Here is a 110,190-nt window from a genome sequence, read left to right as displayed (position 1 = left end):
TCAAAACACTATTATGTAGGTACTCATACAAGTATTCTGTGTAAATTATATTTCATCACACAAAAAGTTTCGCTATTTAAGTAGATACAACTGTTTAAGATATGGATGTAGTGAATTTTTCAAGATTATATATAATATAGATTAGTAAGTATTTATTTTGTTTAATTTTAATATTTTTTTATAATTTACCTATATTTTACATGTGGGGTTATGACAATAAGGCCTATGAGGTATTATATTAGTCTAAGAATGGGCTTCGCATATTATATAAGATAGTTGGCAACATTTTCTATGGACTAGAACAATGTTTACAACAAAGTGCCTTACATTTAAAGAAAATAACTTTTTTTTTTGTGGGGGGGGAGTTATGGAAGGGTGGCTAAAATATGTTGCCCCGAGGCGTAAAATGTTCAAATACGGCCCTGGGTATGGTATATCTTTATATATGTTACCGGAAAAGACAAAAAATCAGGAATTGTCAGTATATCCTAGTCATTGTTGACAATGACTGGAAAGGTTAGGCAATGTTGGATATTTCGTTGTTTTATCAACATTTCCGTATTATATTAGGCAATGTTATAAATTCGCATTCAAACAAATATCAACACCGCTTTATCGGTGATCGATCTGATTATGGAACATTCAAGTATTCATGAAATACATATTAATTTTAAATGACGAACATTTTTTTAAATTTTTTGTGGTGTTACGAACGGAGCCCTAGGCAAACCATTGCGGAGCACCAAAGGCTTCGCGAAGCACAGTTTGGGTACCGCTGTACTAGATTATATAATTCCAAGTGTCATAGTAATTTACCACGTAACAATAAAGATTAAGATTATGATTTATCCTAAATAGCTAATAAGTATTAAAATATATTAAATTAATTTTTAATGTTATTATCAATGCCTTCTTTTATTAGGAATTGTTATCAATGACTAGGTATTGACATTAATTCCTTAATAAATCAGGCATTATCGTTATTGACTAGTCATTGTCAACACGGACTGATTGTCATCTTTTCCGGTAACATATATACGATACACCTATGTATTATAATATAATATTCTTATTGGCTATATGTATTTAATCAAGTTATTTTTCTTGAAGAATTTTGATTAAATTGAACTATATTTCTAAACTCCCATTCTAGTAAATAGTTATGTAATATTTACCTATGATGATACATCATTACATATTAATAATAATTTTTTATATTTATTATTTAATTATTTATAAATTATCTTAACTTGAATTTAATTAAAATTAACTCGTTATTTATTAAGTTTATATCAATTAAAATAAAAAGTTAAGTTAAAAAGTAAAGTAACTTATTACTCTTATAAAATAACCAACTCAACTCTGACAATATCTTATGATTAAAAATACGAAAACACAGTTAAGTTCTATTAATAATTTACTTATAAATGAAATATTACAAAATTAACAGTTTTTAAATTAATTACAAAATAACTAACAAATCATTTAAAAACTAATAGGACAAATAAAAAATTATGAATAACATACATAGTAATACTTCGGTACTTAAAAAGTGACTTCAAATGTGTTTCAACAAAAAATATAATTAAAATTTAATTCATTGTATAATATCGATACTTAATTTATATTTAATATGTATACAAGTAGGAACCAAGTAGGAAACGGATCAGTTAATAATCAGTAGTTATAAACAGTATTGTTCAAGCAAACCAATCGGTTATCTATAAGTCTGATGATGTGATAGACTATAAATGATACCAAAAACTTATTAATTATTTAATTTAACTAACATGCAATTTCTTCTCACTGACTTAACATCTCAACAACAAAGTGCCTCTATTCTTCCTTGTATTTTGCAGTCTACTCTGCATTCCTTATTCCCAATAACCTTAGATATTCTTTTATCATATCTTCCCATCTTTGTCTAGGTCACCCGCTAGGTCTCACATTCCATTATTTGGGAAAACGCGAGTTGGGTCCCGAGCTATTTGATCGCTTAAAATAAACACTAATTGGGTCCGCGATGTTATTAGATAATACTCGAATTGAGTCCGTAGTAATTTAGGGCTATAAGAGTAGTCTTAATAAAAATCTGTAATATTTTATCTTACAATCTTATAATCATATTGTAACTTGTCAGTATACCGGCAGGTGTCAAGGCTAAAAGTCCATCTAATAATATATAAAATATAAAAAGTATAGCTTGTTTTTTTTGCTGTTATATTACATATAAAAATTAAATTATGAATTTCATGTCAAGCGAAAAAGATAAATAATTATCATTAAAGACGGATTAAAATTTCGCTTCCACAAAATGTTGCGGAATGATATACAACGTTGGAAGTGTTATCTTTGTAAATGTTTTTTAAAACTATCTTGCATAGTTACCTATCTTGGGTAGGGGTAGGGGATATAAAAATGGCCTGACTTACAAACTAAATAATAAGAAAATTGTATAATAATAAGAAACCAGCTATTCATTTTTTTCTTGCTTTTTTTTTTTGGCAAAAAGTCAAATGAGATATCAACATTTAATGTCCATGCTCTCACATCATCAATCACAGTAAATTAAATTGGTATGAACAACTAAATAGCTGTTAGCCATGCTTCACATGTACATTTATACTAATTACATTTAACCATCATCCATAATAAAATCATAACATATCAATCAAACACTTAGCAGTCACTTGTATCCCAATCACATTAATATGTCCCAAAAAAATGCAATTGCCTCGATTGCCCATGTAGTAACTATACCACTGCCAGTGGCGTGGCGAATTCAATAATTTTCAGAGGAAAGTATATTTTATCGACACCTACCCACTTGACCATGTCTGCCCCCCCCCCGAAATTTATTCAATATTTTACGAATGTTTAAAATACTTATTTATTTCAATACCAACATTAATATTTTCAGTCAAAAATGACTTAAGCTTCAATTAATCATTGACTGCTTTAAATTTTATATCATATGAAAATATGATATTAATTTTAATAAAAGAAGATTAAATATTTTTTTGTCTTATTTTTAACCAAATATCAAAAGTTAAAATCTTAATTCAATAAAATTTCAATATACATGTTTTGGACCCTTCCCGAAAATTTTTTTTAGATACGGCCTTGCCCCCCCCCCCAAAAAAAAAAAAAAAAACTACGAGGAGGCCGTCTCTTGATTACCCATATCGCCACGCCATTGTTCACAAGTACACATGCTCAATTTTATGTATAATTTCCAGATGACAAAAAATATATTAATATATATATTTCTGTAATATATGGAAAATAAAGTACGAATATAGGTGTATACAGAAAGTATAATGCGCACTAACTCTGCGCTCTCAACAATAGCATATACAACGGGATATAAATTAATATTATTAATACACAATCGATATTCGATAACATCGAAACCGATCCCCCATGCATGACTATTAAATACAAACATTAAAATTTCATTAGTCAAATTAAACAGAGATAAAGAATTATAAATTGATTTTCCTACTTGGCCTTAAATACTTAATATCAAATATGTAGGTCATGGGCATCCCCAGGAATTTTTTTAAGGGGGGGGGGACAAAAATTAATTTAAAAAATAAATTAATTTTTTTTCATTACATTTTATTTATAGTAAATTATTATGTATCATCATTATTACAGTTGGTATTATTGTTATACACTTTATTTATAGAACATTATGTTTCGTCATTATTACATTAAATTATTACAATTAAGTATTATTATTATTATTCATTTTATTTATACATTTTTCTTTTTCATCAAATATAAGATTAGATACGATAAGAAAAAATAATCCAATTACTGTTGAATATAGTTTTCTTCTATATAATATATATGTTATATTAAAGTAATCTATTTTTACTAAATTGATGCGTTACAGATAATGCTTTGAACAACAAATTTAAAATTCTTGGGGGGAGTGCCATATCTTGCTCCCCCCTCCTGGGAACGCCCACGATGTAAGTGAAATTACAAAATATAATTGCTAATAAATAAATAGTTATAATCTTTACAAAAAATTTTATTATAACACCTAGATAATAATCATTACTTCTGTATTTCTGTCCTAGATAAATGTGAAATAATGAAGAACTGTAGAGTATTTAATTTTTATTTAATTTCTCCAGAGCTTCTGTTTTTGATAAACAATAAAAAAAAATTATTAATATTTTTATTTTTTACTATTTAAATAACCATGCATACAATAAACTAAAAAAGTAAACACACTAAAATAAATTATTATTCAGAAGTTTGATGGTATCTTCTATTACCTGTTGCATATCGTATCTCTCTAATAGATATATTTCTTATTTCATTCCAAAGCCATAGTGCAATAAAAATTGACCATGTTTTTAATGGACCAAATATTGTGGCTATCCAACCATATGCACCCCAAAACCAAACACAACATACAATTTGCCATATAATCAAAAAAAAGAATAATAGGTCTATATAAATATATGGTGAATTAACTAATGTGTATTGGATATTTGGCAATGTTTGCATTCTAAAATCAAAAGTAAATTATTATTTTCATTTCGCAAATACTTATGAAAATAAGGATAGACTAATTTACCTTTTATCAAGTCGATGACTAAGAATACAAGTAAGAGGAAATTGAAATGTTATAATCTAAAACAATAACAATAATTAATAAAGAAACAAAAACAATATATGCAATTAAATTAATATTCAAGATAATTTAATCTACTTACTTGTCCAAATCCATATACATATATATATGAATCTTTTATAAGTTTTCCTTTGACATAGATTCCCCACGGAAAGACCCAGCCGATGGAATCAGTTACAAGTTCTCCAACAGCCCAAGGACCTAAAATAAAAATAAAAATTGTAATTATAAAAAATTATTATGAAAAATATTGAGTAGTTAAATGATTACCTAGACATAGATAAATATAAAATAATAATAAAGGATAGAATAACCGATTCACGTTTGATAGTAAAATCATTTTTCTTGAATATCTGCTGATTAGCGATAATTTTGCATTATAATTGATTTTATCTGTTAAAAAATATTAAAAACATTTAGTGTGATTATATCAATAAAAATAAAATAAAAGACAAATATTTTAGTTTCTATTCAAAAATAACTGATCCCATTTATAATATTTATACAATATGATATTTAAATAAAATTTTTGGCCTTTAATACCTAGTTACTATTTTAGCAAAATAATACGGTATTTTGTATGAATTTGATAGGCGTTTATTACAGTGGCGGTTTTGATAAAACATCAAGGGGGGGCTATTTTAAATTTTTTTGGTTTTTTTTGACACTCACCATAATTACATAGATCAAATAAAGAATACAATTGGTTTATGGTCCTATAATAATTAATTGACATATAACTTTCATTTTAAATTTCATAATTTAAATATTTAGTTTTATTGGAATCTTTATAAAATAACAGCCTCTGAATCATACTTACCTCTAACCATATACATAATGTTATATAAAAATATAGTAAAAAGTCCATTAATTTGACTATAATCTAAACAAAAACATGAATAATAAATGCATAACTGAAGTAATAAATTTAAAGCAATTTAAGCATATTTTAGTGAAATTTTAAAAATAACGCATATTGTTCCATTGTTATCAATTCAAAGTTCATGCTGATATCAAAAAAAAAAAAAATTAATAAATAATTACAAAAAAATTTTGAACATATTATATTGTGAAAATAATATAGCATAAATAATATAATTGCTGATACAAAAAAAATCCAAGGGGGGCAAGCGCTCCCTTCGCCCCCCCCCCTTAAAAACCGCCACTGATTTATTAGCCAATTAGATAGGCTTGGGCAGGTGGTTATTAAATAAGAATTAAAATAAATGTTTCATAGTTAGAAAACTAATTCTAAACAGAGAATACTATATAATCAATAATCATAATAAATTATTAGTTTTTGTTTTATAATTTTTTTTTAAAAACGATAGAATCAAAAATATTTTTACAATTTTTTTCAAATTAATTAAGTTTTAAATCTTGAAAATTTAATAGATATTAATATATAAGATAAAAACAAAAACAATTTTTCAAAGAAAAATAATTTATGTCACTACAACTATATCTAATATATTTAGATTTATTATTCGATAATATTTAGGGTAATATTTTATTTTAATTTAATTTCTTGTATAAATACTGGATTGTATAATTCAATATTTTTATATTTATTGTAATATATTTTTAATTACATAAATTATAACTTTTTTTTATTGATTCTAAAATAGATCAACATCTAGGTCATTAAGTACATTTGGATATTTACTTTTTAACAATTCATAGTTTTATATTAAATTATATATATATATATATATATATATATATTTCAGATTTTTTTAAAAATGTAATTAAGTTCCTTGTATCTTGTGAATTTGGTCCAAGTGCTTGGCATATTTGAGTAAATTATATCAAAATACATTTAAATTCAATTCTATATTTATTAGTAAAACATTATTAATTAATTAAAGACTTAATGGACAATAGTAAAATTTCCATTTTTAGGTATATTAGTGTAGCTAAACCATACTATTAGATTAATTTTTAAATGTACTGTAAATAAGTTTTCATTATAGATAATTTAATAATAAAAAAAAAAAAAAAAAATGAAAATATAAGATATTATTACATATGCTTAGCTAGGCATAAATTTTAAACAAAAAAAAACTTACATTTTGTACATTTGCAAACAAATCGATAAATTATAAGCGGCAACAGGTTAACCAAAGATGCAATTACAAACATCAATAATAACTGCAAAAATATTTTATTTTAATAATTAAACAATCAAGGTTACCAATTTGGTCATATTAGAATTAGTCAAACTAAAATTATAAATCCCTTGATTACAGTAAAAAGTTTAAAAAGAAAAGTTATTAAGGAAATAATATATCTACAAAAAAGTTATAAAAATTAAAATAAAAATTATTAAATGATAAATATTCACAAATTTATATATATATATATGTATAATGAAATAACTAGTTTCACAAATTTATATATATATATATATATATATATAATGAAATAACTAGTTTATATATAGAAATAAATCTTCTTCTTCTTCGCCTTTTCCCCAACTACTTGTGGTCGGCCAAACTTGTCCTAAACCACCACTCGTCTTGATTTACTACATCTCCTACTCACAAACCATCTCAGATTATTTTCACTCATCTTGTCCACTATTGAAGTTACATCAATACTACTTCTCACATGCTCATTCCTTATTCTATCTTTTCTTATCACTTCATTCATCCATCTAAGCATTTTCATTTCCGCAACACTCATATTTTGTTTTATTCTTTTGTCAACTGCCTACAACTCCGAACCATATAGCATAGTTGGTCTCACTACACTCCTGTAGATATATAAAAATAAATAAATAAATAAAAGCTTAATCTGGAGTATCAATATATTAGTAAAGTATGACCTATTTCGAATTAAAAGTTCATCGTCAGGTATAAACAAAGTTAATACAATTGTAACTGAATGTGAAAAAAATAAAATCACAGCTTTGTATACACTTGACAATAAATTTTTAATTTGAAACTGGTTTGTACTTTACAAATATAATAATACTCCAAGCTAAGCTTTTATTTATTTATTTCTATATATAAATTATTTGTTTATTTATTTATATATTAATGCACCTATATTTCATGAAATTAATACTTATACTCAGTAATTGACAAGTGAAGTAACCCTTATTTTTTAAAAAATAACTCAGTATACTTTTTCTAATTCTTCTAAATGTTAAGAACTGTATTATCATGAACTATGAACACTTTACATTTATTATGTATTAGTGTTCTTAAATGTTTCAAATTAAGCACAATTTATACTTAGTTATTTAACAACAAAAATAAAAAAACAAAATTCATAAAGGTCATCAGTATTTAAAATCACAGTATCATAATTAAATATTCATACAATACATTGAAATTATTCAACATATTAACTCATTAAATATTAACTATATAATTAAATATAATTATACAGTTATTAAATCATTGTTTCATAATGAAAAATTTATTTTAATAAAATATTTATTGATAGTACCTACAATTTATTAAGGTACAACTAAAAATTTTTATTGTATATTTTACCTAAACCAATTAAGTATAACATTAATTTGTAGTTTTAATCGTTAAAAAATTAACATAGCAATAAAATAATAAAATTTAAATCTATTACAAATATTGTAAGATTTAACTATATATTGCCAAATCAATAAAATATCATAATTTATAAAAAATAAAGATAATGATTTTTATGATTACCAAAATCTACACTCACTTTAATATAACTAATTTAAAATGAAATAATGAAAATAAAACATATTTACTTACCAAGTCAGGGAAATAAACACTCAATGGCCATTGTGAAAACATTTTAAATGTAGGTTTAGAATTATCTAATGAAAAAGGTTGGCTAACTATATGTATTCTCCCTTGAATATCTTCTACTTTAACCTGCATAGTTATAAAGAATTGTAAATGTATTAAATATTTAATTTAGTTAATAATAAATACTAAATAGTTATTAAATATTTCCCCATGGAATTATATTCAAAATTGTATAACTCAATTTTCTGATTTAAAAATAAATAAATAAAAACACTATTTTTTAAAAAAATTTTTTGCACAAGCTAAAACTACTAGACACTTTTTTTTAGAATTATCTTTTCCAAAAATTGATATTTATATATTGTACAATTATTGGACACCAATTCAATAAATATTTCATCTTGAAAGGTAAATATATGGTTTAGTAATACCTATTCAAATAAAATATTAAATTTTTAATAACTTACATTTATTACGTGCAGCCCACTTGAATAGTCATTAGAATCCCATTCTGTTATAAACAGAGGACTTCCTTCAACTTTACTACAATTTTTCCATTTATATTCTTTATTAATTTGAACTAAAACATGTTTGATAGGATCAACAGAAAAGGCTAATATTCTAAAATTTTTAAATTTTGTAAGATTTTAGTTATTCAATGAAGTAAAATGTCACTATAATATAAATAAAATAATTTTACATTTCTAATGACCTTATAAATTTAAGATTTTTTTTTTTATCTTCTTCAGTTTCCATATCTCGTATTGTAAGCCATGGTATTTTTGGATTAGTGACTAGTATAATAGGCCATTGACCATGTCGTACATCAATAAATGTAAATGAGCCTTGATCAAATGCTAATAATCTAAACCTACAAGAATAATATAATTGTAAGATAAATAAATAGTTCTAGGATTCGTCTAGATTTTACTAACATTCTTTCATCTTTCCAGTCAGCTAGTTCTAACTCTACAAATCCTTCGTTTTGTATTGTATACATTTGTGGCACTAAACCACCTAATGTATGTAAATGACCACATAAGTAAGCAACAGACATATGATTTTCTCCAATAATTGATCTAATCTAAAATCATAAAATATTTATTTAATAAACCAGATCTAGCATAAGTTTCACTTTCCAGGACTCATACAAATGTAAATATAATTCCAATACAGAATTATAAAAAAAAAAATAATAAAAAAAAAAATTTGCAATAACTTGTAACTTAAATTAGGAAAAATAATATATTTAAGTTATCAAAAATTCAAATTATTTAGATAAGCTTATATAGTAATATTATGATTTATTAAAAACTATGGATTATTGAACTTTGTGTTATTGCATATATACTATGTGGCTTATCTAATATCTAATAATTTATTTTTCATTCTAGTATTATTTAATAAGACTTCAAATAAAATGAAGACGTAAAATGTATATTTTACTTTTAATCCCATTAACTTGCATTGGCACTACATATGATATTAAAAATATATTAACTTTTACTATACCGATTTACTTCCTGTTGTATATATGCATGAAGTGGGGTAGTGTCCAAACCATATAATAGGACCATTAGTATTATTTGCTAACAAATTCAATGAATTTATTTCATCTTCATCTAGATTTCCAATAAAATTAAATGGTCTTTTTGGTCCTGGATCCAAGCAAGCATCAACAGCAATAAAATTAAGACTCATTCCAGCATGATTTGTAACTTTATATTTATATGATCGCGGATATGATTTGCCTTGTTCAGAATATTTTCGATAAAAATTGTTTGGAGAATCTAAATTATTTACATCAAAACTATCTGAAATATAAATTTATTTAAAATTATTTAAAATAATTTACATTTAAGTATAATATTATAATTTTACCATGATTTCCACGAACATCTAACCATTTGGTTTTTTCAGATACCTTTCCGGATGTTAATACATCATGGTATGCTAACCATTCTCCTTCATATTGTGTTGAACCAATGCCATCTCTTTTTTTAGCATCAGTTAAATCTCCTTTAATTATATAATTTTGTTAATCTTTGTAATTAATATACATATGATAATTTCAATATTTCAATAGTATACAAAAATAAGTAATACTATTTGTAATATTCAGAAAACATACCACTAGCTAATACAGCTGCTGGTTTAATGGTATCTAAAGTTAAATCACAAAATTCTTTAAGTTCGGTTACTCTTTGCCAGTCATGAAAAATGCTTAGATGTAAATCTGAAATCTATAAGAAAAACTATTAATTAATACTGTGAACACATTACATCACCATATAAACAGTTCATTTTTGTAGACCATTTAATATTAATTAATACTTTTTTGGACCATCATTCTGTTAAATATAAGTATAAAATATAGTATATATATAATAGCAGTACTAATACAAATAGTGTAAATTTCATAAAAAACTTAAACATTTCTATATTTTCAATAATAGTTGACAGCTAATCAAAAACAATTCAAAGTTTACTCTACGATTTATTTTTAACTATATTTTATACTTAAAAATAAATCGTAGAGTAAACTTTGAATTGTTTTTGATTAGCTGTCAACTATTATTGAAAATATAGAAATGTTTAAGTTTTTTATGAAATTTACACTATTTGTATTAGTACTGCTATTAATTTTACCTGTAGGAACCAAATCAGTCTGTTGGTATAATTCATTCTTAATATTTTAATATTTTTTAAAATCACTTGATGTTTGACTAGAACAATTATAGTTAAAACATTGACCTGAAAAGCTTTAGACTAAATACAATACACTGCCCATGTCTAAATTAACCTTCTCACCACAATAAGGACTCAGTTGTCAATCATTGTGAGGTAAAGGACCAACTTGATTAAAACGCATCTTAAGGTTATTGCTTGTATTATGTTCTCATAATACATTTGTTAAATTTTATCAATTTCAAAATGTTTGACAATGATATCATCATTATCATTTATTATTGTTCCTGGTTAACCGTGGTCCGTAAGCACTAGAGCACTCTAGTGTAGTTCATGCACGAAATAAATGAATAAACTATAATATTGTGTCTACGAAATCGTCACCACACCGCACTAGCTGCATATTTGGTTATCATTAATCAAAGAATGTCTTAATCTTAATAACTTTATTTACAGCGGATCATTGAATGAAATTATGTTCATGAAAACTACGCATCGATCGTGGTAGTTGCGAGTGTTTCGACTTTGTCCTTTCCTAGTCCTTAGCCATCTTGTTATGTCACTGTGAAACCTCTCAACACAACTTTTATACCAGTGTTTATTTACCAATGACTAAAAATTAGCAACAGTGCGATTTTATGACAAATTTATTACTTATGGCTTCTTATATTATATTATAAATAGTGGCGTGTGTTTCATCATTTACCGAACAATAAATAACTTAATTTCTACTAGCTATGGACAAAGAAGAACAAATTCGACTATATAATTTAACCGATTATTATGTCGGTCTTGGGCTTGCCTTGTTTTCGAGCGGATTCATTGGTTTGTATTTTATAATATTTAATTTTAATTTTATTAGTCAACCATAATAGTAATGCAGAATATATATTGTTAATTTAGTTCAATCACATAAGTACAAATAATTTTGGAAGTAAAATATTTTTATTTCTATTGTTCAAAAAATGTAATTCAATGCTATATCCATCTTATGCATCTATAGCAAGGTCAGCAGTATCCTGTTAATCTGAATACTAAGTAGTAGATAAGATATGTATAAATATATCTAGACTACTTCATACGCCTAGTATTATTTAACCAATGATTCAAATTTAAAAGGAAAATTATTTTTATCATACCAAAAAGTTATATTTTTTTTATTTTTTTGTAGTCTTGAGAGAATAACAGTTCAACAACAACTTCTGAATTATTTATTATTTTAATAAACTACAATGTCATTGAATAAATTATTATAAATAAAATAATTTGTATGGTTCAGAATACCTATACCACTTTTCCAGATGTAGTACTTATATTTTTGTATGATACATAATGTTTTGATTGTTGGTGTTGTAGTGTATTATAATTATATTAAACTTAAACTAAATTTACTATACATATACTTGTATTTTGTAAATTTATTTGAATGCTACAGTTAAAGTTCCAACATTTGCTGATATTCACATGATGCTGACAAAATTAATTTGGTATAACAATTGCATATTAAGTGAACTGTTTGATAGACATTATTGATATAACTTATTTTATTTTGTTGATAGATACCATAAAAATTTTAATTTTGAAAACAATTGTGGTTGAATATTTAACAATATAACATGCATAGATATTGTATAGGAGCCTTATCATCCTTTATTAATTAATAGTTTATATATAGAAATATAGAAATATGTAGTTTGGAGTATTATTTTATGTATAATGTACTAGTAAAATTCATCATTGGGTATACACAAAAGTAAATAAAGTTGCTATTTATAAAGTATTTATTTAAATATTCATTAATGAATATTAACCATTTATTTATTATTTTTATTTTTTTATTTAGCCTTTATAAAAATTGGCTCAACAATTAAAGAATTTTACAACTAAAAAAAATAAAAAAAAAAATAATATGTATATAATATTAACTATATAGTTATATACAGTGTGTAATCGGTTGTTGGAAACATTCTATAACTTAACAAATATTAAAGATATTTGAATTCTGTTTGTTTGTGGTGCTTAACAAAGTTTGTTATAACTTATTAAAGTAATTAAACAATTTTTATGCCATTTCATTTCGCGCATGCGCATAACAACTTTTTTTTTTAAAATGGCAACCTCACTATTTTTTGGTTAGTTATTTTTACTCTTATTTTTTCATGAATTTTAGTGGTAAAACCAACTTCCTATGTTAAAAAATAGCTGAGTTATAGATATTTCAGTGATTGATATTATTTTTTGACATTTTTGAATTATTCATCAATTTTATGGCTTAAATAGTTAATCCTTTTAGCACCGCATGATATCTTCTAGTGATATTTTTAGTAACTACTTTTGGAAAGCATCCTCTTTCCCTAAAGCAACTATTTTTTTAAGTTTATCTCAGGCGATTAAAAAAAAAAAACAATATTAATTAATTTTATTTTTATTATTGCAAAATTACATTTATTCGTCATCTTATGAATTGTTCAAACTTCTCTCCATTACAATTTAAACACGCTTCTGTCCTCCGTAGAAATTCTTTATTTGTTGCTGATGAAATTTGCCCTTCAGTAAGTTGATTACACACCGCAATTATTTTTTGTTTCAAATCAATGAGATTAGTAGTTGGGTTTGCATAGACAACAGTTTTTAGATGTCCCCACAAAAAGTAATCAAGTGGTGTAAAATCTGGGGATCGAGGTGGCCACTTTAGTATACCATTAGTTCCTATCCAACGATTTTCAAAATGTTCATTTAAATAATTCTTCACGACATTTGCATTATGTGTCGGGGCTCCATCTTGTTGCAAAATCAAATTGTTTCTTGTTGCAAGAGGAATGTCGTTTAGCATGATCGGTAGCTCATTCATTATAAATTCTAAATACCGTCTTCCATTTAATGTACCGTCGTAGAAATAAGGTCCCAACAATTTACCTCCAATCAAACCACACCAAACATTTGTTCCCCAGATACATTGATTATTTGTTTCAAAAACCCAATGGGGATTTTGAGTGTCCCAATATTGATTATTTTGTTTATTCATTACTCCGTTGTTGGTAAATTTGGATTTATCTGTCCATAATATGTAATTTAAAATAAAAGGATTGTTTTCTAATTGAGTTACCAACCAAGAAATAAACATAATTCTACGCTCATCATCACCTTGGCTTAAATGTTGAGTTAAATCAGGCCTGTATGGATGAAATTTATGTTTTTTTAAAATTTTATGAACGGTATTATGAGAAATGCCTATTTCAAAGCCGACATGACGCGTACTAACTCTGGGATTTGCTCTTACGTACGCCAGCACTCGAAGCTCAATATCTTCCCTCAATGCGTTAACTTGTATAGGTTGTTGGTTGGCTATAACTCTAGTGTTAGAAAAAGAACCAGTATTTCTTAAATTCCTTTCTAACTTATGGAAATAACTGTATGACGGGTGTTGCCTATCTGAATTTAGAAAAACGAAAAATTGTTTTATTATTTTGACCAACACGAAAAATTATTAAAAGTACTAATAAATAATAAATACATACTTGGGTAACGTTCAGCATAAGCACGTGCAGCCAGACGTGAATTTTTTTCACATTCCCAGTAAACAAAAAGCATATCAACTTTTTCTAAATTATTCATATTTTGTTTAAGTAACAAGCTATTTCAATTATGAAATTATTTATTGTAATTTCACTATCGTTTAATAAACACGCGTGAATTCGTAAAATATGACTGTAAAGCAAATACGAAACAATAGTAGTTGCACTGGCCTATTTACATGCGCGAAATGAAATGGCATAAAAATTGTTTAATTACTTTAATAAGTTATAACAAACTTTGTTAAGCACCACAAACAAACAGAATTCAAATATCTTTAATATTTGTTAAGTTATAGAGTGTTTCTAACAACCGATTACACACTGTATAAAGAAAAATAAAAAAATATAACTAAAATACCTATATATAATGATATAAATAAATTATAAAACATAAATAGATAATAAAAAAGATCAAATGACAAAGCTAGCCTCCTGGATAAAAGAAACAATAAGTAATAGTAACAACTTGTTCAGAATTGGAGTTTAAAATAAAAGAGAGATTAAAGAGGATGCTTAAGGAATTGAGAGAAGAAATTAAATGAGAACATTTTATAGGGAGTGAAAGACAATCGAAAAGGATATGCAATAAATTGTAGAGGCATTCGTCCAAGTGAATCGTACAAAAGGGGGAATTATTTAAGTTTAATTTATAAACATGGGAGGGTAAAAAATAATGTCCAATGCGTAAACAATTGAACAGTATGATATATAATCTGGATAGAGATACATAAGAGACTTAGAAATATAACGCCAGTTTAGGAACAAGGAATACAAGGTATCAAAAATTGGACAGCTAGAAAAAGATAGGGATTTAAGAAGAAACTTGCCTGCAAGCCAGCGACATCTAATATTTAAAGGAAGGCATAAAGATTCTACTTCTATAGTTGGGACAGTTGAGATCTAACATAGCCCATGATGCATCTTAAGCAAGAGCTTTGAACTTTGTTCAGTCTTTTCCAATTAGAAAAATATGCTGAACTAAAGAGGACACAGCCATAGTCAAATTTGGAATGTATAATGGATTTATAAATTAACAGAAGATCTGAAGGGTGAGAGCCCCACCAAGTATCAGTGATAACCCTAAGAAAATTAGCCCAACATGAACCAAAAGAAATGAAAGATATAATATGAGGTAGCCAGTGTAATTTGGAGTCAAGAGTAATACCTAAATAGGTGGTATTATCTACAAAAAGAATAACATTATTATCGAAATATACATTCGTGGATTAAAATACCAATGTCTAATAAAAATGACAGATTTACATATGTCATAAGCGACAGAAAAGAATAAGTCAGTAAAAATATTATTAAGTTCAATGAGAGTGAGATTAAGGGATTCAATGAAAACTTAATTGGAAGAGAAGACAATAATTTCGTCCACATAAATAAGGCAATTATAGCTGAGACTGGAAAGGTGATTTGCAATTTTGCTCATATAAATATCAAAGATAATCGGACTAAGGCAGCTTCCTTGTGGTAGACCGGAAGAAGTAGTATGTGAGCATTGTGAACCAAAAGAGGAAGTAAAAGATAAACTCTTATTAGAAAACAAGGAGAGAATAATATTACAGAAGGTAAGAGGTAAACCAATGGAGGAAAGTTTGAAACTAAAGTAGGAATATGAACAGAGTCAAAGGCACCACAAATATCTACAAAAATGACAACAAAACATTCTTTAACATTAAAAGAGTGATAGATATTACCTATAAATGTAAAAAGGCATTCCATGGTGCCCATGCCTTTCCTAAAAGCAAATAGATCAGGTGGTAATATGGAATAATATTTCAACCACCAATCAAGCCGAGTTTTAAGAATATTTTCAAAAGGTTTACGTAGTGTAGAGGAAAGATCAATAGAGTAAAATGCAGTAATAGAATTTGATTTGGGAATAGGAATAATTTTGTATGATGTCCAAGATGATGAAATTTTGTTGGTAGATAAGATGTAATTTAGCACATTGAGTTGGAAATCAAGAGCACAGGAAGGTAAGTGTTTCAATATTAATGGTGAAATATTATTAAGCCCAGAAGCTATTGAACGCCTTGAAGAAATAGCATAGCATAATTTATTAAGTTTTATTTTACTATTTTATTGATATTTTGTAACAATTTTGAAGTATACCAATTGATTTGGTATCTAATGGTAGAAAATCTTGTTTTTAAAAAATATTAATTATTTACCATTTAAAATAAGATATAGATACTAGTTACATAATTTTACATTTTAGTTATTTTAATTATAATGACAAATATTTGATAAGTACCAAATACTATCTTATTATTTACCAATAAAAATATAATCATATGTAATTATTCTTTCAAACTAATATTGGATTTTTAACTATAAATTAAAATAAATATCTGTTATTTATTTTTTTAATTAATTTTAAGTTCAATATTGTTAATTATAATTCATAAAACCAAATATTGATAAGTTTCTCAAATTTTTTAATTATTTTTAACTACAAAAATAAAAAATAAATCTGTTGGTTCTTAAGATTTTTTTCACAGGTTTGTTTAAAATATTTAAATAATTTAATTATCATTGTATCTTATCAATTTATGAATAAAAAATATAAGTTGACAATTTGTTATTAAATTTGGAGTATAATTCTATTATAATAATATAATTGCATACTTTTATTGCTTTAACATTTTCAACTAAGTACAAATTACCTATTAATTTCTATTAATATTTTATCATAAACTATAATAATTGTTTTATTTTTCTAGGTGCAAGTTTTATTATTAAGAAGAAAGCTCTTGTTCAAATATCTTTAGGAAATGGACGCAGAGCAGCTCATGGTGGCTATGGATATTTAAAAAATTGGCTGTGGTGGTTTGGATTATCGCTAAGTAAAATTTTTTTTTATTAAATTTAAACTTTAAGTTGGTAGTTAAATTTAATATATACTTGTATCTATTTTCAGTGGCTTTTGGAGAAATCTTCAATTTTGCTGCTTATGCGTTTGCTCCTGCTTCAATGGTTACACCACTAGGTGCAATCAGTGTAATTGTTGCAGCAATATTATCTTCTAAATATTTAAATGAACAGCTGAATTTATTAGCTAAGGTAAATATTTGCCATATATTTTTTGTATATTCATGGTTAATGTAAAATAAAATGTATTAAATCTTAAACAAAAAATATTCTTATCACTCGGACGTTTATGAAATACCTCCTTTTTTTTTTTTTTATTGATCCAATCTAATGCAGACCTAAATACAAATTTGATTCATGTTCTACTGAATCAAATAATATTATGGCTATCTCCCAATATCTAATACACTGAAAATATATGTGGTATATCATAATAATATTAAAAGTATAAATAAAAAAAAATTTTAATTTGTTTTATTTGAATTTATTGATAAATTGTGTGCTAATTTATAGTATATTATTAAAGTAAATATTTCAAAAGTATTCAAACAGTTGAGATTAATTATAATCGTTAACTTTTAACTGAATGTTTTTAATAAAAATTATATGTCAATTCCTAAACTTTTTGTGATTTAACTTTAATACAATATTAGTATTAGATTCAAAAATTAAATAAAAATATTTAAATAAATATTGAATAGTCTTCTTTATTATTAAAAATACTAATTATGCCTTTATTTTAATGTTATTAATCAAACTAGATTTATTTGGAATATATACATTTCCTCTTTTTATTATAAGTTAATATTTTTCTTCTTTTTTTATTTATTATAATGTAAGACACAATTGAAGTCTAGGACTTTAAATATTTATGATCATTTGTTCAAAAGGATGGGGGTTTTTTTGTGTATGTAAAACATAGGATTAATTGCGGTTGGATGAAATGGAGAGAAGCTTAGGGTCGTTTTATGTGATAAGATTATTTTATACATAAATATTTTTATAAAACTATTATCATATTTTCAGATTGGTTGTTTTATGTGTATTATTGGTTCAACTGTGATAGTTATCCATTCCCCAAAGGAAGAAGAAGTTGACAATCTTGAAGATCTATTACAAAAACTTACAGAACCTAGTAAGATTTTAAATGTATTTATTGAATTGATGTGTTTTTTTTTTTGTTTTATTATTATTTTTTTATAACTGAATTATTTATAAATTAAACTTCCCATTAGGTTTCATTGTCTACACTAGTATAATGTTACTTATAATTGCATCAATATTTTTCTACTTTGGTCCACTTTATGGTTCATCAAATGTTATAGTTTATGTCATTATGTGTTCTACCAGTGGTTCATTAACTGTTATGTGGTGTAAAGGACTTGGACTTGCAATTCGAGAAACAATATCAGGCATGTTAAAATGTTGTCATTTTTGTAATTTGTTCTTTAACATTAAGGTTTAATGTATTATGAATGAACGACAATATTTGTATTAACAGGTCAAAGTGAATTCACAAATTGGTTAACTTACATGTTTATTGTTTTATTGATAACATTTGTAAGCATACAAATGAATTATTTGAACAAAGCCTTGGATACATTTAACACTATTGTAGTTACACCGGTTTATTACGTCACATTCACTACTCTTGTAATAACTGCTTCAGCAATACTGTTCAAAGAATGGGAACATCTTCAAATAAATGTATGTAATTTTGGCATTAACATTAGCATTTGTCTTAAAATTTTATTTTTATTTTAGGATATCATTGGTATTATATGTGGATTCCTTATAACTGTAACAGCCATATTCATGTTAAATACATTCCGTGATGTGGACATGTCTCGTAGTAATTTTGCATGGCGAACTCGTCAACCAATATTGAGAAAGACTACAATTGAAGAAATTGCTCAAACTTCTTCCCTCATTAAAAATAATGCACAATATGGTTCTCGAGATGTTTGACGTTCAGATTTTAACAAAATTGAATTCAAGATTAAAAGGAAAAATGAATGGATTTTAAATTCTTTACAACTCGAGTTAAAACATTACATTTACAATTGATTTGTATAATTATTATATTTGTATGTAAGATGTGCATATAATATATATATTTAATAATTGTTATTTTTTAATAATGTAATTTAATTTCAGTTGTACATTTTCTGAAGTGGTTGTTTTTGTTGTATACTATTTTTGATTTTTGTTAAATTTGATCTATTTAATGTTGTAAATAACTAACAAATTAATATGTATATTACTTCTGTCGATTATTTTTATATTAAGCTCAAAGAAATACATAAAGCATTTATACCCTTAGTAATTATTTTTTTGCTGTTACATTCATATAAATTTAATTATTTTCAAATATTACATCAACAATTTTAAGTATTAGAAACCATATCATATTAATAACCAAATGTAAAACAGAGTATAGAAAAAAGTAATTAATATTATTTTTAAATACCAATAGTTTTGTACATATGACCTAAATAATATAAGACTGCTTAATGATAACAAAAATAAATATTTTTATTTATAATTTTTATATTACAAAATATCATATTAGAATGTACTTATACTATCGTATATAATATATTCCTTGTTAAAATGTATAAATAAATATTTTGTATTTTAACAATAAATAATATTGGGATTTTTTTTATACATTTTGTTTGGCATTATTAATGATGGCTCTTGAAATCATTATTCGTTGAATTTCTGAGGTACCTTCATAAATTTGATATATTTTAGCATCTCTCATTAATTTTTCAACAGGATATTCTGTATTGAAACCGTTTCCACCAAAAATCTAAAATCATTAATTTATGTTATAGATAATATTAACTGATATTGAAAATATTATTATATAACACAAACTTGTACAGCATCAGTGGCACATTTATTTGCAACATCTGCTGCGTGGGCTTTGGTTATAGATGCATAATATGAATTGCGTCGTCCTTGATCAACTTCAAAAGCTGCTTTCATGTACGTAAGACGAGCAGCTTCAATACCAATAGCCATGTCAGCCAACATAAAAGCAACAGCCTGTGCAATAAAAGATTAGACCTTACTTAAGCAAAATAAAGTTTAAACATTTTAATACCAAATTAATTAATTTACCTGGTGATGAGCAATAGGAACTCCAAATGCTTTTCTTTCTAGAGAATATTTGGCAACTTCATCCATTGCCCGTTGAGCAAAGCCAACAGCTCCAGCAGCAAATGATGGTCTACTTATATCAAATGTTGACATGACAATTTTAAATCCTTGACCTTCACCAATTAAAACATTTTCTTTTGGTACACGAACATCATCAAATGTTATTCCTCTAGTATCTGAAGCTTTTTGACCCATATTTAATTCCTGATGTTGTGATAGAATAATTATAAATTATATTCTATGGTTAAATAAAATAATTTTAAGTTTACTTTTCGTCCAGGAGTAAGTCCTGGTGTATCCGCATCAACAATAAAGCCAGTGAACGCTTTATTCGCTGGTGCTTTAGGGTCGAGATCAGTTCGCGCTAACACAAAGTACCAATTGGCTACACCACCATTGGTTATCCACATTTTCTGACCATTGATGATATATTCATCACCTTTTTTTACGGCTTTTGTTTTTAAAGCATTAACATCTGAACCAGCACCTGTTTCTGTTTCACCGTAAGCCTATAAATATTTAAAATTATCTATCATAGGCGTGCGTAGATTCCTGTTTCCGGTGTGGCTTTTATATTTTTTGACCACCCACCCCCTTATAAAACACCACCTTAAAAAATAATAGATATACAAAACATAAGTAAGTAGAAAAAAGATTTATTAGAAAAATTGATATACAATCTGATTATCAATGAACGCCAGTCTCGGCAATTTTTATTTTTTTGTAATTTGATAAAATTGATAAAAAAAAACTTTCGATTTTCCAAAAAAAAGAGTAATTAGCCCTTTTTATTTAAGTATCTACCTAAAAAAAAGTCTCTGGTGTGGCTGTAGCCTTATAAGCCACACCCATGCGCACGCCTATGTTATCCATATACATACAATTTTTAGTATTAATAACCATTTAAAGTAAATATACAACAATCAAAGGTTCATCAATTAATCTTCCCAAATATTTTTTTTGGTTGTTCTTTATTTCCACCTATTATAACTGGTATTTGCTAAGACAATATTTTATTATTATATGCAAAAATACGAATATAATGCAACAAATTATTCTTAATAATAAAAAGTTCAATATTTCTTACACCTAAATTACTCGCTTCTATAGCAGATTTAATTCCGGTGCAACTATAACCCAGGTGTTCAGCTACTAAGCATCCATCCATTACAGACATATTCATACCACCTTAAAAAATATTTCTAGTCATTTACTATAAAACACGATAAAGCCACAATTTTAAAATAAATCACTTTCTTTCATTTAAAGAAAATTATAAATCCATTACAATGATTTTCTACTTAAACATTTTTTGACTGTGAAATAAAACACTTTGAATACAAATTAAATTTTCTAACATTGTCCATACCTTAAATTAGTATCAAGATAAACATTCATATTTTTTTTCTTCTTCAGCTTAAAAGTCCATTCAGGGTCACCGCTACTACCAAAATCTCTCTCCATCTATCTCTCTAATACGCTGTTTCTTAAGATGCGTTCTAACATGTTATCAATAAATCTTCGACAAATATGTTAATCCATCAGGTTTCAGGCTATCCTAGGGGTCTTTTTTTTATTAATTTTGTTGATTAATACATTATTGATTAGGTGCCCTTATCATTCTTGTCGTTTTCTGGTAATAAAGCAGAGTATGCCTGGCTTAATATATAGGCTTTTTATATTTTTATATACTATAGTCCATATATAAGTCGTAACACTTTTAAATTAAACAATTAGCATTAATTAAATTTGTATTTAAAGAATATGAAGATTTGTGTTTTTGTGAAATGTGATGGATAGGATGCGATTGATGTGTTTTTTAAGTTAGGTTTATCTATATACATATATCCATATGCTTTAATTTTTTTTCTCAAACTCACCCTGAAGTGGGACATGTCATTGAGTTTAATACAATAAAAAATGTTGATCCAACGAGAAACTAATTTTTATTGATTTAGACCTAAAAGTGTGACAAAAATATGACATCTTAGAGTAATTAGATTTTAAATCTGAAAAAAATTGAACTCATCGTTATTTTTCTAGATTATTATGGAAGCCGATTTTTAAATACGTGTTTAACTTTTTTAAAAAAATTTGAAAAGCAAAATAGGATATAAGAATAATTTAAAAATGTTTATCAAAAATCGATTACTTCATAACTAGGGCTGGGATTTCGATGCACTTCACATTTTTTTCTGAAGCTTTCTGTATGATGCTCGTTTTGATACAAATATGTTTTAGATATTTTTAAATTAGAATAAGCTATAGCTATAATAATAATAATAATAATAATAATAATACAATAAATCAACAATAAAATTATATTATTTGCCTTAGACAGCACACAGCAGTGTTTTATATAAATAATAATTATTAAAATGTATATTATTTGCGCACGGCAATAATGTAATAAATAATATGCCTGCGACGGGTTGACCCGTTGGTCTTAATTTAACAAATTAACGAATATGGTCGATCAATGGTCGAACTGTGTTCGATGGTGGATTTCATCCGACGCGACTGCACCAACACTGTGACTTAAACAATTGCCTGCGACGGCACACTGCAGTGTATAAAATAAATAAAAATTAAAATCACGGCACTTCGTACGTGTGGCCACCAAAGCACAGTCACAGATGAAAAAACTGCAAAAATCCACAGCCCTGATCAATGACACAATGAATGAAAACCACGTTACTCATAAAATGAGCGTTGATAAAACTAAAACAATAAAAAATAATTATGTTGAGCAATATGTGAGATAACAATAATTTACAAATGAGAAAAACAACACAGATACGGACGTACAGTGCATGGTACAAAGCCAGGGCCGGATTGGCCCGGCGAGTTAAAGAGCAAAACTCGGTGGGCCGCGAAAATTTTTGGTCGTTCAAATCATGAGGGGTCGGTGATCTAGCATAAGTTTAGACAACTATTTGAACAATTTATACGTTAAATTATTTAATAACTAAATAAAATTGTAACTCAAATAAGAATTCAATTTTTTATTAATTATTAATACATTCCATTCATTCCAATAGATACAATAGATTTAATATAGCGAAATAAATAACATACTTATTTACGGTTTTTTTACTAAAAGTTATAATTCTTACATAGATTTTAATGAAAATTAACAATAGTTCAAGTTATAACAACATGTAAATCTCACATTATTAAATAGGGGTAGAAATGTCAAGTTTGAATAACCCTAGAACAATTATTTTCAGAATTACAATAAAAATATTGAAAATCCCTCGTATTTTACTATAAAAAAAAATTGTAATACGCATGCGCCTGTCAAATTAAGAATTCGAATAACAAATTCGAAGATCATAAAAATGTGTATTTTTATGTAATAAAAACCAACTAAAGAACAGAATTCAAATTGCAGGTTTCTACATAAAGATATTGAGGTTTCTTAGTTAAAGTTTGCACACTATATATTATATAATATATTACCTATATTGGAATATGTCAATTTTTTAACATTCCAATTTAATTATCTCACTTTACATCAAACATATTATTATGTATTAATCATTCCCCATTGGGTATTTATTTTGTTGTGTCGGACAATTTATGTACATGCATTTATATATTATATTCTGCAGGTTAATGTTATGAGAATACATTTGGTGAAATCAAACACATATATATATAGCAACATTATAAACCTAAACTGACTGAAATTATTATATTTTAACAACCTTTAAAAATGTTATTAATTAATATAATATAATATGGTGCTTTTCGTAATGTTTCTACTAAATATTAATTAGAAAATATTAGGGCACCTATTGAAATATGTGATTAAAAAAAATTTGGCTAAGGGCCGTTAGGCCCGGTGCGCACGTCCGTTTTTTTGTCGCTGCGGTTCTGCAGTTGTTGAATACACATCATTGCGTTTTTGTTGTGGAAACCGCACGTCATCCAGATATCTAAGACGGCATTCGTCGTGGAATATCACTTTAGTTACCATTCAGTCACCAACTATGGAGGTTTATTACAAAAAAAAGGCAATTTTTGTTTATTTAGTGCAAAAAAAATATATATGGACGTACAATAGACGTTACTGGGTGTACCCATTTACAGGTGCAAGATTATTAAGAGGTGAATTATATACCACATTTAGTGATATAAGAGAAATTCAGAAAAGTTTTTTACTTATTTTCGAATGAGTGTTCGTTCGTCTGACGAACTAGGAACAAAAGTAACACCAAAGATAATCTCTCAAGACACGTATATGAGACTCTATACCGCCACTTATCTCTTTATATTTTTTAACTTTGCTGATGAACAGCTCAATTTCAACATTGTCGATTATGGACATATTGCGTGGAAAAATCGCACGTGTGCATGAGTCGATATACATTAAGGTACTACTAAGAGATGTTAAATTCGTGAACGAATAGTTCATTTGAACTATTCACTTTGATGAAATATTCTGAACTGTTTCAATACCTGTAACTTAACAGTTTACAGTTCGAAAAAAATTGGTAGGTAGCATTGTATAAATGAAATAGTTCGCGAACTTCTTTAAAAATTCTCTGTGGTTCGTTGTTCGAAATCCAGTAAATTTAAACAGCTGTTTACAATTAGATAACAAATACTTAATTTCCCATAAGTAGTGTGAACTACTAATGAACCGTGTACTGCTGTACTAATAGTGATAAAACGAATAGTTCATTACCGAACACTATCAGTATGATCAATAAAATTAGTGAACTTATTGAACTTAAGTTAGAACTATTCTTAAGAATAGTTCATTTGAACTATTCATTTGAATGAACTGTGAACTAATGAACTATTCACAAAAATTAACTAAACTTTCCATCTCTAGTACAACTGAACCGGATTCGCGTGCGCGGTGCCGTTGCGGCGACGTTATTATTTGCGGTAGACACTGAACGCAAAGGCGACACAGCGGCGCCGTAAGGCATGTACGATGCAAAATTTGATAACATATTAATTACGTCGTATTTGCGGTACCGCAGTGGCAAAAAACGGACGTGTGCATCGGGCCTTAGTTTATAAGTGGACCGGTAACGTACGGAAAACTCGGTGGACCGAATTTGTTCAATCCGGCCTTATACAAAGCCCAAGGTATGCATATTTAATCCTTCTAACCCCTTTAGGGTTGAATTTTGAAAAATCCTATCTTAGTAGGTATTTAAATCACAAAACAAAACTAATGTCCAAATGTTATACTCATAGCTTCAGAAGTTCTGACTAGGCGATGATGAATCACTCAAGAAAATTAATTTTATGTATACAGAAGATAACAGTTATAAGAGCTTTGTATATACTTTTGTTTCTTCTAAAACCAAATCGATTAGGTACTCGAAACAATTGAGCATGTTTATAGGAAGTTATAAATTCTCTCTTTGATGGACATTTCCAAAACTTCGAATAGTGCCATTGTAAGCGCAATTGGTCGAGCTAAGTTAAAAATAAATTGTAATAGTGTTAGAATATTAGTAATGATAGCATTTAAAACCGAGTTCGTTAATTCCCACCTATTAAAGGAACATGTTGGTTTATGTTTAAAATATACTTTTTAATTTCATCAGTTGTAATAGGATTTAGGAACATAATTTTATCATTTATTTGAATGTCATATAAAAACGAAAAGAGTTTTATGTTAGAGAATGGTCTAAGTGTATTCGAAATGTTAGTACCAATCGACACGAAAAAGGAGTTGAACTCATTTTAAATCTTAATATTATCTGTTAAAATGTTATCTTGATGATATAAGAATGATAGTATATAATTTGTTTTATTACATTTATTATCTAAGGCTTCATTTATGTATTTCTATATTTTTTTAAGGACCTTAAGCATTTAAAATTTGTTTATAGAAACATACGTCTTTTGCTATTTTTATTGTTAAATTTAGTAGATTCCTATATTTTTTAAATTTCTATTGTAATTGAATGTTAAATGGTTGTTTTAGTTTTGTGTATAATCTATGTCTCATAGAATTAATAATTCCAAGTGTTGTCCAATTTTTTTTGTTGCATTCTTTTATTTGGTATCTTTTTTATTACAGTTTCTTGCAATATTTTTATACTGTTTTTAATAATATTTATGAATAAATCAATAGCTATATTTTCATCAGTTAAATGTAAAATTTCTGTCCAGTTTGTATTTTGTAAGATATACTTCAAATTGTCTATATAAACATTATAATTAATATTATCAGTTTTACTATCAATTAAAGTTTTATTAGTTTTGCGTGAGGTATATAGTATAGAAATTGTACTGTAATGATTCGTAATATCACTTTGATATATGTATCCTTGAATATTATTAAAAGGCTGATTATTTTTCATGAACATCAGATCAATACATTTATTAATATTACCAAAACTATGGGTAGTACCATTAATGCATGAATTATATCTATAACTAATAATTACATTTAGTTCTTCAACACTAATTATATCTTTGATTATAATATTTAAATTTATGTCCCCGCAGATTATATGTGATTGAAATGTGGAGAAATTGTTTAAGAAATCTTCTAGATTATTTATAAAATCAATTTTATTCGGAGTGACCTATCAGTACATGTTAATTTAATTAAAATATTATTATATAAAATTGAGCTACAAAATTCAATAAGCTACAGTGATTTACTCCTCCAGTAAATACATTATAAACCATAATTGAGTTTTTAATGTAAACAATAATTCCATGATATATTTATGAACAGTTAAAACCTTTTATATCGGAGTTAACAATATCATTATCTAACCATGTTTCAGATAGGTAACATTATAATATTAAATTTTAATTAAGTTGAATTTAAGTTTATTTATTTGTAAATTTAGTTGGAACTCAGTGAAAAGACGTACGATTATTACAAACATTGAATTTGATACAATCGTTAATAAACGTTTTATTATAACAAGCATTTTTTTTATATAAAAATTTTTTTTTGCCAATCAAAATAATCTTTTATTTTCTTTAGTAAGTTGATCATTTATATATGTTTTAACTTCAGGAAAACGAACGTATACATTTTTTGCAAAGGAATTTTATTCTTATATCGTAATTTTATTGATTTCAAAATAAAGTTTTTTATGACCATGGTTAGGTAATTTGGCTATTATTTTACAATCAGTATTCTTGCACGGTTTCAATCTGTATGTATCAGCAATATCTTCTTTCTTAATATTAAAATCTAATACATTATCAACTGATAAAATAATATTATGTACCTAGCTATATCTTCATTAGGAGTTTTTGGAATACCAGTTATTTCAACGTATTGACTAAGTGAAGTTTGTTCTTTATTATTCACCATAATTTTGAGGTATTCAATTTCTTTTTCAAGTTTAGAGCATCTATTTTCTATCTCCATTATCCTATTTTCCATACCACTAATGATGCTTACAACAGTGTCCATTTTCTTCTTGATTTCATCAAAGGATTTTCCGTAGAAATTGAATGCATTTTCTATTGAAGCGACATTAGTAGTAAATAGTTCAACTTTCTTAACATTTTTTTCATATCAATTTTTATTGACATAAAATCATAGTCTTCTTCATCAGTCACCATGCGGCTTTTATTGTCCATATTTTTCAATTTTATTCTTTGCGTAATATTTCTTGATTCAGATTACAACATTCACAGATCCATTTATTATTAATCTTATTACACTCGGAGAGTGATTTTAAGATTATTTAAGATAATAATAATAATAATAATATATATTATTTGTTATGAACTTATAAAGCTGGGTTCACACGCAAATGCTAATTTATTTAGCAATTTATCGTAACGATCGAACAGTTTCGATATATCGTTGCGTATAAATAGGACCTACTATTGGTATTCCTTTATCTTATCTGTGGTCATTAGCGAGTAGTCGTTCAATGGGTTTCGCCACTACAAAATATTTATTTGTAGTTGTCAGTCTTCATTTTGCTTTGACGAAGTGAGAAACCGTTTTTTTTCTAACAATGAATTTTAGTGTTCAATTATTACTATTACGAATAACTCTTTAATTTTCTGGTATAATATAAAATATAATGGACAAATGGCTCAAAACGGGGTGATTGTTATCATTAGAGAAAACCGGTCTAACATCAACAAATAAAAGCAGTACTTCGTCTGTTCCATCGGAAAACTCGACTTCCCACTGTGAAGCAGCTCCTCCGCAAAAACTAACTGTCGAAAATGAAGCATCTCCAAGTAAGGAATACACTCAAATTAATTTTTCAAAAGATAAAAAAAAGACGATATGATGAAGAATATTTATCGTTTGGATTTATTCCCATTGGAGTAGACACATTTCCCGATGTGAGGTGCGTAGTTTGTGAAAAAGTTCTCAGTAACAGTTCTTTGGCTACTGCGAAGCTTAAGAGACATTTGGAATCTGATCATCCAAATCTAAAAGAGAAAGATCTGGAATTTTTTAGAATGAAGAAAGACATATCAAATGAAAGTACGAGTTCTCTCACTAAGTATGTAAAAGACGAAAATGAGAAAAACACAGAGGCTTCATTTATATTGGGTTATAATATTGCACGTGCCGGAAAACCACACACCATTGCCAAAAGTTTGATTAAACCTAGTATGATAGAAGTGGTCTCTTGTATTCTCGGAGAAGATGCGGGTAAAAAAGTTGCAGCAGTGCAGTGCTCAAACAATAAGATTTCTGATCGAATTCATAAAATTTTTGACCACATTGAAGATGAATTTGTCTTCAGATAAATTAACTGTAACCAATTTTCTTTACAAATGGACGAAAGCACCGATGTTTCTGGGTTGTCCATACTACTTGTTTTTGCCAGATATACTCATGAGAAAACCATTCAAGAAGGGTTGCTTATTTGTGAAAGTTTGAAAACGCATACCACAGGAGAGGAAATTTTTGATGTTTTAAATAAGTACTCAGTGAAAAAAAAAAATATCATGGCAAAAATGTGTGGACGTATGCACGGATGGTGCTGCTGCAATGGTTGGGATAATAAAAGGTGTAATAACCAGAATTAAAGAGGTAGCTCCAAAATGTAATAACAGCCACTGTGTTTTACATCGCCATGCGTTAGCAATCAAGAAACTTTCGCCAAATCTTAAATCAGTACTAGACGTAGCTGATCAGTGTGTGAACTTTATAAAATCACGCCCCTTAAAAACAAGGCTGTTCAAGAAGCTCTGTGAGGAAATGGGAAGTGACCATCAGAATCTTCTTTTACGTACAGAAATCAGGTGGTTGTCCAGAGGCAAAGTTTTAACAAGACTTTTTGAAATGCGAGATGAGGTAAAAATTTTTCTGAAGGAGCATACGAAAACAAATCTTTTTGAAGGGTTTCATGATGAGAATTGGCTCATAAAGTTAGCTTATCTCTCTGATATTTTCAACAAGTTAAACGAAACAAACTTGGGTTTACAAGGAAAAGAAACTTCGATCTTTCAAGCCAATGACAAGATTAAAGTTCTCATTGGCAAGTTGGATTTTTGGGTCGAATGTGTACAAGAAAATGATTTTTCATGTTTCTCCAACTTGAATAAATTCTTATATGAAAATGAGAGCTCAGTGACACCGATAAATACAGAAGAAATAAAAGACCATTTAATCAATTTAAAATCCGGATTACTTTCCCACTTTCCAAGAATAAACGAAGATTCTGATAATTTGTGGGTACAAAATCCATTTTTAATTCAGAAAAAGCCAAAAGAACTATCATCCATTGAATACGAAAATTTGCTTGAAGTAAAATCTTCATCTGAATTAAAAATCAAGTTCGAGTCACTTACAATTGAGGAGTTCTGGATCGCCATGGAAAGTGATTACGAACAATTGTCCATAAAGGCTATCACCGTTTTATTGCCGTTTACAACTTCCTACTTGTGTGAAACTGGCTTTTCAGCGTATACAAAGACCAAGAATAAGTTTCGAAATCAACTGAACGCGGCTCCGGACCTACGAATCCAACTTTCAGGAATAACTCCAGATTTAAAAACAATTATGAAGAAAACTGTAGAAAGATTCCAATCTTCTCATTAAATCTATTTTAGAGTAATAAGAGACAAATATTAAATTTTAAGCTTTGATATGATCATTTATATTTTATAATACTGTAATAGTTATAAGCAAAATAAAATGTTAAAACCGTCTTAACTATGTTTTTTTTTTTAATTTTATTAATGACACTTTTATGCCGGAAGTGTCCAAGAACCCACTCATTTCAGTGTACACAAGATATGTCTGCAATACTATTATAGAAAAAATATGGGGGTTCCTCAAAATGTTTAAGCTCCTGCAAGGGTTCCACAAGTAAAAGAAGTTGGGAAACGCTGATCAATATAATAGCCATGAGTCAGAAGAAAGGAAAAAAAAACCCCGAACGCAGAAACGACAACATGCATCCGGTTTAAAGATTTGTTTTTCGTCGGTAATGATTTCTCCGACAAATGTACGTATAAGGCCGCTCGCACGGGCGTATATATATATATATACGAAAGAAAAAATAGTAATGATAATCATAGAAATACGTACGCGCGTAACGCTGTCGGCAACACGGCAGTGGTGTGGTATGTGTTTTTTTTTTTGAAATTTCTTTTTTTTTGATTATCGAATTTACGGTGTCGTTAGGTCCGCGTACAACATAACGAGATGTTTTGCGGGCAAAAGTTAAGGGAATTCGATCTGTGTAGTTTTTAAGGGGTTGAATATAGGCAATTTGTCACACGTGTGTGTGAATTACCCCGCCAATACCCTCTTTCAATATGTCATGCCGGGCCATATTAATCTCGTGTTGCTAATCACCAATGCATCGGCGCGGCGGCAGAACCAGTTTTCCAATAATAGTCCGTTTTTACTACTAATACTATTGCCGACGTAATCGACATTTTATTATAAATAAAGTCATCAATAATAAAATTAAAAATTAATTATCATTTACGTTTTAAAATTTAATTAAATGTATATAAGATTATAATTATAAGTTATAAGTCTGTTCTGAGTGGAAGTCTTCGGTCAAGCCACGAATAGATAGATAATATGAGTATATGTGTATACCGACATACTACGAAAATAAGCTAATAAAACATTATACTATATATATATATTAATATCTCACAAAAAGTAGACATCTTTTGAATTATACGTTCTATTGCAAATGTGTGATATAAGCTATCAATAAAAATTTCAAATTTTCATTTTAAGTATACATAAGAATTGATCTTATAATTAAATACATTATAGGTTATAAATTTTAACTTAGACATAGGAGAAAATTTCGAGAGGCAGTTACAAACCCTTGAACCCCCCCCCTGCGTGCGCCGCTGATTATACATACCATAGATTATAAATATAACACATAAGTTTTATTTTTAAGAATTATATAAAACATTTAAATGCTTATTCATTATATATTTTTAAACATAGTTTGATTATCCGCACAAATCGTTCTTCAAAACTCTAAACAAATGTATTGACTTACATTGAAGTATTAGTTCCATAACCAGGTTCATTCTCCAATGCAGAAACATTTCTGTCCGTCTATATAATAAATATTTAATAAATTAAAAATAGCTATCACATAAATAGCATACACATCATAATTAATATATAGCTATTTTGATTTACCATGTCAGTTGTACGATTTTCTCACCATTTTTTAAGTGCATTAAAATTTCTTCGATGTTTTTTTATCAGATATTTTTTGCGACGTTTTTTTGGCAAAACGTTCTGCATAATGTAGATATCACAGAATTTATATTTTATTTTTATATATAAGTTGTATTATAAATCAAATACGAATGAGCTGATACTATAGCTGATTTCTAACATTTTCATTTATAAAATTACCTATGTCTTATCATTGAGAGTTTATTTATAGGCTTTTGAATTGCAATATTTAGCCCAATTTCATTTGGGTATAATATAATATAAAATAAACAGATTGGCAATATAATTAGCGGCGCCGCGCCGGCGCGGCAACGATTAGCAGAAGAGGGTTACTTCCACACGCGCATGCACTAACACTGTTGCGAGGAAAATGATCGAGTTCTATTTTTTTCGAAAAGAATCAATTTTTTGCCAATCATACTGGTTTCCTTGGTCATCGGATAAAACATCTAAAAACATATTTGAATTAGTCATGAAGTTTACTTGAAATCGACCTTTTTACATTTTCAAATTATTTTATCAATTTCATATTATTTACATTATAAATTTATTATTATTTTAGATTTTAAAATCAATTTTTTAAGGGTATAAAAATAATAATTCAAAAAAGTATAAAAGTCGTTTTCAAGTCAACTTCATGACGAATTCAAATATGTTTGTATGAGTCTTATCCGATCATTGGGCAGTTCAGTACAATTGGCAGAATATAGGTATATTTTGATAGAAAACGTAATCCGGATCGAATCCCCTTAAGTATCAATTTATTTGAGCATGCAACTATTTAGTTTTATACATAGATTTTTTTTCTTTTACTCTCTGTTTACAATTTTTATGGAAATAACGGGATTAAAACGGGATCCTATTCTAAAAACGGGATAAAAAGTGTTCCGTTCAAAATTTGTCGGGTCAACATGACTTAATGAAAAAAAAAAAAGAACAATCACGTTTTATAAGGGACGTATGGTCACCCTAGGGTAGAACCACCAGTTTTTCCAATTAAAGCCCCTATATACCATACATATTTTATTACATTATTACCGACGTAATCGACAATTTACTCGTAACATAAATAAAACTAATAACAATGAATTAAAAACTTTGATTATTATATACATTTTAGAATAAAAAAATAAATATATTTATATTTAAAAATCCACGAATTAATAATTTTCAATGTAAATTTTATTCTTTTTGCTTCTACATCTGTCCAGAACTCGTCATTCCTCTCAATATTGAATAACTTATTTTACATTATATTAAAACAATAATAAAAAATAATACCAATGAGCTACTACTATTTACTGTCTATTTGTAATAATTTCATTTTCATTTATTTACAAAATATCTATGGGTATGTTTTCTCTCTGCAGTGTCCAAACGCAGAATTTGTCTGAGTCTAGGCACAACGTCTATTTTCTCTGCATGCGTCTTGACGTAGTTGTTTTTGTTTTTTCGATCAAATAGCGTTGACTAAAATTCTATCATAGTGCTTGCAACAATAATCTAGTACCTACGTTGTTTTTTAAATTTATTTTACAAATATTTTTATCATGATGCAACGACAATTAATTTTAAATAATATTATTTGTGAAATGCTCAAAGAAGAATAAGAGTTTAATGATGAATTACTTTTAAGTATGATTCCTAAATATTTCCTAAGTATTCCTAGATATTTTATTAATATAGTTTACTTTTAGTTGTACATTTTCTGAATAGTTTTTGTTGTAAACTATTTTGATTTTGAAAAATTTGATATATTTAATATTGTAAATAACTAACAAATTAGTATATATCATTTGCACTTATTTTCTTATTGCTACATTCATATAAATTTAGTTATGTTTAAATATTATACTGGAAATTTTGAGTATCGAAAACTGTAAAATTTAAATGATCAAATGTAAAATGGAGGAAAATAAAAAATAATCAATATTATTTTAACTATAGTATTAGTTTTGTAAACATGACCTACATAGGACTGATTAATGATAACAAAAATAAATATTTTTATTTATAATGATTATATCACAAAATTTCATATTAAAACGTATAAATACCATACCTTGTTAAAATTTATAAATAAATATTCTGTATTTTAAAAATAAATCATTCTGGGATTTTTTTTTTTTTACATATTTTGTTTGGCATTATCAATTATAGCTCTTGAAATGATCATTCGTTGAATTTGTGCAGTGCCTTCATAAATTTGATATATTTTAGCATCTCTCATTAATTTTTCAACAGGATATTCTGTATTGAAACCGTTTCCACCAAAAATCTAAAATCATTAATTTATGTTATAGATAATATTAACTGATATTGAGATTATTAATATATAATACATACTTGTACAGCATCAGTGGCACATTTATTTGCAACATCTGCAGCATAGGCTTTGGATATAGATGCATAATATGAATTGCGTCGTCCTTGATCAACTTCAAAAGCTGCTTTCATGTATGTAAGACGAGCAGCTTCAATACCAATAGCCATATCAGCCAACATAAAAGCAACAGCCTGTGCAATAAAAGATTAGACCTTACTTAGGCAAATTAAAGTTTAAACATTTTAATACCAAATTAATTAATTTACCTGGTGATGAGCAATAGGAACTCCAAATGCTTTTCTTTCTAGAGAATATTTGGCAGCTTCATCCATTGCCCGTTGAGCAAGGCCAACAGCTCCTGCAGCAACTGGTGGTCTAGTTTTATCAAATGTTAACATGGCAATTTTAAATCCTTGACCTTCACCAGTTAAAACATTTTCTTTTGGTACACGGACATCTTCAAATGTTATTCCCCTAGTATCTGAAGCTTTTTGACCCATATTTAATTCCTGATGTTATGATAGAATAATTATAAATTATATTCTATGGTTAAATAAAATAATTTTAAGTTTACTTTTCGTCCAGGAGTAAGTCCTGGTGTATCCGCATCAACAATAAAGCCAGTGAACGCTTTACTCGCTGGTGCTTTAGGGTCGAGATCAGTTCGCGCTAACACAAAGTACCAATTGGCTACACCACCATTGGTTATCCACATTTTCTGACCATTGATGATATATTCATCACCTTTTTTTACGGCTTTTGTTTTTAAAGCATTAACATCTGAACCAGCACCTGGTTCTGTTACACCATAAGCCTGTAAATATTTCAAATTATGTATTTGCATATAATTCTTAAAAAATAATAACCACTTAAAGTAAACTTACAGCAACCAAAGGCTCATCAATTAATCTCCCAAGATATTTTTTTTGTTGTTCTTTATTTCCACCAATTATAACAGGCATTTGCTAAGAAATAATATTTTATTATTAAATGCAAAAGAAAATAAGAATATAACGCAACAACTTATTCTAAAAATATAAAAGTGCAATGTTTCTTACACCTAAACCACTCGCTTCTAGAGCAGTTTTAATTCCTGTGCAGCCATAACCCAGTTCTTCAGCTACTAAGCACCCATCCATTACAGACATATTCATACCACCTTAAAAAATATTGGAGGTTAGTAACTATGAAATATACAGCCAACATTTTAAAATACATCACTTTCATTCATTTAAAGAAAATTATAAATAGTTCATAAATCAGTTACCGTCAGTGGCGTAGTTACGGGGAGGGTGTAAAGGGTTTCCACCCTCCCCACACAAATTTTTTTTATTGATATTTGATTATTATTTATTAATATTTACATAATATAGTAAAATATTTTGATTTTACTATGATTAGGTATATATTAAAAATTGAGTAACAAAATAATTTTCATTAAATACGGGACATAATAATAATACCATTTTAAATGTAATATTATTACATATGACCTCGTTTTAAGATATACAAAGAACACTTAAAAGCTTACTCTTAAACAACCCCCCCTCAGAAAAAAATTGTATCTACGCCACTGGTTACCGTTAATTTGTATTTAAATTACTTAGAACTGTGAAATAAAACACATCAAATACAAATTATATTTCCCATATAGTGTATGCCTTAAATTAGTATCAAGATAAACATATAAATATTTTCATTTAGGTTTAGATAGACAAAAGATACATATAAAAGTAGACATTTTTAATTAATATTTTAAATATTTATGCAAGAATATATGGTTAACTTAATTATTATATTACTTACTAGGTATAGTTATGAGTAATGATTAGATAACAATGATTTATAAGTAGGTATTCAATAAGTATCTACATAAAACAATCTAGTATTCTAAATTTTTTTCAACAGTTAACTAATTTATATATTTACTTGTATTATTTATTCATAAAAAATACAATTGTTACAAATCTTAAAACATTATGGATTAAAATTTTAGTATCAAGTAAATTTCAAACATTTTTTTTTTTTTTAATATTATGCTAGGATTATGGAAAATGGAATTAATATATGCATACGTATATTATCTAAGGTACAAACCAATTTTATTCCATATTACCATATACATACAGTGTATTGATAAATATAATATATATGTATACATATTATGTATGGATATATGCACTAATAAAATATGAATATTAATCCTACAAAAATATTTCCAAAATACACCCTGGGTATAAGATTAAGTTAAATAGTATCTATTAATTGAAGCTGTATGGTGTGTCAACTGACCTCACATAATTTAAGGAGTTCATATTGAAATTCTTCTAGTTCTAATATAACAGATCCGTTTAATTTAAATTATAATCGAGTTGTCGCTGAATGTTACCCAGAAGGTCATAAACAATTAAAATAGCAGAAATTAATAAATAGTAGTACCGAAATAAAATTTTGAATTTGGAACACTTTCTATGGACATGGCTTTGATGTATTTAATTTTTAGAGTACGTTGGCAGCACCACCGTCTTATCTTTTTACAAAAGAGATAAGAGCAATAACATAACAAATGCACATGACTAAAATGTTCTTCACATTTATTGTTTACTAACATAATCGATTAAAGGTAATTGAGCATTGTAATTGAAATTTAAAGTTTTAGATAATTCAAATTTAAAAAAAATAAATTATGATTTATGAAGGCTGCAGTAATTTTCGTATAAGAATAATATTATCACTTTTAAGTGGTAAACCAGTTAAAATAAAAAATATTCGATCACAGGAAAATGAACCAGGGCTTAAAGGTAAAATTAAAATATTTAAACATTTCTACGAATTAAATATTTTTATTCATTATTTTAGAATTTGAAGTTAATTTCTTGCGTTTGGTCGATAAATTAACGAATGGTACCAATTTGGATGTTAATGAAACGGGTACTGACTTATATTTTCAACCCGGTTTACTTATAGGTGGTATAGTAGATCATGAATGTTGTAAATTGCGCGGCATAGGGTATTATTTGGAATTAATTATCATGATTGCACCATATTGTAAAAAAGGACTTCAAATAACACTTAAAGGAGTTACTAATAATCAAGTAAATTATAATTAAATTTAATAAGTTTATCAATAAAATTGTATGGAAAAATGTTAATAGAAAGATCCATCAGTGGATGCTTTTAAGGCTGGAGCATTACCAATTTTACAAAGGATATTGTTATTAGCTACTGATGCCACTATGGAAATTAAAAAACGAGGTATGGAACCAGATGGTGGGGGAGAAATATATTTTTCTTGTGAGCCGGTTAAATATACTAAACCAATTCAAGTAAGATTAATATTATTTTTAATTATATTAATTAATTGTATTTTATTCCCTGTTTTATATTTGGCATACAGCTAACTGATTTTGGAAAAATAAAAAAAATAAGAGGAACAGTTTTTTCATTAAGAGTATCACCATCCATTTCTAACCGTATGGTAGAAAAAGCTAAAGCTGTTATGCTTAAATTTATTCCCGATGTATATTTTACGGTTGATCATCCTAAAGGCAAACTTTGCGGAAAATCACCGGGTTTTGGTGCAAATATTATTGCATTAACAACTACTGGCGTAATGTTAACTGCTGACAGTGTATCATTACCATTCACTGGTCAAAGAACAACAGCCGAAGAGGTAGCAGATAGTGTAGCATCGGCTATTTTAGAAGAGATTTGGCGTGGAGGTTGTGTAGATTCATCTTTCCAATCGATAGTCCTTCTCTACATGGCTCTTAGACAAAAAGATGTATCTCATGTCTTGTTGGGACCGTTATCACCATATACGTAAGAAAAAGTTTTTTTATACTAATAAATCATACAATTTTATACAGTGTGTTTTTAACTTCTCTAATATACACTTTTTTTCAGAATACAATTTTTAAGGCATTTAAAAGAATTCTTTGGTATTTCATTTAAATTAGAACCTTACATTGATTCTGAAAATGAAGATTTACGCCAAGGCTATGATTCCAAAATTTTAGTAACTGGAGTTGGTATTGGTTATAACAAACTTGTTTAATATAGTTATGAAATATTTTATTGTTATATAATGTATAATTCAAACTCCACTTGAAGAAGTTGACTGGTTTCTTTTTTTTTTTTACTAAACTTTTTGAAAAATATTGTCAATACTTTTATAATTTTTCTATGTATAAAATATGTATTAAATATATTATTATGATTGGCAATAATTATTTTAATTGACTTTTAAGAACTGTATAAATTGTAGATTTTTAAAAAATGTATCTTCAAAATTGATTTCTTAAGAATGATACCCAATTTATTTCAAAACAATATAAAACTATTAACTATTAATTTATTATTTATAACATAAATTTTAGAAGTTGTTTGGAATTTCTTATAGTAAGTTTCTAACCTAACTCCTCCACAAGCCCAGATTACAATAATTTGGGGCCCGAGGCCAAACAATTTTAGGAGCCCATAACTATAATCAAAATATTAGTGACCCACACATAAATATATTTTAAGGACAAAAAAAATTATATTCTAACTTTATTTCTTGCTTTTTGGGAAGCAAACTTTTTAATTATATCATCATTATTAATTACCTCCAAAACATCACTTTCTGAACACAAAATCAAAACTATTTAAATTTTCTTGAGAACTGCTCGTTCTATACTTGTTTTTTATACGAGCTAAAAAAAAGTTAAAAAACGAAAAAACCTACGGTCCGCTAGGGTTCAACTAGTGTTTGATATCCGTTGTGGGCCTAGGGTCATGGCTCCTTCTGCCCCCCCCCCATTAATCCGGGGTTACTCCTCCCAAATACACTTAAATTACCAGTGGAGTAAATCATAATTAGACATAAATAATTAAATGTATTATACCTAATTTACAATCAGTACCGGATAATGGGGGGGGGGGGAACAAAGAGGGCAACTGCCCCAGGCGGAAATTTTTTGACGGCGTCAACAAAAGTTTTGAAATTTTCTAATGTATATACTAGTTTTTAGGAAAAATTATTAATTTATTATTGAAAAATATTAATAATAATTATATTTTATTAAACCGCTGAGTTATTTCGTCTGTGGGCGTTTAGCATATTAAGGGTAAAACCATATTATTATTATTTAGCGTTCGGACCTAAGCATTTTTATTTTCGTTACACTGACATAAAATTGTGTTTATTGTATTTCTTATATATCTCTATGTGTGTATTATAATTCATAACCATCAGATTATTAAATTTGATATTAATAGTTACAAATAATTTATTTACACACTACCAAGCAATTGTTTTTGTTATCTCTTTCTCTCGAGTCTCGTGGTCATGGTTGTCGTCATTATCGAGTTTGATTCTCGAATCACGATTGACTGGAAAACACGTGCCTAATATTTTTTTTTCAATCAATATAAGTGGAAAGCGCATACAAATGCATATACTGAAATAAATGAGTTGTTTGGGTTTTTTTTTTAATGTGGAAGAAATTGACGATGATATTTTACGAGAAAAATCAAAGCAATTAGTAAATATTTACAGTGTTTATAACCGGAAATTAAGAATGAGATTATATAATTCAAAACAATAATGAATTATTTTTCAGAAGATGAAAAATTATCTATGCATAGTTTTCTTAAAATATTAACAGTATCAAAGTTAAACGATTCATTTCCTATTGTGGAAATAGCTTTAAAACTTTTTATATTTGTACTATGTTCAAATGCTAACAGGGAAAGACCCTTTTCAGTTTTAAAAAGAGTCAAGAACTTCCAGAAAACATAATTATCTAATGAAAATATGTCATAGTTGACTTTATTATCTATTGTAAACATTTTCCTAAAAAGTATAGGTTGGAATGATATTATTAATGAGTTTGGTGCACAGAAAGCTAAAAAATAGTTGTAAATGTTTTATATTGAATAAATTTGTAATAAAATGTTTATATTTGGTACCTACCAAGGTCTATAAATATAAAAACTACCGGTGTTAAAATATTTTTATAAATATAAATTAATTAAACAATCTTAACTATGCTGTTACTTGTTGTATACAATGGCGTGCCGAATATAGGTCTAAATGAATCCCAGGCATCAAGTTAAAAAGGGGTGGGCGGTTGTTGGATAATAATATGTAAATCACATAATTATCGTATTTATTTAGGTAGAGAAATATTGATTTATGAGTTCTGAATGAGATGAATTTAAATATGGGTGAGTGGGTGGTAAACTAGACTTTGCAATTGGCATCAAAAAAATGTTTATCTCGGCACGCCACTGGTTGTATACATATATATATATATACACACATGTACTATATATATTTTGGTTTGTAGAGGGGGTTAAAGGGCTGAATTTTAAAATTTGCCCCCATGCGTTAAATTTGTTAATCCGGCACTGTTTACAATTAATCCTTGCAATATTATTTTGTTTCCTTATAATTTCCTTACATAAAGAACACTATTTCTTATTTCTTATTAATATCACAGTTCAGTTCAGTATTATATACGGTTAAGACGTGCGTTCCTCCCTTACCGCTCTCTTATCTTTCTGGTTAAAATTAATGACCCGCACGTGCTAGCTTTCCTTAAGTTATCGCTTATTGTTTCTTTATATTTATATCTGTCATTCACCTCAACATTGTTATTATGGCCAATTCACATAAACCAAAAACTGATACACCGATTAAGAAGACCTTGTCCAAAAACGTCAATAAACCTATTACTTTGGAAACTATCTGGTCTGTATTACAGATATCAATGATAATGTAAATACTCATGATTCTAACTTTAATAATATCAATATTAAACTAACAAACATCGAGTCTAGTTTTAATGATTTTAATAATTTTAATAATTCATTGTTATTCTCTGAACTTTCTAAAGTCAAAAAAGTTAATGAGTCTCTCCTCTGAGATCCAATTATTACGTAGTAAAATAACTCAGCTTGAACACTCTCAGTCATCTAATGTCGATTTAGTACAATCTTATGACAAATTAAAAAAAAAAAAAAAAATTTGATTATTTTCAATGTGTCTAATTCTGATACTGAAATATCTCTTGAAACCACTAGTTTCGTTAATGAAATCTTCAAGGATTTACCTAACCCTGTCTTAGTATCAAATGCTAAACTTTTGGGTACTATCAGAGAAGTCTTTGATTCCCTAGCTTCGTTAAAATGCGCCTCTTCATCTGGCCCTGATTCTACTCCACCTATTTTGCTTTATAATTGCCGCTGGGCATTAACTTAACCTAAACACCACTTATTTAATCTTTCTTTAAAGTCTGGAACATTTCCCTAAGCTTGGAAAATTAGTTTTGTTACACCGGTTTGGAAATCTGGTGATAGATCGTTGGTCACAAACTATAGGCCAATTTAAAAAATGAACATTATCCCTAAACTCTTTGAAAAAATCATCGAACCTAAATTGATGCATTTATTTACTAATGTTCTTATTAGTGAACAACATAGTTTTCGTCACGCTAAATCTACAGTAACAAATACTCTGGTATTTTATTCATATTTCATTGATATCGTTTCATTAGGTGGTCAAGTAGATGCTATTTACACAGACCTCCATAAGGCTTAAGACAAGGTAGACCACGGCCTTCTAGCAAAATTAGGTAAAATGGGTGTAAGAGATCCACTATTATCTTGGTTCTCTTCATACTTAAGAGGTCGTTCTCAATTAGTTAAAATCCAAAACTCATTTTCCAAAACAATTAAAGTCTGGAGTTCCGCAGGGTGGTCATTTATCACCTTCGCTTTTTATTTTGTTTATAAATGACCTAAATAATTGTTTTAAAGCATGTACATTTTTACTATTTGCTGATGACATGAAGTTATATATGCCTATATATTCTTCTAGTGATACGATTTCCCTACAAGATAATTTAGATTTGTTTTCTAGTTGGTGCACATCGAATGGCATGGTTCTGAATATTTTTAAATGTGTTTGCATCTCATTTATCCGTTTTAAATCTAGTATAAATTGTCAATATTTTATTAACGGGACAGCTCTTAACTCTGTCAATCAAGTTCGCAATCTAGGTATTATCCTATCAGCTGATTTGTCTTTTAATGCCCATATTAATTTTACATATGGAAAAAGTCTTCGTGTTCTTGGGTTTATTAAACGCACCTGCTCTAATTTCAATGATCCGATATGTATGAAAATTTTATATTGTTCGTTAGTAAGATCTTTATTTGAATATGGGACAGTTCTATGGAATACTAATCAATCTGGTTTAGTTAAGAAATTAGAAAAATACAAAAAAATGTTTACGTTTTTACGCTTTTAAAACTAAGTACTCGTATAATAACACCTTTGAAATAGCGAACTCTAAAAATTTAAAGTCACTTAAAACAAGAAGATTAGTAAATGATATCACATTTATGTATAAAATCCTGAATGGTATAATCGATTACCCTGAATTATTACAAAAAAATGACCTCAAAGTACCCTCTTATAATTCAAGATTTAATCCTTCATTTTCTATTCCTCATTCTAAAAATAATTACTTTACTAATAGTCCGATGTGCCGCCTACCAACATCAAGTAATTTAATTCATAATTTTGATTTTTTTTTCGACTCCTTAACTAAGTTAAAAAATTGTATTAATAATTTAAACATTGATGTTTAATTTGATTTAATTTTACACAATTTGTCTTAATTGTTAATTTAGCGATATTTAGTTACACTGTACTCTCACCTTTTGGGATGTTAAAATATTTATTTATTTTAATAAATATTATTATTATTATTATTATTATTATTTTATACAATTTTAAAAAGGCCTATAAGGAGGGATCTGATCCCACATCCCCCTCTTGTATACGCCCTTGCTTCAAGCTCTATAAAATACACAAATATGCATGAATTTGTGCACAAAAAAATAACTAAATACCTAAGCACAATAAAAAGTACCAGATATTATGTTGTAAAAAAAAAAAATAGGCGAGTAAAATTATTAAGGACTTATATAGCTCTAATAAATACAAAAATATACAATATGCATAAATGAACCAAAAAATGACCAACTAGTAAATATGTGGTAAAAGTGTTACTTTAAATTACTTAATATTATCTGATAAATACCTCCATTATGGTTGTAAATGTCTATAACCGTAGCAATATTTGTAGAAGATAATAACACTATTCATTCCACAACCAAAAATTTTATGATACATGAAGATAAACAAAAATTGATACCCATGATCATATTGACTTATTGAATTTATTATCATATTATAATGATAAACTAGTAATTTATATTCTTAATTATTTATACATTATATTTTTTAAATAAATCAATATATTATATTAAAAAAAAATACGAGTCATGGAGGGGCGAATGTCCCCTTCGCCCTCCCTCTCAAATATGCCCTTGTCCCAAATTAAGTTCTTTGCACTACAGGAATAAAGTATATTTACCATTGAACTATCAAAAATTGTGTTATGAATTTATCACAAAAGCTAAAGAGCAGTTACATAAATCGAAATATTTTAATAAACCTATATTGATTAATTTTAGTTCTTATTAAACCTGTCAATGTTATTTGAAATTATTATACTTAATGATTAGAGTTCATAGTTTATATTAAGATTGAAGAAGTTGGTTGAATGGTTATAAGTGTAAGAATATGTTTAAACTTTGGTTTAATAGAAGGTTATATTAATTTCTATAAACATTATATTAAATTAATCTTGTGACTATAATAATATCTACATTTGTTAATAGTACCTCTATGATAATTAATGTTGATTTATTATTATGCAATATTGCATAATAAACTTATTTTCCTGCAATACAATTTAATATTTTTGTGAATGAATGATTATTATTTAAAAATATTTATTAGATTTTAAATTTAATTTATGATTTAATATTAATTACATTTTTTACTTGATTATAAATACTTACATTTAATATATTTTTTTAGTTAGATAACCCTTAATTGCTATAGGTATCTTCAGTGCTGGATTTAGGGAGGAGGGGCAGTGGGAATGCTTACCCCAAGCACTGTTGGTATAAGGGAACTTTTAAGTTTATAAAAAATAAAAATAATCCTGAACATACCATGGTCTTTTACCCATGTAAAGGCGCTGCATTTTTATTAGCTTTGGACATCAAATTTCCTAGATCTGACACTGAGTATTTTATTACATTGCTGTAATGTTACAGCCTAAAATGTTTCAAGAATATATATATATATATATAGAAATATGATTTAATTAAAATTTATATTTGTAAATTTGGAATGAAAATAAGTAAGATTTTATTCCAATTATGTTGAACTTAAAATGCTATCTTCAATACTTTTATTTATCTATAAAACATACCACAATGTTCAGGAATATGGCCGTTGAGAAGTCCAACAGAATGTGCTTTTTTGATTATATCCCAGGGATATTCACCAGTTCTGTCATATTCAGCAGCAACTGGTACAATTTCTTCTCGAGCAAATTTTCTTGCAAGGTCACGGAATTCTTTTTGTGTATCAGATAGTTCTGGAACAAATAATTAAATATACAATCATTTATTCATATATTTATATATTATAAATATTAAAACCAACCTAGACTAAAGGGTGTTTCTTGAGATTGTTCACTATACTTCCTATTTGCAATAATGCATCTGGAAGTTCGACACACATTACGAAATACCTAAAATATATTTAAAATTAAAAACAAGTTAAAATTTGATAAACTGTATAAAAAAATAACTACGTTTACCTGGTTAACTGTAATCATTTTTATGAAGATGATTATTGAACGTCCTGAACTCTACTGAGTCACTGTTAAATATGAACACAAAAACAACAATATTTGCCTGTTTGCCAGATGATTTCAACATTACCTTGAGGTTTAAGTAGGGCTATTCGAACTTTGGTTATTCATAACAAACAGCACAAGAAAAATTAAAACCTTATCAAAACCAGGAAATGATATGTATCTTTTATCATTATGCAATTTATGCTTACGTAGATTATGATGTAGGTATATTGTTATATTTATTTTTAGATATCTAGTTACATTTTATACTCGAATTTTAAACAAAACGTTATAAATCGTTAGCTCATTAATTATTTACATCAGATAAATAATACATAATAAAATTACCATTTCCAAAACTAGTTACACCAGGCTATGCTTATGCAACACATATTATAGGTATAGCGTATTGCCTATACATTCTTATACGCGCATATCCTTGTATGATAATTGGCATGATGTAATTCATTTTTTAATATTGCTAAATTATATTTTATAAATAAAATTAGTTATAATAATAACAGTTAAATCATATGCGGTAATAATATTGTGTATTGATGGCTCAATTTTTTGCGCGATTCAATATGACATACAGTTGGAACGCGAGGTCTTTTTTTGAAGGATAATAATATGCATTTAAGAACGGATTTATTGAAAATAAATTTATTGGAATCCAATTATGTTAATCATCAAGGGTCAAAATCGACTAATATATTCATCAACTATCTTGAATGATTTGTCAATGAAAAAATATCAACCATTGATTAATAATTAAGTGTTATATTTAAGCGTTATACTTAAAATTAAATACTATATTACAAAATGAAAGGTTATTAGACATAGACATTAAACAATTCATGAAATCTGTGATAAAAATAACTGATTTCTAGGATTTGATGGACAAGAAACTAAAATTATAATGATTCCTTACACATATCCATAAGCGGAAATTTGGTGAAATTAATGGAGGGGCTGAGCATTATTTGCTTATTACACCTATAGGTACCCCTGTACGCAATTATTTATTTCAACTACTCAATTTATAAAATTTGACAATTTGACTTGCTCAACAATTTAACCAAAAAACAATTAGATGCCTTATCTTCAGGGACGGCGAGAGGGGGTGGGCAATAGGAGCAGTTGCCCACGGCCCCGCGCCTTAAATTATAATTAAGGCCCCGCGGTTCTTATTTAACTGAACTTAAGTATTTTATTAATATAAATTATAAGATCCAACATTTATTTTGCCCAGGGCCTCGCAAACTCTAGCACAGTCACTGCTTACCTATCTTACACATTTTTGGAGCAGGTATTCTCCAAACAGAAATAAATAATTAATTAAATTAAACAATCAATGATGGTATTATTACATATTATTAATATTACATTAATTACGATCGCTCCAAGGCAATAAGTTTGAAAAATCTTACGAATTTGATTTAATTTTTATCACAGAATATTTTTTTTAATTCAGTTATTAAAAATGCATTTTACAATTATAATAATTATTGTATTTTTAGTCACTTAACAATTTTTAGGGCTAGGGGGCTTAGACCTGTACTTAAAATTTCTGAGAGGGCTTAGTCCCCTCAAGCCCCCCTGATTTCCGCCTATGCACATATTAATTTTTTAGTACCAAATAAGGCTGTTTAAAATATATATCTCAGTATAATAGTACAATAGAAACAGATATTAATTGCCAGATTTCTTAGTACAAAATTTAACATGTTTAACATATTAAAATGTTTATGAAAAACATTAAGGTATTTTTAATTAAAAAACTAAAAATATTAGACTATAATATTGTACCTCAATAATAAATCAATTTATTACTTATAATGTAATACTACAATATTATAATATTATTACATAATAATATAATACACTGTAGTAATTTAATTATTCTTTGAAATGTTATTTTAACTAATAAAACATAATTACAAATCACTTGCATTAAATTTTTTTTTTTTTTCATAAAGAATTATGACATAACCATTAAATTATACACTAAGTGTTTCGATTTAAGGTATGATATAATCAAGGAATTCGGGTATTAATAAAGTAAATAATATCAGACAATTTCAGTAGTAATCTGCTTAAAATTAAATAATTTATAAGCTTCTCTTAAAATTTAAATAGATTAAACCGTGTTGATTTTTAAAACACAATTAAAAATTACTGAAGTATGATATTTTATAACAATAAATAGAAATTTAAATATTTGCGAATTATCTCAGTGATAACTAAACTATTTTAAGCGATTATATACTGTTCATGATACATAAAAGAATAATGTAAAATATGTTTTCTTTGGCATTTATATTATAACATAAAATATTTTATAGTATTTTTTGGGTACTGATTAATTTTAAAAAATAAAACAATAAATGAAAAAAAAAATCACTAATATATTAAAGATAAAAGTCAAAATGAGTAAGTTATAAAAATAATTGTATAAAATGGAATTTGTGTAAATATAGTTTTTGTATTTTTTTGATCATCTGCTCTTGTATTTTTTATAGATTTTTAGTTATTTGCCCACTTTTTCCAATATTTTCTTTTTGGTTTTTTACTATTTGATTAGAATTCACATCATTCAATCGAACTGTATTTTGTGTTTTTATGGAATTACTATTTACAGCTTGATACTGCTGTTGCCCGGGAGCATATTGTTGAAGTGGTGGTTGTTGACCTTCCTGTTGAACTTGAGGCTCCTTAGATTGTTGTTGTTGTGGCTGTTGCTGATGTTCTTGTTGTGGCTGTTGCTGATGTTGTTGTTGTGGCTGTTGCTGATATAGCTGATGCTGTTGTTGTTGTTGAGGCTGTTGCTGATATGGTTGATGTTGAGACTGTTGTTGGTATTGCTGTTGAGGCTGTTTTTGCTGTTGCTGTTGAGGTTGTTGTTTAATTTGTTGTTGATAAGCAAACTGTTGATTATGTTGAGGTTGACCTACAGGTGGCTGTTGAGGATATCCCATATGTTCTGGCTGATGATAATTAGGATTTACTTGATAAGCCGGTCCATGATTTAAAGATGGATTTGGAATGTTCTGTAAAAAATTAAATAACATTCAAGCGCTTTTATATTCTACATAATCATGAAAATGAATGATAATTTTATGAAATACTAAGAAAAATTAAAGTTTTAAAATATTTTTAATTTTTAAGTTAATTTACTATTTAATAGGCAATTAGCTTCATTGCATTTAACAATTCATAAAAATCATAAAAATATATTTCTTGTACTAAAATGGCCAATTTTTCAAAAACATACCACACACGTATATACATATACTATATTTAAGTAATTTGAAATACTTATCAAAATAAATTGCATTAAAATGATTATATTAAATCAATTGATATATACTAACTTTTATAAATTTTAATGTAGAGCAATTTAACTAAAAGTGATTGATGTATCTTTTAATGAGAGAGATATACTATAATTACTATAAATATTAAACTTAATGGAATATCAATGAAATGTTTACAGATATTGTAATTAGATAATATGTATTTATTTTCGTACCAAGTAAATTAATTTAAATATTTAGGACACATAATATTCAACAATGAAAGATCAGAAAAGAAAATAAAACATATAATAGGACAAACAAAATAGGCATTCTTACTTAAGAGTCAACTACTACTATCAAAAAAATGTAGATCTAAGAACAACAAAATTTTTAATTAAAACATGTATATGGAGTATATCATAACATATATATATATATATATATATATATACATAACATTTAGGGCAGTGACATATGGATATTGAACAGAAAGGATGATACTATTCTAAAAGTCTTAAAAATGTGGTGTTGGAAAAAAATGGAAATAAAAATAAATAAAGAAGTGCTAGATTAAGTTTAAAAGAAAATAATTTTGATAAAATATTTATGACCAAGATGGTGGCATATGATAGATCATATGCTGAGACACAATGAAGAACTTCATAGCATCATACTGTAAGGTATGATAGAAAAAAAGCGTAGAAGAGATAAATAGTTACAGCTAAGAACATGTTATATAAGTCAAGTAACTAGAAATGCACGAGTCGATTTGTAATGACATATCAAATATAAAACACAAGATATAAAATCATGGAGAGAACATTTATAGTAGACCAATCTACGAATTGAAAACTTAAAAATATTTATTTTTATATAAATATCAGCCTAAGATTAATTAAGTTAGAATGTGTGTTCAAAGTTAAAAACATAAAAATACAAGGTTATATTATATTTATCTGTTTTTAATAGCTACCAAGGCTTTGTTAAATTTTATTGTCAATGAAAAAAATTGTAATGTCATAATCAAAGGTGATTATGTGAAAATAAAAATATATCTAAGTAAATTTGACCAATTAAAATATTCAAGTATTTTTATTTCAATTACAATATATTTCTTTTAAATAGTATTTTATAGTAATTTATTACTCAATATTATAGAATTTTTTTTTGTTATAAAAATTACAATCTTATATTAAAATAAGAAATGCTATAATGAAGTTTTAAAATAACCAAATGCATTATTAAAAAAATATCCATGTCAAATTAATTTAAAACTTAACTTTACATCAAGTCTATCGCCGAATCAACATCATTATTACTTACTCTCTGGAAAACAAACTTTGGAGGGGCGGGGTTAGTTCCCCAAATATTTTAATAGTCCCCTCAAAATCAAAACTTCGCTAGAAATGTTATTCATTATTTTTATAATTATCTTCGTTTTTTTAAAATCATAATATAAGAAATAATAAAAAACCATTTACAATAGCATTAATAATACCAATTAGTTTGGCTACTTGCGAAAGCAGCTTCAGTGCAATAATAAAAATAAAACTTGGCTAAGGACATTGTTGGTTCAAGATAGGTTCAGCGATCTTTCAATACTATATATTGAAAAAGATATATATCGAAAAATATAAAAAGCGATATTCTGAATATCTTTGCTGATACAATAGATATCTATCATTAAAATAAAATATTAATTATTTTTATATATATGTTATTTAGTGTTTTTTTAGCACAATTTAAACATATCTATACTCTTATTCTTATATATTCTTGTGCATGGGAAGGGGTGTGGGGTAAAACCCCTGCGTGTTATTTTACATTGAATTATTATTGCCCCCTCCCCAAAATTCAACCAAAGTCTGCCTATATCCTTGATAAACGCTTAACTTAGGCTGAACATATCAAATAAAAATGTGTCCTCTTAAAATTAAGATTAAAGTCACTAAATCCATTTTCAGGCAAACAGTCAAAGCTCAATCTAAAATAAAAAAATTGTTGCTTTACAAAACCCTCCTTAAGCCTATTTGAACTTATAATCTCCAATTATGGGGATCTGAAAAAATCAATCATTTACAAAATGCAAACCTTCAAATCCATATCACTCCAAGTAATAACTAATGTGCTCTTTTACATATCAAATAATACACTACACTCTGATCTTAGTATACAGACTATTGCTGAAGTGGCCACATCCTATTACAAACATTTTTGCTGCCACCTCACAAGCCACCCGAATCTACTATTTTTTTCTCTAAACTCAGTAAACATTTTTGGAAATCTACCGAGAAGACTTAGGAGTTACTGGTGTTGTGATTTGACTTAGTAAAATAAAAAAATATATATATATATGTGTAAGTTATATAGTCTAACAAATGTCTATCACATCTAAGTATTACTGCTGAGCAGCTTCTTTCCTTATCCCCTCATGTCATTATAATATATCTCTGAATCCTCATATGCTTATTGTAAATATTATTAGATTGTATACATTCTAATAAATATTAAAAAAAAACTTAAGTTTAGATATTTACTGTAACAAAAAATAAAAAAATATAATTTAAAAAATTATACAAATTTAAACTAAGAAAACTTACCGGATGATGTTGATAATATTCTGGAGGATACTGAGGAATCTAAAATTATATGTAATATATTTATCAAATACAAATAAATAAAGATATTGCAGTTAAATTTAAGCAAAGTATACTAACGTGTCCACTTTTTATCATTTGATCAATTTGTTGCTGTCTCTGTTGTTCAAATTGTTTAAGCTCTTCATTTGTATAGATTTCATTTTGATCAATTGTTTTCCATCCTTCATCTTTTTCAAAATTTGGTTGTTCAGACATACGCTTAAATTCTTCCCAACTGATTAATCGATCTCTATTTAAATCAACTTCATTAAAAACATGTTCACGCATGCGTTCCATTTCTTCAGCTTTTTCCATTAAATCAGCTTGAGGCATACCTTGTTCATAAAGCTTATTTAGCTCTCGTACAAACAAGGCTTTTAATTCTTCTTCATCCCAAAATCCATTACCATCAACATCTAATAAAAAAATTAATTAAATTATTTTTAAATAATTCTAACATAACTAATCACACCTTGTCACAATAAAAATAAGAAAATAATTTTAAAATGCAAAGAAAAATATAGAATTCGAAATATTTAAATATCATTATTTTAACAGTAGAGTTATACCATGCATAGCAAAGAATGCTCTAGGATTGAAATTCTCTCCTTCCATTTCATCTTGTTTTTCCCATACTTCTTCAAATTGCTTTTTACTTCCAGGATGATGAATCTTAAGGGTAAAAAATCTCTTTATTATTCAATTATTTTTAATGTAAATTTTGTTTTGGATACATACTGGATCAAGTTTGTGTTTGACTTCTCTTTCAGATTCAAATTTTGTCTCTTCTAACAAGAATTTTTGACGTTCTTCTTCAGTCATTTGTTTCAATTTTTGTTCTCTTTCAAAATGTTTTTGCATTTCATATTCTTTAAACATTTGTTTGCGCTTTTTATCTGCATTAGCAAGATCTTTGGCAACCTAAAACAAAGTGACAACAATATATATATAAGTTAATTATGTTTTTTTTATTTTTAAGAATTAAATTATTTAGAATTTATTAGAATTATTTAATCTAACTTAAAATTATATAAGTTACATCATTATTATTACAATAAAAATTGTTTAAGAATTAACTAACTACAATAAAACCTAATGGATAAATACATGGTGCTTAATATTTAATATTGATTATAAAAATTATTTTTAAAAAACATACTTGCTGTATAAGTTTTAGAAGATCATTTTTTTCAAAGCTCTGTGGATTTTGATGATCTACATGTCCTGGATCAGAGGAACTGTATGCTTTTTTTGCAATATCCCGTAATCTATTAAGTTCTTGACGTTTAAGTTCATCTAATTTAGAACGAATATGGTGACCCACATAATCTAATTCATCAGCAATTTTACCAGTCTATAAAATACCACAAATTTATTTTTCCAATTAACTATTTTAAGTCTATTATATATACATACTCTTATATCAGCTTCATTAGCATTTTCCAATTTTTTTTTGAATTCATCATCTTTTTCTAATGTTTCTACTACTTCTCGTAAATAACGATTATATTCAATACCTAAATCAACCTAAAAATAAATTTCATTATAAAGAAATATATATATATATTTTTTCCAATATCTAATTTCAACAGGGATATTTACAAAAAGTATTTATAAATATATATGTATAGATGTATATGTATAAGTAGATATTTATAATAGATTAATTAACTTAATATTTAGATACACACATAGGCACAATCAAGGGCGTATTTGAGAAGGAGGGCAAAGGGGACATTCGCCCCCCATGGCTCGTATTTTTTTTTAATATAATACATTGATTTATTTAAAAAATATAATGTATAAATAATTAAGAATATAAATTACTAGTCTATCATTATGATATGTTATCATTATAACAGGAACATGAACTGCAGGTAATGTAAATTATTTTTAAGTTTGCATTGAAGAAAAATTAGTTCCCCCCCCATGGCCTAACTTAAATACACAATTGGGGGGGGGTACTTAGCACCTCCATTTTTTAAATTAGCAACCTTAAATTTTTTCATATTTATTTACATTTCAATACTCATTAATCATTATTAGAACTTGAATGTTTATGACTTGGCATATTTTTTTCGCGCAACCAGAGTTATACCCTAATATGATATAAATTTGATTCATGAAATCTTGATTGCAAATATGCAAACTTATTTTGCATATTTTTGCATATTTGATATTTTTGAGCATATAAATGCATATATCGATTGTTTCTAGATTAAGTAGCATATATTTTATAAATTATAAGTATAATATTAAAAATTGTCCATTTTATTATAAATTATCAATCATTACCGTTAATTGTGTTTTTTTCAGTCTAAAAAAATTTCTTATCAGATTGTCGAAGGTCCTTCAAGTTTGAAAATATCACCAAAATTATTATTGTACAGCGTAATCCTGTTACTTAAAGTTACAGTTACAGTTACCTTAACCTATATACAATTTAACTTTAATAGATCAAACATAAATTATAACATAAATTATTTAATCAATAGCCATACCAACAGATTACCATGATATATAGTGAACAAAATAAGAAAATTTTTTTTTAAACCAAATATTTATCTGTATTCAAAGTTTTTCACTATGATTGGATGAATCAAATTTTTTTAATAAACATCTAATGTTAAAAACTAATGTAAAAAAATTCCGTAAAAATCATAGGTATAATAATTTACTTAAACGCTTATAAAATAAAATTCAGAATAACAATTTTTAAAATTATTTCAGTATTGTTAGATAAGTAATATAAGTAGATATGAGTAAAGTGATATTAAATTTTCAAATCTTAATATCCAAAAATAAAAATATTATTACATAAAGACTTTTAAAATTTTAGGTATTTTTAAAGTTCTATATTTAAGCCAAAAGCGCTTTTAACGTTTTAACAAATATGAAAAAAAAATATTTTTGGTATAGGATAAAAGTTTTAAGTTTCTAGTCACATTACTTTTGGAATTATGACTAAATAACTAAAATCTGAAAAGTGAAAGTCTCATTTACAGTGTATTTTACCGTTTTACAAAAGTTTTTCCTCAAGCCTGGAAAAACTATTGCGATTGAAAAAAAAATTACCTTTCTCAAGTACTAACATATGCCACTTTCAAATCCAAAATTAATTTTACCAGTATTTCTGTCCGAAAAAGGGTTAATAAAAATTAAAACATCATTGTAAAACCATAAGATCATTCGCTTCACTCAGAATCTAAAAGTGATCATGTGATAAAACATTAGTGTATACAGACAGGTAATATGTTATACGTGCAATAAAAATATAAAATCAAAGTGAACAATTTAAATTTAGAAATATTCAAGTATTTACCAAATATTTTAGTAATTGTTGAATTATACAGGTTGTAGGTGCCTATAACCATTAAAAAACATGAAAAAGATAGAAGGGCTTCAGCACCCCCAATTTTTTTAAAAATTGCTTTTAAGATATCTAAATGAAAAAAGAATTATTATGTTTGAACTAAAAAATCTAAAAATATACTTAACATTCAAATTTTAAGTAGAAAAATGTACTTAAATTATATTATATTTGTATGAATAAATTATAACTAAAAAAATAAACAAAAGGAATTGATTATTCATTTTTATTTCTAAAATAAAATGTAATAATAATTTTAAGAAATAGTAGTATTTTAAATATGTTCTTACTAATGATATTTCATCAGGAGACTGTTGCTGTTTTTTGGGTGTGTTTTCTTGTTCATCTCGTTGTTCATCCTTTATAATGTGTTCAAATTCTTGATCTGACAAACGAACTGTTGGTCGAGTACTAACAACATATGCTGGTGGTGCACTTAAAACAAAGTTCATCTTAAAAACCACTACTGCACATAATACCCATAAAACGGAAGCCATAATTTTGGCTTAGTTGATGAATAAAAAGAAAAAATTTAAAAATGGCCTAAAAATCATAAAATTTTAATTACATAAATAATAATTTTAATAAATAGTGATGTAATAATTATAATTTATAACCTTAGAAATATGAATATTTATGATTTTCTATAAAAAATAATAGTAAATCAAATTAAGTAGTTTCACTGAAGAGAGCTTATTACAAAAAATATTTAATAATAAAGACTTTAATTTAACTGAATACGATTTTAATAGTACATACGAACTGTCCTATGAATTACATGTTTATGAGAGAGTTACAAGATCTCATCAATGTTTCATAAATATTGTTCTCTGGTAATGTGATAGTGATTGATAAAACCACTGATTAGATTAAGTATTGAAAAATTCCAAAATAATGATAAATTCGTGACGTATTGGGTTATTGAATTGATAACCGAATTTGTGACTAATATATTTTCTCATAGACTATTAAAGAATGTTTTATTATCTGTCTTTACTTTAAAAATATTTTCAAAAAACATGATGATTAATTTTATCTTCTTATTTTATAACTCATTATGAAAGCTTTTACCGGCTTTATTTATTGAAAACAAAAATGTGTATCAAAATTCTTAAAACTACCTAATTCATAGATAAATTCATTTTTATAATTTTTGAATCATCTGTTAATATTGAAGCAATATACTACTTGATTCAATTGAACAATAATAAGTTTTAAAAACTTAAATTTTCTAAAGTGGTCGTCCTTTGAACCAAAATATTTATTAACGCCCCTCTAAAAATTAAAATAGTATATCAGAAAAGTTTACCGTATTATAATAGATATCTTCAAAGGAAATGTTTTATTTGATACGGTGTCGCAAATATTACAGCATATCGTTAGCTAAAAGTTCAATCAAAAACTGAAAAGATACTAATATTTTAAACAGGACCATATTTAAGAGGTATTTTGGAGAACAATAGCCCCCCTGAAGTATTAAAGGAGACAGTAAATATAAATATAAATAAAGAAAATATATATATATAAATAAAGAAAATGAAAAATATTGATTTTTTAATTCATGAAGTTTAAGATTAGGTATCCATTCAACTGGTGAAAAAAATTAATTATTTGGCACTATCACTCCTTTATTGACATTTAATATAGGTATGATCAAACGATAAAAGAAATAAATTGTATAATATTTTCCGAGACCATTAAATCTAAAATTTTTATTATTTAGTATTCATAATACATTTTGATCTAAAATTACAAACTACACTTTTGTTCTAAACTATCATCTGAATTGCAACACATTTATCGGATGTATTTTCACCTGGCATCTTTTTTTCCGTTGAACTCGTTCTTGAGAAAAACCAATTTCAGTAAGGCTTTTATTTATATACATTACTTATATATTTTTATAGCAAATTGTTTGACGTCTATTAATATATCATCTGCATATTTGACTGTTCTGATATTTTTTATTGTAGATATTTGAATCAACAATACATGGTAATAATAAATGGTGATAGAAGATACCTATATAAATAAATGAGAGGTAAATATAAAAATATTTTTCATTAATAGAAGATCTGTTGTGGTTTACAAGGTTCTTAAATTCTCTAAATATAGAGCCTATATCATTTAGTTATAAAAACTGAATTGTAAAATCTAACATCTAATATTAATACCTTCATCTAATCTAACCTGTGTAGTAACCCATAGGTATTACTAGCACCAGTGGCGTGGTGATGATATTATTTTGGAGCAATTTTTCCTTCGAAATGTTTGGTAGGTGGGTCCCCCTGCCAAAAAATACTTAACAATAAGTATAACAATAATATAGATACATTATAACATCATATTAAATGTTATAAACGATAGTAAATATTTGACGCACAAATGTACTGTATATGATCCGTTACATTAGAAACAATTAGTGCTAACTAATTGCAATACCAAAATTCAAAATTCACACACACTGCATAAATCAAGATACAAGATAATTAATGAGGTGTAATAAATTTACTAGATAATTAATTAAGTACGTCTGATTATACAGATCAATCTAATACACGTATATTTTTTTAAATTGTAAATGTTTTGTTGTGGTGGAAATGCTGTTAGTATGAATAAAGGGTATCTTATGGTATATACATTTTTGCTCTTTACCAAAAATTAGTTCAACACGCCACTGACTAGCACTTTGACTACGAATATAGTAATTCCATCCGGATTACGAAACCCTTAGATAGTGCGAGCACGTCCAAGGCAATACCTCATTGGCTATCCGAGGTCATGGATACCTTGGCACCCATGAGTCTTTCTGTTTTCCTGTTTTCCTTCTTGACGACCTTACAGAAGCACGTAACGTAGGAGTAGCATAGTAATTTGTTAGTTTTCATTATAATTTTTATTTGATTTAATAAAGTTTTAACAATCATATAATACTTTCGTGTATTTTATCTAAATCTCTGACGTTTCTATCTACCAACCAACAGCGAGGTCTCCGTCATTAAATAATCGTACGAGCTCAACCACTAATTAAGTCGAGGCTCGCTACACCTGGCATCACTACTTATATTCTACTTAAAATAAAATTTATCTTTACTTACATTTTTATACAAAGCAATGTTACCCCCGATAGTGTTATATGTATATGAAACCTAGGTAGTAATAAAAATAGACGAACAGAATCTAACAAGATTTAAGAGACAGATGTTAAGATTAAGACAGATGTTTTATCTCAATAAAACCAAAACACGGGTGAATACGATCTAAGAAAGAACAAAAAGGTAATTATGTTAAAAGACTCAGACATATTAGTTACAACAAAAAGTAAAAGAATAGGCTAGGCTATTTAAGGACATTAATGGTGAAGTCGAGAAGAGACAATATATTAAGTTACCAGTTGGAAGCCGGAAAGAAAAATATCGTTCAACCGTCTAAGTCTGAGATTCTAAGACAAAGATTGATAGACGTATATCTTATAATTGTAAGTTTTATTTCATATTTTTTTATATAGCCTTGTAATTATACATACTTGTTTACATAACTTGTTGCTAAATTATTTAGATAAGTTGTTTGCAATACTTCTGCATCTTTACTTACTTTTACTGGAATAATTTTATAAAACTTAAAAAAGAAAAAAAAACTTTTTCTCCAACTCATCGTAAGCAAGTTTCTTTTTTTAATCAACCTATATGATAACGAGCCAAGTATGACATAATAAGTGTTCACAATCAAATTGTCTCTTTCTAAAAATAAAACTTCAATATCCTTCATTTCATCAATATGTATTTTCTTTCTTCTATTTCGTTTGTTATGAATAGGGCAGAGAAGTTATAGGAGGTAAAATTGGAAAAATATGCATGTAAATATGCACATAAAAAATTGAAAATATGCATTCAAATTCATTAAATATGCAAGATAATATGCACAAAAAAAATTAAATTATATTTTAGTAAAATAAAAAAATTAGATATAAAAGAAATACAAAAATCATTGCATTGCACAGTTAATTTTATTTTAAATATTTCTTACGTCGAATGATCGCCGATTGTTAGTATAGTTTGCTTCAATCTCGAAATTTGGGTTTATCTTTAAAATAAATATTAAATATATGAATACAAAAATAGTTTTAAAATAACTTTTTTCTCGCCTGATAAATTATTGCATTGGACAACTAATGTTTTTTTAATATTTTCTACGTCGAATGATCGCCAATTGACAGCCAGTATGGTTTTGTATCGAGAAAAACTTCTTTCGACGTCTGTTGATGTTACTGGTGCATATTTATAAAATGTTACATCATTTCCCATTAGGTCTTCTGGTAAACCATTCATTGATGAACTTTCTCCATTCAAATTTTTAATATTATTGCAAACCCTATCATTTTTTTCTAAAACTTGGTTAAATTTTGTATTTACTTTCATTTCAACGTCACCCGCAACTTCTTCCGATTTATTTTTTGTGAACATTACTGTTGATACTGAATCAGTTAATGATACTCCTTGTGATTCTAATTTAGTTATGGTTGATGGTAAAAACCCATAATTTGAATGTATTAAAGTCAAATTTGGTTCCATTGAGATTTCATTTAGAAGGGTTTGAGATTCTTTTATAGATACAGCATCGTTAGAATCAAAATGAAGCATAACATCTCGTACTTGTTTAAAATATTGGCAGTAATAAGAAGTAGCTTCAATGCAAGAACCCCAACGTGTAATTACAGGTTCGGGAGGAAGAGGGACTCCGGGAGCTTCTGTCTTAAAAAATAAAACATGCGAAGATGCTTTTAAAAATACTTGCTTTCCTTTTGCTACTAATTTATCAACTCTAGGAAAATGACTCCGAATATTTTCTGCTAATCTATGTAATCCATGTGCTATACAAGTAATATGGATCATCTTAGAGTACAAAGCCTTGATAGTTGTACCTGCTTTCTTCATGTATGGCGCAACATCGCTTAAAAATAGGAGGACGTCATCATGACGAACACCGTCTGGCCACAGGAGAAACATTGAGCTGTCAAAAAGTTTGGTTATCGTAGAAAAATTGGCTTTTTCTAAAACTTCGGTATTTAGTAAATATATTTTTCCGGGTCTAACCTTTAGTAGAGTTCCGATTATTACGTTTGCAATATATCTCACTTGGACATCTGTCGTTTCATCTATAGAAAACCAAATTTGATTTCCTACAGCATCTTTTCTAATTTGTTCAATAGCTTCTAAATAGCAATCGTTTGTATAAGTTTTCCTCATCGTAGATACACTTGGGATGTCATTTAGAGTATATTTTTCAAGGAACAATCGAAATTGAACATTAGAAATTTTATGTAAAGGAATGTTTGCACACATAGCCTCGCATAAATCATGTGAAAAAACAGATTTTTTGTTTGACGGCTGTGATATAAATTGTTATTTATTTCGACGAGCTAATAATCGTTCGTGTTTATTTGTTTTTATATGTTGAATTACTGTAAATTTTTTATCAGCACTTACTTTAACTTTGCAAATCTTACAATAAAGCATAATATCATCGGTAGCAAATGTATCTTCACCAAACTGTTTCAAATACTTGTTAAAGATATTTGCATTTATTTTTGGCATTGTGCAAAATATTAGCAGAAATGTTAAAAGAAAAATGTAAGCATGGAAAACACATCAAACGGCACGCAGTTTCGTATCGAACGACACTAAATACTAACAAGATTACTGACGAACAGTGAACTCTGGACACATAATAATTTTGATATAAAATTTACTATAGATACTTAAATGCCAATGGCTTCGACATAGGTAAAACTAATAAGTTATAATAATAAATATAAGTTATCTCCGATAACATTATCCGAATGCCCACCTAAAATATGTGGGTACCTATAATATAGTACATAGTCTACATGGGAATAGGGTGGTGTACAATGTTACTATATAGTATATAAAATATAATAATACCATACAGTTTTTATGTAGAATATGCACGAAACATGCACAAAATAACGAAATATGCAATTTTTTTTTAAATCTTCAAAATATGCAAAAATATGCAAAAATAAATTTTAGATTTCAACTGTGAGGCCTATGACTTATATTTATATCTTGGTTTGCTATAAAATAGAGGCCTAGAATAAAACATGTAAATCCCATAACTTCTCTGCCCTAGTTATGAATATTTCATTCATTATTTAGGATATTGTTATGGCAATGTCTTCTAATATTTTGAAAGTATCTACATTTCGTAAAAATTCAACATAATGAATTCAAGATTCATATAATTTAACAACTGTAATTAAATCTATGTTAACCGATTGAAGTTTCTTGTTGGTTTTATTCGCAGATTCTATAATTTTTGCTAGATACTTAAATAACTTTAAATAATTAAAAATTAAAATTTATTAATATATTTTTCGCCTTCGCCTTTCTCTCGATTAGTTGGAATCAACCATCCCTGTCTTAAACCTCCACTCGTCTCGATTTTCTACATCCCCTACGCACACACCAATGGCCCTTATATCATACTCAATCGTATCCAACCATCTCTTTTTTGGTCTTCCCCTTCCACTTTTCTCTTCAATTTTCATTTTCATAACCACTTTTACTGTTTTTGTTTCCTCTCGCTTCATCACATGCCCAAACCATATCGGATTATTTTCTCTCATCCAGGCCCGACGAGAGAAAGGGGGGGGGGGGGGGCTGGGGCTATAGCCCAGAGCTCGGGCATCAAAATAGGCTCGGGGCCTGACCAAGTCCACTATGTCTTGATCATGGTATCGAGCTATTTATGGATCACCAACATGAATCGTGCTATATATAACGAGTCTACAATAAAGTACCTACACTACAATATTGATCTAAAACATAGATAAATAACATTTCCAAGAAAAATCCTTAGGCTATAAATAATTATTTTTATTTAGTCTGTGGAATAACCGTGATTGCGATTACATTATCTCTTTGGTATACACATTTTAAAAGATGACACTGGATGTCAGTGGCAAGTTTAATACATCGTATGAAAAGGGCCTAAATTTGTCTCTCGAGCCTTGATTTCTCTTTGCAGCCCTGCTCTCATCTTGTCCACTATTAACACTACCCCAATACTACCTCTCACATATTCGTTCCTTATTTTATCTTCTATTGTCACTCTATTCATCCATCTAAGCATTCTCATTTCCGTAACACTCAAATTCCGTTATTTTATCCTATCAACTGCCCAATATTCCGAACCATATAGTTTAGTTAGGTCTCACTACACTTCTGTAAAATTTATCTTTCATCCTCACTGAAATTCTCTTATTACATAAAACGCCCTACGCTTCTCTTCATTTTATCCAACCGCAATTAATTCTATGTTTTACATTTACGCCAAAAACCTCGTCCTTTTGTACAAATGATCCTAAATATTTATAGATATTAACTTCACCTATCACATTACCGCTTATTGTCACTAGTCTCCTCATCTTCTCAACTCCTTAGTATCTTCCTTCAGAGTCATAATCTATATACTCTGTTTTAACCAACTAATTCTCAATCCCTTTCCTTCAAAGGCTAACCTCTACTCATCCATCCTAATATTAACTTCTTCCAGATTTTCTATTATCAAAACTATATCATCAGCAAACATCATACACCATAGTATCTCGCCCTGTATGTCTTTCGTCACTTCATCCATTACCACAGAGAACAAATAAAGGCTTAGAACCAACCCTTGATTCACACGAACTCCTACGTTAAAATCTTCTGTTACTCTACATAAACTCTTAACACAAATTTTCGAGCCTTCAAACATATCCTGAATCAAATTTATTTATATTTTTGGGACCTTTTTTTCATTAATGCCCACTTTAAAACTTCTCTTGGCAGTCTGTCATATGCCTTTTCTAAATTTATAAACACCATGTATGATTTTTTCTTCTTATCCTTAAACTTCTCTACTAGTTGTCTGATACAAAATAATGGCTTCATTGTCGATTTTTTTGGTATAAAAATCAACTGATTTTCCGATATTGATGCCTCACTTCTTATTCTCTTCTTTTCTCTACCCAAATAATCATCCTATAACTCATCAGCTTTATTCCTCTATAATTCTCATATTCCTATACGTCTCTTTTGTCTTTAAATATTGCTACAATAAAACTCTTTCTCCAATCTTCTAGCATTTTCTTTCCTATTAACACCTCATTAAAAAGATCTTTCAATCAACCAATGCTTACATCCCTTAAAATTTTTCACACCTCTACAGGCATTCCATCTGGCTCAACCGCTTTTTTCTTTTTTATCGTCTACACCACAAATTTCACTTCTCACTAATTAAACCAATAAATTCTTCATTCCATGAAATACATTTAATAACATTTAATAATAATATTAAATAAATTATAAAACATTTATTTATTTATAATACGTATATATAGGATGTTGGAAAATCATTGCAATAATCTGGTTTTAAAGATCGCATATATTTTATTTTTTTAATATTATCTATCCATAGCTAGTTATATATGTATTTATATTATTTTTTAAATAAGCTTCAACAATATCTACCAAAACAAAAGTATGGTTTAAACTTTTATACTTTCATTAGTTTAAATTTAAAGTACTATATAGAAAGGAGACGAGCAGAAAATTACCAGCAAAATTAGGTAATGAATTGAAAAACTAAATATCGTAATTGTATTCCCAATGTAAGCTTAACCTAATCGACAATATTTTCAAACACCTGAAAAACCATCAAAAAACTTTACACTGATTAAATTATTGAGGTATCTTAACTTCATGTGACATTATTTACGTAGCTTTCTAATCTCGGATTAACTTCAAAAATAGGATGTCAAATAAACGTAACTTACTACTTTACGCAGTAACCACTGGATGGTAAGGAACTTCTCTCACGTTTTTACGGCCTATATAAACGTAAATAAAATAAAGCGAGTAACATTGGAAATAGATCGGCTAGCTACATCAATAGTGCCGGCGCGGTATGCCACCAAAAAGTGTAATTTAAATGTGAATGTTATTTCTTTGTAACAATTTATTTGAATACAATAGAACATTGACCGACCAATGAAATACTACGAAATGTTGTAGATTTAATAGTTTACATTTACCCTCACTTAAACTTCCATTTAAAAACGATTTTTTTCTATAAAGGGTGCAAAAATATAATTATTAAATATTTAACACAACAATTTATTTATTTCAAAATTTTTTGTAAATCCTGATATTTCCAACAATTATAACTTGGTAATTTTTCGGACGTTGTGTTGCCGTTGTCTTCATTTTAAGGGATTGTATTATCGTTGAAAAATCCAAAATGACGCCCCTATAATAAAACTGTATTCCACACAGTGGTATATTTGAGGAGGTGCCCTGGTGGGGACTACCACCACCTCCTTCCGACAGTTGATATGTTTATCTAATTGTTTGCTATAAATTTACTAAGATAAAATTACAAAAATTACAAAAAACAAAACTTAGAATTTATGATTCATTAAGATTATCTATTGTTGATGATTGTTTTAAATAAATATTATTTTTTAGTATGTCATATAGGTATTTGATGTGTCTAAACATTTTTATGAAGTTTTCAAAAATGATAATTTGTAAATTTAAAAAAAATAAGTACCTTTATTAGGTGCAATAAATGTTGTTCTAACTCCCAGGGTACATCTAGGAGTTTTTTTTTCTTGGTAAGGGAGTGGTATAAGATATATAACTTCCAATCTTCTTGAGTAGGCTTTAATTAGCTCCCAATCCCGTCACAGAGTCAAGTCAGATACGCCACTGGTTTTACAAGATTTTTAGAGTTTAAATATGAACGATCGTAATGTTATTCAATCACAATGGAACAAAAACGTGTAGAAACAATGATGCGTCAAATAAATTGGAAATTCCCGTTGCTAGTGAAAAGATTTTTTGGGCTACAGGAGCAGAGTAGCAGACGAAACTCTACGTACACCGACAGTGCATAATTGGTTGGAACACAATGTACTGGGTCGAACTCGAAAATCGTGAAAATAATACAATATAGGCGTGCAACGTTTTAACACAAGGTTTCTAAACCGTTTGAGGCATAAAAATTTTATACTATTTTATGATGTCACGCCCCTCCCCCCCCCATAATAATGTCGGATTATGTTTAATATATATACAGAAATTTATATATTTCAATATGTACATTAGGGTGGTCCTACATTGTACATTATGCCTTTAATGTTGGTTATTGGATTAATATGATAATATGAAAATGAATGAAGTTTTTCTAAATATTAAATGAGTTTATTTACTAAGAAAAAAATATAATTATAATTTAAGAATATTAAAACGAATTATATTATATTCACTTCTTAAATATTAAATTTTAAATTTATTATTATTAAGTAGATCAAAATTGAGAGCGTTGAAACTACATAGTTTCAAGTAATTATGACTTATTTTTGTTTCAATTAAATATAAAAATAATCAAAAATAACGTTTTAGTGTTTCGTTGCTTTTTAAAAATGTTTCACGCCTACCTAGGGAAGCTCGCCTCCCCAGGTTGAGAACCGCTGTCTTAACGGGCAATTACCGTTTCCCAATCGACCGTATGTACAACACGATCGCAGGAGGTGGAAATGAGGAAGTCATTGTACTATTACAACAACAAACGGCTGCGTGACGGAAAACCGTGCACTTCGTCATGCATCAGAATATATAACAAAATATTATGCACGAATAAAATATTTGTGTGCGGATAAATAACAATACCATGGTCTAGGTGAACGAACGTTTCTACACGGAAAACCTGACCAAGCCGTAATAAAATCTATGCTTTCACATCGCACGTTAATTTACGTAGTTAATTCATTTTTTTCAATTTTCATCAATTGCAATTGACTAGACCTTTTCGATTGACCCACTCAATTATTCTTTTGATTCGACTGCCACTTGATGTTAACAATAATATTATGTGTATGTATTATATTTGTATGTTTTTCTAATCGTATTGATTAAATCAAATATTTCCAACTACTATAGATGACTTACAATTTAACATGATAAGACAATTGACTTTACATATATACACATGTGATTTCATGTTATTACACTCACATCCGTGAATGTTCCTAAATAAAATTGTTATAATCATAAGAATGCTCGAAGGAGTAGAGTTAGAGATTTTGAAACAGTGGAAAGCAATGCTTGAAGGAAAAATATTGAGATTTAAGATTAGAAAAACTTAAACAGAAGTGGTGTGTGATATTCAGGGTTCAAATGGCAAAAAAGAACAGGGAGGACTTTAATCCATGTATCATGCTCAGCGTTCCATATAATACCATGCAATTAATAGATAAATAATAAATAATAATTAGGTATATATATATATATATATTATGAGATGTTGTTTGTGAACCTTTCGAAAACTATTCATGTGCTGTAAAATGTATCAACTTATAAATTACTTACTTATTGTTTTAAATAGGTACAGATTGTAAATATCTTCTAATGAAATAAAAAAATGAAAAACATTTATACTTCAGTATATATTATTATATAATTTATATTTAATATTAGTTTTATTTGTACGACATTATTAACACTTAGTGACATCGACTACATCTCAAAGTCAATTTTTCAGCTATTTTATTGCGTGTAATTATTTTTAACCAACAGTTGAACGTTTCAGTTAACTTTTCGGAGAAATATTAAAGGGTACGCTGTGTAAGCGCTGCGTCCCCTCACTTTGAACGCTGATGATATTTAACAAAAGATTGAATAACTATTTTGTTTATAATGGTATAATGTCAAATAACACCCCTGATTATGATAAGAATTATTTGAAAATAGCAAATTTGGTTTATTCGAAATAAATAATAAATTTTTTTTTTTTTTATGCGTTATATTTAAAAAATGTTCTTACAATTGTATACAATTTTAAAACCAAACTTGAATCAAAAATAAACAAACTGTATCTGGATTTTATAATTTATCTGAAGTATCAATAAACAAACAATATGTAAATTGTTAGTTATCTAGCATATTTTAGCAATGAATTAAGAAAATTTATATTATAATAATAATGTATGGTTTATTGGCATATTAACTAACCCACTTCGGCTAGGCGTAGTTTTTCCAGAAATGTACTAATTATAATAACATAGTTTATTATGATATTTAATTGCTTACCATAATACTTTTAACACACATTTTACCTATTTTTATTTTACCGTAATCCCGAATATACCGACGAAAATAAAAACACATTATAATGTTACAGATTACATAAAAAGTACGTTTTAGTTTTTTTTTTTAGTACGTTTTTTTATTATTTAATGATTTATGGGTTTCAACAACTAAGGTTCTTAGCCAACTTTATTACAGATACATATTTTATATACAAATTTGTTAATTTATAATAATTGTCAATAATGTTTCTTGTTATTCTTGTCTTTATGTTTACAATATAATAACTATGTTGATCGATTTAGATTTTGTTGATGAGATGAACTTAATGATTATTGGAGTTTGTTTTTTGTTGACAATTTCTTTGATGTTGCGCGGAAGGTTAAAGGTTGAGTTAGTTGGTAACTATGTATTTCCGCGTCCAAACCAAAGAAACATTTTTTGAAAACACGTGTTTTCGACATCGTCATCGACAAATTTATGAATTTATTTTTAAAATATTGTCGAAGAACTTATCAGCGACATATTGTTGTTATCAACGAGTAATGGTGGACATATAAGGATTTTTACCAACATTCACAGGCGCAACTAGGTAGCTCAAGAGGGTCTTTAGCACTCCTGAGTTTGAATTTAGCACTTTTGGTTTTTGTTTTTTTTTTAAATTCATTCTATAAAAACTACAGTGAAATACCATCAATTTTATTTCCAGCAATTTCAGCACCCCAATATTTGGCTTCTATTTAGATTGTTCATAATATATCGGCATGCCTAATTCGTGTCATGGCTAAAATGTTGATATTTTTTTTTAAAATTGTATTATTTTATGTTCAGTTAGTCGATTAATTTTAACGTGAACTGATGAGAGTTAACTTTCAATTAAACTAATTATTCATTTTAAGTATTTTTTCTCTCGTTCACTATTATAGTATCTCTATGATGCGTGTTTTTTTTTACCGATTCGGTGACCGATAATATTAATAGAAAACTCAAAATCTGCTAAACGTACCTACGTGGAAAATTGTTAAAACTGCCATTATACCTATTTAAAAAATTATATAATTTAAAAGCATTTAAATTAAATCCAACCCGCGAAACACTAATTCAAAAATGAAATAAAATGTGTTCAGTGGTTACTCAGAATATCACGCAGACGCAGCTAAGGATTTTGTATACATAGGCTACGGAAGAATAATTAAATTCATTTAAATCAAATTTTGTTCAACAACAGGGATTAATATTTCGAATAAATTATTCGAGGAAATATGTCATACGCTTTTGATTGGATTTTTTCGTACAACCGAGATGAGTAACACCGTAGAACTGTTGGTTTTGGATGACATTATATTAATGTAACTTTATAAAGCCATAATGTCGAGAACTAGAAAGGCAGTTTTGTGCGGTATTAACGAATCCAACGGTGTCCGTCAAAAACCGCTCGGCCAAAGGCGGCCGTCACAGTCGCGTGCTGAGTGACGCGTCGGAGGCGGCAAACGATCGCTCGTGCCTAGGGCAACACGGTCTTCGACACGCAGTACACCGTCGTCGAACATGGCGACGTTTTGCTACGAGAGGGGTGGGAGGATGTTTACCTATTGTTATCCGGGCCGCGCACGCGGTTCGCGGCCAAGTCCGTGCCGCCGGCACCGGCGCCGTTGGGTTTGAACGACGCGAGAGAGGATACGACCGTCCTGGCCGTTTTTCGGTTTTCGGCAGGTCCGCAATACTCGACGCCGCCGGTGGTGCGTATGTGTGCCGTGCGGTAGCTGCGGCAGCCGAGCGGTGGGGGCAGCATACCCCGCGACCCACCGTCACAAGCCGCGGCCGCTGCAACAGCTGCACCGCCGCCGCCGTAACGTTGCGGTCCCGACTTTTACACGCACGCGAGCCCGCACACCGGTCGCGCATACAACAAACAATCGCCGTTCTCTTTTTTTTTTTCTTCCCCTCCTCCGCCGACGATCCGCGTTTCTCGCTCTCTTTCGCCCGCTCCGCACCGGTTCCGTCTCACTTGCTCTACCGGCGGCGCCTCCTCCTCTTCCGGTCGTCACGTCGCGCGTCCCGTTCCGTCTCTCTCGCACCCACCGCCCATAGCTCGCTCTCCGGCAAATCACGTTCTCACTCGTTCCTCCCTTTCACTCACTCTCACACACTCTCTCTCACTCGCTCTCTCTCTCTCTCTCTCCCTTTCTCGAGCGCGCGCGCGCGCGTTTTGGTTTTTTTTTCCATTCTTTCTTTTTTTTTTTTTACTTTTAATGGCGTCCACTGGTATCATCACCGCCGTTGCCATCGTTTGACCCGATCACATCTCTCCATCACGAGTTAAGCGTGTTCTCTGCGTTTTGTTTGCTGCCGGGTTTTCGCGCCACTGTCACTACCGCGTTTTCCGTTTTCTACGACCACGCGCGTTTAACCGCAGCTCTTGTTCTCACCTGCGATCAGTTTTTACCAGTCTCACCTTATCGCGTCATGTCCGCTAAACGGCAGTCTAAAGGCAAAGCGAACGGCGTATCCCGTAAAAAGTCCAAGCTGGACGAAGACGAACCGCCGGTGTTGAGCGAAGAGGAAGAAGACGATGACAACGATCAAAGGTCTGACGACGACGATAACAACATGGACGAATTAACAGAAGACAATGCGTCCCTGGTAAGTATAAAATCGAGCATTCCCATTTGCCCTAGTGGTCGAGTGATTAGATACTAATGAGTTCGGTGTCTTATGGTTTTAAGTGATATTGTGTTTGGTCTGCTGGCTGACCACTGCTTGCTTACTCATAATGTTAGACAATCGGTTGAACTTCATACCTTTAGCCGGTTGAAGTATTGTCTCATATTTCATTTCACTATTTGACCCGTATGCACAATATCATCCTATTATTTATCTGCAACACAAATGATTTATTGTTCGTTAAGATCTATTGAGTAAGGTTTGTACATTCATTGTTTTCATTGACCGAGTACCTACCTATGTCATCTATTTGCTCTACTATTTTTCAAGGAAGCTATGTACAATTAAATTTTTATCCGTCATCAATTTCTGAGCTGAACATTTGATAAGTACTGTTTATTGCTCAATTTTAAATAATACTCATAGGTATACCTTATAATGGTTTAATTCAATTGATTCATGTGTTATAATTTTTTTCTAATATTTCAACCTACCTTTATTATACACACCTTAAACTGATCAACATTTTACTATAACAGTAATGTTTCTATTTCATATCTAGTTTTCATTATTATTATGTGCAATTTAATAATGCTAAATGGCTTTTTAAACACTCAATTTCATTTTATTTTTATTTTATAATTTTTATTGTTCATATTTACACCTTAACATTTAAAATATTTCATACCTAGTTACCATTCATACAATTTAATTTACCTCTCCTAAATATTAGCTTAATTAATTTTATCTGAATATATTGTTTTAGAGAGTGAAAGGTCCTGATCATATTGGCATTGTGATGTTAACTGGTGGAACTAATTGGGATTTAAATGGCCGTAAGTCTGTGCCAAAAGGATGCAAATCTATTGGACGGAACTTATACGAACCGCACTTATTTGAACCACTGAAAGACACCCGTATCCGTTTGGTAGCAAGTAGCTGTAACTCTGCACACACAATTTTTATTACTGAAGAAGGCAAAGCTTTGTCTTTAGGTATGGAATCAATTAATTTTGATATCTTTTTATTTTCTTTAATTTTATGTTCACTTTTTTAGGCCGTAATGAAAAAGGTCAGCTGGGAGTCAAAGATTTAATCAGGCGTGACATTCCGACTCCAATTGAAGGTTTACCTGATCATGCTATTGTCAATGCAGCTACTGGCCGTGCACATACTTTGCTTCTTACTGGTAAGTATTATTTGTTAGAAATAAAAATTATCTTTTAAACATTGCATTTGTGTAAAATTATTCTCTGTTGTATATAAATGCAATATCATTAAGTGTGATTTACGTATTATTTGTATTTAAAAATTAACTTTTATTGCTTATTTATTTTCTTTGTCATATTCATTGTGTTTAAATCCCATATTTATATGTTTTAAGATCGTGGTGCCGTGTACAGTTGTGGTGATAATAAGAATAGTCAGTGTGGCGTGAAGAGCAAAGACCCCTTTATTACAACTGCAATGAGGGTCAGTAATACATTTTATTTGTATGACTATTCACTATTTATTATTCCTTATATTTAAACAAGTTTTATAACTTGTTTATTCTTAATTAATAAAAACAATAACACACCTTGCTTAAGTTAAAGAGGAATTTTATAGTTAAAGATAAATTCTAACATTTTAAAAATAATTTTTAATGGAACATATTTTTGTTTAGTGATTTAAAAATATAGCAGCATCAATTATTGTAATAAAAATCATTATACAATATTAAATATTGTTGGTACCTTAACCTAATTAAAAAATGTTAACTATGTATATCATATACATTTTAATTTAAGAAGAATATCTATTAAGCATATTTAATTTTGGAGACTGTATTTATTTGCCTAGATATAAATTTTGTTTTATAATGTTGTATTTTGTTGTATGGATTTTATCAAAAACCTAGGTAGGGCGTGTTAAATTATTTTAACTACATAATAACTGTTGGGTAGAATAATCTAATAATTCAGTTAAAAGTACTTTTCGATTATTTTTCATAATTTTATAGGTTAAATATAATGGACCACCAATTGTAAAAGTTGGTTGTGGTGCCGAGTTCAGCATTTTGCTTGATTGTAAGGGTACTTTATATTCATTTGGTTTACCGGAGTATGGACAGTTGGGACACAACACAAATGGCGAATATATTGAAAGAGCTGGTGCTATTAACTTTGCTACAGTTCAACAGCCAAAACCAATACTTACTTTTGTAGAAAAAAATAAGAACAAAGTAGAAATATTGCCCAAACCTGAAATCAGAGATTTTGCATGTGGCACAAATCATACAGTAAGATAAACAAATATTTCTATTAAATATTTTAATTTTTTTTTTTAATTTTATTATAATATTTTTATAGGTAGCTATTGATGATCATAAGAAAGCATATTCTTGGGGATTTGGTGGCTATGGACGACTTGGACATTCTGAACCAAAAGATGAATTGCAGCCAAGACTTATAAAATATTTTGATGTTCAGAGGAGTGGTGTAAAGCATGTTGCTTGTGGACCCACATTCAGTATTGCTATCAATGAATTTGGTATACATCAGAATTAATACTTAAATATGAATTTTATATTATATTATTTTCACTTTATATAAGATAAAGAAATTTTATTTAAGTAAATGGTTTTATTCTTGCTATTGAAGGTGCTGTTTATTTATTTGGACAAATGAATAGCAGAGGAGAAGCCAATATGTATCCCAAACCGGTACAAGATCTTCATGGTTGGAATTTGCGTAGTATTGGCACATGCGGTATTGGATTAGTTGCAGCAGCTGATGATTCTTGCATTGTTTGGGGTTCTGGAACAAGCTCTGGCGAATTGGTACAAAATTTGTGAAAATTGTTTGTAAGTAGGAACTCATTAACTATTTGGATTTTCATAGGGTCTTGGAGATTTAAAGAAATCCAGTGCCAAACCTTGTGAAATGAAAAAACTCGATGGAATGTATATCGAACAGGTGGCTTGTGGAAGTGCACATACATTTTTAATTGCTCGTGATCTTTCAGAAGATGATAAGGATATTATTGCTTCAATGCCGGTGTATAAACCTGTTGTAACTTAATTCTTTAGTGAAAACAGGTAATCAACAATTTATATATATATATATATATATATATATACACATTATATATATATTTTTTATTATTGTATTTAAGAACCAAGTGGTATTTAATATTTTTTTTTTACTATATATATATTTTAATTTTTTTCTACAATAATCGTTCCATTAGACTTAAGCTTTAATGTAAATGAGCGGAACAATGTCAATCAGAACGATGTTCCTGCTAAGTACACGATTAACTGGTCTGTTCTCAATTCTTTTCCTATTATTATCATTTATTTGTCAAGTGACAAATGTTTATACTAGTAAATGAATAATAATATTAAATAACTGAGTTTTTTTTACAATTGAATTTTTTATTTATTTTGCACTTAAATTGCAATTCTTAATCCTTTTCATATAGATATACGTTGAACCTTATGTAATTTTCTTAATTACCTAAACTATTATTATTACTCAAGCAATCATCAGTAAGCCCCATTATTTTTTTAAAATAAATTGAAATTATATTAAAAAAATGTATTATATACATATGTAACTAATAATTGTTGTATATTAAAAATATTTCAATATCAATAATTTATGTTAATATACTTAAAAGCATTTTTTTTTACAAAAATTTGAGACCCATGGGTGGGACAGACCATGGTCATATCCCCCCCCCTTTCCAATATTATCATCATTAATTGATTATTCCAATCTACAAATACCCTGTAATAAGGGTGGAGAACAATCCCCTCTAGTAGAGCTCTTTTAAGTACACATAGCAGTAGCATAGCCTGGATTTTTCTTCGGAGGGCTGATCAATTTTTTACACAATGGTAATTTACCTAAATTCTTCCATCATTTGAACATGCAGATGCTGAAGTTTTATTTTAGATTTTTGTTCCTATAACCCTTAACATATATTGATTTTATACACTTATATGTATACTTAAAATACTTTGAATATTGTATTTAATATTAATATACAATAAATTATTTTACCCATATTATTTATTAAAAAAAATAATAATAAAAATAGCAATGAATTTTCCTTTTAATAGGACATAATATAGTATACCAACATATTATGTAATAAAACAAACTCTAATTTATTAAATAATTTTATTATTAAAGGACAACAAATTAAAGTAACAATTTTAACCTTCGAGCCTTTCTGCTGTTAAAAAATGTGTTCAATATTTAAACATCTGAAATGTTAATATCTCTATAAATAGTAGAAAATAATGCAAGTCCAACAAGTCTTGATTCTGAAGTTTAATTTCTAAGGTAGGTTTTTAATCTTCTCAAAGAAGAAAAACTCCTTTCTGCAGTAGCAATTAATACAGGTAATACTGATACTAACTTAAGGAGTTGATAAATCTTTGGAAACATATTGCTATCACAGTTTGTTTTTTTTAAAATTAGAACTTTCCCGGTGAACCAATCCGCCGCTGAATATCTTTATGAGATATAAAACATTCTTTAAGTGAGCAATGCTAATCATCTAAGTATGGAATAAATATTATACGTCTGTAAAGTTCTTGAAACTGGCTAACGTGATAGTGATAACAATAAAAAAACCAAAATGTAGTACGCTATTTTGTATTATCGCGACCTATTAGTACGGCCACGGCTATTAAAAGCTATCAAAATTTAATTAATCAACATTAAAATAATTTTTAAATTTTCTTAATATTTCGGGAGGGCTGCAGCCCATCAACCCCCCCCCCTGGTTAGATTATCCACTGACACATGGTAATATATGTTAATAATAATATATATAAGGAAAGTGTACTTTTTTAATTATCAGAGCAAACCTATTTAAGTAATCAAATTGAAATTTTGAGGATAGATTAATATTATAATTTAACAGTGCACTAAGAAAAGGTTTTTAAAAATTTTAATTTTAAAGGGTTGAAATCGGTAAAAAAAAATTTTTACGCGTAAATTTACATGTGCACTTCCTTAATGTATATTATATAGTGAATAGGCGGTGACCCGCGGATTTCTAGCTAGCTGTTACCTGACATATTTGTGTAGCAAAATATGTGTTAAGTACATACTAGGGATTGGCAAAAAACTACAATGTTTTGGCTCGATATATCGATGTTTATGTTCAAAAAGTTCGAATTTTTTTCTTGTTTGTATTATTTTAATATGCAGTATACAAAAATCATTATACAGTTATAATAAAGGCTCGTAAGTTCAAGCACTAAAAAACGCATAAATAAGCATGCACCAACATTTGATTAAATATGCATCAAAAATCCTTAACTATGTACGAAAAAAAACGTTTAAGGATTTTCTAAAAGAATAAGAATTATCCAATTATAATTTTAAAAGTTATAATTTTTCCTCGGTTACATATTATTAAAATTAATGAACACACGTTGCGACGAAAATATATATAGATTGCAATGAACACGTCAATAAAAGGAGAGTGTGCGGTGTGCAATAACAAGGTGTTCTAAAAGACAAATTTATTTTTATATATTTCTCGTAGCACATTTATAATTTGTAGTGAGTAAAATATGAGGTGAATATTTAGGTTAATTAAGAATACGTTTTTTGAAAAAATTAAGTAATAACGATTTTTTTAGAGGCATTTGGAAAATTAAATCAAATGTATTTTATTCTATATAAAAATTATATACAGATTATTATAATGTATGATAGGTACAATGTAAAAAAAAACACTTCTAAAATAAACAATCTGTAATATTTGTTTCCCTTCTAATAATTATTTAGAACAGGTTCCTCAATTTAAAATGTTTTTCTTCTAGCTTTTACATCAGCAAATTGACTGATTGTTTCATTAAAGTTTATTTGCATTGCCAACTGGTTCTCGGTGGATAATATTGCTAGTCCATTTAATCTCATTTGGCTCATCATTGAGCGCAAATAATTTTTAACGATTTTAAGTTTCGAAAAATTTCTTTCACACGTTGCGACTGATATACAAATTGTTAAAAACAACTTTAGTGCTAAACATAAGTTTGGTACAGACTCTAGAAAGTCCATACTAACAACGAACTGCAAAACTTGAAGAGTTAACCATTTCTCCACTTGCTCTTTATTGATATTTGACGCTTGAATATGTCGTCTCAATCATTTATTTCTACCAAAACTTCATCCTTGAAAAATTCGTCGTAAAATTCAGTTAGATTAGAAATAAGTTTTGGTAATATATCATCATTTGCTTTCATCAAATTGATTGGCTGTAAACTTCAAATTTGTCATAAACGTTCTCCATGGATTTAATTCTTGTTTTCAGTTCCAAATATAGCTGCGTATGGGAGTTGTCGAATGCATACGTTTTTATTAGTGTGAATATTACATATATGAATATACAAAAATACAGCCATTTTATATTGAACGATCAGATGTGACGTTTTGATTAGGTACCTACGTGGTTTACTGTTCACTGAAAATTCAACGTATTATAATTTAAAATTCCTAATCTATTATCTACACAGTGCGTCAGTACAAGCTAAATTACAAAACTATTATACATTTTTTTTTAAGTCCAGAGAGGTTTAAACCTAGATACCTTATTCATATATACGAAAGGGACTGTGGGGCTCTTTTAGAAAGTGGGGCATTAAGTGAGCCCTTGTTCAAAGTATGTTTTTAAAAATTTGATTTTTTCAATGGTAAAATTTCAAATTTTTTTTGTACCCTTTTTGAACGAGGTGCCCGGGGTGGACAGCTCCCCCCACCCCTTATAGGTCCGCCACTGCATAGGACATTAAAAATAATTACTAGATAAAACAAACTATATAATTATTTAATATATATACTCGTAATTATTACATTTAAGCTTTACGTGATTGTTTATATTAAAACCAATAAAAATTGTTTATCCGCCGAGGAGCCCTTAACATTATTAGAGGGCCCCAAAGTTTCACTTTGACAACTTACCCGCTAGTTGCGCCACTGTTGATGTCACCATCTTTAAAGCTTCAGGTGATAACAGAAGTACTTTATGTAGTAAGTATAGAAATCTGTAGCATAGAGTAAAGAATGTAGTTAAGGGATTCCCAACCACTGAAATTATTCAGGTATGCCGTATAATTTTTTAAGCATAATTAAATATAATAATCAAAATTATAATTTATATTTATGGGTACAACACGATTACGAACGAATGCCGCTTATCAATGATTTTTTTTTAACCGAAAACCAAACGATTACGAACATTTTGTGGTGACGTAAACAACGCGCCAAGAGTCGTCCGGGTTGTTTACAATGTTGTCGGCGGATAAGAGAAAATCCCATGTTTTAGAATATGCGATGATCATTTCGTTTCGAGAATGTTCTAGATAATCGACGCGGATATATATATATATATATATATATATATACCGGCTGGTTAGACGCTCAATCAGTCAGTCCATGAGTATATTCCGTGATACACCATGAATTACACTCCGCGATATATTCGGCAATTCCTCCGCAATTGTAACGCGTATCGATATTTGTACAATTAATATAATATAGTGTCTATTTTAATTAAATTAAATTGTGAGTGATTTTTATTACTTAAATCCCACAATTTTTTTAGGCTACGTTGCCAAGTTTATAATTTCAAAATATTTTATTTCGTTCGGGAATTCAATTAAAAATATTTTTTTTTAAGTAAAAACTATTCTATGTATTATGAATAATAAAATGTTACATTGTTACATTATAACTACGTTATAAACTGAAATAAAATGATAAAAATAATAGATAATGTAAAATAAATTGAAAAAAGTAAAGTTTTAAATAATAATAATAATGTTTAAAATAATTTTTCTAAATTTTTTTTTTATTTCAATTTTTTCCTTGGTAGGAATTTCCAGTTTTTTGCAAATATAAAATAAGATATATATGGATTTTATAATCATTGTAATTTCTTATTGTTGATTCAATCATAGATTTATCTTATTTGGCCATAGGATTATGAACATTGTTTTTAATATAATTTATTATTGTCAAAGTTTGTGCCTGTGTTTGTTTTAAAACTGAAATCACTGCGTGTATTGGAGGATGGGGGTTATAAAACTGACCGTTATACGTCCTATGAAAGCTCTCTGGCCCATTGGTAGTTCTAAAAATAATTATATAAACTTAGAAATTTTGATGTTTTTTTTAAGTACAATTTTAAGAAAAACAAAAAAAAATTGAAATTTCTAAGTTAAATTCTTTAAAAACCGACCTTGGATTTTCTTAGGTTTCTTGTGCCCAAAGATACGAAGATAATTAAATTGCAAACACAATATACGAAACACAACATATACTGTATACGTTCATCACACAACTGAATAACCGGAGCGCAGATTTATCGCATACAAGCTTGTTGTGCGTGGTGACGTCCATGCTGAGCACACACAACACACAACGTGAGCACACATGCTCGGTCTATGCGTACTCTAATGTGTACGCGGCTTAACAGTTGCGTTAACTTTTACCACATACTATAATGACTATATGAAAACATAGCCTATGCTCATTATAATGAAAATTGAGCGCGTGTAATTGTTACGCATTATAGGTATTTCGATTAAGAAATATAGTAAGTTAAATTTAAAAATGGATAATTTTAAAAAGAGTAAATTAACGGATGGCAGTGATGTTAGTGCAAATGAAACACTTTAAATATTGAAATTAATATTAAACAATCAGCTTTAATAAATGATAAAAGTTTAAATTTAAAAGTTAAACGTAAATATGTTGATAATTATTTATGTTTTGGATTTACGTGGTTTGGTGATATTGATTATCCTTTAACAGTTTGTATCGTTTCAAATGTTTCACCCCTAAAAGAGGAATTATGTAAAAAACACCAGTCTCAAATGTCAAATTGAATTTATATTATATATAATTATGACATTATGTATATTCATTATTATTTATTTAAGTGTGCCATGGAAATTTTTAAAATGATCAAGTGTGCCACCAGTATACGGTACTACAATTCAAATATTTTAAATTCGCTGAAACGGTCACATTGATTTCGATGGAAACCTCGGCGGTGATCTTATTAACCATTTTTTATTTTCACCACAGATTTATATATATATATATGTGGTTTACACCGAAGTGTGTAATCTGGTTTAATAAATTTAATATAACATGTGCCTAAATGCCCTAAGCTGAATAGTTTACCTATCAAATGAAAACTGACGTCTGAAATTGCTCCCGGGGATCCACCAAACCAAATTTATAATAATAATCAGGGAGTGTACTTCAAAATTTACCGACGACACGGAACAATCCATAGAGTATTATAGAGAGGGCATTACATATCTCAGCTACCCAAGAAAGTGAAGATCATAAGGTGTATTTTTGCCAGATAGTACAAAAAAAATTATTGTACAATATATGGTAAAACGATTCACCTGTAATACTGTTATCTCATATTTTTACCTCGTGACCAGATATATAAAACAGATACATATATATATATATCTGTGCTCGTGACTCGATGTCAACTAGTGATGTTAAACGACAGAATAGATTAAATCAGAATGGAAACTGATAAGAAATTACACGAGCTCTTATGGCCGCCATATTGAAAGGGCTCATTAGTATAGACCTAAAATTTAATATGAAATATTTTAAATACAATAAAGACAGTGGTGTATAATATTTTTTCTGATAACAAGTTAGCTTTTTCTTGAATAATGTAAATATACATACATATACAGAATAGATTAAATTCTGTGATTCATATTGTTCGACATATTACACATTGTTTATAATGTTTATACAACAAGAATCAAGTTAAAACAAAATATATTCACAATGAAAAATAAAAAATACAACAAGTTTTCACAAAAATCGTAAAAATTAGTATAAAACCACGTGGGAACAACCATAAAAAAATCAGTAAACAAAATACGTCTTTAGTCGACCAACAAACCTAAGGCCATTACATTTTTTAATTGGTTTATAAAACAAAACATTGAATTTTATGGTTCATTGTTAAAAATCTTGATAATATATAATTGACAATGTATCTAAATAATACAGATATAATATAAACATTTTTTCATTCTATCTGGTCAACCTGTCGAGCCCTTTCAAAATGTCGGACAAAAATTTGGGCTGCCAAGAGTTTCCATTCTGCTTTAATCTATTCTATGGTTAAACTGTGATAAATACTTATCACATTGTGATATTGCTACTGTGATAAAAAAATCACAGTGAAAATAACAGTGACTGCTACTCTAACTGCTACTTTCTATTATGCGCATACCTATGGCGAATCACATTTTTACTTTACACTATCAAAATATCACAGTAATCCATAGAGTTAGAATATTACTCTATTTTACATAGACCTTATACTTAGTATAAGGTCTATGCTATTTTACTATTTAGTCGTGATATCAGATAATATTTATCTAATGTAAATGTGACATAATATTAATCATTATTCATTACCTATGAATAATGACTAATATAATAAACTAACAAATATTACAATACTAATAAATGGTATTTTATCTAAAATATATTATCTATTAATAAAAATATTACATTATATTTCAATCCATGTTATAATTATTTATTATTAGTAAACTCAAACATCTCCCATTATTTTTAGTATCTACAGACTTAACATCAATTCATCTACACTGTGACTATAATGCACACAAGTGTATAGTACTATAATAGCAAGTAGCAATAGTCGCATATCACTACTTCATAAATCACATTGTTAAATATTTTTCACAGTTAGACAACTTAACAGATTTGTGATGTCATCAAAGTGTGATAAAATCACTGTTATATTATGTATGAGTAGCAGTCACTGCTACTGATACTCATTGGATCACTGTGAAAAATAGCAGCGACTGCTACATTTTAACATCACTTATGTCAACATACCCGTCACCGACTCAACCGTCGTGTATACATACCGAAATTTATGTTTAAAAAATAAATTTTATTTTATTAAATACATTTATAAGAATTAACCATTAAGTAATAAACTATAAGAATAAAAAATATATAATTATACATTTTTGTATTTAAGTCAATAGTAGTTACAATATTTTAGGTAAGAAGCAATTAAGTCTTGATCAAAATGGATGAAATCATACCGTACAACTATAACTGTTGGTTAAGTCACCAAAATCTTAGAAGTATGGGCATTCTCTAGTTAATTTTGCTTTCCTCCTCAATATATCCTTTTTTCCTCCTACGTCTTTTAACACTCTCATTTAATTACCTTTCAGCTTATTTTACTCCAGATCTAAAAATTAATATATTTAAATCTATATTAACAATAAATTTAAAAACTCATTTTATCGTGCATTTTGTGGTTACATAAATTTGTTCCACTAGATAGGCAACACTGGCAATCATACCTTTTCCGCTTCACTATTTTTTTCGAACGGCATCTCTAACCTTAATTTAGTATGGCCACATATTTGGAATTAAATTATTGTACATATTAAGCTATAATTAATTAATTAAATAATTTTCAAAGCATGTGCAAATTAATGGAGTTCAAAATAAATTTGTCAACAATTGAGAAGTTGTAAGTTCTGGTTAATCAGTGGTAAGCTTTGCTATTTACCCACCTAAATTAATATTTATAATCAAGTATTACATAATTATTAAATGTTACATAATTTATAACTATGGTTAACATATATATGTTGTTAACAAAAATTAGTTACTTCAGAAAATATTATTCTAAATACTTCCCTATCTTTATTCATTATTGAAATTTTTAAATGTTTTCTACTATAAAAATACATAATCGTATAGGAAGTATACTATATAATCTGTAACTAAATAATGTCCTGTCCATGGAAATGTAATATTAAAAATATTTTCATTTTAAGAAATGTACAAAATACACCTATTTATTGAAATATTATTTTAATTTTCTTGAAGTCCACAGTAATCTTTGACAAATAACATAACCTTAAATTAATAGACGAAACATAGGCATAGTTCCAGCGGTCAGACGTGAGGGTGCTGTTCTACTATTACTCAATTACTAAATTACTACACACATGCGCAATAGAATTTCAGGTTCGACAATCGTTTGAGTTTTAAAAATTATTGTATGATAAGAATGCATTTACAAATAATAATCATATCATACATTTATAATTAGATAGAAACAATCATTTTTATTAGTTATTTTTTTGAGAACTAAGTTTACGGGATTATTTAATAGGCAAATTTATTTTTAAATGTTCTAATAATATACTTTATAAATATGAAAATAAACTTTTTAGTCGTCAGAAATAATGACAACACTGATATGAGAATAGTCGTGGATCGCACCACCCACCCCGCCAAACAGTGATGCTCCGTTTATTAGTACAAGGTCTATGCAAATAACTAATCATGAGAACAAATTTAAAGGCAATAATCTCATAGTCCAATAGGCAAACCTTTATATCTTTAATTGTTGTTAACAAAAGTAAATTGTTTTACCTGTTTGATTGTTCTTGAAAGTTAACTAGTTAATATAAATCATGATTATTTTAATATTTTTAAATTAAAAGAGTTAAAAGGTAATAAGTTATAATTAATAGGAAGTCAAATCAACTAAAATTAGATTACAAACTCCAATTTCATTATTGTTTAATATAAAAGTTATAAATAATTATTAAAAATAATATACTATACATAATTTATACAATACATTTTTACTAAGATTAAATTGTTACTTTACATAATTTTATATGCCAAGACAAATTAGACGATCAGATAATATTTTAAGTTATCACATTTATATATTTATATAAATGAAAATTATTACATTGCATTTTTATAAATATATAATATTCATATCTATAAATAATTATAGATCTATAATCCAATTTATGTAAACAGATAATATATATATGTTTATATATATATATATATGTATATACAAACTTACTATGTATAGGAACAAACCACCAAATTATATTTTTTTTAATTCTGTATTAGAATCCCATTGACTAAGATCGTCAAATAAAACGAACATCAAATAGTCATATATAATTTATCATGTGCTGTTGCTATATAGTTCAATGGTCAAAAAAATAAATAAAACAAAACATTGTGTTGTCAAAGTATTTAACGATAACAGGAGAAAATAAATACAATAACATATCTCAACGCAATGCAATAAGTGTGCACGAGAATATCGAAAAAAGATGACCACTTTTTTTTCTATATGTACGGTGGCGGTGGAGGCGGCGGCGGAGGCCAATTGCTTCGATTTTGGTAGGTGTTGTGGTACAACAGCTGTTGCGGCGACTGCAATGGACCGGCTGCGGCATTCAGCCAATCGTTACTGTCAGCTGCCGGATACCACGTCGAAGTACTAACACCGACCAGATGTGTAGAAATGCCGCCCGTTGCCACTGGTTTTGGCCAGTCGGGTCGGCTTCCGCCGTGCCCGGCCCATTCCTAGCTCATGCGCTGTCTCTTGGCCGGCATACCCATTGATTGGTACAACTGTAATTGTTCGTCTTGTTTAGTAACAAAGTTTTTAAACTGCTGCAACACGGGCGCAATATCATCTAATATGACCAATGGTGTGTCGTCCGGGTTCATCGATCTAAGACGCCCGTTATCTCGCAATAACGCCATCTGCTCACTACGGAAAACGATTGAAAACCTAATAAATATCAGTCCAAATTCCACTGCACGTGGAGGAAAATATCTATAACTACTATACTTACGAATTTGCACTGTACAGTGGAATATTTAAATATTTTTGTAAAACCAAAGCGCATCTGCTGATGCTGCACGAAGGCATCACTGTCTGAACAAGTTCCTCTAAGGTAACCATTTGTTCTGAATACAAATACGCTTTGGAATTTAAGGTAGTGATGGGTTTTGAAAGTAACATCGCTTTTTGCAACTAAATTTAAAAAAAAAATACATGTATTAGTGTATATATAAGCTTTTGAATTCTTATCAATGCTCAACATTTTATCAATATGGTATAATTGACCGAACGAAATGTGTAGAACAAATAATATAACAGTATATTTTTATAAAGATGTGATTCCTTAAGATGCGACTGTAGACGCGAGACTCATATAGCTGACACAATACGACCGAAAATCGGCCGCGTGAGCAAGGACGTATTTGAGAAGGGAGGGGCATTCGCCTTCCTCCCCTTGGCTTGTATTTTTGTTGAATATAACACATTGATTTACTTAAAAAATGTAATGTATAAATAGTTAAGAATATAAATTACTAGTCTATCATTATAACAGAAACATGAACTGTAAATTATTTTTAAGTTTGTAATGAAGAAAAATTAGTTTCGCCCCCCCCTCCTTCATGGCCTCAACTCAAATACGTCCTTGCGTACGAGCAATACGGCTCAATGACGATTTCCCTACAATACAAATTTCGACACAGGAGACATGCGACTACTAAATAGTCCACCATTCGTTCGAGCAAGTTTAATCTGTTAACAAGTTAATAGTGTTTTTAAATATATACTACTAGTGAAATATTTTTTTATTATAAAATCAGGCATGTTACGAAGTCAGAAAACCAGAATACCCATCAAACTACTTCTTTTAGAAGAAACAATAATCTAACATGCAATTAAACACAAAGAAAACCCACAAATTGTTTCTCACTAGAAAAATTAAAGGATTTTGCTGCATTTTGGTCAACAATCGCGCATGCCTGAGGCGGTGTAGGGAAATTATTCTAAATGAATATGGCAAAACCATAACCGTGAGGCCAAAATTTCAGCCACACGAATCACGCGTTTACAGTAGCATCCTAACGAATCACACCTGAACTTTTACATTATTAATGATTTCTTTTTTGCATCCATACTCATGTCTTTCAAGTAAAAATATAAATTATCAGTGGCTAACTTTAGGGGATGGTAAAAAAGGCTAACCTAGCTTTAACTTTTGAAGTAATAATGCTCGATAAGATATTTCTTAGTTTATGAACAGCACCGATTTTCAAAGGACTTATTTTTAACTAATCCTCCAAGTTATTTAATTGACTCCCCCCCCCCCATAAGAAATAAAAAATGTTCAAGTCATAAAGCCTTGCTATGGAAGTATAGATAAAGATCATTAATTTATATCATCTGTTGTAAATAACTCTTTATTTGTACTTTTTATATTATAAAATCACTTATTTTTTAATAAATTCTTTATCTCCTCTCTTCACCACAACAAATTTAAAAATACGCCACTGTTCATGATGTTTAATGTACTAAAGTTCATTAACAAAAGTACAATATCATTTTGTGTAGTTTTCGTTATTTCGAACAAACTGAACATCTTGAAAAATAGGATTGACCGAAAAAAATACAAAAGGATATCGTTAATGAACTGTGGATACTTCCTCCACTTTAAAAATTTTGTTGAAAAATGTACATGATATAAAATAAAGCGGATTATCAGGTGGGAGCAAACGACAAAATATGATACATGAAAAGTATGAAGAGTTGGAAAATGTTTTAATTTAGTGATCTCAACAAACACGCAGTTTTAGTTATCCAATAAATGGAGGTGTTGTCATAGAAAAAGCTATGGATATTGCGGTATGTTGAGACATTGCCGAATCTAGTAGTGACTGGTTAGTTGGGCAGATTTTGAAGACATGGTATTAGCGAATTTCGAGACTGAATCTCTTAAAAATAATGATATCACTTCTTGAAAGGATACATGTTATCTTTATTAGATAAACTATACATACTCTTCAATAAATTTAAAAGAACAAATATTTTATTTGTCAAAAATGTTCACCCAAAAGACATTTCTACTATATATAAATTTCTTATTGAAACTAAAAACTAAAAATTATTTATTACCAACCTTGTAGGCAGTATTATTGGTAGAGTCGTGTGTCCATACACGTTCAGGTATTCTCTTTAGGATCCATCCCGGACTTCGAGTTGTCTCTTGGGATGAAGGTGGTGGTGGTGGTGGCGGTGGAGGTGGTGGTGGGACAGGACTGGATGGAGGAGATGATAAATCAATGATTTCGGACGGTTGAATATTATTAGGTGTCACGTTTCTTAAAGCATTTCGTTGTTGAGTGTTGGTTATACGAGCATTTGATCCATTTGGTGGTAATAATTGACCACCATACGTCTGCTGAGATAGAGGAGCAGTAATTATTTGTTGTTGTTGTTGTTGTTGTTGATGATGCTGTTGTTGTTGTTGATGCTGCTGCTGTTGCTGTTGTTGTGGTTGACCAATACCGTTGGAACGTTGCCCAGGATAAAACTGTCTTAATTGATGATTAGGGTGCGATATTACATTATTGTTGGTCATTGGATTGAATAAAGTTGGCATTGATTGATTCATTGGAGCAACATTGGAATAAGTCATAGGATTACTAACATTAATGAAAATAATTATTTTTTATATAAATGAGAAATCATACATTTAATAACACTTACCTACCACCAACTGGTGGTGTTGTTCGGACCAAAGGTGGTGGAGGAACGTGGTTCATTGGACTGTTACTTGGTTGCATGACTGATGAACTCTGAAAACAAATGTAAATAAATATTAACACTACTGAATTGTTTTAAAAATAAATTTATAGCTCACAACGTATAACAATAACAAACACGCATGCTATTCATTAGCAAAATATTTAGTCAAATCAAAACTAAATTTAATACCTTATCAAAGTTTGATCAAACCATGTACCCTTAAAAATATTAACTACTAAATTCAATAAACTTTTATGAAAAGTATCAAACAAAAATTAATAATGCACTAAATAAAGTAATTTAACATTTTAAAATGTAAACAATATAAAAGCAGTAATTTAATTAATCATCAAACAAACAAAAAAATGTCAAATTAATATTAAGTCAAGAACTTTAGTCCAATTATAAAAGTAATGAATAAATATAATTTAAAATGTACATTCTTTTTTCTGAGTCTATATTCCAAAATGAAATTTAGGTTCAATTAATATTGGCAACAATTTCTTTCCAGAAAATCTACATTAAATTACCTAAATAACTAATTTACAAAAGTCTACTAGATATAACTATAAAGTAAAATATTGTATTTTAGTATAACAAATACTATAAAATCAATTTAAATAATGAACTATATTGCTGCCATTATTAAAATGCAAATTTAAAGAAATAAATTTTATAATATATTTATAATATAATAAATTAAGTTAATTTATCATTGTATTATGTGAAAAGAAGAATATTGTCACATGCAATGTAACTATAATTATAAAATTAATAATATATGCTTTTTTTAAATATTTAGAATAACACCATTTAAAGCAATAAAATGTTTTGCTTATGCATGTTATTTAAAAAAAAATATATGAAAAGTATACAACATACTATAAAATTAATTGAGAATACGTTGCGAGCATTTCTATAGTGAGTAATAAATAATAATATGAACTACATGTGCCAACTATTAAGTAAACATTTTTCTAAGAAAGCAAAAAAAAGTACCGCATTATAATATGGAGCAGCTACATTTTGATATCTGGATACCGAGGGGTAACCTCGTATTGGAGACGGCTGGGCCGCCTGAATGATAAACGAATTAACCTATAAAAACATTATTTGTTGAATGCGAAGCTTAATGTTTTTTTTTTTTTTTTTAATAAAACCGATTGAAGACATGCTTTATAGACCTATACCAAAGATTATTTTTTTAATTTTAAAATTATCATATACTTATTACTAGAGCCCGGATTTAAATGCATTTGCATGTTTTTACTAAGTGCATGCACGTCTAGGGAGGTTTAAAATGTTTACGATTCATATCACACCGAATTTAAACATCAAGTTTTATATTTCATATTTTGCATATTTTGAGGGTTACTGCATATTTGTTCATAAATGCATGTAATATGCATATTTAATGGGTTTTTAATAAATTAACTAATTTAATTTACAGTAAATTTTGTAATCAACTCGAATAGAGCAAAAATAGACATGATAGGTATTAAGTTTCAAAAATATTATTTTATAGGATATGTATTTTTTTTTTTAAATTTTCTATTAATTTTTTGAGAATAGGTAACTTCAAATGATCTAAAATATTTTAGATTTTGAATGGAGTGATGTAATCTATTGGTTTTACAATGATGTGTTTTTTTTTATTAATTTTTTTTTTGTGTCTGTCATCACGTTTTGGGGCAGTAAAAATGGTTCAATTTTTTTAACAGTAACTTTTCTGAAAGGAAAGTGAATGAAGATGGTATTTTTTTTTTTTTTATTAATTAAGAACTTCTAGTATAAACTATTATAGTTCGACAATTAAAATATTGATAGATAACGTGATACAATAGCTGAATTGATAATTAAACATAATGAGCATAATAATTTAATAATAAATATAAATATAATATCAGATAAGAAGTAAATAGAACGGAATATTAATGTAGGTATTTAATAACAACGTAATATTAAAAGTAAATGCCCTAATTAATTAATTATTAATAAAGCGGAAAGAAAGAAAAGAATTTATTATGGATGTTAAATCAGATAGGAATTTTGAAAGAGCTAAATTTAAATTTGAGTTTTGCGAATTAATGTTTCGGTTTTGAACCAAAAGTAGCAGCAGCATATGACGGGATGGATTGAGAGGGATCACTGGGGAGGGACTTGAAGAATAAGTTTTTTGTGTGTGTGATATTTTTTTTGGAGTTGGAAAATTTGATTTTATGGCGATTTAAAATACTTTGATAGAACTGGCACCCCTTGAAGCTGGCCGTATGATTTTCGGAGCAGTGGACGCATTTAGCTGGACTGAAGTGATCCTTGGTGCAGCTATCTGACTCATGAGCCTCGCCGCATTTGACGCAACGCGAAAGATGGTATTTTGGCAAGTCAAAAATCAAACTTTTTCATCAATACTTTTTAAAAACTTAAAAAAAAAAATTTACGAAAAAACGGGAATTTTTACCACGTTTTGGCAAAAACTACATTTTTTTAAAATGCTCCAACTCGAAAACTAAAAAACACAAACACTTGAAGTTTTTACTAAATATTTATATTAGCGTATTTTATACATGGTTAAGTTTTCAAAGTGTTTTGCCTTATTTATAGACTATTTAAATTTTCGACTTTTGTAAGTTTTTTATTTGAAATACCGATAAAAAAAATTTGGCTGTAAGAAAACTCTTAAAAACTTAATACCAGGTTTATTATAAATTATACTTATCGAAACTAAAAAAAATTGGAAATCGTTCCACACACATTTTATTTATAAGCCAATATAATCCAAATTTGTATGAAATAAGTCAAAATAGCAACAATTTTCATGTTATTTTGTAGTTAAAAATTCATAAAACTTTTTCTATTTATACTTAAGGTGTAAAATTTTAACACAAGGTTATCCATAAGTTATTATTCTAATAATTTAAAAAAAATTTCTACTGAACGTGAAGGAAAAATTTTTATGACCGTTTGAAATTTAAATATTCACGGAATTGCATAAAATAACGATTTATACTCAAACGATTTTAAGTTTGGCATTTTCTTTAAGCGTATTTTTTTCAAAATATTATACTGATTTTTAAGCAACTTACAGGCATTTGAAATATTCGATTTTCCAAATAAAATAATAAGAGCAGTTTTGACTTATTTTTGTTAATTAAATATAGTAATTATATCCAAATAGAGAATTTTTGGAAGACTGTTTTCTATAAGATTATTATAATATAATAATAATATATATTTATATTTTTTCTATATATATCTTAAAAATCATCTCCGTTCAGAATCGTTAATCGTATACAATGATACCTATCATTTCATTCAAATATAACAAATCCATTGTAATGACCTATCCTATAAACGAGGAGCACTCCACCCTCTACAGTACAGCAGAGCGAGGCTCATCCGGTTCTTTTTTTTTTTTGTGCTCTCGTTTTTAAGTTCCCTTAAAGTTTTTGATTGATTTAAATGATTTAAAATATAAAGCAGTGGATATTATCATTTTTTTTTTTTATTTTCATAAAAAATTTAGAATTTTAATTGGTATAAAATTGTGGTTTAAAAAAAAAAACACATTTCATAAAGTGTAACATAATGCATATAAATCCGGGCTCTACTTATTACTATGAGTAATATTAAGAACAAGCAAAAAATTTAACTGATTAAAAAATCCTTAAGCCATTTTCTCCATTTTTTCTATATAAATTGTTAAATATAAATTAATAAGTAGAATTACTAGGGCGAATTCAACACTTTCTATATTTTTTATTTTTTAAATATTGATATATTAAGAAAATTGGAAGATATATTCAAAAAATAAAGTTGAAGACCCTTAAGATTTACTAGTTTAAAGTTTAATATTGAAGTTAACAATTGACTACTTTAAAAGAAAATATTATTAGATGTTAACATTTAAGACAATTAGAGTTAAATAGCAAAAAATGCATTGGGTATCATTAAAAATAAGCATCAATATTTTATGCGAAATATAGCAAAACCAAAATTAAAAGCACAAGAATTCTATTTAATATTTAATACATACCATTTGGTTAGGAGACCATCTGTTTTGATAAGTGTTATTACTGATGGATATACTTGGTGGAGGTGCCACTGGTGCAGGGGCTGACAAAGTACGAGGTATATTTTCAGGAGTAGGTACATTATTATTGAGTACAACTACAGCAGGTGGTGCTCTAATCCAGGCACCTGGAGGATTAACATGTGATGTCTTTGCATTTGTTAAAAGCTGTGTATCAACCACCTTAACTGGCCAATATTCTTCAAATTTAGTTTCTGAAGGAAAATAGTTTTTTATGTCATCAAGGCTAGTAACAATACATGAGTCGCTAGCAAATAATTCATTCCGGATACCCTGGACCTTGCAGCAGAATTTCAGGTAGGCTAAATTCCAATTTTCTAATTTAATAGCACGATGTCTTAAGCTTTCAGTTTCACCTTCAAAATAGAAAAGTGGAACATATTTTTGATCATCTTTGAGGCAATATGGCACAACCGATTCAGAGTTGATACGTATAAAGCCACATTTTTCTTTATCGCCTGGAGCTATATCACATATTAATTTTTTATAACATATTTCTATAAAATTATAGAACTCCGTGACATCCTCTAGGCGAACAATATAGTCTTTGCCAGAGAGAAATGGATCTTTACCATATGTTTGATCACTATGTTTAAAGTTTATGTCATTTAATAGTTTTGCTTCAGAATCTGAAATAAAGTAACTTTTCACTGATGTACATGTATAAATGTCGGCATGTAAATACTGCAGAAAGCTACTAAGCAACTGAGTTTCAGCCATTCGTACAGATACAAATTTATTTTCTTCACCATTTTCTATACGCAAAATAAATGGTATGTAATAAGATCCAATAGTCTGCCAGCCAAAACGACCTAAGGTGAATAAAAATAAAAAAATAAAAATAATAAAATAAAATTACTTTTCACAAAAAAATGTTCTAGACAGACCTTTAATACTTAATGCATCTTCACAATCTTTTGATATTTTTTCTAAATTTTCTTTTGTTGCAGAATTAGGAGGCAAAACCCCAACTATTGGTAAGGCAACTTGTCTACCAGCTCTATTGATATAAACATTAGCTGTAGGAGTCCCTCCTTGTTTCAATGTTGCTGTAGCAGACTTTTGATAACTTTCTTTCATTTTAAGAGCCATAGCATTTATTTCTGGATCATCATCCTCATTTTTAACACTTATTCCTGTTGATTTAATAACACAAATTATTATCAATAACAAATATTCACAAATATTAAGTATAAAACAATAATATGAAAATAATGCCTAACCTAGAATACTAATTGTATATTAATAATGAACAGTAATAATATAAAAACAATATTAATTTATTAATATTGACTGTATGAGGAAATAAAAAATATATAGAGATTAATACTTTTTAAATTATTTAAATATATACTACTGATAAATTTCTAAAGAAACCTTATAATTTACAATTCTCAAAAATGAATTAGATATTTTCAAGAACCTGAATTAAAAAAGAAATTATCAAAATAATATTATTTCTAATTTTAAATTGAACTTTTATTAAATTACTGAATCATTTAATTGAATCACTTTTAAATATTTTATAATTTTTTAAACTGATAAGTGTAGACATTTATCCTTGGATTATATTAAATACAACTACTTAGCAGAGCTCATTATTGGTTGAAAAAATATCATTCTTTATTAATTTATATTTCATTTGATTATTTTAGTTTATTTTTATGTAACACTTGAATTTTTATTTTTATTCATTATTTATTATTCTACAGGTTATCTAGAATACTAGATATCTTATCCATTATTTGGTTTTATATTATTAAATTATTTCACATAATTGTGGTGTTAATCTCAAATGATAACTTGAAATTTCAATTTTATTGAAAATTGAAATTGATTTATTTTTTTATCTATAAAATATTATTCAAAATGTTATAAATTATTTTGTTATAGATGAAGAGCTAATATAACTGATTTAGCACTCGATATCAACATGTTATTTACTCTTTCTGTATGATTATATTTTCTTTAAATGTTATTCACAATTAATTTAATTTATTTATATAGAGCAATGAATTTAATAAAAAATTTAACCATTCAGATTTATTTTTTACCCACTACTAAATCATTCAAAATAAAATATTATTTTTTAATTACAAAAAATTAATTGTTCATGCTTTTTTTTTTTACTCATAATTTTGATTTGTTTTTTCTTCAACTCAGGTTACAATGTCAGAATGTATATATGTTACGAGTGATGCTAACATTTGGCGAATGTTAACATTATCCATGCATGTTGACTAATGAGTAATTTTTGAAGTATCAAAATATCAATTTAAAAAAATCAAAATAGAGTAAGACAATTAGAATTGTCTACATAATTTTAAGAATAGAAGTACAACTTCTTAAGTCAAATTGTTATATTTTTTTTATTTTGGCCATCATTCGATGCTCATCATCATGACCAATATTAAACACGTATCTCATTAAGTAGGTATATTATATATTTTGAAAAACAATTAGGAGAAATTGATTATTTGCAATTTGCACTCTCGAATAAATTTATTAAATACAGTAGAAACTCGATTAACAGTCACAGTCGGAACCAGGACAAAGGCAGTTAACAGACATTTTGCAATAAACGTTTATATTTTATGTGCATTTTCTGAAAAAATAATACACATATATATTACATACTACATGTCATACTAAACACTACTAAACGAAACATTTTAAACAAAATATTTAGTTATTGCCTTTTGTTTTTTTGACGCTCGAGCCTTTTTAGCTACAATATTTGGTATTTTATGTAGCCGTAAGACCAAGTTACTAGTCAGTCACCGATTAAATTAAATAAAAAATAATTTTGTTCGTTCATGTCGCGTTTTTCGTATATGATGAATATTAGAAAAATTGTGTACGCTTGATAATTGTCGCAACGAGTTTCTTGCAATTGCCTCATTAACGATAGCGATGATGAATAACAGAAAATAGTGGTTAATCGAGTTTCTACTGTAATCCACCAGTAGGACCTATGAAACTCAACTGTGGGGAGGGTTATGTCGGTAAGTTCAATATTGAAATTATTCAATGCTGCCAAAACATTGCTCTACATATCATTGACGCAACATACCGGTAGGACAAAAACGACATTATCCATTGAGATTTGATAATGATATTCATCCAAGATGAGATTACTAAGTCCACCCACAAACAAATGATAAATCTAGATCAACACCAATTCAGCAACAATTCAACTACCTACTCAATACATTTCAATACATAATATATCTCAAACGCAAAAAACCATGATCTAGTATAAAATATTAGATTATATTTATCATTAATATTTATGTGCACTTTTGAAATGTATTGTAAAATACCATCGATTATTTTAATGAAAAAGTCTCAGAGAGGTAATTAAAAAATTATAAATAAATATTTAATAATCCTATGACAGTTGCAATTAAAAAGCAAGATGTTTCATTTCAAATAAATGTATGCGTATTGCAAACACATACTTTTCACAACTATAAAAGTGATTGAAGTGTTGATTAGGAAAACGCAGCCGTTGAAATGTATGCATTTTTACGAGATTTTGCACTAAAAATATTATCCATGGAACGGGATTAATTAATTATTTGGAACGACTTACATTCGTGAATGTAAATTTTCCAATATGAAGCATATCAAATCGGTGGAAAGAAATCACTTTATAGATGAAACATTAAGTCACCTATTATGTAATTCCACTTCAGAAATTTAAATTGGTTAAGTCACATTTAACAAGTTGTATATCAAATTATATAAAATAAATACTAATTTTAAATCGAAACAACCCTTCTTTCTTTACTCTGACCTTTATTGGCCTTTAGGTATTTTAAGTTTCGCATCCCAATAATAGATGCTTACTGATTTGCTATCAACATATGTATATTATTTAAATATTCCTTAAATTTTTATGTATTTAATTAATACCTAATTAAAGTTAATGATTTATAATTTATTACACACTGGATATCACACGACGCGTCTCGAGTATATTCAAAATTCAGAAACGGATATAACAGAAATCAGTCAACAAATTCCGGCGGTGCTCCACCAATCTCACGATACGCCCTTGCCAAGTTTCTCCTCAATAACAAGAGTGTATTATTTTAAATTTTAATAAGTAAAATAATTTTGTATCAAAAGAATATTGTTTGATAATGTTTATCATTTATTGAATGAAAACTATTTATGTTTAACTGATTATGAGACCCACTGATCAGTTATAAACGTAAAAAATTGTAAACCTTAATAATTGCCCCTTGAGTGTGTCATTTTCCTTAAATATTCTTTAGTGATTTCGATTCATAAATTGTATATTATATTATTTATATAAATTGGAATGTATGAAAAAAAGATTTAAGTACTTATAAATATGTTGAAAATACTAAGAAAAATATCAAATGTAATGTAATGTTTTACACGACGTAGTACTTGTCACTCTTGCATTGCATGTAAACAGTAAAAATAGTTCTTAGCGTTATTAAAACCGGGAGTAGGAGTGATTAGAAACCCTTTATAATTCCTAATAACAAATAGTCATATCCTATCCCCTCCACGACTTTACACACTAGCAACGTGTGAACACCTAATGATAGTATTAATGCTAAGTAGTATTACGATCTACTAATACTATACATCTTATATGTAAACATTAAAAGCTTAGTGTGAGTGTCATGTGAACACTCAACGCAAGTGCAAGTACGAGTGCTCACTGCGAGTGACGAGTACTAATTATTAGTACTAAGCATCATATAAAACTCGGCATAGTGCTTGGTAGTAATTAAAACAAAAATGATAATGAAAAATGTTTTTCATCACCGGTTTAACTTGTTTATTATATTCGTTAAATATTTTATATATTGTAATATATATTCAATACTTAAGTTTATAATGGCAGATAAATAAAGAGCAGAAACAACTTAAGTTTCTGCTACATTTTAAACAATATGAAATATACGTATATCAGCTTTATAACTTTCAATCAGAAGTAATAATTTGTCCAGATATAGAAAACCCTCCCTTCTAATTATACACTTCCATGAGAAAGAGAAAGGATAGCCTTAACGACTTTAGTTATAAGCGAATATTTAACATCGTATTGTAAGTTAAATGTTTTTCCATTAACAATATGCGAAGAATTGTTTGAGGATGTTATTAAAATTTGGATTAAATTGAAGTAGCAACCATTTGACAGATAATGAAGTTTTAGATATTTAGAAAGGTAATATCAAGTAACTTTTAATATGCTAAAAATACTTTTTTACACTCTTCTGGCTTTAAGTATTTAAAATTGTAGTTTGCACTTGATGTGATAATACTTTTTAAGTAAATGAGTTGCTACAGCAATAAAATGGTCTCTAACATTAGTTTTAAACTGAAGTTGATCTAAATATTTAATATATGATATAATTTGTTCAGTGTTGTCACCACATTTAATAAGATTTGTTGGAAGTTACTAGAAGTTAGAGTTAACGCTTTTTAAATCAAATAGCACATCAAGGCTTGCACACACACTACCCATCACAGTTTTTGTTCATTCAATTATGAATTTAAGGTTCGTCCTTTTGGAAGACGAGTAAAAATAGTTTGAAAATAACTGCACTTTCAACGACGAATGCAACTTGTCCTTTCATTTATGAATAAAAATAATCAATAAGATGAAATAAATTATTTCAAATAATTTTAAAATACATACACTATGAGTGCTCGAGTCATGACAGCAAAGTAATGTAATGTGAATCCAAATAGCCAAATATATTTTATATTCAGGCGAGGATACAAGAGGGGCATGGGAGCAATGTCTCCTCTAAATGTCACAAAACCAAACGAAAAAAAATTATAATATATGTTAACAGTGCTCGACTAGGCAAAATTAATTATGGAATACATTCAATAAAATTAATTGTGTCAAAATAATAGAGTGAAAATTAGTTCAAAACACTCGTATGATAGTTGTCGAAGAAAAAAACTAAGCAATTATCGCCATCGGTTAATAATCTATAGACATTCATATATATATACCAATTCCATGGAAATAATAACAACGAAATAATGATATAACTATATCTATAATTCTAGAAATTCGAATCCCACATTATTTATAAAACTATTTTTAGATTCTAAGGTACATTTCCTACAAATTCAATATAAAATTGAAGACAATTCACTATCACAGCAATAGTATTAAATTAAATATTGTTGTGTCTCTTAGAGGACACTGGGTCTGAAAGTGTCAAGATATATACAGGACCGGTAAGGATTAGGCAGGAGGGTGATAAAAGGCCGGACATAAAATGTTTTAAATATGTAGACGTAGGACATCTAGCGCTATCTAGCATTACAGCTCTTCTATATTATTTTTTATAAATAAATTGGCACAAAAAAGTAAATTACATTTTCTCATGTATTTATAATCATTCCATTAGTAAATAGTAGAGTATTTACTTACTATTAGTATTATAGTATAGTAGCTCTTAAAACACGTGTTACGTGATATACATGTTTATCCAAAATATATATCCATTTTTATAATGATAAAATTAGTTATTTTATGTTATGTACTCGAAGTTTTAATAAAATATTAGTATAGTATTAATTTAATGTTATACGTTTTTATTTTGGATTTTACATGTAACACGTGAATTCCGTGAATTCACGTGTATTAAGAGCTCTAGTTTATCTACTTGTTTATTTCAGTAATCGTATTTACTAACAGTTTTTACATTCGTGTTTTAATAATAAAATTCAAATGCCTCGCCAGTATTCAGTATTTTTATGTTCCAGTAAAAAACTATCCAGTATTCAATTTTTGAAGTTCGTGAATCCAAATCTCATTCGTGGGACGAAATACGCACACACGTAATGAAACGTGACAGACTAGGACAGATTTAACAGAGTTCACAGCTGTATATATGCTACAGTTTTGCATTTTCATCGATGTAAAATATGTATACGACTCATCTAACATTTCCGACGCGCAGTGCTCACGCGTTTTTTCCACGCGTTAAAGCCAATGTAGTGTGGCACGGCCTTTATAATTATTTTCTAGATAATTCTAAAAAATAATGAAAAAAGTGAGAAAATTTCAAATAGTAAAAAAAAAAATAAGAAAAAAAAAAGGTGAATCAGTAGAAATCCCGGTATTTATGAAAGTCTGTGGGATACTAAAGATGTATCATACAAAAACAGATATTATATCTGGGGGGTATCTTTTCAAAAAATTATGGTTAAATTTCTAGTTTAAATGTTGCTGAAGTGAAAACTAAAACGCGGAACTTAAAATCCACCAGGTACTACCAAGGAAAAAAATTAAAAAATTAAAATCATTTGGAATACATTAAGTTGTGTAATGCATGTGACCGCAAGATGATAAATGAGAGAGACAAGTAGGGGTGAGTCATTCATGAATGATTCGATTCAATTAGATAAATCAGTTGAGTTCATTCAATGTTGAAGAAACGAATTGATTCAATGGTGACACTGATTATTTTTTAGAACCAAAATTTAAAAAAAAAAAAGAAATAAAAATCAACAATTTAATCTGAGATTCAATTCTACTTTATTTTACTGTAGTTCGTGATTATCCAGTAACCAGGGTTCAGTTTATGCGAAAATCTTGTCATTTTTATATTATCTGGGTTTATTTTATTTCCAAATTATTGCAGTATTTCTATGATTTTTTACAATACTGTTTAAATTAACTATAAATAGATATTTATTTTTCTTTTATCCTCTAAATTAGTGTAAAACATAGTAGTGGTAATAATAACAATAGTAATAAAATTTATATTTAATCCAAAATAAAAACAAAACATGTGGTCAAAACATATTCATCAAAAATATAATTTTTTTTTTACAGTTAAGAGGGTCCTGTGCTCTCCCCACTATTTGGACACCTTAAGCGGCCCTCACCCGATCATTATAACTGACAATATTTTTGATACTGAAAGTATTATTGATCGTGTAATGTAAGTGCTGATGTACTTTCAGTATGGGAAAACCATACTGATGACTGATGGAAAAATCGGATATCGATTCATCAGTAAATAAAAATCGACGTTCGACGAATATTTTTCAAACGTATGTTTGATATAGAAAAGTTTTCAAACTAATTTTTTGACCAGTGTTTTAAAATTTTATAGATTAATAATACTCGTGTAGGACAAACTATACTGCAAGTAAGTTTGCAATTTGGTGAAATACCATAAAACACGATCGATGAGAGATGTTCTAACATCAATATCACTCCCGTTTTTTTCAATAATCCAAACAAAAATGTTCGCTCACTACACTTGAAATCTTGTTTGTACTTGTATACCGATGTATCTCTACATAAATAATTATAAAATTTAGTTAAGTAATATATTAAGGAATACGTATACTTTAAAGAATGATATGAATCATCAGTAAATAAAAATCGTTATTGCTAAACGCACTGAAACAGAAATACTTTCACGAAAATTTGTGTTTTGTTTTGTGACTTGTGGGCCAATTAAATTAATTCAAAATTCAAAATCATTATTTGACATTTTGGTAAAATTACTAATTAATCAGTCATGTAAATCTAAAATGAAATTCTCACCACTAAATCTTTCTTCGCTGAAAAAAAATTGACTTTCCCACCATCTTTATATGTTTTTATTTTATTATTTTTTTTTTTTTTTCTTTATTACGCATTATCACAAAAACAGCGGCGCCTATGCAACATTCAAATTCAAGATTTGAAAAGATCACGACTGTTGGCAAACATATGGGCGGGTACACACTAATGTAACAAAACCGTGAACTATTCGCCAACAACCAAAATTCTATGTAAGTATTTTCGCGTGTTTTCCATAAAATAATAAATAATAAACTTCATAGTTGTTGTCAGTGGCTGAGTAATATAGATGCTAATCATGTCTCTTCAAATAGCTGCTGTAGCTTATATTTACATTCGGCTCGAACTAGAAAAAAATACTAGAAGACAAAGACGATGGTAGCAAACTCAACTATATATGTATTATAAACTATTAAGTACCAAAATAAGTATAAAAATAAAAGATAATATTTGATTTTTGTGCGTTTGTGAAAATGTTCGTAAATACATGTTCGCGTATCATCTTTTGATGATTCATTGAAATACCGACAACAGGCGCATCGCCGATTAGTTCGTTAAAATGTTACATGTTCGCCGTTTTGTTACACTAGCGTGCACCCGCCGCCTTAAGTTAGATAATATATTATTATTTTTAACATTTCATTGTATTTTATAATAATATTTTATGCAGCTACAGTATCTTAATTTTAAATACATGTTTTCCATTTACAAGCAAACAAATTGGTAGTTAGTTATTTAGTTAAAAATGAATAAAAAATAATAATTTTTAATTTCGTATAATTATACATATTTTCATAATCTTAGAGTATAATATTAAATAATTAAAAATAATAATTAATAATACAAATCTATTTAAAGTACTAACATTGGTTTTGGGGAAAAATTAAGAATGTCAATTAATATACCGCTGCGCGGTGGCGTCAAAATCAAGCATGCTCAGTTTTTTATAAATATCACGCGGCAATATTTTACGGCGGCCGAATTACCGCTGAATTGTGAGAACTCCCATTACAATACGTGTGTACAATTTTTATCGCAATCGCGGCAGTGTGTAGGGACCATCAAAGCGAACAACCGAATTATGAACAAACGTTCATAGTGCTGATATAATGTTTGACAATGTTTTCCCAAACGTTTATTAGGTGTGACGCAGCTTAACAATAAAATATCAAATGCGGTTCTTTTATATTGCCGCGCTTTTTGTTATCAGTAATCTTTTGACAAATTATTGATATCAATATTATCAGAGGCAAATTAAAAATTATATGATAATTATTTACAATTTGTACTAGGTAAAACTATATACTATTAAAATTATTGTTACTTTTTCAATAACAATATTGTTACATGTATAAACACTAACAATATTATTATTAAACAATAAACATAATTACAAATAGATTCTCATACCCCACGTAAAATACATTGTACATTATAAGCATTGACAAGTTTTTTTTTTTTGTAACGTAGATACAATTTTTCAACTCGATTATTTATTACCTTATATGTAGTTTAAATTAAATCTAATTAATTATATGTCCAATAAAATAACAAATAAAAACATTAGTAATTTACAATTTTAAATAAAAATGAAAATATTTTGGAAAAATTAACAAACAAAAAATAAAAAAAATACTGTAATAAAACAACAATAGAATTAAAACCTAACAGTTACTTGTAACTTGATTAATTATTAATTTTAAAGATTTAATAGCCAATGGTTAGTTTAAACTTACACCAAACTCAAGACAATTTAAGGAATTTCTATTGTTTACCCAGAGAAATGAACCGAAATAATTAATTTAAAACGATTGGGAAATATATAGATTATTTAAGATTATTTATTAAGATAAAAACTAAGAAGTAACTAGGTCATAAACAGACACTAGAGAGAAAGATTAAATGCAAAGCAAAAATTAATATATATTTCTTGTATATAAACAACTAATATAATAAATACATACAGGACAAGGTAGCAAATTATCAAAAACTTCCTTTCTTGTTAAAATGGTAGACATTCTTACTCTAAATTACTCTATCAAATTATCAACATGTAGGTATATAAAAAAATTAAGATAATTGAATATTTTTCAAAAAGAGAACGATATCTTGAGATTTTTATGAAAATCAAATTTACGTTAAAGTAGATCAAAAATCAATAACAACCTCACAAATAATAAACATTATTTTCCACTGGTTTCAACAATTTCCAAGGGTTACTGAACATCTTTAAACATTTAACATTTGAAAAAATATAAAAACAAGATTTTCTTAAAAACTATTCTGCTACAAATATATGAATTATAAAAATATATTAGTTAAACTCGATTACAATATGTTGATACTAATAAATACGGAAACCAGTTACACTTCCGGCGTCATCGCCAAACAACGTTTGATATAGATAAACAAATAAAAACAATAATACGAATCGTTAACACCGTCAACTTAAACACAGAGTACTGATAGTACACTACTGACACAACAACAGTGATTCGAGACAATGATTGTGATTCAAAATAATAACGTTTTTAATTTAAATTACCTTCGTTAGCCGGTACGCTGATAACAGCTGCCATTATTGGAATGTACGTGCGAGGTCGTTTATTAAAAACAAAAACAATTACAGATATTAATATATCAAACTTTTAAAGGAATTATTAGTAAGTAGTTTTTCATAAAAAAAAAACAAATCGGTCACAAGCAATATTTGAAAAAAAAAAAGGAACACGTGACCGCATCGAAAAAAATATAACCACTATTGAACGAAAAAAAAAAAGTGTATCGATCACAACATGTGGGGCGCGCCGTGCATGTGAACGAGGTGGGTGGGCGGGCGGGCGGTGGTGGTGGCAGTGTCCACGGAGCGATTTGATGGCGAAGCAAACGTGGAGAAACGTTCAGGTGGAGTGCCAACGGTTAAATGAATTGAACCGAGTTCGCTCCGAGCCGACGCTCCTTCCGAACCCCGTGATCGTGGGTCTGGTGGGCTGGGTCAGCGGGGCGCGGAGCAAGACGCGCGCACAGGCAGACACACGGACACAGACACACACATGCATCACCCACGGCGATAACATCAAAGTGTTCGCGTGTACGGGCATCTGTGTGTACTGTTGTCACGTACAACAGCAATGGTATGCGCGATGGTAAGCGCGTGCGTGCGTTGTGAAATCGTCCAAACAAAGAGAAAACCAGTAGGTTAGCCTCTAATCGAGGTACGCGTCGAGACCGTACCCCGCGAACCTCCTCGGCCAACGGCCCACGTCAAGTGTGACGGCGGCGGTGCGTTCGACCAATGGCGTCGGCTCGTCGACCATTAGCATGTTAAGCCCATTAAGCAACGACCCCGCCGACTAGTACCCGGATAGAGGTTGCCGGAGCGCCGATCTTGCATAGTTCAAGGTTTTTTTCCTACCAAAGTAACAACGGTTAGATTGATGTGAATAATGCGCGCGCGCCCGCTAACCAGTAACCACCCGCCGGCACCCATTTCCGATATACGTCGTCGAATCACCGTCGCCATACTGCCAGCGCAAGCGCTCCGATAGCCGCCGCTCACCGACGCCGACGAGTTTATACTTGTCTCGTTCCCGCCGCCGCGACCGTCGAGCGCTTTCGGCTACCCACCGACACCCAAACGACCGCGGCCGCCACCATCGCGTCGAACGGACGCCGCGCACCCACTTTAACCCACATATTATTTTCTGCCCCTCTCCTGTTGATACGCGCTACTTATTATCGCTGCCTCACAGCGTGCAACATCTGCAGCCGCCACCACCGCCACTGCCGCCCGCCGCTATTGTTTATTCAATGCGTACAAAACTACGTACGTATTACTCGCTCTCACGGCGGCGTGCGCCAATGATCCTGACCGGATGACGGTAAACAAGCGGTCGCACTCAATTTCAATTGGATCCTAATTTTTTGCGATCGCAATTTACAATCACGTTAAATTTCGAATTAATAGTTTATCCTTCTTTAAAAAAAAAAACTATTCCATTAATATTATATTTATATAATTCATTACGCCTTGACCAACACGAACAGATGTATTAGAACATTGATTTTTTTTAAATTTTTTCGAAATTTTTTCTTCAGATTTGTTTTTTTTTTTTTAATTGGAATTGAACCACATGTTCACGGTGACGTAGATTTGGTTCTTATCGTTTCCCAAGCGATGGAACCATTCGTCATTATGTCATTATGTCTCTTAAAAATGAATGAAGAATCTTTCTAAGTTAATGTTTAAATCAATGCATAAAGGTACAATGTTGTATTTTTCAATAATTATGAATCTGTTCTCATTAGAAATATTGGGACAACATAAGACTGCTATAATTAACGGTTAGGTTGTACTATTGTTGGCGTTGAAACATGGCGGAGAGGCAGTAAGAACGTTTCATACGGCGGATGATTTGTACTTTTTGGTGTATTTAGTACATTCAGCATATTATGCACCTGTCTAAAACGAACCCTGAATGATCCGGAATCTTTTGTAAAACGGAATATTTATGATACCTAACTGCCATAGACAGATCTTACTTTACACTGTATATTGTTATATTTTGGCCTGTGAATAAAAAATAATAATATATAAAATATTTAATATAACATAATATATAAAAATAATAATAGTAAGTGCATACCTATGAATATAATCATTTAGGTTTTTAAAAATCAGGTATGAATTATTTAAATTGAAAAGTGTGGTAAATTATTTCAAGTAAATGTTGATTATTAATAAATTTAATTTCATGTTGAACAGGGGTTCGAGTATTTCTAAGTAAAATGGTTTATTTATATCTATATTATTACTTGATGGTTTTTACCAGGGTTAGTAATATACGTGTATAAAACATTGTATACGTTATAATTATACATATAAAATCCCACGTATAAAGGTCTATTCACACATATCCGGGCCGGGCCGAGCCATGTCCGTACTATCCGAATGAACGTATTTACACACCTCCGAATCCGATCCGATTCGTTTCGAGTTGTAATTCAAAAATATACTCTATGACAATGAAACGATAGGGAAATATCAGCGATTTTCAAAATCCAATCTAAATATATCCGTTTTTACCATTTTAGTCTCCGGGCCCGGATGAGAAATATTGTTATCGATAATAATTTGTCGGCTAGGATGGCGCACGGAAAGCCCGGATCGGACATGGAACGGAACTGTGTGAATGCTCATATCACAAATTATAAATCAAATAGCGCAGCTCGGACACGGCCCAGACCCGGCCCGTATATTTGTGAATAGACCTTTAAACGTATAATACGATTTGTTTTTGAAATTCACTCTTAAAAATTAAATATACTTCCTATTTCAGATTTTTTTAAATTTTATACATAGCAAAAATACATTTTAAATATAATTTTTCGTTTATTATCTATTAGTATAAAATATTAAAAATGTTTTAAATATCACAAGTACAATGAATTTACTATAAATACGTCGTCGATAAAATAATGATAATTATTAACAATAGATTAATAGCACCACAATTGTTTATTTATAATTTATATTTCGTTATTTTATTGTGTTTAAAATTTTTAAATTATAAATGCATTTTTGTTTATAAGGGATTTTATTTTTATACAGTATAATACGTGTTTTATACTATATCGTATTATACGTTTCAACCAGGGTTTTTACAGTGTTCATCGTCATGTGGGCACATTTTTTTATGAGTAGATTCACATTAATTCACATTGATCTATTCACATAGAGTTACGGTTGGTTAAAATGTTCGAAGAAAATATTGTCACAAGCATTAAGATATCCGCGATAAATGCTCACCATATAAAGTATCCGCGTGTAGCAAAGTTAACAACAGATAGTACAAAGCAACAATTTATTTGCCTAACGCTTACAAACTTCAAAGTTGAAAGAAATCGATTGTTTTTATCAGTACTGTCTCGGGTTATAAAATATAATTGAAGATAACGACTGATATTTTCGGAAACTAATTGTTTAGGTTTAAAAAAAAAAATCGTCAGTATCTCAAACAGAAATGATGTGTCCAGACTATTTAGTTTCCCATCTGATTCACTTTTAATACAAACCGCATATAAATCCGTCAATAGGGTTTATTATACAATATCGTTCTTTATGGGTTAATAAATCAAATGGTACTATTGATCACAAATAATGATATTGAATCAATATTATTGATAAACACCAAAGTAAATGTTCTAGAAAAATATGTTAACGTAGCATCGACGTGGATTGATATATTTATTATTTAAGTTGTTCAATTTAACGTGCATAATATATAATAAACATATACTATAAAAAATGTCGTATGTGCGATTATCATGTGGTGTCATGTTATGCAGTTGTCATCACTGTTTCCCACAATATATTAGAATATTTTTAGAAATTTAGAAATTTTAAGATAAGTAATTCAGATAAATTTTAAAACGTGGTAATAACAGGTCACTATAAAACTTATCACAGCAATAAAGAAACGTGTTTCTCGACAAATATATAACTTCGCACTCCACGAATAAATACACACACACAGCGGTTGTCTGCGTTTAAATACACGGTCCTGCGACTACTTTCCTGTTTTCACTTTTTGCTTATATATTTATAGATTTTGCCATGCTGAATTCAAATCTGCGATCAATTTTTCTCTAACGCGTTTAGTTTTTCTACAATTTGAATAATAAATATTATATTTTCTGTACAGTCGTACAATAATATGCGATATATTCGCAAATTGAACTATTATTATACACTCTATGTAGTATACTTAACGAAACTTTACTCTTATCTTTATTAAATTGTTTATCTTATAGTAGTTCTTATTTTATAATAGTTTAATTAAATATATTTTTAAACTTATACAACTGATGTTTATTCTCTATAGTCACATTCATTTTATACTTCATAAAATATCCGAGTCCTATATCACATTTCTAAGATTTTATTCGTGTGATTTTTGATTTTTAATTTTTTTTAGTATGACGTCTAAAATCATTAAAATAAGATGTTATAAAATCAACTCAAATTTACTTTGTTATATATATGGTGAATATGTTTTAATGAAACTACGAAATAACATAATAAATTTTGTTAAAAATGTACACCACAAATGTCTTGGTATTCATTTAGGAGATTAAGATAAATCTTGGGCACCCCATATGGCTTGCCGATCCTGTGTTGAAATTTTGCGAAATTGGAAACAATATAAGCGTTTATCAATGCCTTTTGGAATACCAATGGTTTGGAGAGAACCAAAAAATTATATTGACGATTGCTATTTTTGTATGGTTAATATATCTGGTTTTATAATTATAATAAAACAAATCAAAGCTAATTCACCCAAATTTACCATCTGCTACACGACCAATTCTACATGGCCCTGAATTACCAATACCTGTACCGTCAGAAAATTTCAAAATTATTTTAAACCACGATACTTTTATAGATTCCGATGTCAAATCCTAGTAATAATGATGAAGACTCTCAACTTGACACCACAGATGCTCCTCAACTTTTCAATCAATTTGAATTAAATTATTTAGTACGTGACTTAGCCCGTACTAATAAGGCAGCTGAAATTTTAGGTTCAAGGTTCAAAGAAAAAAATGTACTTGCAAAGGGACTACTTTTTATTGGTACAGAAATCATGAAATGGAATTCAAATAATTATTTTCAAAAGAAAGATCACTTGTATTTTGTTATTATATTTCTGGATTAATTAATTAAAGACGATATCAAGGTCGATGGAGTGTTAGTATGATGGCCGATTACTGCTGGTGTTTAAAACATGAAAATGAAAAACATAACTCAAAAAAAAAAAAATCAAACAAATTTAGTTTTTACAAACCTGCAAAAAAAAAAAAAAAAAACCGAAAACAAGTTACTAAATTTTTTTTTTAATACTTCAAAAGTAAGAATTAAAATAAACAAACTTTTTTTTAAATAAGTATGCTTAATAATATTTTGAATTTTACTTTAGTTAAATTTATTTAAAATGATTTAAATAATTAAAATATTTTAAATAAAATAACTTATATTATTTATATGTAAATATTATACTAAATTATAAAACGTTATTGTAAAAAAACTAGAAGTAATAGACAAACTAATTTCAGATTTGAATTTTGAGTATTAAGATCTATAAGAATTAGGTATTATTATACAAACAACAAAAATAACAAAATATTTCGCAGGATTGTGTTATTTTCGAATTTTAACCTCGTTTTAACAAATGTATATTTGAAACCTAAATCTTCGTAATGAAATGCATTTTATCCAATATTAAAAATCGAAATAAGATCCGTTCGTGCACAAATGAGGCAGGCGCAGAGGACATAATATTATACACACCATATTGAAGTGGCGTGGCGAAGCTATTATTTTGGAGCAATTGCTAGATATATCATAGAAAATAGAAATATACTACGTAAACAAATATGTTTCTTACTTATATAACTTACGTTATACACTTGACGGTATAAAATCTTTCAATTATAGTTCAACATCTTGGAAGTAAATTACGTCGAAAGTACGGTGAAAACCTTAGTCTGTAAATGCAAACGGTCGTGTGTCGGTTACATAGAGCCATTAATGAATGGTAATAATATTTTAATAATATTAGATAATAGATCTATGGTGGGTTACAATGCATTATTAGGAAAATACAGATAATCTGTTGGTTTCTAGAAATTCGCTAAACGACAGCGATTGCTTATACCCTCATAATATAATAATACAATGGAACACATAATTATCAAATGTCCCAAATTTGCAACATCTCATAATTTCCTGTGAACATATAGAACTATATGTTCTGTATGTCTATGTAATTTCCTCAACAATTCGTTATCAGTGGAAGAAACCTCACAATTATTAACATAGTACTGCCAAGATTTTTATTTTTTTAACTAATTTATTTAGACAAAATACTGTAATATTACTTTTACATGAAATATGATTTTTTATCTCTTTGTTCTATAACATAATATTAAGTACATTCTCTCTAAGCTAATTACTGTAGTGAAGCCTTATAACCATCATAAAAATTGAAAAAATAACAATAATCTAAGGCGTCTCTACTGCCAACAATATTTTATTAAAATTATAAAATGTTACAAAAGTAAAAGATGACTTCAAAACAACAATTTTAAAAATGATATATTACCATTATATTATTTTAAAATATGAGCCAACGGGGTCGGCAGCTGCCCCTACCACGATCCCCTACAATCCAAAACCGGTATATTTAATTGCGACTATTTTAAAGATGGTTAAAGGATGTGAGTGAGTGGGTGGGTACCTTGTTTAGACTTTTATTCCTCCCTAAATATGAAGTTAACACGTCACTACCAAATTAAAAAAATTGCAGTCGTAAAAATCGATGCATAATTTCAGATGAATTTAACCGTAAAATCATACATATTATATATATACAATTTTAATTTGAGAACCAAACATTTACGAAAATGTCAACTACTATCGTGTTCGTAATTTTTTTAATATTGAACAAATTTTTCACACACTAGTATAAATTCATTAACCACATCCATTAAAAAGCTATTAACTTAATGGTCTACAAAACAAATATTTGAGGATCAAAGCTAATTATTTCTTCGTAACTAATATGATAATATAATTGTCACATTTTTTTGTTTTCGATTTAGTTTCTGTTTGACCAAATACTAAAATACTAGTTAAACACGTAGTGGACAGATGTTAAAATATGGATCTTTACGGATATATTATTTATTCCGTTTATGGCCAGTATAAGCGAATGAAACAATCTACGTGCAACATACAGTTTATTATATATTAAAGTTTTGATACCCATTTTCGTCGAAAACATTATTATTATTATTATTGTAAATTACTTCCAAGATGCATCATTCCAAGAACAGCGATACCTAGTGTACGTTTTTCGTTATTGGTTTCTTAGAAATATGTAATAACCAGGGCTCGGGAGTTAACACATTTGCTTATTTTTATAGATTGACTTAAAATGTAGAAAAGTGCTATAGAAGGGTATGTCAAATTATAACACGTACAATTATGAAATTTGAAAGTGCCTTTTTTGCTTTCTTCAGCAATTTTCCAAAAAAATGCTTATATCAAGTTTTTCTGATTATTTTTGCTTATTTTGCCAGTTTTTTTACGATTTTTTTAGTCTTCTCCTGCAAAGTCGTTTTTGATAGAATTGAATATATATAAATATACATAAATATAATTACATTGATATGATACATAAATACATATGATTACATAAATATAATTTATGTAGTTAGTCACCGTCCAAGGCATCGTTGTATGGTTAATAAAGTTATTCCAACGCTGAAAATAGAACTGAGTGTCAAACGTCAGTATGATCAAGAACAGAGAAAACAGTTTACATATTGTTTTTCAGAAAAACCCCTTAGAAAATCCATAAAATCTTGAAAGTGAAGATTTATTTTTATTTTGTTTGATTTCTTAGTTAGAATTTTATAGTATTTTTTTTTTAATAAATATTTTTGCATAGTTTTAAATTTTTGAATGCTTATTTTAGTGCTTATAATGATGTTTTTACGTGCTTTTTTAAGCGCTTAATTTAATGATTTCGAGTGCTATAAGTCTCGAGCCCTGGTAATAATTTGAGCTCAGATGTTTATGACCGAAATTTCGTTGAAGTATGTATTTACAAAATTTTAAAATATGCAAATATTGCCTTTAAGTATTTGAAATATACCTGTTTTTCAACAAATATATGAAAAAAATATACGCAAAAAAGATTTTAATATTAATTCAAAATAAATTATCGATAAGTGATAAATGATCGTCGACAGGCGATTTCCACATTTATGTTTACAATATGATATAAATATAAGAGTTTTTATTTCTCAACGAATTATAGCCGTCCGTATAAAACAGCCATAGCTCAACCTTTTTTTTTTTTTGGGGCCACATAAAATATTTTAAAATATTTCAGGAGACACAAGTCGAAATGAATGGAACGGAAATTAAAAAAAAAACCTAAAAATAAAATTATATAGTGTATATTGAATAACATTTAGAAATGAATTATAAAAAAAATTATTTAAATATTTATTTGAATTAGTGTGAATTTTGATATTGAGATATTTTTTTAACTATTTTGAATAAGACCACAAGACTGCCCTCCAGTCTCACTAAATAATAATATTATCTCAACAACCTTGGCAATTAAGTATCTGGGCCAGACGCTCGATAGACGCCTTACATGGTCTCAACATCTTTAAAATATAAGAAAGACAGTTAACTCCAGACTAAATCTACTACGCCTTCTCCTAAGATCCAAACTAATTACCAGCAACAAACTTGTCTCTAATCATTCTTTGCATATTTCATTTTTGAATTTACGAAACACTTTGATTGTTTTTTTATACCTATTTTATACTTTTTAGTATAAGTTTTGAAATTTATATTTTATTATCAAT

At 28.2% G+C, this 110,190-nt stretch overlaps 11 protein-coding genes across 13 annotated transcripts; 4 read left to right on the top strand and 7 right to left on the bottom strand.

Moving 5' to 3' along the window:
• Positions 1–3,819: 3,819 nt before the first annotated feature.
• LOC112693729 (transmembrane protein 62-like) lies at positions 3,820–11,313 on the bottom strand. Of its 2 annotated transcripts, none has more exons than XM_025568916.1 (14): positions 11,047–11,313; positions 10,529–10,640; positions 10,279–10,416; positions 9,910–10,211; positions 9,333–9,481; positions 9,098–9,268; positions 8,865–9,018; positions 8,401–8,523; positions 6,724–6,805; positions 4,925–5,047; positions 4,737–4,855; positions 4,598–4,653; positions 4,293–4,528; positions 3,820–4,153 (listed from the first exon to the last, which is right to left on the bottom strand). In XM_025568916.1, the coding sequence occupies exons 1-14, from the start codon at positions 11,080–11,082 to the stop codon at positions 4,125–4,127; spliced, it is 1,830 nt and encodes a 609-aa protein (XP_025424701.1). In that variant the 5' UTR covers positions 11,083–11,313; the 3' UTR covers positions 3,820–4,124. The 2 variants fall into 2 exon arrangements, with proteins under 2 accessions (XP_025424701.1, XP_025424702.1); XM_025568917.1 differs by having other exon boundaries at positions 9,110–9,268.
• A 165-nt stretch (positions 11,314–11,478) lies between these two features.
• LOC112693727 (magnesium transporter NIPA2) lies at positions 11,479–19,589 on the top strand. Its single transcript, XM_025568915.1, has 7 exons — positions 11,479–11,910; positions 17,393–17,515; positions 17,590–17,732; positions 18,567–18,675; positions 18,776–18,952; positions 19,042–19,247; positions 19,305–19,589. Exons 1-7 carry the CDS (start codon positions 11,823–11,825, stop codon positions 19,506–19,508), a joined length of 1,050 nt encoding a protein of 349 aa, XP_025424700.1. The 5' UTR covers positions 11,479–11,822; the 3' UTR covers positions 19,509–19,589.
• Positions 13,256–16,795, bottom strand: LOC112693726. The gene is made up of 2 exons (XM_025568914.1): positions 14,604–16,795; positions 13,256–14,517 (listed from the first exon to the last, which is right to left on the bottom strand). The coding sequence occupies exons 1-2, from the start codon at positions 14,698–14,700 to the stop codon at positions 13,538–13,540; spliced, it is 1,077 nt and encodes a 358-aa protein (XP_025424699.1). The 5' UTR covers positions 14,701–16,795; the 3' UTR covers positions 13,256–13,537.
• Positions 19,590–20,205: 616 nt separating the features above from the next.
• Positions 20,206–21,223, bottom strand: LOC112693667 (probable medium-chain specific acyl-CoA dehydrogenase, mitochondrial). The gene is made up of 4 exons (XM_025568847.1): positions 20,978–21,223; positions 20,670–20,912; positions 20,424–20,594; positions 20,206–20,355 (listed from the first exon to the last, which is right to left on the bottom strand). Exons 1-4 carry the CDS (start codon positions 21,116–21,118, stop codon positions 20,206–20,208), a joined length of 705 nt encoding a protein of 234 aa, XP_025424632.1. The 5' UTR covers positions 21,119–21,223.
• Positions 21,224–29,652: 8,429 nt separating this feature from the next.
• LOC112693613 (zinc finger BED domain-containing protein 5-like) lies at positions 29,653–30,747 on the top strand. Its single transcript, XM_025568760.1, has one exon. The coding sequence runs from the start codon at positions 29,677–29,679 to the stop codon at positions 30,727–30,729; it is 1,053 nt and encodes a 350-aa protein (XP_025424545.1). The 5' UTR covers positions 29,653–29,676; the 3' UTR covers positions 30,730–30,747.
• Positions 30,748–34,427: 3,680 nt separating this feature from the next.
• Positions 34,428–45,620, bottom strand: LOC112693611 (probable medium-chain specific acyl-CoA dehydrogenase, mitochondrial). Its single transcript, XM_025568758.1, has 9 exons — positions 45,415–45,620; positions 45,258–45,345; positions 45,022–45,189; positions 35,740–35,840; positions 35,566–35,646; positions 35,256–35,495; positions 34,948–35,190; positions 34,702–34,872; positions 34,428–34,633 (listed from the first exon to the last, which is right to left on the bottom strand). Exons 1-9 carry the CDS (start codon positions 45,430–45,432, stop codon positions 34,484–34,486), a joined length of 1,260 nt encoding a protein of 419 aa, XP_025424543.1. The 5' UTR covers positions 45,433–45,620; the 3' UTR covers positions 34,428–34,483.
• Positions 36,950–38,832, top strand: LOC112693612 (RNA 3'-terminal phosphate cyclase-like protein). Its single transcript, XM_025568759.1, has 5 exons — positions 36,950–37,482; positions 37,541–37,776; positions 37,837–38,007; positions 38,079–38,503; positions 38,588–38,832. Exons 1-5 carry the CDS (start codon positions 37,368–37,370, stop codon positions 38,736–38,738), a joined length of 1,098 nt encoding a protein of 365 aa, XP_025424544.1. The 5' UTR covers positions 36,950–37,367; the 3' UTR covers positions 38,739–38,832.
• Positions 45,621–47,953: 2,333 nt separating the features above from the next.
• Positions 47,954–55,585, bottom strand: LOC112693673 (nucleobindin-2-like). Its single transcript, XM_025568856.1, has 9 exons — positions 55,379–55,585; positions 55,052–55,304; positions 52,808–52,918; positions 52,551–52,745; positions 52,130–52,312; positions 51,961–52,063; positions 51,470–51,807; positions 51,353–51,391; positions 47,954–48,503 (listed from the first exon to the last, which is right to left on the bottom strand). The coding sequence occupies exons 2-9, from the start codon at positions 55,256–55,258 to the stop codon at positions 47,970–47,972; spliced, it is 1,710 nt and encodes a 569-aa protein (XP_025424641.1). The 5' UTR covers positions 55,259–55,304; positions 55,379–55,585; the 3' UTR covers positions 47,954–47,969.
• A 3,236-nt stretch (positions 55,586–58,821) lies between these two features.
• On the bottom strand, positions 58,822–59,401 carry LOC112693715. Its single transcript, XM_025568905.1, has 2 exons — positions 58,906–59,401; positions 58,822–58,844 (listed from the first exon to the last, which is right to left on the bottom strand). Exons 1-2 carry the CDS (start codon positions 59,399–59,401, stop codon positions 58,822–58,824), a joined length of 519 nt encoding a protein of 172 aa, XP_025424690.1.
• A 9,705-nt stretch (positions 59,402–69,106) lies between these two features.
• Positions 69,107–72,983, top strand: LOC112693676 (protein RCC2 homolog). The gene is made up of 8 exons (XM_025568859.1): positions 69,107–69,553; positions 70,341–70,569; positions 70,632–70,763; positions 70,959–71,047; positions 71,577–71,855; positions 71,926–72,106; positions 72,217–72,395; positions 72,457–72,983. Exons 1-8 carry the CDS (start codon positions 69,377–69,379, stop codon positions 72,634–72,636), a joined length of 1,446 nt encoding a protein of 481 aa, XP_025424644.1. The 5' UTR covers positions 69,107–69,376; the 3' UTR covers positions 72,637–72,983.
• Positions 72,984–82,605: 9,622 nt separating this feature from the next.
• LOC112693618 lies at positions 82,606–101,828 on the bottom strand. Of its 2 annotated transcripts, XM_025568768.1 has the most exons (8): positions 101,288–101,828; positions 91,040–91,288; positions 90,096–90,964; positions 87,059–87,157; positions 86,021–86,109; positions 85,431–85,956; positions 83,310–83,491; positions 82,606–83,224 (listed from the first exon to the last, which is right to left on the bottom strand). In XM_025568768.1, exons 1-8 carry the CDS (start codon positions 101,319–101,321, stop codon positions 83,035–83,037), a joined length of 2,238 nt encoding a protein of 745 aa, XP_025424553.1. In that variant the 5' UTR covers positions 101,322–101,828; the 3' UTR covers positions 82,606–83,034. The 2 variants fall into 2 exon arrangements, with proteins under 2 accessions (XP_025424553.1, XP_025424554.1); XM_025568769.1 differs by lacking the exon at positions 87,059–87,157.
• Between the last annotated feature and the right edge of the window lie 8,362 nt (positions 101,829–110,190).

The sequence above is a fragment of the Sipha flava genome, unplaced genomic scaffold, assembly GCF_003268045.1.
Source record: "Sipha flava isolate LNK unplaced genomic scaffold, YSA_version1 89_pilon_pilon, whole genome shotgun sequence".
Taxonomy (NCBI): Eukaryota; Metazoa; Arthropoda; class Insecta; order Hemiptera; family Aphididae; genus Sipha; species Sipha flava.
Note: the sequence above shows the minus strand (reverse complement) of the source record. Positions and strands in the feature narration are given on the sequence as shown.

Coding starts and splice junctions, on each gene's coding strand:
- LOC112693727 (XM_025568915.1), top strand. CDS start 11,823: ATGGACAAAGAAGAACAAATTCGACTATATAATTTAACCGATTATTAT. Junction 17,516..17,589: donor GTGGTTTGGATTATCGCTAA/GTAAAATTTTTT, acceptor ATCTATTTTCAG/TGGCTTTTGGAGAAATCTTC. Junction 17,733..18,566: donor AGCTGAATTTATTAGCTAAG/GTAAATATTTGC, acceptor TCATATTTTCAG/ATTGGTTGTTTTATGTGTAT.
- LOC112693673 (XM_025568856.1), bottom strand. CDS start 55,258: ATGGCTTCCGTTTTATGGGTATTATGTGCAGTAGTGGTTTTTAAGATG. Junction 52,313..52,550: donor TTCTAAAACTTATACAGCAA/GTATGTTTTTTA, acceptor ACTTTGTTTTAG/GTTGCCAAAGATCTTGCTAA. Junction 52,064..52,129: donor TCAAACACAAACTTGATCCA/GTATGTATCCAA, acceptor TTTACCCTTAAG/ATTCATCATCCTGGAAGTAA.
- LOC112693611 (XM_025568758.1), bottom strand. Junction 45,190..45,257: donor AGAAACACCCTTTAGTCTAG/GTTGGTTTTAAT, acceptor TATTTGTTCCAG/AACTATCTGATACACAAAAA. Junction 34,634..34,701: donor GTGCCACTGATGCTGTACAA/GTATGTATTATA, acceptor TAATGATTTTAG/ATTTTTGGTGGAAACGGTTT.
- LOC112693613 (XM_025568760.1), top strand. CDS start 29,677: ATGGTTGGGATAATAAAAGGTGTAATAACCAGAATTAAAGAGGTAGCT.
- LOC112693618 (XM_025568768.1), bottom strand. CDS start 101,321: ATGGCAGCTGTTATCAGCGTACCGGCTAACGAAG. Junction 91,289..101,287: donor CAGCGTACCGGCTAACGAAG/GTAATTTAAATT, acceptor TTAAATCAACAG/GAATAAGTGTTAAAAATGAG. Junction 90,965..91,039: donor AGATGCATTAAGTATTAAAG/GTCTGTCTAGAA, acceptor TATTCACCTTAG/GTCGTTTTGGCTGGCAGACT.
- LOC112693715 (XM_025568905.1), bottom strand. CDS start 59,401: ATGCTTCATTTTGATTCTAACGATGCTGTATCTATAAAAGAATCTCAA. Junction 58,845..58,905: donor CCAATGCAATAATTTATCAG/GCGAGAAAAAAG, acceptor TTTATTTTAAAG/ATAAACCCAAATTTCGAGAT.
- LOC112693726 (XM_025568914.1), bottom strand. CDS start 14,700: ATGAATAATTTAGAAAAAGTTGATATGCTTTTTGTTTACTGGGAATGT. Junction 14,518..14,603: donor TTATGCTGAACGTTACCCAA/GTATGTATTTAT, acceptor TTCTAAATTCAG/ATAGGCAACACCCGTCATAC.
- LOC112693729 (XM_025568916.1), bottom strand. CDS start 11,082: ATGAATTATACCAACAGACTGATTTGGTTCCTACAG. Junction 6,806..8,400: donor GTGTTTATTTCCCTGACTTG/GTAAGTAAATAT, acceptor ATATTTTTGCAG/TTATTATTGATGTTTGTAAT. Junction 5,048..6,723: donor TGTTTGCAAATGTACAAAAT/GTAAGTTTTTTT, acceptor ATTTTTTAACAG/ATAAAATCAATTATAATGCA.
- LOC112693612 (XM_025568759.1), top strand. CDS start 37,368: ATGATTTATGAAGGCTGCAGTAATTTTCGTATAAGAATAATATTATCA. Junction 37,777..37,836: donor AAGGAGTTACTAATAATCAA/GTAAATTATAAT, acceptor AAATGTTAATAG/AAAGATCCATCAGTGGATGC. Junction 38,504..38,587: donor GGACCGTTATCACCATATAC/GTAAGAAAAAGT, acceptor ACTTTTTTTCAG/AATACAATTTTTAAGGCATT.
- LOC112693667 (XM_025568847.1), bottom strand. CDS start 21,118: ATGTGGATAACCAATGGTGGTGTAGCCAATTGGTACTTTGTGTTAGCG. Junction 20,913..20,977: donor GACTTACTCCTGGACGAAAA/GTAAACTTAAAA, acceptor TCACAACATCAG/GAATTAAATATGGGTCAAAA. Junction 20,356..20,423: donor GTGCCACTGATGCTGTACAA/GTTTGTGTTATA, acceptor TAATGATTTTAG/ATTTTTGGTGGAAACGGTTT.
- LOC112693676 (XM_025568859.1), top strand. CDS start 69,377: ATGTCCGCTAAACGGCAGTCTAAAGGCAAAGCGAACGGCGTATCCCGT. Junction 71,048..71,576: donor TTATTACAACTGCAATGAGG/GTCAGTAATACA, acceptor ATAATTTTATAG/GTTAAATATAATGGACCACC. Junction 71,856..71,925: donor CATGTGGCACAAATCATACA/GTAAGATAAACA, acceptor ATATTTTTATAG/GTAGCTATTGATGATCATAA.